Source organism: Lontra canadensis, unplaced genomic scaffold (assembly GCF_010015895.1).
Source record: "Lontra canadensis isolate GAN:19392208 unplaced genomic scaffold, GSC_riverotter_1.0 scaffold45, whole genome shotgun sequence".
Lineage (NCBI taxonomy): Eukaryota > Metazoa > Chordata > Mammalia > Carnivora > Mustelidae > Lontra > Lontra canadensis.
In genome coordinates this window covers 9,141,173-9,282,686 of record NW_022631039.1, presented here as the reverse complement: position 1 = coordinate 9,282,686, position 141,514 = coordinate 9,141,173, and the positions used below count along the sequence as shown (strand labels likewise).

The window sequence follows — 141,514 nt, the reverse complement described above, 5'->3', positions numbered from 1 at the left end:
TGGTTTAATATATAAAGACAAAATTCAAAGTGCCTACAGCATCGATTTCCAGACCTTTTACTCTGCCATGCAGGCTGTGATGATTATATGTGAAAAGTCCATTTCCAGTACTAACTGGATCATCACCCTTTTCTCTCCTCTTCATAGTATCTTATTGTGGTATATTGCAAAAATGGCCAAAAAAGTAAAACAAAAAGTACAGGAATACGCTTCGCAGTTCCTCCTTTCTAAAAGTGGTGTCTATTTTCCCACCATTTGAATCTGGGCTGATCTTGTGGCTTGATCTGACCAACAGAATGTTGCAGAAGTGACACTGTCTGAGTTTCAAGCCTTGGGATCAAGAACCTTCGCAACTTCTGAACTATTGCTTTTGTAACCTGCCACCGCCAAGTGAACAAGTCTAAGTTAGGCTGCTGGGTGATGGAAAACATGTGGCCCGCATGCCTTCTAGAACTCCAACTGACAACCAGCCAGTCCCCAGAAGGAGAAGTGCTTATCTCACCCGCTGCAAACCACAGACCAAAGGAACCCAGCAGAAAAGTCACCCAGCTAAGCGTGGACCAAATGGCTAGCCCACAGAGTCATAAGCAAAATATAAGTTGTTGCTTTTTTAGGTCACTAAATTTGGTGTGGTTTGTTATGCAACAAAAACTAACAGACACACTTTAACAAGAGCAACCCAATTCATAATATTAACAAAAAGATAAAACGCTTAGGAATGAACATAACAAGCTGTGTGCAAAATATATGAAGAAAACTCTAACACTCCTGACGGATCCAAAATTAGGCTTTTTTTTGGCCCCCAGAAACGGAAAAACATACCACGTTCTTGGATAGGAAAATCAACTTCGTAAGAATGTCAATTCTCCCTAAGTGAATATAAATTAAAACTGATTCCAATAGAGACTTCTCTCTGGAACCAGAAAAACTGAATCTAAAGTTAAGTTTGGAAAAGAACTAAAGAAGCAAAAATACTTTGAAGAAGAAACCGAACTGGAGACATTTGCCCTCAAAGATAGTAAAACCAAGGGCACCTAAATGGCTCAGTCGGTTAAGCGTCTGCCTTCCACTCAGGTCATGATCCCAGAGTCCTGGGTTAGGGCTCCTTGCTCAGCGGGGAGCCTGTTTCTCCTCCTCCCTGCCACTCCCCCTGCTTGTGCTCTCTCTCTCTGTGCCAAACAAATAAAATCTTGAAAAGGGAGATTAAAACCAAGTATTAATCCTCAAAAAATTAAAATATCATATCATCACAGGGACAGATCATTGCACCAGAGTAGAAAATCTAGAAACAGACCACAAAGCACGAGGATTTAGTGTACGATAAAGGCAGCATCACAAATCTATGGGAGGTGAAGACACTTTCTCATAAATGATGAGACAACTGGGTAGCGATTTGGAAAAAGACAGAGTTCGATCTATACTTTACACCATACACCAAGATAATTTTGAATGGATCAAAGGCTCTGTTTAAAAGTGAACGTACGCAAAGTACATGTAAAAAGTGAAACCACACAAATCCTATAACCCACCAGACATATCGCAGTGTCAATTTAGGCGTTTGTAAACATATACACAAACGAGAGGTTATTAAAAAGTGCATCCTTTGGCTAAGAACCGCTGCACAGACGAGTCCTTTACTCCGCAGAAACGTATTGGTCCGGACTCCGTTACCCCCAAGACTGGAGAGCAACCCACTACCCCATAATCTGCCTTCCAGGCGGAGGCGCTCGAGGAAACGCCTCCTTGCCCTCCCACGTTCTGATAGGCTCTCGAGACCGAGGCTGCAAAGAGACCTGCGGACCTATTGGCTAGCGGGCGTGGCCCGCGCGGGGCTTGCTGGGAGTTGTAGGCTTCTGGACTCCCCCTCTGACGTCGGAGATTTCGGCCCCTTGAGCACTGCGGTGGTGAAGAGGTGGGTGTGTCTGGAGACGGGGTGCGGGGAGGGGCGAGAATTCAGGAGAAAAAAAAAACCCACGAAGGATTTAAAATTGAAGAGAAATTAGGGTTGCGGGCACTCAGGAAGGGGCGAACCTACTTCGAAGTGGGGCGCAGAGCGTTGGAGGTGGGGGAGCACAAGTTCTAGGGCCAATCAGACATTAGCTAAACTGTTGCCTTAGCAACCAGTCCGGACAGCTATGCCCGGTCCCTTGCCCCCACTCCAAGGAAATGGGGGGAGCCTGGGCTGTTTAAATGTGTTTGGGCTCGGGTGGACAGAAGCAGGATCCCTTTCCTCCCAGCTCTAGCGGCGCTGAACCTGCGGCTCGGTGGGCGGGGAATGGCCGCGTCCCGGAGCACCTCAAACTCCCCGCCGATTGGCCCACAGCCCCTCCGGGGCGGGGTCTGGGGCGGGCCCTCCCTCCCGCTGCGAGGCGAGGACCTCCGGGATTCCTAGAGAGGACTCGGAAGTGCTTTCGGCGGTGGGAATGATGGCTCGACCCCGTTGGACCGGGAAAGCTTGGACTTGCTTACTTCCGGCGAGGAAGTGTTGCGAAGTGTCGGCTTCGGTTTTCTTTCCGTTTGTGGGAAAAAATCCTGTCTTTCCGAGCGTGGCTGCGGGAGCTTGGTCTCCGGGAGAGCTCCCCGGGACTGGTGCCTGGAGGAAAGGGGATGGACTTTGTGTCCAGACGGGGGTCCTGTCTCTAACCTTGACCGGCCCGGTTTCCGTGACTATGGGATCAGGGGCGATTCCGAAGACTCCAGGTCCAAGCCTGTACTTATAACTGTGCTTCTCTTCGGGACCAATGAAGTCTCCTCTTGGTCTGTCATGCTTTTGTGGCATGAAGGACAAGACCCCTTTTGACCGCTGTAATGTTTTTGACCCCTGTTTTGACTTAAGTTTGGCTTGTGATAGAGACAAGCAGAGACTGCGTCTGGACTAGTTAGTAAGTCTTGTCCTATTATTTATATGAAATGTAATGTTCCTCACCATTAAAATTGTATTCGGCTAGGTCTGATGTCAGGTTTTTATTGCTTTTCTTTACATTGTTTAAATGTTGGAAATGTTCTCTATTGGTAGTAATTTTATGGGCGGAGTGACGGCTGTCTTGTAGTCTGTATTTTAAAGTAAATTGCACTGTTGAGTTGTCATCTTTAGTACCGATGACCTCTTTGTCATCTCTCTGCTAATAATGATTTCCAATATATCAGTAGGTTGCACACTCACGGAAGTGCCCTTCAGAAGATCTTAAAGAGCAGAAAACAGATTTGATCTGTGTAGCCCGGCTAACCTGGAGAGACATCCCTCTGAGTTGGAATGATAATGACAGAGTCTGGGGAAGTTATAGACTTAGACCCTCCAGCCGAGACTTCACAGGAGCAAGAAGACCTTCTAATAGTGAAGGTGGAAGAAGAAGACTGCACGTGGATGCAGGAGTACAACCCTCCAGTGTTTGAGACTTTTTACCAGCGCTTCAGGCACTTCCAGTATCATGAGGCCTCGGGTCCCCGGGAGGCCCTGAGCCAGCTCCGGGTGCTGTGCTGCGAGTGGCTGAGGCCGGAGCTGCACACCAAGGAGCAGATCCTGGAGCTGTTGGTACTGGAGCAGTTCCTGACCATCCTCCCTGAAGAGTTTCAGACCTGGGTGAGAGAACATCACCCGGAAAGTGGAGAAGAGGCTGTGGCTGTGGTAGAAAATATACAGAGAGAACTGGACGAACGCAGACAACAGGTGAGCGAAAGGGGAGACATTGGTGCAGTGAGGAAGGAGAGGAAGAGAGTTAGGTGCTGCTGAGCAGGGGTGAGATCCTTTGCGCTCTGGTCTTTCATCCTATTCTTTTGTTCTCCTGGGATTAGGTACACTGTGGAGATTTCCTGCCACTCCAGCAAAGAGAAGCAGTATCCAGTGTGTTAACCTGGAGAAGACAGTCAGCGATTTTATTTCTTTTTAAAATTACTGTATCTGTTTTTTGAATGACATGATGCAAAATTCAAAAGGTGCATAAGGTTGTTAAGAAAAGTAAGTTTCCTCTCGCCCCTAAGTCCCCAGCTACCTAATCCTCTTCAGAGGTAGCCACTGTCGCCCAATACCTGTATATCCTTACAGAGAGAGACTTTCTACTGTGTATAAAAGAGCACACATTTAGGTGATGTGTTTTAAAAAAACATAGGTGTTTTGAAATCACTGTGCACGTCTGCCATTTGCTTTTTTCTTACATCTTGGTTTGTTCCGTGTTCGTGCAAACAATGCTGCCTCAGTCTCTGAAACTGTGTTACATTTCACTGCGTCGATGAATGTACCAGAATTTTAACTCCTGTTGAAGGCCATTTAAGTCATTCCTTTTGATTGTTTCTGAACTTTTACTATAACAAACTTGGCTGCAATGACTTTTACGTACATCATTAATTATAGAATAAATGCTTAGAGGAAGTCCGATTGTTGGCTCAGAGGGCATATGCATTTGTGATTTTTTTTCATAAAGATTATATTTATTCATTTGACAGAGACACAGAGAGAGAGGGAACACAAGCTGGGGAGCAGGAGAGGGAGAAGCAGGCTTCCTGCTGAGCAGGGAGCCTGATTCGGGGCTTGATCCCAGGACCCTGGGATCATGACCTGAGCACAAGGCAGACACTTAACAACTGAGCCACCCAGGCGCCCCTGCATTTGTAATTTTGACAGCTGTTGACGGATTGCCCTTGGTCGAGCTTATACCAGTTTTTACTCCCTCCTGCAGGATCCAAGAGAAATTTTTGCTCACAGCCTGATGATGTGATGTTATCCAACTTTTTGTTATTGCTAATCTGAAAGATGCAATATTCCATTACTGTGCGATTTTAGTATGCATTTCTCATATTATGGGTGAGTTTGACCACAATATATTTTAAAGGGCTATGTGTGTACCCTTTTTTTTTTTTTTTTTTAAAGTAGCCTCTACACCCAGTGTGGGGCTTGACCTCACAACCCTGAGATCAAGAGTCACATGCTCACTGACTGAGCCAGCCAGGCTGCCTATGCATGTACCCTTTTTTGTGCATTATCTGTTTACATTATTTATCTATTTGAAAAAGGTAAGCACTGTGTCTGTCATCTGAGTTGCAAGTTTATTTTTCCACTTTATTGTTGGTCTTTGCTCATGGAGATTTTTGTTTTGCAGGGTTTTTAATTTTTAGGTAGTCCATTTATATCTTTTAATTTATGGTTTCTGGGTTTTGTGCCATACTTAGAAAGGTCTTCTCTACTACAGTATTATAAGAAAATTTTCTAATAGTCTTTTCTCAGTTTTTAAATTTTTATTTATTTATTGTTTTGGTGCACAGTGTTTGATATGGTTATAACTTTCTTTCCCCAGATGTCTATCCAGTTGTCCCAGCAAACTTGTATAGTAATCCCTCTTTTCCTCTCTGATTAAAATGCTGTCTTTATTATATACCAAATTTCTGCATGTATTTGGATGCATTTATGGTCTTTTAAATCTGTTTTATTGACCTTATTATCTGTTAATGTTTGAGTTTTTTAATTATTTGAGCTCTGCAAAGTGTTTTGGTATTGATTGGGCTACCCTTCCCCGTTCCAAATTTTGTTCAATATTTTCTTTTTTCCTGATGAACTTTAGAATTACTTAATTTAGTTTTCACCACTCCAAAAATCCTGTTGGTGTTTTTTGGCATGGGAGGGGGGTTTTGCAGTAAATCATGTATTAATTAAGAGAGGATCAATATCTTTATGTTGTTACATCTTCTTATCTATTTTTTTGTTGACTTAACGTATTTACTTGACAGAAAGACCACATGTAGGCAGAGCTGCAGGCAGAGGGAGAGCGAGAAGCAAGCTCTCTGCTGAGCAGGGAGCCCAATGCTGGGCTTGATCCCAGGATCCTGGGATCGTGACCTGAGCCGAAGGCAGACGCTTAACTGACTGAGCCACCCAGGCGCCCCTCTTCTTGTCTTACTCATTTATAACCTGACCCTCTACCTTCTTGTTGCTAGGGTCACACTTTCTTAAACTTTAATTAATTAATTACCTTTTTTTAGCGAAGAAACAAAAATTGTGAGACCTTAGGTCACAAGAGTTTGAAGTTAGGTGGAGAATTTCCCTCTTTCTTTCTTTTTCTTTTCTTTCTTTCTTTCTTTTTTTTAAAGATTTATTTGAGAGAGAGAAAGTGCATGGGCAGAGGGAGGAGGAGGGATAACCCAATTCCCTGTTGAGCGGGGAGCCTGACATAGGGCTTGATCTCAGGATGCAGGATGCTGAGATCATGACCTGAGCCAAAGTCAGACACTTAACTGACTGAGCCATCCAGGCCTCCCTCCCTCATTTTTGAGAGCCATTGCACTTCATTGTAAGGTCCCAGTCTCATTATTCTTCATATCTGGGGGAGGGGTACTTCAACATTCCAGAACATCCTCAGGCTCTTTAGCTGGTATAATTCCCTCCATGAGGCAAGTGGGCAGCAAGAGGGAATTGCTACGGACCCTCAGCCAGACCCTTGGCTATACCGAATGATTATCCTCCAGATGGGAATGTCTGAACCTTTCTATTGCCTCCATCAGGACAGAAAGTAAAGGTTCATGGTGACCTCTGGTTATTCCTTTTTTAAGCCTAATTTGGGACATTAACAAACAAGCTTTTCGCTACTTTTTAAAATAATAATATTGAAAAATACAGTGAAAAACAAAATGGATTTTTGAGACAGGATTGACAGTCATTGTGTGCATTTACCTCTCTCATTGTGATACGCAGCCTGTCTTTGGCAGGGACACAGAGAAAATTAATTTCTTGTTGGTAGTAGGGATTTGAGGCCCATAGAGGAGATTTTTTTTTTAAGATTTTATTAATTTATTTGACAGACAGAGATCACAAGTAGGCAGAGACCAGGCAGAGAGAGAGGGTGAAGCAGGCTCCCCGCTGAGCAGAGAGCCTGATGTGGGGCTCGATCCCAGGACCCTGGGATCATGACCTGAGCCGAAGGCAGAGGCTTAACCCACTGAGCCACCCAGGTGCCCCAAGAGGGGATTTTCTTAAGGGACCCCACAGCTCACTTTGTTTGCCTTTCTCTCTGCCTGCCATCTGTAACCCCGACATTGTTCCTCAGGTTTATCTCCAGGCAGTTCTTGTCTCTGGCAGGCCTTTTCCCAGGCTTTATCCCTTACCCCTCCTCCTTGGTGTCTCTGTCCTAGTGTCAGGGAACCTCAAGGGCTGCTTTGCTTTTTCGGTGCTGACATGCCCTTTGACATACTTGGCATTATCTTAACTCTTACCCTGAGTGGGTCCACAAGGACATACAAACTTCCATGCCAAATGATCTTTGCCACAACTGTTTTGGAGCACCCGTTAATGTAACCCCTGTACCATGTTCTGCGAGTGCTAAGAGGGTGAAACTTTAAAGTGCTTTGAAACATAAGGGAGGGGAAAAGGGGGATGGCAGTTCTCCCTCAATGCAGGATCTTAGTATCTGCTAGGATGCTGCTGAGCTACTACCTTCCAGAAAAGATAGATTGCGGAGACCACTTGTGGCAGAGTAATTGTGTGTCCTCTAGGGTTGACCAAGAGCCCAGAACAGAAACATGGAGTACTTAGCAGGTGGGACAGGAACTAGCTCTGGTCTTGGTGTTGGTCTGTCCTACTTGAACAGGGTCCACTAAGGAACTGAGTGTGGCTTCCTGAGTCTGTACTGACCTTTGCAACTTCCCTTCTCACTTCTTTCCCCTTCACTAAACTTGACTCACTGTGGCTTTCTTATGGTTCCTCAACTGTACCAGACTCCTGTTTTCTGCCCGAGAGTCTTTGCTTATATCATTCTCTCGGACCCACACACTTCTGACTTTTCTCCTGGTGGGCTTCTTTTGCCCTTTAGGTGTTTACTTAAAGGTGACACTTCCTCAGAAAAGCCTTTCTTGGCCACCCTCTCTAAAGCAGGTCTCATCAGTTCTGTCTTAAGGCACTACTTTCTTCTCCTTTCTAACAATTAACAGTTTGTAATTATGTATTTATTTGTGTGTGAATAAGCTTAATGGAAGTCATCTTCACCTAGAAAGAAACTGTGTTTATTAAGCCCCTGTGTAGTCAGTTTGCCTGGCTCATTGTAGATACACATTAAATATTTGGCAAAAGAGTGAATGGAAGAGTGGGAATTTACTGGATTCTTCCACAGCCCTTTCTGCAACGTGCTGATTAGTGTGGTTGTGCTTATTAGATCGTGGTGTGTCCCGAAGGGCTTCCTCAGAAGATGGTGCCACCTGGAGTTGTACAGGAGTCCCTCAGCCACCAGCTCCTGTCCGTGGACCCCCAGTCTGAACAAGAGCCACAGAAGCCTCATCTCCTGGAGGAAAATGGTGAGGACGTGAGATTTGGTGGAGCAGATATGGCTAGAAGTGGGTGGCCAGGCCACGTGGGTAAGTGGTAATTGTGGGAAAGAGACTTTGGGCTGGATAGCCTCTCTGCAGTCAGCAGGTTCGGGAGCTTGGGAAGGGCTGGGGACCTGGCATCGAGTCCTGGGCATTCAGAGAGAGGTCACCTTGTAGGATGGCTAGCAGTGAATGTAGCCCCGTTCGAAAGCTGCCATGATGATGACAGCTCTAAGTGCGGAGGCTGTCAGAAGACCTGCAGAAGTCCTTTACGAAAGTGTCGTACTTGTTTTACGACAGTTTTCTGGCTCCAACTCGTCGATTTTGTAGTCTTACTGCTTCCGTAAGAACAGCTCTCCAGTTCCTGACTGTGTTCTTTTCTGGCTCCTCAGTCGTTCACTTTGAAATCTTATTTTCAAGCAGGGCTTCACGGTGACCTTTAGAGTGACTGTTCTCTCTCTCTCCTCCCTTGCTCCCCCCCCCCCAATTTTATTAACTTGTATTAGACACATGACGGAAGGCAAATGAACTGATGAGTCTTATTTATGATGGCAGATGTCCACAGGTCTCTAACCCTAATCCGAAATTCTCACTATCAGATATATTTTAGAAGTCAGAAATTTTCAGATTAAGGGCATATGGGAATATGATTTATATACCATATAGTACAGTACCAACAGGATTTGAGGTGGGACTCCACAGTGACACACAGTAATATTTTGGCAGTGAAATGTATGCAGCTTTGCAGTAAGTAGATTAAATAAAAACTTTATAAAGAGCCTCACATCAGTTTTTTTTTTTTTTTTAAAATTTTCAGCATAACAGTATTCATTGTTTTTGCACCACACCCAGTGCTCCATGCAATCCGTGCCCTCTCTAATACCCACCACCTGGTTCCCCCAACACCCCCCCCCCGGCCCCGCTTCAGACCCCTCAGATTGTTTTTCAGAGTCCATAGTCTCTCATGGTTCACCTCCCCTTCCAATTTCCCCCAACTCCCTTCTCCTCTCTAACTCCCCTTGTCCTCCATGCTCTTTGTTATGCTCCACAAATAAGTGAAACCATATGATAATTGACTCTCTCTGCTTGACTTATTTCACTCAGCATAATCTCTTCCAGTCCCATCCATGTTGCTACAAAAGTTCTGGTCAGGTTTTGCTGCCAAATTGATTCAGAGCCTAACTTAATGTGAGGAAGGCCTTCTTTGGTATTTAGTGCTTGGGGATTTCAGAATTGTGGAGAAGGTATCACAAACATGTGTTCCAGGTTTGGCCGCAGGCTTTCTTATGTTCTCCCCTGAGGGGTCAGCCCTTCCATTTCGCATGCCCCATGGCTCTGGTCTTTTCCAGCTTTCCTTTCACTGTGGTAATAATAACAAAAGTTGGAGCAGCAGCAATAATATAGTGTTTACTGGGCATCAGCAACTGTCCCAAGTGCTTTACCTGTAGGAATCATTAAGCCCTCGGTGTACCAGAGAAAATAGTTTTTGCTGTTTACCATCTGGGGCCAAGGGACCCTTTTATTTTATTTTATTTTATTTGTTATTATATTATTTTATTATATATATTATATATTTTATTTTATGAATAATTTAGAAAAGAAAGGATAATAAAAAATAATTTTCAAGGAAATTTTAATAAGAACCTCTTTATATCAAGTACATTTTGGTAATAGAAACATAAAAAAATGAAAATACTGTCACCTAGTACTGTCCCTTTTCCCTTTAGAAAAATGAAAACTGTCCCTTTTGCAGCGTGAGATGGTCCATAATCTTGTTGCAAAATCTTGCCTGATGAAGTCCTTCCTGTTGAATAATTCAGTGGATGAGAATGTCATATTTCCTTTTTGAAATTAGAAATAGAGTGTTTGTCGTCGATTCTTACGTTTGAGAAAATTTACCTCTGATGATATTTGTAGAGTCCTTTGAAGATTTGCCCTTTGGGTTCAGTTTCATCGTTATTGTGTAGAAGGCCCTGCTCTGTCTCTTCACGGTGTCTTACTCATCTAGTAATAGTGAAGTGTCTTCAGCTGCAAATTGTCTTTGCCGATGGGGTGGAAAATGAATTCTGAATTCACAGCTATACTCAATGAAAGCTAAGAGCAAGCATCAGCAGTCTTATACCTTCTTGAAGATGATGCAAAACTCTGGGCAGTGAATTTAATACTTGGAGACTAGTGAAGAATGATCACTTATTTCACTCTTATATCATCATCCTCAGTATTTCCTTTATTCTCCTGTTTTCTTACTATTTTAGTTTTTTTGCTATCATTGGGAATAATTAATGAATAATGATTAGGAAACATGCAGTAATTCTTAGTATGATGAATTAGGAAAATGTTTTGTGATACGGGAAAAATACAGTCACTCAGATCTCAAAATGTCCCCTCCATGTGTAGAAGAGTCCAGTGGACCCATATAGAAATTAGGAGACAGAATGAGTCATATTCTATTCTTTAATAATACTAAAATAAATTTTCTTTTTGTTCTTCAGAAGACCTCTAAAGGAATAAAAGTCATGTAATTCCAGCCTTTAAAATAGTTAACACTGTTCAGAAAAGAAACCCCAAATCCCAAATTGTGTCTAATATACTTAGTTGGCATACCAAGGGCTAATGCCCACACTAATCCAGTGTAATAGGTACTACTGTTATCCTCATGTTAGAAATTAAAAAGCTGAGGCCTGGTCAGGTTAGGTAATTCATTCAAGGTCAAGGAGCTCTTAGTGACAGAGCTGGGATTCTAACCCCAGCAAAATCTGCATTTATCCTTTTACCCGATTCCTAGTTGTGCTGCCTTTGCTTTAACATCAGGCCCTTCCAAGTACACTCCTGTCCTCTTTCCTCCACTGCCAGAGTCTCATCACGCCAGGCTACTCTCTCCTGTGCCTAGGTGCTGCTTCTCTTTTCCACTTTGTTAGCTAGACCCAGCCAGATTCTTTCTTCCAGCAAAATTATGAGGTTTGTTTTGTGTTTGTTTCGGTTTTTGATTTCCACACACTGGGGAAGGCTGTATTCCTCATGCCTTTAATAGCACCGATGGCAGGTTTTCTGTCTCTGGAACTAATTCCAGCATGGGAGGGGCAAAGTCATTTGCTAAAAAGCTGAAGAAACAAAAGGTTTTATAGGAACTTCATAAAATAAGTGGAATTGTCTGGAGTATAATTATTTTAATTATTGTAGTTGTATTTGGAAGGTAGTCTATACTCAAAATCAAAATTACTGTTTAAGTACAAACTATATTCATCCCTTCTATTTTTTTTTTAAGATTTTATTTATTTATTTGACAGACAGAGATCACAAGCAGGCAGAGAGGCAGGCAGAGAGAGGGGGAAGTGGGCTCCCTGCCAAGCAGAGAGCCCAATGCAGGGCTCAATCCCAGGACCCTGAGATCACAACCCAAGCTGAAGGCAGAGGCCCAACCCACTGAGCCACCCAGGCGCCCCTATTCATCCCTTTCTTGGAGTCTTTTTTGACTCTGTAGCCACACTCCTGGATTCAGCTGCTGTCTCTGCCCTCTCTGTTTCTGGCTATCGTCTCTAAGCGTTATCTCTTTTTGTGTCATTGTTGATTACTTCCTAGTCCTTAGAGAGAAGCAAACTACATAAGGACATACATCTTTAGGACCAGGGAAACTGTGAGATTAAAGATTAATACCAGGTGGATTTGTCCCAGTCAGGGCATACATAGACCATGAGATCGTATGCACCCCCAATCTCAGACAAAGAACAAGCAGAGGTGACAGCAGGGGTCAGAAGGTCACCAACAGACCCTCTAGACATTGCACACGCAATTGACTCTGCTCAGAAAGCACCCTCATCCCCCAACCCCACCCCAGCCCTGCTTACCAGAGTCACATTCTCTGGAAAGGCTTTCCTGATGCTCCCACCTCCTGCTGCTCTGGAGGTGCTCCTGCTTCCAGGCTCCTGTGGGAACTTGAGTGAATTTCAAGTATATTACCATTTACCCTGTGCTAGAAGTAAATGAGGCTCACATGTCTGCTCTCCCTACTAGACAGTAAAGTTTTTAGAAGGCAAGAATTGTTTTATCTTCTTGTTCTTATAACACACAATGCAGACTTAGTGCTTTACTAACTGGCTGACTCTCCATCAACCATGGTAGCTTTTGGACAGAAGAGAACGTGGACTAAGACTTTGCTTGTCAAAATGTGGCTCAAGGAGCAGCACCAGAATCACATGGCTTTGTTAGAGGCGCAGGATATGGGGGCCGCTGCAGAATGGCTGAGCCGTATCTGTCCCGTACCAAGACCTCCACATGATTTGTGTGCACATGAAAGTTTGGGAAATCCTGGGCTCTCCATAGTGCTTCAGCCTGGCAGAAGCTGTGGGACTGGTGGTTCTTTGAGATGATGAGATTTAACCTGGGCAGAGCAGATTGCATCCTTTACAAGTGAATGCCACAGTCTTGAGGTCCCCAGCAGGGATTAGCCTGACTGACTACAGCAGGGAGTCTAGTTTTTGTGGGGGAAGAGTGAGTGTAGTTGGTGGGGGGAGGGCCTTGAGAGCCAAGCAGAAAAATTCGGCCTTGCCGTGGCAAGGCGCCATCGTGGATTCTTGAGCGAAAGTAGACCATGATGGCAGTCGGAACTGGACAAAGATATTCTCACTGACGCCTCTTTTTCTCCCCCCTCAGCCCTACCTGCTCTCCAAGTTCCTTCCCTTCCCCTGAAGGACAGCCAGGAGCTGACAGCCTCACTTCTCTCGGCTGGGTCCCAGGTGAGCCGGCGTCCCATGCCCGCAGTGAGGACCCACGTCTGTTCTTGGACAAGTAGCCACCCTAATCCTGAATATCCATCAGAAGTTCTGTCTCTCACTGCAGACCGGGCCCAGCTGGGGTTCCTACTTGAATGCTGCTTTCCCTTCTACCCAGTGCTTCCCTCTCCTCTTTGAAGCACAGACCCTCCTTCTGTTTTTAACCTTCATGCTCCCACTTCTTCCCCTCACTCCAAATTTGAACATAGGGAATGGGAATTTAGTGGTGATCTCGTGTTTCAGAAGTTGGTGAAAATTGAAGATGTGGCTGATGTGGCTGTATCCTTCATCCTGGAGGAATGGGGACATTTGGACCAGTCCCAGAAGTCCCTCTATAGGGATGACAGGAAGGAGAAATTTGGGAGTATTACTTCCATGGGTAAGAATGATTTCATCTGCATGGATTAGGACATCTTAACTTTGTTATAAAGAGTATTTCTGGCACATCATATAAAAGCATGTATGTGACTTAATTACTGTGACTTTGCTTATTTTTTTTTTTTCTGTGAAAGAGTAAATTGACATTCCCTTTTTTTTTTCTTATTCAGCTTATTCTGATTATTTCCATCATCAGCATCAGGGTATGAGTGAAGTCTGATAATACTTGGGGGATAGTATTTGCAGTCCAGCAAATGTTCTCATTTTAGTGCGTTAGGATAAAAGAGCTCAGAGCTGACAGGCTTGGGTTTTAATAGATTCATAGTAATTAATTGTATTCTGTTCCTTGACACATTGAATAATTCCTAACTGAATAATTCTCATCTGTGAAGGCATCTCAGACTTTGCCGAATAACTGCTTATTAGAGTACATTTGACCTTTGAGCAACATGGGGCCAAGGGCGCCAACCCCCACACAGTCGAAAGTCTGAGAATAACTTTTTTTTTTTAAGATTTTTATTTATTTATTTGACAGACAAAGATCACAAGTAGGCAGAGAGGCAGTCAGAGAGAGGAGGAAGCAGGCTCCCTGCTGAGCCGAGAGCCCGATGCGGGGCTCGATCCCAGGACCCTGGGATCATGACGTGAGCCGAAGGCAGAGGCTTTAACCCACTGAGCCACCCAGGCGCCCCCTGAGTATAACTTTTGACTCCGCCAAAACTTAACTAGTCATAGCCTACTGTTGAGCTGAAGCCTTCTGGTAACATAAAGCCAAAAAATTTATAAAAATTTATAAAAAATAAAAAATAAAAGTAAATAATAAATTTTAAAAATTTAAAAAAATCATAAAACCGAGTAACACATAGTTTATATATATGTCATATACTGTGATCTTACATGAAAGTAAGCTAGAGAAAAGGAAATGTTATTGGAATCGTAAGGATGAGGAAATGCATTTATGGGATTGTATGTATCAAAGGAAATTCACGTGTCAGTGGACCTGTGCGGTTCAAACTCGTGTTGTTCAAGGGTCAATGGTGTTATTGGAGGATCTCCCCTTTCCCCAGTGCATGGGTGGCTGGTTGTTCACTCCATCATCATTCTCAGATCACGGGTGCCTATTTCATGACATCCGCCTTGCCACCTCCATTTTATTTTATTTATTTATTTATTTTTTTAAGATTTTATTTATTTATTTGACAGACAGATCACAAGTAGGCAGAGAGGCAGGCAGAGAGAGAGGAGGGAAGCAGGCTCCCCTCTGAGCAGAGAGCCCGATGCGGGACTCGATCCCACGACCCTGAGATCATGACCTGAGCCGAAGGCAGCAGCTTAACCCACTGAGCCACCCAGGCGCCCCACCACCTCCATTTTACATGTCCCCATCCCTTCTTGAAATTTTGTGCCCCAAATGAGATTTTGAGCTTGTTTCCAAATTATGATCCTGCAAACTATTATTCAATTTTGTGCCTGGAGCATTTATAAAAAAAATCTCTCACTGTATAAATGCTGATCTCAGCACCAAAATTTTGGAGCTTATAGCTTTTATCTTCTTTCGAACAAATTCTCTTAGAAGAGCCACTACATACTAAGCACTCTGGTAGACTTCAGGTGAAATGCACATATAATGTCAAATCTCTGTCTTTTTTGAAAAAGCTTATTTATTTAATTAGTCTCTATACCCAGCGTGGGGCTCCAACCCACTCCAAGATCAAAAGTCTCGTGCTTCTCTGAGCCAGCCAGCCACATATAATGCCAAATTTCTTTTAAGCATTTATACCAGCTTACATTGTTGTAAGAGTTTTAGTTCACTTATAGGCTTTTATTTAAAAAAAAAATTGACTCCTCCTCTCTGAAATTCTCCGTTTCTTTTACTACTAGTGATACATACTAGTATTTCCTTTTCTTTTGATTTGCTTGTACGTGCCCTCTGCGGCTTTATCTTATAGGGATCTTAGTGATGGTGATTCATCTCAAGGGATTACTTACGCAGCACAAATGTTATATGCAATGCAGATACTTCTTCATTCTCTTTTTATTTTTATTTTTTTAAGATTTCATTTATTTGATAGAGAGAGACACAGCAAGAGAGGGAACACAAGCAGGGGGAGTGGGAGAGGGAGAAGCAGGGTTTCTACTGAGCAGCGAGCCTGACGCGAGGCTCCATCCCAGGATCCTGGGATCATGACCTGAGCCGAAGGCAGACGCTTAATGACTGAGCCACCCAGGCGCCCCTTCATTCTCTTTTTAAATGAATTTCAAATACCTCAGATTTCACATTTGAGTCTGGTAGTATCGTTTTCTTTTTTTTTTGTAATTTATTTTCAGCGTAACAGTATTCATTGTTTTTGCACCACACCCAGTGCTCCATGCAATCCGTGCCCTCTCTAATACCCACCACCTGGTTCCCCCAACCTCCCACCCTCTGCCCCTTCAAAACCCTCAGATTGTTTTTCAGAGTCCATAGTCTCTCTTTGTTCACCTCCCCTTCCAATTTCCCTCAACTCCCTTCTCCTCTCTAACTCCCCTTGTCCTCCATGCTATTTGTTATGCTCCACAAATAAGTGAAACCATATGATAATCGTTTTCTTTTTTTCAGTTACTTTGCAGGCATTTAATGGGTTTCAGACTTTCAGTACTTGGCACAGTTTTTCTTTATATTGTTTTCCAAGCAGTTGTAAGTCCTTTCTGATTTTTTTTTAAATCCATCTGTTCATTACAAGCCCTTTACAACTCCAGTGTACTCCTACATTAAGAACACATTAGAGTATTTCTGCCCCTTATCTTCTCTGGGAAGGCCACATTAGATTATTTTCATGCCTTTGTGTTCTTAACAGTATTGAGAAGGTCAAGATTTGGGGTGCCTGTGTGGCTCATTTGGTTAAGGGTCTGCCTTTGGCTTAGGTCATGATCCAGTGATCCTGGGATCAAGCCCCGTGTCAGGTTCCCTGCTCAGTGGACAGCCTGCTTCTCCCTCTCCTTCTGCGCCTCCCCCTGCTCATGCTCTCTTTCTTGCTTCTGTCTTAAATAAATAAAATCTTTAAAATCTTAAAAAAAAAAAAAAAGGAGGCTAGGGTTTTATAAGTATCTGTCAGATTCAGAAAGAGATTTTTAAAACAATAGATGTATCCTGGAGATAGCCATTTCATTGGGGTGTCCAGGATGTTGGGGAACAAGAGACAGTTTCTATTAAGATAGCAAAGGAGAGGAATTTGAGAAGGCTATCACATAAGCCTTCGAGAACATTGTGATTAATGAGAAAGAGGGCTTATCACTGTAAGAGTACGTGGCTTAGGTGGATAGCTTGGTTTTGTATGTTCTCTTTTTTCTTTCTTTCTTTTTTTATTGGGAGGGGCAGAGGGAGAAGGAAGAGAGAGAATCTCCAGCAGACTCCTCACTGAGCCACGGAGCTTGATTTCATGACCCTGAGATCATGACCTGAGCCAAAATTAAAGAGTCAGCCGGTTAACTGACCGAGCCACCCAGGCGCCTCTGTATGTTCTCTTTTTCATTGGGAGAGTTCTAAGCAGACTTAAATGCTACTGGAAAAGAACTAGTAAAGACTGAGTTGAAATGTTGGGGCAAGGAAGAGAAGATCATTGATGAGGGTGGTCCCTCAAAAACAGGATGACATTGGGAGGTCCAGGGTCCAGGAGCGAGGCTTGGCCTTTGGCCACGGAGACAGCTCTTCCCCCATGAGATGATGGGAGGATGACGGAGGAAGGCAGCCAGCAAGTTTCTGGTTGTGGCTATAGGATGTTCAAGGAGCTTTGTCTTTCTTTGAAATAGGAGACAGTCACCTGTTGAGAACGAGCAGGTGATGAAGTAGGTGGCAGAGTAGAGGTTCGAATACATTGGCGAACTTTGGTTTGAAAGAGGCCGTAGGGGCACCTGGGTGGCTCAGTGGGTTAAAGCCTCTGCCTTCGGCTCAGGTCTGATCTCAGGGTCCTGGGATCGAGCCCTGCATTGGGCTTGCTGCTCAGCAGGAAGCCTGCTTCTCCCTCTCTCTCTCTCTATGCCTGCCTCTCTGCCTACTTGTGATTTCTGTCTGTCAAATAAATAAAATCTTTAAAAAAAAAAAAAAGGCCATACATACACATAGTAAAACATATTCAAATAGTATAAATGGGTCTAAAGTAAAAAACTGAGTCACCTACCCCAGTCCTCAGTCTTCTGTTGACTATTACCAGTTTCTGGATTGTATCTCTAGGCATATTTTGTATACACACGTTTTTGCAAAAAATGATGACGTACCATACAGTCCTGGAATTTTAAAGTAACGGTGTATTTTGGAAGCCACGATGGAGATATTTTGACATCGCTGATGAGAAAAATGAGTGGGGAAAGGAGCCAACCGTAGGAACGTAGAATGCCAGACAGGGCAACAGTGAGGTTGAAGGGCTTGGAATATTTATAGCATCAAGTCTGCCTGATTTGTTTTTATCTCCTCTGCCCCCCACCATTGTATTACTAACTAGCTGGGCAGAGCCTTGAGCAAGCAGCGTAGTCCTCTGTCAGATATGCAGATAAACCAAGAACATCAATAGAAAGTTTGTCGTGTCCGTGGTAAAGAGGTGGGGAAAGAGGAAAAAAAGTAAATCTGAACCCATTGGTGTGATAACCTATATAATCACTTTCTCTGGAAAAGGGCAGTTGTTAATAGAACGAGAGAGGTGCATTGGGCTAATCTGATTTTTTTTTTTTTCTTTGAATTTATCCCTGGAAAAAGAAAACCAGGTGCTTTTTTGACTGGTTGAATGGGAGAGAATTCTGGTAAGAATAGAATGTATGGGCCTAAGCAGATGCGAATAAAAGAGAAAAAGAAAGCCTGTGATGACAGGAAGATTACCTGCTTACCTAAATGGGGGAGGAAAAAAACCATTCTTTTTGCATATATGTTTGTTTCTACTATTAAGATGTCTTTTAGGAAGAGAAGTAAAAAGAGTTTTAAGAAATTAAAATTCAAGTTTTCTTGATGGTAAAAGAATTACAACTTCTCACTATGAAAAAAAGGTTAGTAATAGTATCTACCTCAAAAGGTCATTGTTAGGATTAAATACCATAAAATTTATAGGTCTGGTCCGTAGCAGCACTTAGCAAATGGTATCTCTCATTACCATTATTCTGTAATATTTGAAAACATCTTTTCTGTTTACAAAAAGAAAAATCTTACTAGAAAGTTCTCAATAGGCCCTTGTCTCTCTGTCTCTCTCTAGCATATAAAAAATAATAGTCGCTATTTTTTAAAAAATATTTTATTTATTTATTTGACAGATCACAAGTAGGCAGAGACAGGCAGAGAGAAAGGAGGAAGCAGGCTCCCTGCTGAGCAGAGAGCTGATGTGGGGCTCGATCCCAGGACTCTGGGATAATGACCTAAGCCAAAGGCAGAGGCTTTAACCCACTGAGCCACCCAGGCGCCACTGATAGTCCCTATTTTTAACTACTGAAGATTTATCTCTGCAAAGCATAATAAATGTCATGCTTCAAGTAAAATGTGGGTTGCCGATTGGGTTACATAGGGAGGTGATTGTCTTCTCTCCAGCGTCTGTAGTCATCAATGACTATTAGGTATTAAACTAGCTCTTAACAGTACTAGATTCTTCCCTGGGTATAGTTAAGAATGCCTTTTTTCCTTTAGACTAATTCATACCAAACAGATTCTTTGGGGATTAAAAAAGCTGGAAAGATCATCTTTCTTCTCCATGCTGTAAATGAACAGGAAGAAGGAGGTGAAGATTGGGTTAGCTGCACAACCCAATACCACATTTTATGAAGAAGGTTTACTGTTGCACAGGTGGGCACAGATAGGTCCCGTTAAATACGCCACCAGGAGGGTGTCACCTTCATTAAGTAGAAGGATTGCTCTCCCAGTTTCATCCGTTTGATGCATTCTTGCCAGCGCTTCCGTCCCCAGCCTGTCTGTTGCTGCCAGACGATTCTTTTCCCCTCCCTGGAGCATAAAGCCTCCTTTGCCAAGTCCTGCGGTGCTAGCACATGTCGGCTTCATAATTACCCATGTCCTTCAGTCATTTTGTTTCTTCCCGTATGGGAAATAGCTAATCTGTTTTCCTTCTATTACTTCAGATTATGAATCTGGGCATGACAACGTGGAACTCGCCGTTAAGCAGATTTCTGATGACGTTGAACCCCACTGGATGACGTCAGGAAGCCCTGAAAGAAATGTTCCCCAGAGTCAAGGGTTTGGAGAAGTTAGTGACCTTCACAGCATGGTAGAGAGGTGGCAGGTAAACCCCGCAGCGGGGAAGTCAAGTCAGAACCCTTCCCAGAAAAGAGATCTCAGTGCCATCGCGGACGTTCATCGTAAGCAAAACACAAGTGGCGAGAGAGGTCACAAATGTAACGATTGTGGTAAATTTTTCCTTCAAGCCTCAAACTTCATTCAGCATCGGCGAATCCACACTGGAGAAAAACCGTTCAAGTGTAGTGAATGTGGGAAAAGCTACAATCAGCGCGTGCACCTGACTCAGCACCAGCGAGTCCACACTGGCGAGAAGCCTTACAAGTGTCAGGTGTGCGGAAAAGCCTTCCGTGTGAGCTCACACCTCGTCCAGCATCACAGCGTGCACAGTGGAGAGAGACCGTATGGCTGTACCGAGTGCGGGAAAAACTTCGGTCGGCACTCCCATCTGATCGAGCACCTGAAACGCCACTACAGAGAGAAATCCCAAAGATGTACGTATCAGGGGTTTGTGTTTGGAGAATAGGTGGAGGCGAAAATGGTTTTATGAGCTTAGAGCAACAGGACAGACAGGTTGTGCTACTGGGAGCAGTAGCTAAGGGGCAGAGATCCCAGTCCATTTTATTGTTTGATACTTTAATGAGTCCAGTGAGTGGGCAAACCTATGCCCTCTGCCCTCCCCAGCTTCCCTCTTCCCAGAGGTACCTGCTTTCAGCTTTCTTTCTTTTTTTTTTTTAAAGATTTTATTTATTTATTTGACGGAGAGAGATCGCAAGTAGGCAGAGAGGCAGGCAGAGAGAGGGGAAGGGAAGCAGGCTCCCCGCTGAGCAGAGAGCCCGATGTGGGGCTGATGTGGGGCTCGTGGGGCTCGATCCCAGGAGCCTGGGATCGTTACCTGAGCCGAAGGCAGAGGCTTTAACTCACTGAGCCACCCAGGCGCCCCTGGTAATTCCTTCTCTGTCAATCATACGGCTATTGCCCGACTTCTCGATTTTAAACATTATCTCTAGCTTTTCTGTTGTAGTAAATGAGGATTTTTGGCTCTCCCGCATGCTTGCTTTTCTCTTTCCCCTTTTCTCGTTTTGCTAACTCACATTTTATTTTAAAATGATAAAATAATAGTAGACCAGGAAGTTGGAGGAAAGAAAGCAGGATCCACAGTCCCACCATCCTGACTAATAGAACTGTTATTATGTAGTGTATTCCTTCTGTCTTTTTTTTCATAAGCTTATTTTTCTATAGGTGTACTCGGAGGGCACAGCTAAATATTAGACACACTTTGTCCGTATGGCTCGGCCCTCCTGTTATCTCTGACAACCTGCTGTTGTGTGGAGACGGCAACACTTAACTGTTCCTCAGTTGAACTTCGAATTGTTTTTTGCTTTTGTCCTGATAATTTAAAAAAATACATATTTAGGATTATTTCCTTATAGATGCCCAGAAGGGGATTAGTGAATGAAAGGTCAAAAAAACATTTTTATGGGTCTTTTTTTTTTTTTTTTTTTAAGATTTTATTTATTGGGGCGCCTGGGTGGCTCAGTGGGTTAAGCCTCTGCCTTTGGCTCAGGTCATGATCCCGGAGTTCTGGGATCAAGTCCTGCATCGGGCTCTCTGCTCAACATGGAGCCTGCTTCCTTCTCTCTCTCTGCCTGCCTCTCTGCCTACTTGTGATCTCTGTCGAATAAATAAATAAAATCTTAAAAAAAAAAAAAAAGAGAGAGAGAGCCGTGATTGATTAACATCCCCCCCAGCCCTCTTGACAGTAGTTTTTCCTGGCTCATTTCTCTTTTGTCATGGATCCTGATCAGGTTCCCTTCCAACTCTGTAACTCGGTATCTCCCCGCATAGTCCTTTGCTTCCCATCTTTCCGTTCTTGTCTGCTCTCATCCCATCCAGCTGTGTTTTTGTTCTGTCTCATTCTGTCTGCCCAACTCACATTCACATTTCAGAATATCCGTCTCTCCTTCCTGTATGACAGAAGTGTGCTGCTCCTCCTCGGGCACTCTCCCCACCTGACCAGTGAGCCTCTTCATCTCTTTCTTTTCACTAGACAAATACCAGAGTTTCTTTTCACTCCTGCTGGCTTCAGTTGCAAACAGGCATCCCCTCCCTTGGTTACTGCCATCACATCATGGTTTCACCGGATTATCCTCTTTCTCCCGATAGTTTATCTTTGTTCGGTAAAAGAACTAGTGACAGGGGAGCCTGGGTGACTCAGTCGGTTAAGCATCTGCCTTTGGCTCAGGTCATGATCTCAGGGTCCTGGGATTGAGCCCCACGTCGGGCTCTCTGCTCAGCTGGGAGTCTGCTCCTTCCTCTGCCTGACCCTCCCCCTGCTCGTGCTCTCTCTCTCTCCCACTCTCTCTCTCAAATAAATAAAATCTTAAAAAAAAAACCCCACAAAAACTGGTGACATTCGCATTTCCTCTCTATTCTTTCAGGCAATGACAAAAGAAGTAAGAATATAAAATTGAATGTTAAGAAGAAAATTTCAGAATTTTCAGAAGCAGATGTGGAACTATCAGGAAGAATCCAAAGAAATGTTTCTGAAGGTCAAGATTTTGGAGAGGGCCATGAGCACCCAGGCCAGTTGGATAGAAAGCAGGGAATTCCCAGGAAGGAGATACTAGGACAGCCCTCTTCAAAGAGGATAAATTTCAATGAAGTCACATACGTGCACAAAAAATCAGCCACAGGAGAGAGACCACATAAATGTAATGAATGCGGAAAAAGCTTTATTCAGAGTGCACATCTGATTCAACACCAACGAATACACACGGGGGAGAAGCCCTTTAGGTGTGATGAATGTGGGAAAAGCTACAATCAGCGTGTGCATCTCACTCAGCATCAGCGTGTCCACACTGGCGAGAAGCCCTACACCTGTCACTTGTGTGGGAAAGCGTTCAGGGTGAGGTCCCATCTTGTTCAGCATCAGAGCGTGCACAGTGGGGAGAGACCCTTTAAGTGTAATGAGTGTGGGAAAGGCTTTGGCAGGCGGTCCCACCTTGCAGGGCATCTGAGACTCCACTCTAGAGAGAAATCCCATCAGTGTCGTGAGTGTGGAGAAATCTTTTTTCAGTACGTTAGCCTCATTGAACATCAGGTGCTCCACATGGGTCAGAGAAATGAAAGAAATGGCATTTGTGAGGAAGCATATAGTTGGAACCTGACCGTGATTGAAGATAAGAAGATTGAGTTACAAGAGCAGCCTTATAAGTGTGATATCTGTGGCAAAGCCTTTAGTTATAGTGCAGACCTTATTCAGCATTACAGAACTCACAGTGCAGAGAAGACCCATAAATGTGACATATGTAGAGAAAGCGCTGGCCAGTGTTCCCATGTAAAACAACATCAAAAAACCTACTCCAACATGAAATCTCATCAATGCAATGAGTGTGGCAGAGGCTTCACTCTGAAATCCCATCTTAATCAGCATCAGAGAATCCATACTGGTGAGAAACCCTTTCAGTGCAAAGAATGTGGAATGAGTTTCAGTTGGAGTTGTAGCCTCTTCAAACATCTGAGAAGTCATGAGAGGACAGATCCCATAAATACTTGAAGTGTATAGATATCTCTGTTGTAGAACAGCTCTTACTCAATTTTAGAGAAGCCTTCCTAAGAGAAACCCTACTCCTATAATGAATGTAATAACTTCAAGCATTCTCTCCAGTGTAACCATCAAACCTACAGATTGATTGAAATCCTTCAGTTAGAACTTAGGGACAGTGGGGAACCCACAGTGAGTAGATACCTATTTGCTTTCCTCATTGAGAAATGCTTTTGTTAGCATCTTCATGCTTAAGAATCTAGACAAGAGAGAACCCATGGATACGGTGGATGAAGGAGAGCCTTCAGGTGGCACTCATTCTTTGGTTGCATCTCAGAGAGCTCACACTGAGAAAAACCTCATGAATGCAGTAGAAATAAGCTTTATTTGTAGTTTCTGCCTTGTTTGACAGCTTATTCAGGGAAGAGCACAGTGAAAGGAAGAGAGAACTCTTCAGCATGATTTCTGTTTTGGTATCTCAGCAACGAACCTTTTCTAGAAACGAGGATCGCAGCCACTAGAATGCTCCAGCTGTTATGCCCATCTTGAGTATTAAAGGCTTTGAAAAGAAATCGACTTAAGGTATTTATATTCTGGCAAAATTGGGGTTCAGAGGCTGGATGGTATGTGTTCCTGTTGCATTATTTGGCCTCTGACTTCTCCATGAAACATTTTCTACCTTGTTTTTTTGTTTTGATTCTACTAGCATCAAAGGTAGCTGGTAGCAAGAGGAGTTAAGTGTGTAAATTTAGGAGAGAAACATCTTAAGGAGAAGAGAGGGGGCCCTTGGGAAGAGAGAAAAAAAAGAGGCCAAACTGTGGGCTGGTTTCCAGTCTGTCACCCACAAGATGGCGGGCAACTGGGTCCATGGAAGGACTTGGACCAAATTAAGTTAAGAATCTTGGTCCAAGGAGGATGTGTTGCAATTCCCAGTTGCTCTGGAGATAGATCCTCCCTAGGATAATGGTGTGTAGAATAAGTGTCAGTTTGGATTACTGTTGGATTTGAAAGTAAACCATAATCGGGAGCAGAAAGGACAACTTCTGGCTAGCCCTGCTTTGTGGGAAGGTTGTGGGGGGAAGATGACATGGATAAGAGGGTTAATTTGAGCCTCTTTTCTAGAGACAGGGAGAGTGTGCTTCTGAGAACTGCTTCTGCTGACTGCTGGGCTTACAATAAACAATAAATAGTTGTTGACTGTATGTTTTGTACACTGGTGCCCTGCCCACATCCCCATTATCAAGCTGGCACGCCCATCCCCGGCCACCGAGTTTTGGCTGATGAGTACTCAAAACTCTCCCCCTTCTCTAGAGACTCTGAAAAGTTGTCCTCAGATGATGGGAGATTCCTCCCAGGAGTAAGCTGTCCTCCATACCTGCCAGCCAGCGGCTGATTGATATGGGGATACAAAAGGCCGATTCACTAGGTCTGTCTCAGTTGGGGACAGGGAGAACTGTGGTTCATTTACGTTCCAGAACTCTCCTTTGTGGATCAGGCCAGACTGTATCTGAGACTGCATCCATGCTTGGTTCTTTGCCTCTCTCTATCCTGTTTCATTCCTTCCCATAAAGACTTTTCTAGAAGGGATTCCTGGCTGGCTCAGATGGGGGAGCGTGTGACTCCTGATCTTGGGGTCATGAGTTCAAGCTTCACTTTGGGCATAGGGTTTGCTTAAAAAAAAAATACAAAATCTTTCCTGAAGAGCACTTCCCCAACAAATCACATGGCTCTGAATCCCTTTCTCAGGCTCTGCTTTAGGGAATCTGATCTAAGACATTTGGTGCCATGAGTGATCCCAGGAAACTGACTGTAAGAATGGATTGTGGAGTTGGCCACTCAGCCAGGAGGCAGGGAGGACCCCCATCACTGCTGGTGGGTGGAGTACTGGTAGATTCTGGTGTGAGGTTGTGGGACAGTTGTGGGACACTCACTGTGGTGGACTGGGATGGGATATAGATAGAAAGGGATGCACTGCTGGCTTATGTAGCGTTTGGGTGGAAAACGAAATAATAGAAAGGTTATGGAATTGGGTGGCTTTTGCTGAAAGCCATTAGTTGCTTAAAGAGACAATGACACCCTCGGGACAGGTAACCAATTTCATGTAAAGTGAGTGTCGGAGGGCCTCACTGGTAGCATTTAAGAAGTCTCCTACAAAGAGAATCACTACCGAAGGTCAGATACAAGACCTAATGGAGAAGGAACACTTCAGTGAAGACTGGTATTAGTGTTTATTGAGCATTTGCCATGTTCTAAACATCGTGTGCTTTATTGGATCATCTCTCTTTAAAACTGAAGTTTACAATAGTTAATTCACGTGCCCAAAGTCACACAGCATGTGGCAGAACGAGTATTTGAACCCAGCCAGACCACGTTCCACTTTGCCTCCAAATCTAAACTCTTAAGCACTAAACTATATTATGTCTTACATTATTTTTTTTTAAGTTGTTGTTTGTTTTTTTTTTTCTCTTTTTAGAGAGAGCTGTGTGTGCGTGGACACCTGACCTGGGACAAGGGTGTGAGAAGGGGAGGGAGAGAGAATCCTAAACAGGCTCCACGCCCAGCGTGGAACCCAACTCGGGGCTCTGTCTCACAACCCAGAAATCATGACCTAAACCAAAATCAAGAGTCGGTCGCTTAACTGACTGAGCCACCCAGGCGCACCTGTCTTTTATTATTAAACATCAGACATTACAAAGTGGCAAAACTCTGTTTTTGTCACCTGTGTGAAAAAGAATTCTGATTCAAGATACCATAAAATCATACAGTTACAAAATCTTAAAATTGTCACAGGTCCCATGGCATTATCAAGCCCCCCCCCCCGGAATCCCCAGTTTTCAGGCACATTTATGTAACAAATGTTTAATAAACATGTTGAACTGGAGAAAACATTTTCTGACAGTTGGTTATCCAGTTTCTGATGGCCAGAAACATCTTCCTGAGCTGACAACTATGTTGATCTGTCTTACAGATCAGACTTACAGCTTTCCTTCATTGCTTCTGGGTGCAGGAAGACCTAAATAAATAAATAAATAAATAAATAAATAAATAAATAATTATAAGACATTTTTGTGATTTCAATGTTTGAAAAGCTTTTTGGTGTTAGTCACCGTATCCATCATACCTTCTCTTCCAAACCTCCAAAAGGAAAGGGAAACAAAACAGGGTCATACATTTTGTTTTGCTCGAGTTTGGGCAAGTTAGAATAAGATTTGTTGGCTCGAGACACTACTTCTTAACCTTTTTAATATTGCAAAATTGGAGGGGACTAAGGAAAAAAGGGGAACAGAACAGTAGAATCTACGTTCCAATCAATTACATCAGTAAATGGGTGCATGGAGCATGTTTTTAGAAAATGTTTGCTATGGTACTGGGGGCAGGGAGGAAGCCTGTTATTGGTTCTATAAAAATTTTCTGTTTTTCTGAAAGTACTGGAACCATTTGAGCACAGCTAGGTCCCCGGTCATTATCTCGAGGTACTTTCCCTACAGAAGGAACTTGTGACCTGCACCTTCCACCCTCGAGGCTAGATTCCCCATAGTTCCCTTCCTTCTTTTTCACTGGGGAGGAAATGCTTCTAAACTTTGGTCTTTTTCCCAGTCTGAGGGAGACTAAAACCCCCAGCAGGTGTAAAGGATCAGGGAACCACCGAGATGATGAGACCTCCCGGATTCCTAGAGAACACCAATGACATGGAGCGAGGGTGGGTGGGGGGGGAGGAGCTGTGAAGCACTTCCGGTGGGCTTTCTGGGACTTGTATTTGTCCCGAAGGTCTGTTTCTGCTGGTATTCCTTCTCCCGGGTCGACCCCTCCGGCTCCGAGACCTGGTGTGCGGGGCGGTGGAGGGGTCACCCCAGTAGGATGTGGAGGGAAGCCCCTCTGCCAGGTTGCCCTCGCCCCTGCCCAGCCCAGCTTTGTGCTTTGACTTAAACCTAAATGATGGGATCCATCAGGAAAGGCGTGGGAGGAAAGACATGAGCTGTTCTTTCTGCCCTTGTACAGACTTCTAGAATGACTTCAGTAAGTGCAGTTCTGGTGGTTTAGACCTGAGGAGAACTAAACCTAGAGAAGGCCCAGAAAAAGAAAACTACACAAGTCAGGGTGACCACAGATTTGAACCTTCAGATCACACGTAGTAGAACTAAAAGACACTATTTGAAATCAGAATGATGAAGGGCGAAAAAGTAAGGATAGAAAAGTAAGGAAGTACCTACAGAGATACAGAAAATGTAGCAGATTTTAAAAAAAGGGGGGGTATTCAAGGATGAACACCAAAGTGGAGGAACTAGCATGTCTTAGACTTGATGTCAAGGACAATTTTACCTCCTTACATCTGCCTCTTGGTGCCTCTGAGCATAATAAAGCATGAGTTTGGTGCAGCATAGCAACTGCTTTATTTTATCCTTGGCCAGAACTATTACAAGTACAGTATACATCCTTGGTTGTGAGTGCGACCAGGAGAAAATAGGATGGGCTGTGTTAGTACAAATGCATCACTCAGTCTAGATAAACAACTTTAAACCATTGGGGTCATCTTATTTCTATGAGAAAAAAAGTTCATATTTGTTGTGCATCCGACAACGTGTTTATTTCTGCGCTGAATACTTTACCTGGTAAGTTAAAGTTAGTAAGTTAGTATGTAAGTTAGTATGGCAAGTTAGTAAGTTAGTATGCTCCGCCCCTAGAACTAAATGCTGCAGAAAGGGTGACTCAAACAACAGAAGCTAATTTTTTTTTTTTTTACAGTTTTGGAGGCTGGAAGTGAGAGATCCAAGTGACAGCAGAGTTGGTTTCTACACTGCCCTCTCCTAGGCTTGCTGACAGCGGCCTTCTTGCTGTGTCCTCACATGCCTTTCTCCTGTGGGCATGCACTCCTGGATGTAAGGACATCAGTCCTATAGATGAGGGCCAACCCTATGACCTCATTTCACTTTACCCCCTTGTCTCCAAATGCAGTCACATTGGGGGTTAGGGCTTCAATGTATGAATTTTGGGAGACACAATTCTGTCCTACTTAGGAGGGTATTTTCAACGTACTGGCTTCCAGTGTATTCTCAATACATGTAGATTTACAATACAATATATTTTTAATAACTACTTAGTAGTGTATCCCAATTTTACTGTATTTTTTAAAAAAGATTTTATTTATTGGACAGAGAAAGACAGCTAGAGAGGGAACACAAGCAGGGGAAGTGGGAGAGGGAGAGAGAAGCAGGCTCCCATCCCCCACCAACAGGAAGCCCAACGCAGGGCTCAATCCTAGGATCCTGGTATCATGACCAGAGCCAAAGGCAGATGCTCAATGACTGAACCACCCAGGCGCCCCAGGTGCATCCCAATTTTAGAGTTGGTCAATCTGAGCTTCAGAAGGTTACTAAGGTCAGATAGGTAGATGGGTAGTAAGGATCGGAGACAGAATTCATCTGTCCAGTTCTAGATCCTGAATTCTCAGCAGCACATGGCGTTATCTTTTTCTTTAGTATTCCTTTGAATACACCCTGTTTATATAGTGCTGTTGGGTCCCCCCAAAATTGGGTACTCCAATAATGGGTCCGTGATTAAAGGAGCGAGACTGATACAAAGCAAAGGTCAAGCAAAGCTTTATTTCTCGCCAAGCCTCAGGAATCAGACCGTCAAACAGACCTGTCAGGGCTGCCCCTCCAGAGAGGATGACCACTCCCTGCTTTCCAGACTAACTTTTATAGAGCAAAGGCCATGTGGTTGGGCCTGGCCACACACAGGTGGCCAATGAGATTGTAACACACACGGGAAACTCCACAGTGATGCTAGGTGACCAACTGAATTACAATTTACCCTAGTAGACATTTGAACCAGCCTATCACACCTTGGTTAGGATTGGCGCCAAAAGGCTCCCAAAGGGCGGGGGCTCATACTCCTTGGTAGCTAGGAGACAGTATGGGCCCCCACTGATTGAATATCTCCACCTGGCCTGACCCACCCTTGTACTTGGACTTTGTTACCTGGGACTGGTTTCCCGGACTTGCTTTTAAAATAAGTTCCCCTGGGGGGGGGGCAAGGTCAATTTAAGCTTTACAGCAGCAAGGCCATCAACCGGGGTGGGGCTTCTCCGGCTGAATAGGCCCTTACAGTGCTTTAAGTTGGAAGACTGAAGTTTTGAAGACCATAGGAAGTAGGAATTTTTCCTCTGATCTTCAAAAGCTCTGCAGGGAAAGCAAGCAGTACAGTCCTCATTTTACAGAAGAAGAGATGGAGGCACAGAGATAGGACTTCAGTGTGACTTGTTATTTCAGAAATGGAGGCTGGAGCCTCAGGTCTCCTCAGTGTAACGTAGACAGTGCTCGTAGACAGTGCTCCACACTACGGTGAGAGACAAGGTCTGTACGTGATGTTTTCAAGCTTTCTAATTCGGGCAGCAGACTGAGCTTCACTCCCCATTCCAACATCTTCCCAGATAAAAGATGGGTAATACGTGCTCTCTCAAAGGGGTCACTGCAATTCCAAATTGTCCCTGGTTGAATGGTGCTGGTGAGATACGTGTACTAGTTACTGTCATCATGAGAAAGCACAAAGGAAGCAGGTATTTGATCCAGAGGGGCAGGATTTTAGTAGGAAAAGACCCTTCATAAACTCAGGAGGATGGTGCTTGGGCAAGCCTGTTATCTTGGAATTTGGCCACAGGCCAGTTGTCACTAGTCAGGAGACACAAAAAAAAAAACAAAACAAAACAAAAAAAAAACCCCAAACTGGATTATGGGCGGAGGAAACCAAAGCAAGCAATCCTTAACCACACAGAGATAAGACTTGGTCTCTCCTGGCCCCGTCTTAGTGAATTTGGATTCTATTCCACAGGGTCCATCCTGCTCCCGAACTTTGCCATCAACCCCTAAAACTCACCCTCTACTGAAGTGGGCAAGCTGCTCCTGATTTAAGCTGCTGGTCTCAGTGTAGCTCACTGAAATTTTACTTGAGTACCTGTTGATTATTTTGCAGCTTTCAAATCTATCAGACGCTCGTTTCTTCTGTTTTCCTTCTATACAATGGCTTGAGACCATGTTAGTTTTCTAACCGTTGGTGGTACCCTGTTACCTGGTTTTGCTGTAGATGATGTCCATGAGTTTCCCTTTGGCTATCTTAGTTGCTCTGTTTTTAAGGAAAAACTTGGGGACATTCAAAAACTATGCCCCTATCACTATCTTCTCTCTTGGGTCCCTCTGAGAGCAAGCGACACCTTCACAAAAATATACTGACAGAGTTTCCTACATATGCATCTCATTAGCTAGAATTATAATATGTGGCCATGCTTAAATAAACCCAGTGTGAGCAGGGTGTTAAACCATGATTAGCATCAAGATTCACTTCCTGGAATTAGAACAAAAAGGAAGAACACGGAAGTACGTAGATGGTGAGAAATTGAACTTGAATGGGCCCTGCCTGAAAAGATGTGCTGGATACAAATACATTCAATTTGTGTAACTGGAACAAGTTTCCTGAAATGACACTTACTACATAGGAAAATGAAACATAGTAAATTTGAAATATAATTTTATTAATACTTTAAATACAATCTACTAAAAAAAAAAACAAAACACAAACCCTTGGGGTGCCTGGGTGGCTCAGTGGGTTAAAGCCTCTGTCTTCGGCTCAGGTCATAATCCCAGGGTCCTGGGATTGAGCCCCACATTGGGCTCTCTGCTCAGCAGGGAACCTGCTTCTCCCCTTCTCTCTGCCTGCTCTCTGCCTGCTTGTGATTTCTGTCTGTCAAATAAAATATTAAAAAAAAAAAAAAGAATGCCAAAAACATCACTTAAATAGGCCAGTTTTGTTACCCAAATGTCATCTTCAAAAATATTTGCCAAATGAGATTGCCTTTCAATGAGGAAAATGTAAATCTCATCCCTGAGTTCATATACTTTGCTCAATACTTTTCCTTGTGACAACCAATGAACTTCTGTATGAAACAGTAAGTGGGTATGGTTAACTCTAATCTCTGAACAGAATATTTCAAGAAGTTGACTGTTCAGGGAGCCTCCTTTAATAAAATTAACAATTTTCACTGCACTTTTCAATACACCCATTAGACTTAGTGGAATTTCCTTGGACACCAAAGCTTCTTGATGAATAAAACAGTGAATCCAAAGAGCTGTTATGTGTTACTTCTAACAACTTTTCAATAACCCTGCTGTGTTTTCCAGTCATATTTGCTGCTCCATCACTCAAAATTCCTTTACAGTTTTCCAGTTCAATTTATACTGACCAACAATGCACTTTTCTAATTCACCAAATCTAAACCAGTTATGTGTGAATTTAAACTTAAACAACACAACAGATCCTCTGTAAAATCATCTTGCCACATGTATCTGACATAAACCAGGAGTACTGGACAACTTGTGATATCGGTGCTCTTGTCAAGTTGGATTGCAAAATCAATCCCAGTCTGCAAGCGTGCAACAAGCATCGCCTCCAAGTGTTTTGCAATCGTACAGATTCGATGAGATATATTGTCACTAAGAGTTATGGTTCTTAATTTATTAGCTGATTTATCATCAAAAATGGTCCATATCATATCTATACATGCTGGAAGAATAATTTTTTTTTAAAGATTTTATTTATTTTTTTGTCAGAGAGAGAGAGAGAGTGTGAGAGTGAGCACAGGCAGATAGAGTGGAAGGCAGAGGCAGAGCAAGAAGCAGTCTCCCTGCTGAGCAAGGAGCCCGATGTGGGACTCGATCCCAGGACTTTGGGATCATGACCTGAGCCGAAGGCAGCCGCTTAACCAACTGAGCCACCCAGGCGTCCCTGGAAGAATAATTTTTTCAGCAGCTGTGTGAGCCATTTTTTCTTTTGCTACCCGATAGGAAATCAAGTATGATAACAAGGCCCTCTCATTCATGGTTGTGGGCTGACTAAGAAATGGTGGGGATGATTCTGTGCTATTTCTTTCCCTTTGGAAATGGTCGTCTTCATCTTTATCTTCCTCCTCTTTTTTTTTTTTTTTTTAATTTAATCATTTTTAAAATTGATTTTCAGCATAACAATATTCATTGTTTTTGTACCACACCCAATGCTCCATGCAATCCGTGCCCTAATACCCACCAACCTGGTTCCCCCAACCTCCCACCCCCCCCTTCAAACCCTTCAGATTGTTTTTCAGAGTCCATAGTCTCTCTTTGTTCACCTCCCCTTCCAATTTCCCCCAACTCCCTTCTCCTAACTCCCCATGTCCTCCATGCTATTTGTTATGCTCCACAAATAAGTGAAACCATATGATAATTGACTCTCTCTGCTTGACTTATTTCACTCAGCATAATCTCTTCCAGTCCCGTCCATGTTGCTACAAAAGTTGGGTATTCATCCTTTCTGATGGAGGCATAATACTCCATAGTGTATATGGACCACATCTTCCTTATCCATTCATCCGTTGAAGGGCATCTTGGTTCTTGCCACAGTTTGGCAACTGTGGCCATTGCTGCTATAAACATTCCTCCTCCACTTTCACTATCACACCTTCCATCTCCTGGGTATGCCCTGACTCAGCAGTTGGGTGTTCAGCTTTAAAGTACTGGCCTACTTGATCCAAACAGGGTCTGTCTGCAGGACTGTCCTTTTTGTCCTAGATGTTTTAGGAGACCAGTTTCTGCTATCCTGCAGAGTAGAAAAATTTAATGGCAGTATGATAAAGTAACAGCGTATTGCGATACTAACACCTCATGCTAGGAGACATGAAGACAATTCACTAAATCCAACGTTGGGGTATCTGTGTGTGGACAGATTCGGTTCATTACATTATGTTTTCGTATACAGCTCAATACCCATGGAAACCTTATGCAGTACACAATTACTCCTATTTTAAAAAGCTCAGGAAGATTAACTACTGTGTCTAACACCACAGTGTAGTAGATCCACTACTCAAACCCAAATCTGAAGCCCAGGGTCCTAACTATGCTGCTACACTGACATCTAGTCACCATAAAAGAGCGATCTGGTCACTCGTAAAATGACCATGCAAGTAGGGTATACAGGATGACCCAAGGGGGCACAGGGAAAAAAACTAAAACCTGTATTTGTATTTGAAAAATACCGAAATCCATTTCACCATTCCCGATAGCGCCCCCCCCCCCCTTTTTCTTTGGTCCCCATCTCACAGCACTTACACTCTGTCACCATTTATGCTGATGAACTTCACCTTCCAACTATTAAATTTTCTTTGCTCATTTCTCGTATTTAATGATAGATCTTCAGAAAATCCCATCTGTCTCTGGTCTTTTAAGATGAAGGAAAAGGCATCTTAGTCTTTGATATCTGGGTCAAAGTTTTAAAGGTGGGAAAGTTTTGAAGGGGGAAATCACATGTTCCTAGATGTGTTCCCTCATAATAGGAGTATGAATCAAAATGAAGGGACATGAAGGAAGTGAAACTCAAAAGATACAGGGCTGAGGTCAGGAGCACAGTCACTGCTCCCTGACCTAAAGAGGCCTGCAAGGAATGGTGGTGCTAAGATTCTGGGCAAGAGAAACAGAAAGACGGGGTTTTCCTTTACATTCCTTCAATGATCCCAGTACCCAGTCTTCTCTCAACTTTGGATTCACTGTTTCCATTACTAGTTTGGTATATGTAGTATTTTTATGGCTTTTACCCTGAAATTTAATTTGTAATGGTTTCATGCCTTATCTCGACTGTCCCTCAAGAACAGACTGTCTTTTGCTCTTATCGTTGTCCTTAAGTCATTCTATGTAGTTCCGTGCAACCCACAGACATTTAAAAAATATTTGTTTGAATACAAGGTCAGTATTTGCTGCCCATTTTTAGAAAGATCAACAAATTCCTTATAGGCTTGGTATTTCAACATCTGGAAGGGCATGGCGTTTATAAATTAAGAGACTGTCAAGTTATTTGTAAAACATCTGAATAAGAATGGGAGGAGTAGGGCGCCTGGGTGGCTCAGTGGGTTAAGCCGCTGCCTTCGGCTCAGGTCATGATCTCAGGGTCCTGGGATCAAGTCCCGCATCGGGCTCTCTGCTCAGCAGGGAGCCTGCTTCCCTCTCTCTCTCTCTCTCTCTCTCTCTCTCTGCCTGCCTCTCTGTCTACTTGTGATCTCTCTCTGTCAAATAAATAAATAAAAATATTAAAAAAAAAAAAAAGAATGGGAGGAGTATTATAGTAGCACAAATCTGAAGTACAGAAATTGTGTTCATGGGTAAGTTACTTATGTATCTCCCACTGCACTGTGTAACCAACCTGCTTCTCCAGCAAATTAAGTATCATTGATATACTTTCAATTAATTCTCTGCAATTGATTTCTTAATTGCGTACAATATTTTGAGCACTGATCTATGTATTTTTTTTGTTTTTGGTCCTCTGCCACTTTCTCTCAATGATGAAACTATCCTTCTGGTGGCATTGCAGGAAAGGGAGATGGGACATTAGGTTTGGGCCAGGTGGGTTTTTCAGTTAAATTCATTTATCAACGAATTTCCAAGTTGGAAGGGCCCTTTGAGATAATCTAGTTAATTTTACTTAGGACAAAACAGACCTGGTGGTGTTCTGTCCAGGATCATCCTGCTAATCTGTGGCAGAGAGAGCACTGGAAATAGTCTCCTAGTAGCCCAACACACTTTCCACTGCATCAAGAATCCCTTCACCGCTTGAGGTCAAGCACAATCACCCTGCACAACTGAAAAATCCTGATGTCTGAAAACAGACATGTAAAAATCAGAAAGTTCAGAAACTGCAAGGAAAAGAGTGAAGCGTATGTAATCTTTTCCTACTGCGTCCAAATCACTTTATTCGCTAGGTTTCGAACACTAATCACCACCATTATTGGCGATGGGTTTGGGGATGAGCAAAAGATCTACAAACATTCACGAGGCTTAGTAAAGCTGCCACTTAAAAAGGTCCGTGGAGCTTGATAACCTCGTGGGTCTTCCTCATTTTACATTTCAGGGTCTCTGAGAACTCAGGTAAAAAAGCCCTCATCAGAAAGAAAACAAATGCGGACAACTGGGGAACACATATTAGGTCAGGGTCCTTTTGTCCGCTACCCCCTGGAGTGAAAACCGAGGACAGGCGAGGCACGCAGCGGACTGCCTCTTTACGGTCTCGGAAGCACCTCATCCTAGGCCGGAAAACAAAACGCCGTTCCCTTTCCGCTTGGATCCCGGGGTGTCGGCCCGGAGACCGCGCGTCCTCCGGCCGAGGCAGGGATGCAGGATGGGAGATGTGGACCCTCCTCCACCCGTCGGGGGCAGTCTTGGCGAGGGAAGTCGCGGAACACGGCTCTACACATCCATCTCTGTCCCCGCCCATCCTCCCTGGCCGGACCCATGTCTCACCGTAAACCCCGGAGAAGTCTGGGGGTGCTGGGACAGAAAAGGGAGGTGACTCTGGAGGGGTCGAAGGGCAGCACACTTGGACCCAAGCCCGGCGCTCACCACAACTCTGGGGGCGCGCGCAAGTCTGCGCGGCTCACGGAAGCCGCAAGAGCGTCAACCCTTCGGGGTCCACTCTAGGAACGCGGGAGGACTGCGGCCTTGTTCTCCAGTCGCTGAGTCTGGTTTTGGGAGTCTCTCACTCAGCTCAGCTTTTCCCGTCTCGGAAAAGGAGGCTTAAATGTCCTTTGACACCATCCTGCTCGACTACGTACACGTTTATGGATGGCAATAATCGTTAAGAATTCTAGTTATTCTCAAACAATACTGCTCAGTGACGGTGTGTCTGTGTCAGAGGAACTGTAACAAAAATCTGGACAGAGGAATATCAAAGACAAGAATCAATGTTTTCACAAAACCCAAGTGGTGGCTTCTCTGGGGACCCTGATTACGTACTGCCACTTGAATGGGCAGTATTTTCAAAAATTTTATGTGGGTAACAGACTTCTGGAGTACTAGACAGTGGTGAGATTCTGAGCTTGGATAGTGTTAGCAGGGAGTTTTCAGCCTCATAATAACGTAATTACTATAGTTAGTCCAATTTTGCTGTTAAAATGTTAACACAATAGTTATGGCTTTTACCATTACTTAGGGAGATCAAGAAACCTCACCTTTTATATATACAGAAACAAGACCTTGAAAGACTGACACTCCAAATTCCAAGTCTGAGCACAAGGGAAAACCCGCAAAAGGAAGAGCCACATGCTACGGAGGCAACCAATGACCAGGTGATATCCTGAGTAACCTTCCAAGACCTACATAATATCCCATTCTCTATGAGGTTTTACCTTGATGTGGTTGTCGCTCACTAAACTATGGTCCTCCTTGAAGACCCTAGTCCTACAGTTTCTTCCTTTACATACTTCCTCAAAGTTCCTTCCAGTGTTCCAAGTCATCTTAAGAGCGATTACATTGTTATGCATTCTTTCTTGTCTAAACCTTGTCCTCTCCCCTTCATCCCTACTTCCCCCTCCTCTGGCCCCATTCCTACACTAAAGTGCCTAAAAGGTTCAGGAAGGTAGCTTATTGACTGTAGATCGCTGGGTGTTTTTGTATTTATGTAGTGTGTGCAGCAGGGACTGGGAGGGCCTTAATAATAACTCCATTCTTTGCCTGCTGATCTACTGGCACAAGGAACCTTAAGGAGCCTGGTGATATTCTTACTTTCCAGTTCATTCGAACACTTAATGTAGCTCCTAGAAGAAATGTTCTTCTTTGCGAATCAGAACTATAACCCAAAAGACTCTGGGTTTGGAGATATGAAGCACAAATTCCACAAGTGAGTTACTGCATATGATAGTAATAGGGGCTGCCCCTGTACCCCTTGGTTCCTGTACCCACTTAGTCTTTCTATTGGAGACAAAATATTGTATGTGTTATTGGTTCGAGTTATCAGTGCATATACTGTATTCTAGAGGACAGCTCCCCAACGTTGCAAGTTGTAATTTAGCTGAGTCTTCAATATACCATTCCATAGTCTTTTAAGATTTTATTTATTTGACAAAGAGAGGGAACACAAGCAGAGGGAGAGAGAGAAGCAGGCTACTCACTGAGCAGGGAGCCTGACACAGGGCTTGATTCCAGAACCCTGGGATCATGACATGAGCCAAAGAAAGGCAGATGCCCAATCAACTAAGCCACTCAGGTACCCTACCCATTCCACAGTTCTATCAGATAGCTGCTTCTGGGTGATGAATAAGCACCATGAATTCTGCGGTTACAAGCTCACTGTCCGACCTCCTTGACCATAAAACGTATTCCTTGATTTAAGGTATGTCTAATGGATAAGGCTGTCTATAAACCCTCAGAGGATGGTGCCGGCGGAGCTAAAGCAGTCAGGGAAAACTCCATGTTTAGAGCTTGTGTCAATTCTGATGTAATACTTTCTCTTTTGTAACTATCATACCTAGTTCAGTGGTGGGCATATAGGAAAGACTAAAAAAGTGCTCAATCCCTTGGGAATAGTCGTTCATATATTTTTCTTCAAAGCAATGCAGTATTAGATAAAAACGACAACTTTTAAGAGATGGCTAAATGTTGCCACCTGTGTCATCTGAAGAACTGTTGAAAGATAATTTTTGTTCAAATGCAAAATTAGGTTCTTTTTGTTAGGGACTGATGCCTACTGAAGAGAAGTGGACACTTTTTTTTTTTTTAAGATTTTATTTATTTAAAGAGAGAGAAGAGAGAGGACATGGAGGGAGGAACGGAGGGAGAACAAGCAAGCAGACTCTTCCACGTGCAGAATCTGATCCCACAACCCGAAGATCATAACCAGAGCTGAAACCAAGAATCAGATGCTCAACTGACTGAGCCATCCAGGTGCCCCAAGAAGTGGACTCTTAATGAGTGCCTCCCAAGGCCCTCTCACTGGAGCAAACTGCATGAGTCAGCTAAAGCTTAAGACACAAATGCACCCCTGCCATAGTTTGCTCACTTCTGGAGCAGAAATGCAGCTGCCTAATTGGTACAACCTGTGGAGAAATGGCAACTCAGGGAAAAACCCCAAACTCACAGTGATCCGAGAACATTAGAAGAGCTGTTAATGAAGAGGAGGGAGTAATGTGCCATCTACGGCCCCAGGAATCTCAAAAGGAACAACAAGCATCACTAGGGGGTATATTTTTGCTCATCAAAAGAAAAAGTTTCGGACTGGCACTGCACAGCAAGCAACTGATTTCTGACTCCATCCTGCCGGACACCTTGGCTAGAGATTGCGTCATAGTAGGAAGTTGCATTAGATCAATGACCCTCAAGAAGGAAAGGGAATCTCCCGAGAGGCTGTTGGAATTTGAAAAAGCATGTGAATACTACACTTTTGATTTTTCTTGTATTTAATTTGAAATGTCAAATGTCATTAAAGGATCACACTCGATTTGTAAACTTAAAGGACTAATATCTAAAGTCCCTTGCAAAATATTTTTAAAAGATTTTATTTATTTGACAGACACAGATCACAAGTAGGCAGAGAGGCAGGCAGAGAGAGGAGGAAGCGGGCTCCCTGCTGAGCAGAGAGCCCCATGCAGGGCTTGATCCCAGGATCCTGGGATCATGACCTGAGCCAAAGGCAGAGGTTTAACCCACGGAGCCACCCAGGGGTCCCTGCGAATCACTTTTTATTCTTTAAAAGACTTGCCAGTCCAATTCCAACCCAAGATATGCCATTTTCTAAGGATCTGGGAGGTCACAAATTTCTGGCACAGCCCTCCCCTCCCCCCTCCCATCTGTCCTCATGCTCCCTGCTTTACCTGTCCCTTTCTGTATAATCCAGTTTTTCCACCAGCAACGCAGCTGTCTTCCGGGCTCAAGTTCTCTGAGGAAACTCCAACTTCCTCAATGCCCTGTCCTTCCCCCCAAATATTAATAGATTCTGATCCCGTTTTTTGTGGTCCTCATACGACCCAAACGCCTTCCACCCTCGCTTTAATCAGCGTAATTTTGGGGCGCCCGGGGTAGTACAGTTAAGGGACAGGCTCCCGGTTTCAACTCAGGTCTGATGTCAGGGTCATGGGATCAAGGCCCACAGCAATCACTGAGGAGTCTGCTTGAGATTCTCTCTCTGACCTTATCCCCATCTCTCTCTAAAAAAACAACATAACATAACATAACATAACATAACATAACATAACACAACATAACGTAAAATCTTTTTTAAGATTTTATTTATTTATTTGACAGACAGAGATCACAAGCAGGCAAAGAGGCAGGCAGAGAGAGAGGGGGAAGCAGGCTCCTCGCCGAGCAGAGAGCCCCGTGCGGGGCTCGATCCCAAGACCCTGGTATCATGACCTGAGCGGAAGGCAGAGGCTTTAACCCACTGAGCCACCCAGGTGCCCCCATAACATAAAATCTTAAAAACAATAATCAGTGTATTTTGTACTCCTATCCTGTTTCCCCACCCGCTGACTTAAGAAGTAAGACCATGAGGTCCGCCACTCCTCCTCACCCCCGAGACACGCACCACCTGGGCGGCCACCACCCCACGGGGGCTCCACCGTTGGCTGGAATGGCCAACGGGGTCGCTTTCCCAAATTCGGGGCTGTCGCGGCCACTACTAGTAGACTGGCTACAAAAGCTGTTAGCGGGATCAGCACCGAGGGAAGTCATACCGGGAAAAGCACACGAAAAACCAAGCAAGAAGCCCTCCTCCATACTCACCCCTCATCCGGGGCCCTCATCCGGGGCCCTCATCCGGGGCCCTCATCCGGGGCCCTCATCCGGGGCCCTCATCCGGGGCCCTCATCCGGGGCCCGCCTTCCGCCCGCGATCGTCGGACTCCGCCTCCGGAAGTGCCACTGAGAAGCGCCGGGCTCCAACCGGTCTAGAGCGACCCCGGAAACCCTGGGGCTGCTCCTAGAGCGAGGGTGTCCGCGACGGGACGGCCGCCTGGCCTGTCCCTCAGCACGGGTGAGTGCCCGGCAGCCGTTCTGGGGTCGCGGTAGGCGTCGCCGTTGGTTTAGGCTCCTGGGAAGGAGGAGGAGGAGCTCTGTTCCGGCCGACGGCGGTTCCCGTCCCCAGGAGCGCTGCAGGGCTGGGGTGCGAGGGCCTGTTTTTCTTCAGTCAGGTTTCACCCTGACGCCCCGCGGACTAGGGCCTCGCCGCCGGGGCCCGGTGACCCTGCTGTGGTGCGAGCTGGGTGTCTGGGCCCCGCCCCGCCCTTCGGGGAGCGCGTTTTCACCTAACAGGGAAGTGGGAGGAGGGCAGCGCCGGGGGAGGCCTTCGGAGGGCTGGGCGCCAGGGCCGTTTCTGAGGGTTGTGGAAGCGGGACGGAGCCCTGTGGCGTCCTTGGATTTGAAGGACACGAGCCAAACTGTTTGAGACGCAGCTCTTCCCTGGATCACTGTCAGGGCCGTGGGAAGCGGCCTGCCCAACTCGTCTGCATTGCTGAACTGTATGACCACCCCCCTCCCCCACCAAAGTGGGAATTTTGTCATGAGGCAAGCCCATTTAGTAAATCACAGTGGGCAGGCAGAGTGTTTGCCAAGTAATGCCTCGGGGGCCTGCTTTAAAAAAAAAAAAAAGTAATCATAACTAGTATGTTTCTCAGGGTACAGACTTGACCCTTGAAAGAAGTTTGTACATTTCAGATATTTTAAACTTTCTTCAGAAATGTTTATTAAGTTGAGCTTTTTTTTTTTTTTTTTTTAAGATTTTATTTATTCATTTGGCGGACGGAGATCACAAGTAGGCAGAGAGGCAGACAGAGAGAGAGGGGGAAGCAGGCTCCCTGCCGAGCAGAGAGCCCAACGTGGGCCTCTATCCCAGGACCCCCCGGGATCATGACCTGAGCCGAAGGCAGAAGCCTTAAAAGTTGGGCTTTCTTGATTTTTTTTCCCCCTGAAGTACCACAAATGCTGAATAAGTGGAATTTAAAGCTGTCCAATTGGACCATGTGATTTGGCTCTTAAATATTTGAAACTGAATAATTTCCATTTTTTCTTTCTGTTTTATTTAGGTGGTTAGTCATTATTAACTGTTTCTGTTGAGTATCTGCAGCGTGTGAGATACTTGGCTAAGTCCTGAGGATGTAAAAGGATGGGCTGACTTAGCTTATTACAGTAAATTCTCACAGTCTGACCCGGCAGTGATGGTCCTTGTCCTTCAGAACAGGGATGGAGGAAATATCCGCCCAGGAAGCAGTTGGATCACCAGTTGTCCAGTTTCAGTCTTTGGAGAGCCTGTCTGAGGGTCTGTCCCCAGAGCCTCCGTTCGCACAGGACACCGACATGGAACAGGAGCTCAACGGGGGTAAGGCTGAGAGAGCACTGAAATCCAAGAGAATGGGGATACAGTGGGGCTTCTGGGTCTGGTACGAGAGAGGCCGGGAACTTCTCTAAGAAGATGGCCCCTAGGGGAGGTCTGAAAGGGAGGGACCAATGTGACTCAGTTCAGTCCTGATCTTGGGCTCTTTTAAGGACAGCCCGTCTTTCTTTAATAGGCAGAGTGGTGGTCATTCACTCTGCTTTGGCTTTTTTTTTTTCATTCATACAACCTTCACCTCATCCTGGTTTCACATCCAGAGAAATTTTTAAGATATGCTGCTTTTGCTGTATTTCACAATCCTTGCCTCGCTTTTACTTCCTCTTAGAGTTAGGGCCCTTCTCTCCCCCTGTTCCCTTCACTTAGTCTCTTCCCTCCTTGATGACTTTGCGAGCTTTGCCACCTGCCATTCTGTTGCAGCTGCAGTGTTTGTGACTAATCTAATTTTGGCCCAAAAAGCAACCATTTAATTCTTGGGTCGAGTGTAACGCCTGTACGGGTATACACATTTCACATATTGACTCAACAGTAACATCTTTATGTATCATATAAATAGGTTGATGTGTTTTGTACTACTTGTGTTTTACAAGAACATTGTTTTAAATTGCTGTGGCCGACTGCATTGCCTGAAATAACTTAAGTGTCAGCAACACCAGTTGAGTGCTGTGGTGTGTAGAGTGCTGTGGGGCTTGTGGGGGTGTGGAAAAGGTTGTGAGGAAACAGACAACCATTCCTTATTCTTGGGAGCCTTACGCAGTGGTTACAGAGACAGTGTCCATTCACATGAAGGCTTACTAAAATTTACATAACAGTAAATCAACTAAGTAGTCATTTCTCTGGACAAGTCACTGCAAGTCTTTGTGCTTTGCTTTGCCCATCTGCAAAACAGGTACAGTACTTACCCTCTTGTTAGAGGAATGTCCTGTCATGAGAATATGGTGAAATACGAGATTTTATAAGAAAATCCTGAATCACAGGCCTAAACATGGGTAAGGAGGTCATGCTGATGTTGAGAAGGAGCAGAGTAGATGCACTCGGTACCTGAGAAACGTGCACTGGTTTTACTAGAATGTTGATGTGAAGAAGGGTCCCGCTGACTCCCTCTTTTGTCAGGGAGCCCTGGGGAAGGGTTGCTCTCACTCTTGGCTCCTCTCTCCTCCCTCAGCTCCACCTGTTCCCCAGGTGCCTGCTCTTCCCCATGAGGGAAGCCCAGGAGACCAGGCAGCTACGCTCCTGACAGCCAGGTACCAGGTGAGCTGAGGAACCCTCTGCTTTTTCCTCAGGGACTGTTGCTACTGATTGAGTGTGGCCCTTCCCTCATCCCATCCGTAAACCCTGCCCTGAATTTTTTTCAATAGCAGACCCCAGTTTCGGAATTGACCCTCTTCAGAGACCTGGACTTCACAGAAACCACCTCCCCATGTCCCCACCTCCACCAGTAAACACTATTCCTTCTCTATCTCTGGTGCTGTGATGGGCATTTATTAGATATTAAAGGTTATGGATCTTATTCCCTAGTTTCTAGTCTGTTTTCCCTCCTCCCCAACTTTGCTGTACACTGGTCACTCTCTCTGTGTCATCTCCTTCATTTTCTGGCCAATATGCTATAGTGGCCTCATTCCCAGAGCAGCCAGGCTGTGTTATTTCAGGAGTTTGTGACATTCGAGGATGTGGCTGTGCACCTTACTCGAGAGGAATGGGGATGCCTGGACCCTGTTCAGAGGGATCTCTACAGAGAAGTGATGTTAGAGAATTATGGGAACGTGGTCTCACTGGGTAAGGACTTTCTTATTTTTCAGTTTACCTACTAGGATTTCTTTACTTCCTTGTTTCTGAGGAGGTGCGAGGTCTCTGAGAAAGTAGAGTGTGGCTCAGATTCCAGGTGTTAGAACCTCTGAATCCTCCATCTTCAAGGTCATCTCTGGGAGTGGGTTTTCTTGGGGGGGCGGGTTTCAAGAGGAGACCTTGTACTCCTTATCTTTAATTAATGATTCCTGCTTTTGTGGGGCATCCGTTTCCTGTTAGAAAAGGGAAACTTGCTTGTGCTTTGCCTAAGTTCTTACCTTCTCTGTCTTTTCCCTTTTTATGAGAGGGACCTTAGGGTCTCCCAATCCACAAGTAGACACGTTCCTTCCTGGTAATTCAGTGCCCCTGTATCTGAAAGTTTTCCATTTTCCTTGGAAGAAGAAATCCTTTTTTAGATAGGCTAAAATCCTTGCTGAATGATCCCTCACCTCTTAACATTCCTAAACTCATCTCCAAGAGGCAGAGTTTGAGAGACTTCATTTAAAGACATGACTCACTGCAAGTCTATTTTCAGTGAGTCATCCAGATGGTAGTCCTAAGTAACCTTACCCGGAGCAGCAGAAGTTTCAGCTTTAAACCGAGTCTCTCCTTTGTCATTTGGGTGGTACAGTGGGCTGCCGGGATTGGGCCCCCAGTAGTGCTCTAGAGGGGCATCAGCAGGGCTGTTGGCAGCCCCCTTGATGTGAGCATTGCTCCTTTTCCTCTTTTTTTTTTTTTTTTTTTTTTTTGCCGGTTTCTGCTTCTGCCTTTTTTTTTTTTCCCCCTAAATATATGTATGTATTTAATCACATTTTTTCTTTTCTTTCTCTCTCATTTTTTTTTTTTTTTTTTTTTTTGGCTTTGCCTATGCTGGTGGCATCCAGGGTGTTCCTTTGTCTCCTTGATTATGCTCAGGGTTAAAGCAGTCTTTTTACCTGTGGGGAGGCAGCCTGCCCCCTGGGAAGGTTTTTAGTGTGTTTCCCATTCCTGGCTCTTTGATCTTTGTAGGCATACTTCTCCGCCTTCCTACCACCCGGATTCATAGTGTGAATTCCTGCCCGGCCCTGAGTCATACCCAGGCAAGTGCTTTCTCTGGAGAAACACTTGCAGTTCTTTCAGCAAGAATCTCCAAGAGATGGCCCAAGTGTCGGCTTCCCGTCGATACTGCTCGGCCCTGCTCGGAAACTCCTTTTCCACCATTGTAAGATACCACACTTGATTGATGCTCTCAGGATGCCACCAGCATGTAAAATCGCAGCTCCTCAGATGACCTTTGTTAAATTTCGGAAGGGCCAAGGAGGCCCTCCATTGCAACCAGATGAATTTTGAACGTGTGTTCTGAGTTCATTCAAAAGCCACGGTCGGTGGTCATCTACTTGTGTTCTGAGAAACCACAAAGTTCAACTCCAGCTCTTCAGTTATAATCTTTTCATGTTATTTTAGAATGTGGAACATGCTCTGTGCACCCCTCTTTTCTGTAGTGAATATGACCTGCCCCTTCTCTGGTCTGACTTTCCTGTGACCCCTGGGCTTTCCTCATGTTGAACACTCTAGTCTTCGCCTTTAAGTCCCTATCTCCCCATCCCAAGGCCCTGACTTTGTCCCCTTTATTCTTTGTGGTGCTATACAGATTGATGAATTTAAATGACCTTTCCTGATCAAGTGTTCCTTAGCTCTGTCCTTGATGGATGGGAAATGGGAGGGCGAAAGAGTTTAATTTTTTTATTTCAGGGTATCAAATTGAATGTATATTTAACAACTTTGTAAACTGTAAAGTGATGTAATTGTAAACTACTGTTAATTTTATCTAATAATTACATAATTTCCAACAGTTAACCTGTCTACTTTTTGGAGTGAACAAACTTCTTAGCACTTTAATCAGCCTAGTAGCACAGCATGCTATTAGACTGAATTTTATCCTATTTCCTGTGTCATCTCTGCACAAGTACAGGACACGCATGCACATGCACACATACTGGCTACAAATGCATACAAGAACCCCCCCCCCCCCCCCGCCGTTCACCTTGCTTTTGTGACCAAGTCAGCAGCATCTTTTTAGTAATTACTTTTTACAGTTCTTAGGAAGTCATTTTTATATTTTTAGGGTCAGCAAACTCCACCTGAAATGTAAGTTTATACACGTCATTAGCTTAATGTTTGGTGTTGTAAAATACGGGCATTGTAATTCAGTTCCTGACTTAGCAGCCTCACTGTCAAGTTCACATCTTTTTCCCACGGCAGTAGCTCAGTTGTCACAGACATCAGAACTTTGTTCCTTTGGGTAAGTGCTTCTACTATATAGTGGTAAATATACAGAGTATGAACAGCTGAGTAAAAGAATAAAAAAGTAAAAAGTCATATTTTTCATTACTAAATTGGAAAAGAAGTGTGTTCTGTTGACAGCGAGTGAATTACTGGCTTGAGGGTCATACCCAAAAGGAAGTTTTCTGTGACTTAGGAAAGTGGTCTGGTTTGCATTTCACACAGGGTCAGTGTGGCGGGTGCCTTATTCAATGACATCATTAGAAACATGCCTATCAGAATTCTGGTTGTTAAGTTAATAAATCAGGAAATGTTTGGCACATACTCTTTGCTTTTGGAAGTTGCTGTCATGAAAACAAAAATGATTTTGTATAGAATGTCTTTTACTGCCATGTCTATTTACTATTTATTGAAGAGTCAGTGTGTTCCAAGGTATGATACAGATCTCATTTAATCCTTGCCATAACCCTGTGAGCAGATGTTATTCTATTTTATACCTGAGGAAACTCAGGCTCAAAAGTTAAGTGATCCACTCAGGGTCAGAACTAGGCATAGGACTCAGATCTGAATCTGAAGCTCATGCTCTTTTTCATTGTTAACTCCCCTTAGGACAATTAGTCCAACCACATACAGTTGGGTTTTTTTTTTGTTGTTTTTTTTTTTGTTTTTTTTTAAGATTTATCCATCTGTGTCTTTAGAGAGAGAGAGAGTGCAGTGGGGAGGGTCAGAGGGAGAGAAAGTCCCAAACAGATTCCGTGCTGAGTGCAGAGACTGAATAGGGCTTGGTCTCACCACCCTGAGGTCACCGCCCTGAGATCACAACCTGAGTGGAAACTGAGTGGATGCTCAATTGACTCTGCCACCCAGGGGCCTCACATGTGTTTTTTAAAAGTAGTCTTGTGGCTTTATACTCTGATTACAATTCGAAAAATCCATCCAATTAGAAAAATTGGACAGATGGGCATTAGGTTGTACAGTTTGGGAGCAGAAAGAACATGCATTCGAGGGGCGCCGGGGTGGCTCAGTTGTTAGATGTCTGCCTTCAGCTCAGGTCATGGTCCCAGGGTCCTGGGATTAAGCCCCACATCCGGTTCCTTGCTCAGCGAGGAGTCTGCTTCTCCCTTTCCCACTCCTCCTCCTCGTGTTCCTGCTCTCACTGTCTCTGTCAAATAAATAAAAATAAAAACAAAACATGCATTGGAGAAGAAATAAAATTGTGTAGGGGTATGTTCCATTAAAATAGGTATCTACGGGTGCCTGGGTGGCTCAGTTGGTTAAGGTCATGATCCCAGGGGCATGGGATCTGCTCCGCTTCTGGCCCCCTTCTCAGCAGGGAGTTGCTTCTCTTGCTCGCTCTCAAATAAATTTAAAAACAGTAGGTATCTACCTAAGAACAGTATTACTAAGGAAAGATTTTGTGTATTAAGGACCAAGAAGAAGGGCATAAAGCTTCTAGGTGACTAAAATCTTAGCATAACTGGTATAGGCAACAAACCAAAAAATGAGGTGAATTGTAAATGCCATTTTTTAAAGACCAGAGTAAGTTAAAATAAATCTCATGGGAACACTGTCAAGGTTTAAATTTCAAAAATCAAAATATTTTAATAAAGGATCAAATAATTTTTATTTATTTATTTTAAAGATTTTATTTATTTGAGAGAGAGGGAATGAAAGAGAGCATGAGAGGTGGGAGGGTCAGAAGAACAGGCTCCCTTCTGAGCAGGGAGCCCAACGTGGGACTGGATCCAGACTCTGGGATCATGACCTGAGCTGAAGGCAATCGCTTAACCAACTGAGCCACCCAGGTGCCTAAGATTAAATAATTTTAGATAGGAAGAATTAATTGCAAATGCGTATTTTGAAGGCATAGAGTTCTGACTTTAAAATTTAGGAAAAAGGCATTCAGGGCAATGGCAAGAAAACCAGCCTTAATGCTTCCTGTGACCGGTAGAATGTTAGACTGGAAAGAATATAATCTGTGGAATCAGACTTGGGTTCATCTTACATCGAGCAGATTATTTAAACTGGTATTCATTTTCTTCAACTCTGAAACATGAAAAATAATGTCTGCATTTCTGGGTTTATGCCAAGGATTAAATTTATGCCCAGGATGAAATTAGATTAAATTACATGTGTGTAAGAAACTGGCTTGTGGTAGTTCCTTAAATGTTTTTTTAGAAAGGACTGCAAGTGAAAAGAGCTATAGATTAAAAAAACATTTTTCTTTTTAATTTTTAAGTAGGCTCCATGCTCAGCATGGAGCCCAAAGCAGGGCTTGAACTCACAACCTGAGATCAAGACCTGAGCTGAGATCAAGAGTCGGATGCATAATCAACTGAGCCACTCAGGTACCCCAGACTAGATTTTTTTTTTTAAAGATTTTATTTATTTATTTGACAGAGATCACAAGTAGGTAGAGAGGCAGGCGGGGGGGTGGGGGTGGTAGGGGTGGGGAAGCAGGCTCCCCACCGAGCAGAGAGCCCGATTCGGGGCTCGATCCCAGGATGCTGGGATCATGACCTGAGCTGAAGGCAGAGACTTTAACCCACTGAGCCACCCAGGCGCCCCTAGATTTTTTAATATAAACAAATTTCAGGAGTATATTCAAGTTATTTCTTTATAGTGGTATTTCCTCAAATTGAATATTGCTCATACTTTTGTAAAGGAGTTTGGATTTTTATTTTAAAGAGACTTTATTTCTTTGACACTATGTGATCTTTTAGTTTTCTTTTAATTAGAACATCCATGACTGCAAATCTGTTGGGTCCTGGCTCTCCGTGTATTACTCTAATAACTATTTCTCTGTCCTCCAGGCGGGGTGGGGGCGGAGAACAAAGGGAGAAGCAGAGCGGGGAGTCTGAGATGGGACTTGATCCCAGGACTCCAGGATCATGATCTGAACCAAAGGCAGATGCTTAACCAACTGAGCCACTCAGGCACCACTATGTCTTCTTTTTATTTATTTACTTTTTACTCCATTGTCAGTATGTTGATCTTCTGTTGTCTTTCTGTACGTATGTTGGAGGAAGGGACAGATTTCATTCACAACCATTATTTTTTGCTAGCAGATTATGTAAAAGCCAGGTTCTAAAAGACTGGTGTTGAGCCCTAGGTTCGCTAGTTGTTGTGATCTTGGGAGAGTTACTTTGTTTTTTTTTAAGATTTCATTCATTCATTCATTCATTTATTTATTAATTAGAGAGAGAGAGATCACAAGTAGACAGAGAGGCAGGCGGAGGGAGAGGGGGAAGCAGGTTCCCTACTGAGCAGAGAGCCCGATGCGGGGCTCAATTCCAGGACCCTGAGATCATGACCCGAACCGAAGACAGAGGCTTAACCCATTGAGCCACCCAGGTGCTCCAGGGCGAGTTACTTAAATTGTCAGTCTTAGTTTTCTTATTTGTAAAATGGGTACAATGGTGGTTTCCACTTCATGAAGTTAGGATTACTATTAAGTTAGTGAAAATTTATAAAGTTCTTGGTGTGGTACTTTGGATCTACCAAATGTGCAGTAAGTGTTAGCTTAATTATTTTAATGATACTGATGATAATAGATTTTTTTTTTAAGATTTTATTTATTTATTTGACAGAGATACAGTGGGAGAGGGAACACAAGTAGGGCAAGTGGGAGAGGGAGAAGCAGTCTCCCCGCCAAGCAAGAAGCTTGATATGGGACTTGATCCCAAGACCCAGGGATCATGATCTGAGCCAAAGGTGGCCGGCTTAACCAACTGAGCCACCCAGGCGTCCCAAAACTATAGTCTTTTATCTCTAACTGCCTACTAAGTTTTTTCTCTTATTCCTGACTGCATTAACTTAAGCACGATCTAAAATCAAATGCTTCTGGGGTGCCTGGGTGGCTCAGTGGGTTAAGCCTCTGCCTTCGGCTCAGGTCATGATCTCAGGGTCCTGGGATCAAGCCCCGCATTGGGCTCTCTGCTCAGCAGGGAGCCTGCTTCCCCCTTTCTCTCTGCTTGTCTGCCTACTTGTGATCTCTCTCATAAATAAATAAAATCTTTCAAAAAATAAAATCAGATGCTTCTTTCCACGTGGAGACAGTCTTTTTTGTTGTCTGTAGGTGATGTAGGTGTAGATACAGAATAAATAAGCAAAATTTGCTTCAGTTATCAAATACTTAGAAATACTTTAGCTGGGGCACCTGGGTGGCTCAGTGGGTTAAAGCCTCTGCCTTTGGGGGATCGAGCCCCACATTGGGCTCTCTGCTCAGCGGGGAGCCTGCTTCCCCGTCTCTCTCTGCCTTTCTGTGTACTTGAGATCTCTGTCTGTCAAATAAATAAATAAAATCTTTTTTTTTTTTTTTAAAGATTTTATTTATTTATTTGACAGAGATCACAAGTACGCAGAGAAACAGGCAGAGAGAGAGAGAGGAGGAAGCAGGCTCCCTGTGGCGTAGAGAGCCCAACTCGGGGCTTGATCCCAGGACCCTGAGATCATGACCTGAGCCGAAGGCAGCGGCTCAACCCACTGAGCCACCCAGGCGCCCAGTAAATGCCTTTCTTATGTGTGTTCTGTATCTGCCCGTTCGTAGGCTCTGATATGGAATCCCAAGAGGACAGCTGTTGGTTTGTCATATTTTCCAGGCCCAGTGCCCTTTCAGAAACCAGTTATCTGTGATATGTTGACACCAGGACACACAATTGGCACTCAATAAGTAACTCCTTTTGTAATTGCTTTTAATTTTTTTTTCAGTAAGTAACTCTTAAGTAAATAAATCAAAAGAAGATACTAGATGTGTGGTTCCTGCTAGTAAAAGTTTACAAATAAAGTAGGGATGATAATTCCTGAAACCAATTAAATAAAAATCTATAATCTCCACTGTATAGTGATATGTCAGGATAAGAGGAACAACTAATAAATTGTGTAGCTATTCAGTAAGTGGAAAGAAAGGCTTTTGAAGTTGATGGGCTTGAGCTAGACCTTGTATGTGAGCTTCTAGAAGACTTCTGGGCTGAAGATGTATAAAAACTGCCCCTTTGATACTCTTGATAGTTCTGTCTCCCTCAGGATCAGACTGCTTTTTGGTTTTGCTTTAAAAAGAGATAAGATCCTAGCAGTCCCATTACGTGAGCCAAGAAAGGCAATTTTTTTTTTAAAAGATTTTATTTATTAGAGATCACAAGTAGGCAGAGAGGTAGGCAGAGAGAGAGGAGAAAGCAGGCTCCCCACTGAGCAGAGCGCCTGATGTGGGGCTCGATCCCAGAACCCTGGGATCATGACCTGAGCTGAAGGCAGAGGCTTCAACCCACTGAGCCACCCAGGCGCCCCAAGAAAGGCAATAAACAAAAGTTAAGGTGCACTTTTATTGTATTTGCCTCTCTATATTGTATTAAACTTAGTTGTTTATATCTGTGTCTATATACTTTCCATATGGGAGGCGCCTCATAGATGTTTGTTGAATAAAGAAGAGTGTATGCTCCTGATGGGTAAGAATGTGTTTTGTTGTTTTTTGTTTCCTCATGTGCACTGAAGCAAATTGAGATTCGTGACGTTTCTTAAGATTGGTTCTTGGAATATTTATTCAGTCTTCAGTGATTGTGTTGCTGCAGTTTAGCTCACCCCACAATGGGTGTTTTAGTATTCGCCTTTCTCCGGTCCAGCAAAGGTATATTTTGATGACCTCCCTTTTGACCGGGTCTAATCCAAAGATTGATCTATAGGCAATAGCTGAAGAAGATCACTTCTGTGAAGACAGGTACACACTCATGCACCAATTCCCATGTCTGAGTAATGTTTAAATGAATACTTCTCCCAAAGTCATCAACTTGCCCCATAACATACCTCTTTCTGGAGCACAAGTAGGAGCTCCTTGTAGAGGATCTTTGCCCTTCTCACTCTCCAGGACTTCCCTAATGTCTTCTAAGAATTTACTTTCTTTCTTCATTAACCATTAGTTAAGAGAAAAAGTAGCTTTGTGTAGTGTCTGGGGGATAAATCGCCACATCCCATTTCCTTCTCTGTGAGCAGGATTTCCAATTTCCAAGCCTGATGGGATCTCCCTGCGGGAACAAGATCTACAGGTCTTTGATCTGGAAACTAAGAATAGAGAAGTCTTAAGAGATGACTGCTCAGGTGAGTAAGGTAGAATCAATCAGATGGAATTAGTAGGGAAGTAAGATTCAAATTGTTGAGCCAAACTGTAGCTGCTTTGGCAGTCAGAATGAAGAGCTCGGTCTCTACACCAGATGGCAAGCTCCTTTGTTTTCCCTTCATTTTGATGAATTCTTTGCATTTATTTTATCCCTTTTCACCCACAAGTTGTACTGGGTCCCTATAAATCTTTTTTTTTTTTTTTTAAGATTTTATTTATTTATTTGTCAGAGAGAGCACAGGCAGACAGAGTGGCAGGCAGAGCCAGAGGGAGAAGCAGGCTCCCTGCTGAGCAGGGAGCCCGATGTGGGACCTGATCCCAGGACGCTGGGATCATGACCTGAGCCGAAGGCAGCCGCTTAACCAACTGAGCCACCCAGGCGTCCCCCTATAAATCTTTTGAATTACTTCCCTGTTACCTGGTTTGAACCATCTTAATTGGTTACCTTCTGTGCCAAAAACGTCCTCTGTTTTACCACACCCTGAACCATTTGTATATTAACCTCATTGCTCCTGTTCATGCCCTTACATCTGCTGTTCAGATTTTGTGCCTCTGCTTCAGAGTAAATAAACTCTCATTTTAGTAAATTCTAGATTATTTAGTTTTCTCCTCTCTGAGGTCCCCCTCCCTCTGCAAGCACAGGGTACAGATTACATTTGCATTTTCTATTTATATATTGAATCAGATGGAGAGACCAGAGAAGAGAACAAGCTGTTGATTCCTAAGCAGGAAATTTTGGAAGAAGTACATTCGTACAAAGTGAGAGTAGGAAGACTCAAAAAGGATATTGCCCAAGTTCCTGGGACTAGAGAAGTGTCTAAACCTGAGGACAGATTAGAAAGGCTTCAGGAAATCCTAAGGAAATTTCTCTTCTTGGAGAGAGAGTTTAGGCAAATAACAATCAGCAAGAAAGCCTTCACCAGTGACAACAGTGAATGTAATGAACCTGAAAAAAGCTTCAGTTTGGACTCTACCCTTGATACAGATCAGAGAATTCTTAGAATTCAGAATATTGATGATACTGATAAGTATGACATGGGGGTGAACCAGAATTCAGCTGCTGGGAAACAAGAACAAATAAATCTCATACAGGATGTTCAGAGTAGTGAATATAAGGAAAGCTTAATGGATCTCTCCCACCTTAGTAAATGTGACAGCATTCCTGCCACTGAGAAATCCTATAAATGTGATGCATGTGAGAAGGTCTTCCATCAGAGCTCTGCCCTTTCTAGACATCAGAGAATTCATACTAGAGAGAAACCCTACAAGTGTAAAGAATGTGAAAAATCCTTCAGTCAGAGTTCAAGTCTTAGTCGACATAAAAGAATACACACTAGAGAAAAACCCTATAAATGTGAAGCATCTGATAAATCCTGTGAAGCATCTGATAAGTCCTGTAGTCAGAGCTCCGACATAACTTCACATAAGAGGATTCACACTAGAGCAAAGTCTTATAAATGTAGTAATTGTGAAAGAGTTTTCAGTCGTAGTGTACATCTTACTCAGCATCAGAAGGTTCACAGAGAGATGCCCTGTAAGTGTACTATATGTGGCAGTGACTTCCACCATACCTCATACCTTGCCGAACATCAGAAAGTCCACTGTGAAGAGAAAGCCTATGAATACAGTGATTGTGGGTTGACCTTTGTTAAACATCAAGGAATTCATCTCAGAGAAAAGCCCTATACGTGTAATGAATGTGGCAAAGACTTCAGACTGAATTCCCATCTTATTCAGCATCAAAGAATTCACACAGGAGAGAAACCACATGAATGTAACGAATGTGGAAAAGCTTTCGGTCAAACTTCATGCCTTATTCAGCATCACAAAATCCACGGGCGAGAGAAATCCTATGAGCGTAATGAATATGAGGAAAGTTTCAATCACAGCTCAGATCTTGTTCTTCAGCAGGAAGTCCTCACCAGAGAAAAAGCCTTTGATTGTGATGTATGGGAAAAGAACCTCGGTCAGAGAGCACACCTTGTTCAACATCAAAGAATTCATACCAAAGAGAAACCTTATGAATGTGATGAACGTGGAGAGACCTTTAGTCAAATTCAGGCCTCCTTCAACATCTGAGAGGTTATACCAGGGAGAAAGCATATACGTACTGAAGGTGGTGAAGCCTTCAGTTACAGCTCAACCTTTATTCAGCATCAGAGAATCGACACCAGAGAGAAACCCTCTGAATGTGACGAATGTAGGAAGACTATTTGCCAGTGTTAAACTTCATCGACATCTGCAAACCCATACCAATGAGAAAATCTACGAATATATTGAATGCGGTAAATGCTTCATGCCGTTTTCATACCTTAGTCACCATTGGAGAATTCTTAACTGGAATAAAATTCCATCACCATAATAAATGTGAAATAGCCTTCAGTCAAAGTAACTACCTTGCTCAGCATCAAATTCATTCCATGCAGAAAAACTATGAATGTAATAAATACGTATGCACATGGGAGGATTCAGTCATATTCTACCCCTTACTCAACGCTAAAGAATCCATGCCCAAGAGAAGCCATTCAAGTGTAGCAAAGGTGAGAGATCTTCCAGTAGGAGTTCAAGTCTTTTTCATCATTAGAATCTCCACACCAGATCATAATCTGCTAATAATGCAAATGGAAAAAATGTACTTCTACATTTCAGGCTTTACTCAACATCAAAATATTGGAGAGAAAATTTTATATAAAGTTGTTAATATATAGCCCTGATCTTTTTCATTGCAGAAGAAGATAGTCTGAAGAGTGACTTGGTGAATGCAATGCTGATTCCTCATGGCATTCTTTTATTTAATAGGTGGTGTAAGTAGGTATATAAAATATATGGAACTCATTTAAACTATTTTTTTAAATATGGCCTACAAACATCTTTATTTTTTCTGCAATTTGGTTCCCGTTATAGCTTCTCTAAGATATTGTTAATATACCAATGTAAAGACACAATTAACTTCTGGAAAGTAGCTCATTTAGCTGTTTCTGCTGTTCTCAGCCCAAGTTCTCTCCAAAACAGACTCTTAGGTCTGCTGTTTCCTGAGCATCCTACTCTCCTGTTCCTTTCCAGGCACAACACTTGGATTCCTGTTAATTTCTCCATTTTCTTAGTACCGTCAAATGATGGTTTTCTAGTTTTAAGCGTCTCACCAGCAGGTATGCCGTCCTTACTTGATGTTCGTGTTCTGGTGTCTTTTTTCCTAAAGTAAAGCATCTACCTTTAAAAAGAATTGGAATTCCACATCCTGTCCATCCATGCGTTTGAAGGATTCCATCTCTGCTCTGTTTGTGGCAGGCAGCTAAACATTTTCAAATGACACCCAAGTTCTTAGCTGCCTTGTCTGCATCCACAGCCCTCTAAAAGAGATAAGGACATCAGGGAGCCAACAAGACTCCTGGTGGTCTAGCTACATTCATTCAGCACCTATTCTGCATGTCAAGGTTTAGAATTATTTTATATACTTCTGTTGAAGGCCAGCAAAATGCTCAGGTCTGCTTTTGATAGGGGCAAAATAAAAGAACATATACAGAAAAGTCAGAGAACTTTATAAGGGAATGCAGCTTTTCAAAAAAGATACTGCTCTTCTTCTGTAATCTCTCTGGAGAGAGAATTTCAAGAGTGGCAGGTATTCCTGATACAATTTTAACCACTACGATTGCTTCTTCATCTGTTTGGATTTTTGCCCCCCTCTCCCATCAGTCCAGGACAGTATTTGAAGTGTGGGGGCTTTGTGTATAATTGTTTATTCATCATCACATTTTCTGTATTTTATGAATCTACAGGCCAAGAACTTGGTTTTTTGATTGATAAAAGTGATCACAGATGTCAGGATGTCCAGAGTTCAGGGTCTCTGTCAACAACTCGCCAAGAATTCATGATTGTTTAGATGATGTTAGAGCATTTTATTATATTTTTCCATCTCAAGTTTCATAACATTTTGTGAATAAGATGTCACTTAAAAGTCACTGTCATTCCAGCAAGTGAGGCCTTTGTAGTTCAGATGTTAAAATATTTACTAGGGATCCTCAACAAATATATAACAATTTATTGCTTATTCTATAATCCTCTTATGGCTAAGCTCTAAGATAGTTCTACCACCATATTTTGCCTCTTAGCCGTCAGCAAGCATAGGATCTTATCAGGGCAAAGCAGAGATCTAAATGAATTGATTTAAATGTAAAAGCAAATGAAAAATGCATGTTTTTTCCCCTTGTTTATGAATGTGTATGCCCTTATGTACAGAGACCAATGGTCACTTCTGGTGATTATGAAACAGATTAATCCCTAAATAACAGAATATGTAAAAATCACATGTATGCATTTGGTTTAGGAATGTGCTTTTGTACTTCCACTTGAATAAAGGTGTGTTTGATACTCAGAATCTGTTTCAAAAAATATCTCAAGACCTCAACCAGAAGCATTTGGACATCTTGGAATCACCTTCCTGGCTGTGACTCACTTCCTTCAGAAACCTAGATCACTCTCTTTCATACTGATACAAAGCTTGCTCTTCCACAGACTTCGGGAACAAAGTCCATTGGAATGTTGAGGATTTTAAAAATTGTTCAGTTAGGATTTTGTTGGCACATAAATAGTTCGAGGTTTCAGTAGAACTAGGCAGAATGTGTGTGTGTGTGTGTGTGTGTGTGTGTGTTTTAAATAAGTAAAACATTTAAAAAAATGAGAAACCAAAATCTGGAGGACAATTAACTTGCCTCTTTAAACTTGTGATATTTAATCAGTTCAATATAATATGAGTTTGTGTTATTAGTCTTTTAATCTTGAAGATTGAGGAAGGAAGAGAAGAGATCCAATAGTTGAGGTCTACCAGATTTATCTTCTATCAGTCCACCTACCTACATGCATATGTATGTATATTCATAGTCGGACCTAATTCTTACAACTCCACAAGGGAACTAGCTCCATTTTACAGAGGAACTGAAGTGTAAAGAGGTTGAAGAATCTGTTAGGGTCACTCAGCAAGTTAATGGCTCAAGTGAGGCCTGACTCCAGGCTTTCCATTGTCATGATGTTGGTGTTAAACACATCCCAGAACCCAGAGAAGTTTTCTTTGGTAGCTCTTTATTCCTTGTTATATCCTTAGTGGTTGACTATTAGCAGTTTGCAGTTAATCTGAATGCTTCCAGAGCTGTCTGGAGTACTACTGGAGTATTCAAGGTAATCTCTATATCTTTGGGGAGCAAATCAGAGATCCTCCTTCCTGAAACAGGCTTAGATAATTTTGACAATGACATGCCACAGGTCAGAGCTCCCAAATTCTTAACCTCCTGTCAAGCTATCCTAGCTCCCATCACTATACACATATCCATTTCTCAATGGCCAGAATGTGCTCTTTTCCCCTGCTAATTGGAACTTGCTGATTGATGGACATGTACTAGATTTCCTATCACTTCTGATTAAATTATAGCAGTGAACAGGGTGGGTAATGGGAAAATCAAGTTTGATTACTAGGTTTTTGACTGGAGCAAGAGAGTGGATAGATGTAGACTGGAGAGATGGGGACCACTGGAAGAGGAGCAGGGAGAGTATTTCAGGCAAAAAGCATGTCAGAAGGCCTCCAGATGAAAGAGTTTGGCATCTTCAATGTAGTAAGCTCTCTGGAGGAATGGTTCACCCTAGGAAGTAGTGGCCAACTGAGGAAATTTAAGAATGAAGTTCAAAGGAGGCCCCTTGGGTGTCATAACCGCAAAGCACAACGGGATTCCCACATCTGAAAGTGTGACCACCTCTATCCTTTCATTCATTCAGTAATACAGTTGCCAGATGCTCTGTGATATTCAGTGCTAACCTGTGGGCACAGTTAAACCATCTACTAAGTAATGAAGACAACATTAGTCACAGCAATGACTTGAAAATTGGACATACCTGTGTTTCAACTTTGCTGTTTACTAGCTGTGTTACTTTGGACATTTTAGCCTCTGGTTTCCTTGTCCATGTGATGATTAATAATAGCATGAAAATTAAACCAAGTAATGGAAAAGGTACTGGTCATGTATTAAGTGCCAAAGAATTACAAATATAAACATAACTATAAAAACCAGTGAGAATGTAAGTGTTTAGCATGAAGTCTAAAAAAGAGCGAATTAAAGGGCAAGCATTTAGCAGTGCAGGACTAGCATTGTCCAGGGAGGGATACCCTGGATTTGGAGAACTTAAATATGGCTTGAGAGGTCATCAGGAATCCTAGACTGGTAGGAACTGCTTCCCCGTAGGCGCTCCTTACTGGAGTTAGCAAACCTTGACATCTCTTTTTGCTAAGATTTGGACCCTTTGGGATCACATTTTACACTCCCTTCAAAATATGGGTGCATGAATGAACCAGCGTTTAATCCGAGACTGGAAGGATGATTTCAAACAGGTAGTGCACTGTACAAGTCAATGAGAAAATAAATACTGGAATTTTTCATTTTGCGGATGCATCCTGTTCACACTCTTCACTTTTATTTTTTTAAGATTTTATGTATTTGGCAGAAATGCAGCGAGAGAGGGAACACAAGCAGGGGGAGTGGAGAGGGAAAAGGATTTCTGCTGAGCAGGGAGCCTGATGTGGGGCTCCATGCAGGGCTCATCCCAGGACCTTGGGATCACGGCCTGAGCTGAAGGCAGTCGCTTAACAACTGAGTCACCCAGGCACCCCCACACTCTTCACTTTTAGAAAATGGTTGACCTCACATTTGTAATCCATTCATGTTTATAAATTTACAACTTGGGCATAATGCCAGTGTCTGTCTTTTTTCCCCCACACCTGCTCCAATTACAAATCTCCACCCAGTCTAGCCTTTGTCCTTCCCCAGACTCTGGTTTGAACTGGCCAGGGGTCTAAAGGCTGCCTTTACTTACTGTGTCTGCAGTTTGAGGCACCTAAAATTGTGAAAAAGTACCAACTTCATGGGATTGTTGTGAAAATTAATGAGACGCCATTTTACTCCCTAAGTGGTAACTGCTGTTTCTGAGTTTAGCAGGAAATATCCCTATCAGGAACAATTCATTTCCCTAACATTTTTCCTGCATCAACATATCAAATATACCTCTGGCAAACTTACCTAGGTACAGTAGGGGGTTTGAAATCTTGATCCTATTTCTGAGGCTTTTCTTCCTCTTTTAGCCCATGGATACCAATATGTTAGCCCTGCTTACTTCCACTCCAGGCCCAGTTCAAGTGTAGGGGTTGAAGCGACATAGGGAGAGGACAGGCTGGATTGCGGGTATAGATAAGGGATTTCCTCCCAGCAGGGTCATCCCCGCCTTGTGATTTGGAAGAAGGGAGGTGGGGATGGGTGGTAAAACCGCAGGGGTCAAGGGAGTAGGCGAATGGGGGTGCATACGGGACAGTAGGGGTGAGAAAGAAGTAACCAATTTAGATCCTAGGTCCACATGGGTGATGAAGGGCAAATAGGGAAATCTAGCTCCATCTCCCTCAATGCCTCCTTGGGGCCGGAAAGAGACGCGATCCTAAGCCGCTCTGGGCCAAGCTCCCCCCCAGCGGCTCCTGAGAACTCGCGATCGAGAGGAGACCTCCGAGCTGCCTAGACGGGACCCGGAAGTGCGCACGGGGGAGCCCGAGTTTCCAGTGGTGCGGGGGGATCGTGGTCGACGCTGCTGCGGAGCGGCTGCGCCAGTGAGTATCGAGGTCCGGGACCGGGAGCTGCCGGCCCGCGCAGTCGCTAGGGGAGAAGCGCGGTCCTGCGGCGAGGGTGGGGCTCGGGCCGAGGGGACCCCGGTGGAGTGGGGGTGGGGCCTCAGGCCGGACCGCGCCCCCGGCTCCGGGGCCCAGCCTGCCAGGGGGGAGAGAAGTGGGACCCTCTCCTGGAAAAGCTTCACTTGCCGGTTCCCCTACATCTGCCCTCTTCTCCCTCCCTTTCCCGCAGTGACTGCCCGTCCGTTGTGCCGCGCTCTAAAGAAATTTTAGAGGTCTGGTCTTTAGAGCAGCACCGGGGATTGGATCCAGCCCATGGAGAAGCTGCCTGAGCAGATAACCCCGGAGTCCCTGTACCCATCCTCCCAGCAGGAGCCCCGAAAGAGCAAGGGTGAGGAGCTGACCTAGCTGGCTTTCTTTGTCTAAACTTTGTCCTTCCAGCCGCGGCCTCGGATCAGATGGACACGATTAACTTTACACTTAGAATTGGCCTGGTGGAAAACTACTACCCCCCACCCCTTTTTTTAACCTCAGGGCTCTATTACCTGTAAATAAAGCCTTTAACCAAAGTTTCCTCTCTTGACTGTGTGGAGCAGACCTGCCTCAGCAGTACTATCCTAGCACTAAGTCTTGGAGGATCTGTCATTCCAGCACCTGCCAACTTGCTTGGCTTTCTGAGCAGCTCAGGAAATGTTGTGTGAATAAATGAATGAATGAACTTAGCCAAGTATGTCCCATAGCTGAAGTACCAGGAAAAGAGCGGGCTTCTCCGCTCATCCTACCCAAGCTCTCCTTCATCCTTAGGGAAGATACATTTACTACCTGAGGTGTAAACTCCAAGAGGGTGCTTTGCCTGTGGTGTACAGTAGATAAGCTGCCACCTGCTGATGGAAAATGAGGTTAAGCTATTAGTATCAACATTTTAATTTCAATCTGCCATCCATCCCACCATTAAGTAGTATATGTCTAGCCATTAAAAAAAAGATTATTAAAATGGGTGACAAAGACTTAGATAAAGACTCTGAGATGGCTTATTTTGGGGGAGATTTTCTTTTACACATTTATTTGTAAGAACTATGTTTTCAGACTAATTTGTTAACTTGACAGGTATTGATTGAGCTCTTAGTATGAGGTGTTGGGACTAAGTTGGAAGAAAACCAAACCCCTACTCACCCACAAACGTAAGAGTTGGAATAGTTACCTGTGAGAGGCTTCGGGACAATAAACTGTAGAAGTTTGCAAGAGGAGTTCCCCGTAGACTGGGTTTTGGCCCTGGAAGTCTTAGAAAGTCAGAAGTCTCACCTTGAAAGAATTTAGAGTAAGAAAGGTATGAAGTTGGCGTTTCTCTTTTAAGTAGTATACTATTGTTGTATTTATTTATTTATTTAGAGAGAGCAAGTGAGCGAGCGGAGGAACAGAGGGAGAGGGAGAGAATCCTAAGCAGGCTCCATGCCCAGCATGGAACCCGACATGGGGCTCGATCTCACGACCCTGAGACCATGACTTGAACTGAGATCAAGAGTCTGACGCTTATCTGACTGAGCCACCCAGGTGTTCCAGAAAGGAGTCAAGTTTTTTTTTTTTTTTTTCTAAAGATTTTTTAAAAATTTATTTATTTGACAGACAGAGATCACAAGCAGGCAGAGAGGCAGGCAGAGAGAGGAGGAAGCAGGCTCCCCGCTGAGCAGAGAGCCAGATATGGGGCCAATCCCAGGACCCCAAGACCATGAGCTGAGCCGAAGGCAGAGGCTTTAACCCACTGAGCCACCCAGGAGCCCCGAAAGGAGTCAAGTGTTAAATGAGAGGGGATAGATGCTTACCATAGGCTCCCTGTTGCTAGTCTTTCTAAAAGACCAAGTGCCTGTACTCATCTTCCAAAATACTCATTTACTCATGTTGGTTCACAGTGCCCACTGCATTTAGTCCATACTCCATAACCTGGCATCCAGGGTCCTCTGCAGTGTGGCCTCAACCTACCTTGAAATCTTTCCTGTGTGTTCCCCAAAACAAACCCAGCAAGACTGGTGTGTCTGCACAAAGTAATGCCACAGACCCAGCGCTCTCCACCGTTGTGCCTTTGTGTCCTTTTTCTCACGTGCATTGCTGTCCCCTACATTCTCTGCCTACCCAAACGCCACATATCCCAGCGTCCCATGCACGGCAGCCTCCTCCATGAAGTTTATGAAACAGACTTGGGCTGTGAGGAAGGAAACAAACAGATGCAAGAGACGTTTACATGAAAACCCAAGGACCTGATGGTTGATTGAGCATTAGGGAGGAATTGGGTACAATCGCCCTTGTTCCCGTCACTGTCATACCCCTTAAAAAAATTATCACTAGTTGCTTTTGCTTTTGTAATGCAGGGCACTGCTTCTGCTCCATCAGAATTGATCAAAGCCACGTTGCCAGTGGCTTAGCTAATGAATCCACTGAACACCTTTTTTCAGCTTTAATTTTTTGGTGCCTTATAACTATTTTTTTGTTGATGTGATCGCTCTTCCTTGCACATCGTGTTCTTTGGTTTTGGAAGTACTCTCCATTTTCTTCTGGTCTTCCTCTTGCCTTCTCAGGCCTTCCCCACTCCTGTTTCTCCATCTGTTTTTAAACATTGGTTTTTCCCCAAGACTGTTCTTAGCCCTCTTTTTTTCACTCCCGTGGGTGATCCTATCCCCTTTCAGGACCTCTCTTAACTGCTTTCTTCTGCTCTTGCTGCCAGCTGGTTCCTGAATACTAGATGTTCATGGGTGTACTTTGGAGCTCCTTGTTTTCTGCCAGGCCCCCACCTCCCTACCTTCCAGTGACTACCTTGGTTAATTTTAGTAACTGGTTTTCCCAAGCTTGAAAATTTGGAGTTGTACTCTACTATTCTCCTTCCCTCCATATTCAGTCAACCACTGCCAAATCCTGTCAGTTTTTCTTCAGAAAGGCCTGATTCTGTTGCCTGTGACTGCCATTTCCTCATTTTAGACCCATTTTAGTTTTCTTGGAGCGTTGACACATCCCTGTGCTATTGGCCATGTTCCCTACTCGAGGCTGTCCTCCATCTGCTGCCAGAATGAATTTCCCTGGAAACAAATTTGATCAAGTCAGTCTCTGTCCAAAGCCCTGGGTGTGGCATATATGCTTCTTCATATCTGGCTCTACCCTTTTCCTATCTTCCTTTTTTCCTTCCTTCCTTTCTTCCTCTCTTGAGAGAAAGAGAAAGCACGAGTGGGGGGGCAGCATCCTAAGCAGACTCTGTGCTCAGCGAATAGCCCAATGTGGGCTTGATCTCATGACCCCAGGATCATGACCTGAGCCGAAATCGAGTAAGACACTCAACTGATTGAGCCTCCCAGGCACCCCGTCTGGTTCTCCTCTATTTTTCTGCTGTATCTCTGGCTTCCTGCCCACATGGGCCATATATTTCACTCAATGGAGGTTTTCTTTTCTTTTTTTTTTTTTTTTAATTATTCCTTAAACTTAGTGTTCCCCTCCATGTTGCTGAGCCTTCGCAGATGCTCTCTTCTTGGGCTTCTCGAGGTCTGTCTCAGTCTGGCCACTGTCTGCTGAAGCATTCCAGAAGGTCCTACTCTCTACCAGGGTTCGAATTCAAGTTTTTGATATTTTTTCTGTAAGTGTCTCTGACCCATGAAGAGATACATCTCTCTTAATTCTGTTTGAGCCTCACTCCTGAAGACGTTTTACAAATGGTCTGTTTGGGCCCCTCAGTGACTTAACGATTCTTCTCTGGATTGCTGGGAGATAAACAGGAGCATTTTTTTAGTTTTGTTTGTTTTTTTGAAGATTTTATTTATTTGAGAGAGAGAGAGATAGCAAGAGAGATCATGAGTGGGGAGGAAAGGAAGCAGGCTCCCCGATGAGCAGGGAGCTTGATGTGGGGCCAGATTCTGGGATGCAGAGATCATGACCTGAGCCATAGGTAGATGCTTAACCAACTGAGCCATTCAGGCGCCCTAATTAGGAATATTTTGAAGCACCAAACTGTGTGCAGGGTTCTTTACATAGTACTGGGCTTGAAGACAAAGAAATGGAAGACATCATTTTTTTTTTAATATTTTATTTATTCATTTGACAGAGATCACAAGTAGGCAGAGAGGCAGGCAGAGAGAGAGGAAGGGAAGCAGGTTCCCTGCTGAGCAGAGAGCCTGACGCGGGGCTCAATCTCAGGACCCTGAGATTATGACTTGAGCTGAAGGCAGAGGCTTTAACCCATTGAGCCATCCAGGCACCCCTGGAAGACATCTTTTATTTTATTATTATTATTTTTAAAGATTTTATTTATTTATTTGACAGACAGAGATCACAAGCAGGCAGAGGCAGGCAGAGAGAGAGGGGGAAGCAGGCTCCCCAGGGAGCAGAGAGTCCAATGCGGGGCTCAATCCCAGGACCCCGGGACCATGACCTGAGCCGAAGGCAGAGGCCTCAACCCACTGAGCTACCCAGGCGCCCTGGAAGACATCTTTTAATCTAGAGATACTTTCAATATAAATTGAAGGGAACACACACAACTAAAAATACTTCCAAGGAGAGGCCCCAAGACGATGTGGTTAAATTCTATGAAGGAGGCAGAAAGCAAATGCTTTAGAGATTGAAGGACGAGCTCACTTCCAGGTGGGATTAGAGTAGGGTTAGGTTTCAGGAAGGAGGCTGCCTTTGAGCTGGGGTCTGGAAGGTTGAGTAGGTTTTTGATAGGTGGAGGAGAAGGATGTGGGAGGGGATATGCATGGTCAGGAAACTGTTCACATTGACTGGAGCATAGAGGAGATGTGACAGAAGATGAGTCTGAGACAGAGTAGAGTAAGACTGTGGGAAAGGAATGCCAGGCCAAGGAGCTTAGCTTTTGTTTGGTAGATATTGAAGTATGTTATGTAGGCTTTTCTTTTTTTTCTTTTTTTTTTTTTTTTTAAAGATTTTATTTACTTACTTGACAGAGATCACAAGTAGGCAGAGAGGCAGGCAGAGAGAGAGGAGGGAGCAGGCTCCCTGCTGAGCAGAGGGCCCGACCCTGAGATCATGACCTGAGCCGAAGGCAGAGGCTTTAACCCACTGAGCCACCTAGGCGCCCCTATGTCGGCATTTCTTAATAGGCGGCTAGCCAGTGAGCTTTGTATATCAAGGGAGAGAATCTGATTTGTTGAGTGTGGTACGGGAGGTCAGAGGTGATTAGGATCTGACTTAGGCCGTTACTAGTGATAATAGGAGGATAGGGACAAAAACCAAGGAGTGTATTGTAGGTAGAAACAGTAGTACTTATTTACCGAGGGGATGTGGGGCAGAAAAGGGAGTTACTGCTCGTTGTCACCCATTCCCTTTTTATTTTGAAAACGCTAAAGCTAGAGGAGAGTTGCAAAGAACAATATAACAAATACTCATATACCAGAGGGAGGAGCACATTTGAGACATACTGATCTCAAGAGACCTAGGGTATGAGAGCCACGTAGATATGTCTTTTTAAAGAGTTTATTTTTTTTTAAGATTTTATTTATTTATTTGACAGACAGAAATCACAAGTAGACAGAGAGAGAGAGGAGGAAGCAGGCTTCCTGCTGAGCAGAGAGCCCGATGCGGGGCTCGATCCCAGGACCCTGAGATCACGACCTGAGCTGAAGGCAGAGGCTTTAACCCACTGAGCCACCCAGGCGCCCCTAGATATGTCTTTTTAGATTATTGGAGATGCTGTCGCCTGTCATAAATATCCATTTCAGGAGAAGGGGACACACATCCCTCCAGCTACTCAACCCAGAGAGAAAACTTTGTTCTTCTGTATTCATACCCATCAGTCAGTAATCCTGTCCATACCATCATCACCACTTTTTTCCAGAATCCTAGCACTTCTTACCACCTTCTCTGCCACCATCTTGGTCCAGGGTGCCACCATCTTGGTCCAGGGTGCCATCATCCCTCATCTGGATTATGGCAGTGGCTTCCTGGCTGGTTGTCCTTTCTCTGCTTTTGCCTCCCTACTCCATTGTCTCTTCATTGTCCCTTCATTGTTTCTTCCCAACATAGCCGGCAGCGTGATCCTGTTAAAATGTCAGGTCGTGTCTTCCTTTGGTCACAAGCCTCCCAAGGCTTCCTGTCTCACCCAATAAAAGCACACCTCTGAAAATAGCCTATCGGGTCCTATGTTCTGTGATTCCTTTCTATGTCTCTGACCTCATTTCTCACTACTCTTCCCCATGCTCATTGCGTTCTAGTTATACTTGACTCTTTGAAGACCCCAGTCCTTTGCACTTGCTGTTTCTTCCATGTGTAATACTCTTTTCCAGAAACCCTTATCTCCTTCAAGTCTTTGCTTCAGTGTCATTTTCTTAGTCCTCCTTTGACCGTGGGGTGTAAAATTACAACCCTTCTGCTCACTGCCTCCCTCTGGCTCTCTATTCTTGCTTTTGTCTCTGTACCACTTGTATCATCTAGTAGTATGTAATTTACAAGGTTTCCTATCCAGCTCCCTTACTATAATGAAAGACCTTTAGAGGGCAGAGTTTTTGCCCGTTTGCCCCCTGCTGTATCTCAGCACCTGGAACTGTACCTGGCATGTTGTTGGTGCTCAGTAAGGTAAATGTGAATGAGTCAAGTGTCACAGGACTGGTAAAGAGAAAGATTCAAGAGTTGTAGGAGAAGGATCACCTTCAGCTTAATGGAAAGAGCGATATTGAACAGGGTCTGAGAGCTGTAGGATTTACATTCTTGTAGATGTCAGGCCGGCTGTCAGTTCTCTGGCAGTGGGCCACATAAGAGGCTCATCCTCTAGGATACTAAGCCTTCACATGTTGGGAGAGAACAAATAGCATGGTTCAACAGAAAGGAGAGGAGGCTTTGTGTTGGGGAGGAGAGGAGAATGAGGCTGGAAAGATGGGCCAGGCCAGGGAGATGTAGAAGAAACCCTCATTTTAATATTTGCCCAAGCCAACCACAGAAGGCACGTCTCCTGCTTCATGAAGTATTCCAAATCCAAGTCCAAATGGAGGCATTCCCGGGCTATTAATCTTTCCATTTTTTTTAAAGATTTAATTTAAAATTAAATACCATTAAAAGTTCAGCTGCTCAGTTGCACGGGCCACATTTCAAGTGGTCAGTAGCCACACCTGGCCATTGGCTACTGTATTGGACAGTGCAGATGTGGAACAGCTGTATAACCACAGAAAGTTCTGTCGGGACCATGCACAGTGAGTGACTTGAATTCATAGTACCAGTTCATTATGATCTTGCTAAAAAGGATTGGCCTGCCTAGCTAGTATTTAGACTCGATCGATGCCTTTGTCTTTCTTTTTAAGTTACCTAACTTTTTAGAGCTAGCTGGTGTTCTCTAACTGTTTGCAATTTGTGTGACATATAAGAGAAACAGTTAAACACATGTACAATCGGATGTAAAAACATTAAGTCAGTAATCATTCACACTGCTAGAATGGTTATCGCGTAAAAGACAAGAAGTAACACGTGTTGGTGAGGATGTAAATTGGTGATCTACCAACAGAACTACATATGATCTGTCAGTTCCACTTCTGAGTATTTATCTGAAGGCAATGAAAGCACTGTCTCAGAAAGCTACCTGCGCCCCTACGTTCACTGCAGCATTATGTACAGTAGCCAAGACATGGAAGCAGCCTAAGTGTCCATCAGTGGACAAGTGGATAAAGCAGATGTGCTGTGCCTACAAAAATATATGACTATACACAGTGGAATATTGTACAGCTACAGAAAGAAGGAAATCCTGCCATTTTCGACAACACGGATGAACCTCGAGGGCATTACACTAAGTGGAATAAATCAAACAGAGACAAATACTGTGTGATCTCAATTATATGTGGAATCAAAAAACCAAAAAACAAAAAACAAAAAAACCCAACTCAGACACAGAAAACAGACTCGTGGTTGCCAGACGTGGGGAGTGGGGGGGGGAATTGGATGAATGGGGCTAAAAGGTAGAAACTTCCAGTTGTAAGATAAACAAGTCCTGGGATGTAATGTACAACCTGGCAATTACACTTGATAATGCTGTGTTGTGTGTTTGAAAGTTACTGAGAGAGGGGATCTTAAAAATTCCTATCAGAAGGAAAAATTGTTAAAAACACAATATCTAAACAACATACAGAGGATGAGGGCATATTTGGAGGTGGAAAACAAGTGTGAATATGGTTCTGTGATAAGACAGCACAGATGATTATTAAATTCTTAAAATGACCATTGACAAATAAAATCAGGGCTGTTTATGTGTTACGCTTTCACTGCTGATGGAAATGCGACATTGGCTGTTTCACAGCACCCCCTCCTTTCATAAAGATCCCTCTTAGCACAGAGCCTCCTTTCTCTAATTTCATTGCAAAACAACCTCTCTAGCTTTAGTTAAGTGGTATTTCAGTTAAGGGGAGAAATGTGTTAAATAGGAGATGTTTTTCTCTCCTGTCTCCCTTGAATGCAGGGATACAGGATTTGTTTTTGTATATTCTCTTAGAGTTGAAATCAACTTGGGAATATTTCTCTGTACCCCGTGGTTCATATTTTAAATAACTTTTCCTCCTCCCACCTCTTCCTTTATCAAATCTTACTCATTTGCAGTATTTCTAAAAGATGCATAGGAGGTTCGAGTTTGTGTTCATGAATGAGCATGTGAACATCTGAGTGTAGAGAGAGATACTCTAGTGAGAAAGGTGTTGGTCTCTGATACATGAAGGGAGTCTTTCTCAGGGATGATCATGTGGCCAGGGTGGTATGTGGGCAGAACCACTACGGTGAGGATTTCTTCTTTAATTTATCTGTTCAGACCCTGCCCCACCCCACATGTAGCTCCCAGCCTCTCCCTTCTAAAGTTCTGAGATGACTCCACTTCCCTTAAACTCTGCTTCCCTTTCTGCTAATCCCAGTATGTCTGTCTGGTTATTTACTTCATAAACCCGAATTTTAGTTTCCCCACCACTTTCTCTAGATCTGCTCAACTTGTATCCATCTTTTCCCTATATTGCAAGGACATTTTTCATACTTTTTAAAAAAACAAGTACTCTGGAATACTCTGATCATCCTGTTCCCCACCAGGAGTTTTTCTTGTTACTTTTTTTTTTTTAATTTTCTGTCAGATGGTGAGACCTGGTTTGAGGATCAGTTAATTATAAAAGCAGAAAACTCTCAAAGTAGGACTACAACTACACGAAGGAGATGAATATGAACAAAACAAACATAAGGGGCTCTGTGAATATGAACAAAACTTTCATAACACCACAAACTCTATCCAACAGACATAAATTCTTAATTGAAGAGAAATCCCAAATGTGTAATATTTGTGGGAAGTTATTCAGGTGGAACTCATACCTTATTCAGCATGAAAGGATCCACACATAAGAGAAACCTTATGAGTGTCATGAATATGGGAAAGCTTTTGGCCGTATTTTGAACTTTATTCAGCATCAAAGAACACATACTGAAGAGAAACCCTATGAATATAGTCACTGTGGGAAAACCTTCCGGTGCAGCTCACACCTTATCCAGCTTCAAACAATTCATACAGGAGAGCTGCCTTATATGTGTGATGATTGTGGGAACACTTTTGATCGGAGCTCAAGACTTGTTCGACACCAGAGAATCCACACGAGGGAGAAACCCTATGTGTGTAGCGTGTGTGGGAAGGCCTTCAGCCAGAGCTCAAGTCTAATAGAACACCAGCGAGTTCACACCAAAGAGAGACCATATGAGTGCAATGACTGTGGGAAAACTTATAGTCATAACTCACACCTCATTGAACACCAGAGAGTCCACCCAGTGGAGACTCTTTATGATTGCAGCGAGTGTGGGAAATCTTTCAGTAGGAGTTCACTTCTTATTAAACACCACAGGATTCACATTGGAAAGAGACTTTATGTGTGTTGTGAATGTGGGAAGGCCTTCAGTTGGAGCTCTTATCTTATTTAGCACCAGAAATCTCATGGTGGAGCAAAATCTTCTGAATACAAAGAATGTGGGAAAACCTTCAAGTACAGTTCATACCTTTCCAATCATCTAGAAATCCACACAAGAGGGAAACTGAATGAAATGAAGTGGGTAGAGCCCTTGGTCAGAGTTCAGCTCTGATTGAATGTCAGAGCTTACAACTGGGGAGAGAACCTTTGGGTTTCATGAGGGTGGATGGCCTTCTGTGCTGGCTCAGCTCTTATTAAAACCTGAAAATACAGATGGTAGACAAACCTCATGGGTGTGTTCAATGCACAAAAACCTTTAGATGGAATTTCTGCCTTACTCAACATCAGCAGATTCACTTTGGAGAAGCATGTGTCAGAGAGGGCTGTGAAAGGAACATACTGCAGCACGACCAAGGTGGTGGCTAAGCAGAACCTTCAGTTAACACTATGATTTGGTGTCGAGGATCTGCATCAGAGGGAGATTCTGTGGCTTGGCGTCCAAATCTTCATAGTCTTCTGGAAAAGGACTGAGTTAGGTCCATCCCAGGGAAGAAAGAATCAGGAAATTCTAGATTTGGACTTGTAGGTCAAGAAAGCAGCAGGGTGAACTTTGAACCCAGTAACTCTCCTATCTCATCTAATCCATTTGTTGTAACTATCAATGGAAGTGGCTCTTGGATCTTACACCAGCATGTCACTCCTCAGTGTTCTGCAGATTACTCTGCAGACTCTCTTTTTGCTTTATAGGACATAAATGCACTTAATAAACAGACACATTTTCTAGACCAAACAATCCCTCAGGATGACCCGTTATGGGCTTTGTTATGTGTCAACGTGGGCTGAACTGCATTTGCCAGAATTCCCTTTTCTGTATTTTTTCTGGTTCTTGTGGGCTCGAGGGAGATTCTCAGGAGACCAGGAGGGCAGAAGAAAAGCAGCAGTTATTATTTTTGTGGCTCACCCACGTTGTTGCTAATCTGCTGACTCAGCTCCCTAGGGAGCTGCAGCACCTGGGCCTGCAACTCACCTACCTTCCCCTGGATCCTGCTCTGCCTTTGCTGGGCTGTGTGTGTGTATGTACACATGTGTGTGTGTGTTCTTGTGGTTTTACTTCTCTGTTCAAATCCTAGTCATACACGTGCTTACTGTTCTTGAACAAATACACATTGATATTCAGTTTAGATAGAGAGGAATGGTTAATTTCTGGCTGTTTTTGAAAAAATAATTTTTATGATTTCCTTTGAGAAAAAGTCACGTTCAAACTCCTTCATAACAAAATTTAAATCATTACCTGAGGCAGAGCTTCACTACTGTATAATTGTCCAGGAAAAGGTTGAATAGCCAAGCAGTTGAATAGTGTGATACATAATGGATAAAACTCTTAAAAATATTTTTTATTTTTAAGAAATCTCTACACTCGAATGGATAAGGAAGATGTGGTCCATATACACTTTGGAGTATTATGCCTCCATCAGAAAGGATGAATACCTAACTTTTGTAGCAACATGGATGGGACTGGAAGAGATTATGCTGAGTGAAATAAGTCAAGCAGAGAGAGTCAATTATCATATGGTTTCACTTATTTGTGGAGCATAACAAATAGCATGGAGGACATGGGGAGTTAGGAGAAGGCAGTTGGGGGAAATTGGAAGGGGAGGTGAACAAAGAGAGACTATGGACTCTGAAAAACAATCTGAAGGGTTTGAAGAGGTGGGGGGTGGGAGGTTGGGGAACCAGGTGGTGGGTATTAGAGAGGGCATGGATTGCATGGAGCACTGGGTGTGGTGCAAAAACAACGAATACTGTTACGCTGAAAAGAAATAAAAAAAAATTAAAAAAAAAAACAGATTAAAAAAAAAGAAAGAAATCTCTACACTCAATGTGGGGCTCAGACTCACGACTCCCAAGTTCAAGAGTCACACACTCCACTAGCTGAACCAGTTGGGAACCATAAAATTTTAAAAAACTTTGAGCACCCATTTATCATGAATAATTAATTAATTAATTAAATTTATTTATTTAAAGATTTTTTAAATTTATGAGAGAGAGATAGAGAGGGAACACAAGCACAGGGAGCTGGGGAGGGATAAGCAGGCTTCCTGCTGAGCAGGGAGCCGGATATGGGGTTGAATCTCAGGACGCTGGGATCAGGATCTGAGCCGAAGGCACGTGCTTAACCACTGAGCCACCCAGGTGCCCCTAGCATGAATATTTTAATCATTAAAAGAAATTCCAGGGGTGCCTGGGTAGCTCAGTGGGTTAAAGCCTCTGCCTTTGGCTCAGGTCATAATCCCAGAGTCCTGGGATCAAGCCCCACATTGGGCTCTCTGCTCCTCGGGGAGCCTGCTTCCTCCTGTCTGTCTGCCTTGCCTCTCTGCTTACTTGTGATGTCTGTCTGTCAAATAAATAAATAAAATCTTTACAAAAAAAAAAATTCCAAAAGTACCTCTACTGGGTAGTATATTGTTAAGTTAGGTATCTGAAAGAAATACCTACTTTGTTGTAAGTGCTTTTTAAAAAATTTTTCTTTCTTTTTTTTTTTTTAAGTAGGCTCCATGGTGGGCATGGAGCCCAGTGGGAGGTGGGGTGGGGTGGGGTGAGGGCCGTCAAACTCACATCCCTGAGATCAAGACCTGAGCTGAAATCAAGAGTTGGATGTTTAACCGACTGAGCCATCCAGGCACCCCAAGTAAATGCTTATTTTTGGTTACAAAAAAAATCAGATTATTTTTCCTCCAGTTAGTTTGGATTAGTGATTATCTAAGCTATCAATGAAAATTATACATACAATGTGAACTCTTAAAATGGAAAATTGCCAGTCTCATTGTCCCCAAGTCTGGTCTGGTGCTGTGCACATAGCAGGTACTGAATGAATGGCTCTGGAATGAATCTGTTTACCAGACATCACAGTCTTCTTTATTTCAGATATCCTGTCTGCACTCCTCTAATTTCTCCCTCTGTAATTGATAGGTGATTATCAGCACTCACTGAGGGTCACCTTGCTCTAAGGACCGCCTTGCATCTGGATGTCCTGAGAATGGACTTGCCCTCTGTGAGGTTGGGTCTGAGCTCAAGTGCCCACTTAGTGCACTCGACACATGACCCTCCTTGAGTCCCTCCCCACTCCCTTCACCACAGAAAGGGCTCTTTCCTTCTGTGGGGTCTTGAGATGCGTCAGGGATGAGGCAGGGCTTGATGAGTTGGGGTTGAAGGCTGGGCGGGATTCTGATTGGCGGAGAATAACAGAGAGGGGCACCCCAGGACAAGGCAAGTGCGTGGGGTCAAATGCCAGGCTTCAAGGGCAGAGGTGTCTGTGGAGACCAGGAAAGGGGAGAAAAGAGTTTGTCTAGCAGCATCAAAAGCACTGAGGTTGGGGTGTGTGTGTGTGTGTGTGTGTGGGGTCGGGGGAGATGCCTGGCTAGCTCAGTCAGTAGAGCATGTGACTTGATCTTGGAGTTGTAAGTTCAAGCCCCATGTTGGGTATAGAGATTACTTAAAATGTTAAAAAAGACAAAACAAAACACTAAAGTGGGGGCCCTGATTCTTTGGGCACAATCATTACAAGTGGCCAAGCAACTGACCAAGCTCTTAGACCTCAGGTAAACACAAGGGCAACCACTCAGCCCAGTTGTTAGGCCTTTCTCTGTCTTAGTACTGGACATTCCACACCAGGAAATGTTCGGTCCTGGGAAAACTGGGATGACTGGTCACCTGATGCCATAGTAACCCCACCTCCCTGGTCCCTCATAGCTCCCAGCTGCAACAGGACCCAGTAGAGCAGGAATTCTTAACTTAGGTTGCATACTGGAATCACCTGGGTAGCTTTCAGAAGACTATTGCCTCGGTCCCAGTGTCAGAGATTTTATGGTGTGGAGTTTGGCCTGGATATTGGGCTTTTGCAAGTTCCCAGGTAATTCTAATGTGCACCTAAGGTTGAGAACCCATGCGATAGAGAATATAAATGCTTTACAGGTGCTGAGAGAAAGACACAAAAAGACCACATAGTATCTGTGCCTTAGTCACTAAGGGCTAGTAAGAGGATGGGGCTGGGACTGTGGAGTCCATCAGGGTCCCCATGTGAAAGTGGAGGGAGGAGTGTCTGTTCATATCTTCTGCCCATTCTTTGATATGATTATCTGTTTTTTGTGTGTTGAGTTTGAGGAGTTCTTTATAGATCCTGGATATCAACCTTTTGTCTGTACTGTCATTTGCAAATATCTTCTCCCATTCCGTGGGTTGCCTCTTTGTTTTCTTGACTGTTTCCTTTGCCGTGCAGAAGCTTGTGATCTTGATGAAGTCCCAAAAGTTCATTTTCGCTTTTGTTTCCTTTGCCTTTGGAGACATATATTGAAAGAAGTTGCTGTGGCTGATATCGAAGAGGTTACTGCCTATGTTCTCCTCTACGATTCTGATGGATTCCTGTCTCACGTTGAGGTCTTTTATCCATTTTGAGTTTATCTTTGTGTACGGTGTAAGAAAATGGTCGAGTTTCATTCTTCTACACATAGTTGTCCAGTTTTCCGAGCACCATTTATTGAAGAGACTTTTATCCACTGTATATTTTTTCCTATTTTGTCGAAGATTATTTGCCCATAGAGTTGAGGGTCCATATCTGGGCTCTCTACTCTGTTCCACTGGTCTATGTGTCTGTTTTTATGCCAGTACCATGCTGTCTTGGTAATCACAGCTTTGTAGTAAGCTTGAAATCAGGTAACGTGATGCCCCCAGTTTTATTTTTGTTTTTCAACATTTCCTTAGCGATTCAGGGTCTCTTCTGATTCCAAACAAATTTTAGGATTATTTGCTCCAGCGCTTTGAAAAATACTGGTGGAATTTTGATTGGAATGGCATTAAAAGTATAGATTGCTCTAGGCAGTATAGACATGTTAACAATGTTTATTCTTCTGATCCAAGAGCATGGAATGGTCTTCCATCTTTTTGTGTCTTCTTCAATTTCTTTCATGAGTGTTCTGTAGTTCCTCGAGTACAGATCCTTTACCTCTTTGTTTAGGTTTATTCCCAGGTATCTTATGGTTCTTGGTGCTATAGTAAATGGAATCGATCCTCTAATTTCCCTTGCTGTATTTTCACTGTTAGTGTATAAGAAAGTCACTGATTTCTGTACATGGACCTTGTATCCTGCCACGTTACTGAATTGCTGTATGAGTTCTAGTAGTTTGGGGGTGGAGTCTTTTGGGTTTTCCATATAAAGAATCATGTCATCTGTGAAGAGAGAGAGTTTGACTTCTTCATTGCCAATTTGGATACCTTTTATTTCTCTTTGTTGTATGATTGCTGCTGCTAGGACTTCTAATACTATGTTGAACAAGAGTGGTGAGAGTGGGCATCCTTGTCATGTTCCTGATCTCAACGGGAAGGCTGCAAGCTTTTTCCCATTGAGGATGATATTTGCTGTGGGTCTTTCATAGATAGATTTTATGAAGTTCAGGAACGTTCCCTCTATCCCTATACTTTGTGAAACATTTTAATCAGGAACGGATGTTGGATTTTGTCAAATGCTTTTTCTGCATCAATTGAGAGGACCACGTGGTTCTTCTCTCTTCTCTTATTAATTTGTTCTATCACACTGATTGATTTGCGAATGTTGAACCATCCTTGTAACCCAGGGATGAATCCCACCTGATCATGGTGGATAATCTTTTTAATGGCTGTTGGATCCTGTTTGCTAGGATCTTGTTGAGAATCTTAGCATCCATATTCATCAGTGATACTCACCGTGAGACAGGAATCCATCAGAATCGTAGAGGAGAACATAGGCAGTAACCTCTTCGATATCAGCCACAACAACTTCTTTCAAGATATGTCTCCAAAGGCAAAGGAAACAAAAGCGAAGATGAACTTTTGGGACTTCATCAAGATCACAAGCTTCTGCACGGCAAAGGAAACAGTCAAGAAAACAAAGAGGCAACCTACGGAATGGGAGAAGATATTTGCAAATGACAGTACAGACAAAAGGTTGATATCCAGGATCTATAAAGAACTCCTCAAACTCAACATGCAAAAAACAGATAATCATATCAAAGAATGGGCAGAAGATATGAACAGGCACTTCTCCAATGAAGACATACAAATGGCTATCAGACACATGAAAAAAATGTTCATCATCACTAGCCATCAGGGAGATTCAAATTAAAACCACATGGAGATACCACCTTACACCAGTTAGAATGGCCAAAATTAGCAAGACAGGAAACATGTGTTGGAGAGGATGTGGAGAAAGGGGAACCCTCTTACACTGTTGGTGGGAATGCAAGTTGGTGCATCCTCTTTGGAAAACAGTGTGGCGATTCCTCAAGAAATTAAAAATAGAGCTTCCCTATGACCCTGCAATTGCACTACTGGGTATTTACCCCAAAGATACAGATGTAGTGAAAAGAAGGACCATCTGTACCCCAATGTTTATAGCAGCAATGGCCACGGTCACCAAACTGTGGAAAGAACCAAGATGCCCTTCAGCGGACGAATGGATAAAGAAGATGTGGTCCATATACACTATGGAGTATTATGCCTCCATCAGAAAGGATGAATACCCAACTTATGTAGCAACATGGACGGGACTGGAAGAGATTATGCTGAGTGAAATAAGTCAAGCAGAGAGAGCCAATTATCATATGGTTTCACTTATTTGTGGAGCATAACAAATAACATGGAGGACAAGGGGAGATGGAGAGGACAAGGGAGTTGAGGGAAATTGGAAGGGGAGGTGAACCATGAGAGACTCTGGACTCTGAAAAACCACCTGAGGGTTTTGAAGGGGCGGGGGTCGGGGTGGGAGGTTGGGGGAACCAGGTGGTGGGTATTGGGGAGGGCTCGGATTTCATGGAGCACTGGTGTGGTGCAAAAACAATGAATACTGTTATGCTGAAAAGAAATTTAAAAAAAGAAAAGAAAAGAAAGTGGAGGGAGGGTGTCCCAGGAGGAAGGAGCTGTGGGAGGGGGCTCTGGCCTTGGATTTGGAGCCAGCTAGTGAGGGGATTCCCTGAGGGCAGTAAGCTTGGTAGTGGGGGGAGGGAGCAGGCACCTGCTCCCTTCCCAGTTCTATTACCTGGTAAAACTACAGTTTGGGTGACTTGGGTTTTCCCTTTGACGCTCTGGCTGAAAGGAAGCACAGAGCCTAGGGGAAGTCAGAGCCCCAGCTCCGGGGGGGGGGGGTCCACACCCTTTTCCAGCAGGCAATTACTCTTCTGTTGTCCATCCTCTACCCTGGAGCTGGGAAAATATGAAAATATTTTTAGAGGAGGCTATAACCTAAACCTATTCACACCTTCTAGAATTTCCAGTCCTAGTGTTTGCTGGTCTGGTAGCCCCTAGCCTTGCTGTGTATATAGCCTTGGGACCCCTGGGTGAGAGGCATTTCCTGTGCTCTGTTTAAAGAGGTAGGAGTCTTTGGGCAAAGGGAAGATGGGAGGAGGAAGAGGAATTTAGTTCTGGCATCCAAACATGACTGCTTTCATCTCACCTGTCATGGCCCTTAGGATGAAATTCTACAAGACCCTTCACGTCCCAGCTCTGCCCATTGATTTCTTCAGTCCTCTTGGGGGTACTCCTTCCAGTCATTTTAAAATCTGTTGGGTCCCTGAAGACAGTATTTTTCAAATGTAGGTCAAAGCAACTAATGGGTCATAAATTAATTTATCATAGTGAGTTGCAACCAGCACTGAGGGTAAAAGAAAAAATTAGGAGGAGGATAGACAATAGTTGCATGCACTGAGTGTAGCAAAGGTAAGTGAAGCTTTTCTGTGTGCATGTGCACACGTGTGTGCTCTGTATAGTAGTTCTTGCTGTAGAGCCAGTGAAAACATTTGCACAATGCAGTCCCCTTTCGGGGATAAGATTCCGTCTAAATCCTGCCTCCTTGCAGGTCTTCCCTTGAACTGTATTTGCCTCTGCAATCCCTGTAGCTACCTACGTTCCTTTGTGCACTGATCACATCTGAAAAAAAAAAGAAAGAGATATTCAGTTGCTTGTCTCTGTGCTGGATTGCAAGCTCCATGAGGGCAAGGACTGTATGCAGTGAACATCTTATCTGTCATTGGAGAAAGCACTGAGATACCTCGTAGCTGAATGATAAACCTGAGTTTAGCATCCAGCTGTGTATATGTCCTTTTTTTTTTTTTTTAAAGATTTTATTTATTTATTTGACAGACAGAGATCACAAGTAGGCAGAGAGGCAGGCAGAGACAGAGGGGAAGCAGACTCCCTGCTGAGTAGAGAACCTGATGCGGGCCTTGATCCCAGGACCCTGGGATCATGACCTGAGCTGAAGGCAGAGGCTTTAACCCACTGAGCCACCCAGGCGCCCTGCTGTGTATAAGTTCTTAAACAATAATTTTATCTGAGAGATTTCAATATACCAAAAAGCTGGAAAAAAGTATAAATGAACACACTATGGGGCCTTCTTCCAGGCACTTGCCATTAGGCCCTTTCAGCCGTCTGGCAGGAGGAGTTATTATTACCATTCCTGTTTCAGGAATGAGAAAACTGACACCCAGGAAGGGGAAATAACTTACCCAAGGTCGCCCTCCTGGTAATGGCAGAGCTGGAATTCGAATTCAGATCTGCCCGGCTCCGGATCGCTTCCACCTCCTTCAGCGCACCCACCGCGAACAGGGGCGGAGGCCAGGGACTGCCGAGAGCCAGGTGAGTGGCGGGCGGGTGCGGTCGCAGGGCGGGAGAGTCCCTGCCCCCCTCCGCAGGGCCCCGCGGGCTCCGTGGGCTCCGTCCGCAGACCGCGCATCCTCTCGCTCCCGGCCTCCGGGCCCAACGGAAACTCGAAACTCCGGGCCGGGGTCCAAGGCGCGGGTGAGGGACCCTCCTGGAGGGAAGCCCTGCCCCGGAGACCGGGAGACCCTGACGGTTCCCAAGGAGGGAAGGGAGGCCGCGGGGGAGGGAGGGGCAGGGTGTCTCCGCGGATAAGAGGTTGTGAAAAGGGCCCCCAACCCCCCACCTCCAGGCCGCACAGAACCCTACGGGCTGTTGGGACCCACTGTGGGATGGGAGCAGATCGTCAGATCTGGGTCCATTTTGGGGTCTGGAAAATGTCCCCGTGGCTTTGGGGCCAGAGAAGGGCCAAGGAAGCTTGTCGGCGGGAAGGATCCTCTGACCAAACCGGGGTCAGTTTGCTGCCCAAGTTGCCCCGAATCACTGGTGGGAAAGGGGCTGAGGCTCCAGTGGCCCTGACAGGTACCCCCACTGTTTCGACCAGATGTACTTTCTTTCGTCCATGCCTTTCATTCCCAGTACAGTTCCCTGCTGTCCCCGGGGATGCGCGGGGCCTCGGGAGGGAACAGGGCTGCATCCAGGCTGCTGCAGGGTGGCTCAGGGACTCTCCCAGAGGGAACCCCGATTGAGGAAGCTCCCCCAGGCCCGCGGCTCCCGGCTGGTCGAGGCTCCACCAAGCTGCAACTCTTTTACTTTCTTGGGTCCTTTTAAAATAATAATTAAGACAGTGTGATAGTTGCTGACAGTTGTTTTTGTTTTGTTTGGAATGCCTTTTTTTTTTTTTTTAAGATTTTATTTATTTGAGAGAGAGAGAAAGCGACCACAAGCAGGGAGAGCAGCAGAGGGAGAGGGAGAAGCATGCTCCCTGTTGAGCAAGGAACCCGAGGCAAGACTGGATACCAGGACCCTGGGATTACGACCTGAGCCCATGGCGGAGGTGTAACCCACTGAGCCACCCTAGTGCTTTTGGCAAAATTAAAAGTTTTAGCAATTCTGTAACCCACCGCACACCCCATTCACTCTCTCTTTCTCACTCCTGTAAATGAGCTTATCTAGTAGGAAGAATTCACTGGTTCCTGATTTGAAAGTCACCAAGCTGACCTCTGGGCCTGAGGCCTGAAGTGGGAGGGAGGGGCAGCCCTGCGCTGACCGACTGTGGTGGGTCTTACTCTCCTGTTCTCTGTTTCAACAGTACAAAGGGGTCCCTGTATACATACAGGGACCCCCTGAATACAAACAGGATTCCCTGTTGTATTAACATGTCTAGGGGCCTTTGAGTCTGGCCTAGATCAGTGCATCCCCCAAGTTGTATGTCCATGGGGTGCAGTGTTCTAATCCCTGTGCTAAGGGCTGTTCCAGAAGGCTGGCAAGGTCCTCCTCACTGGAGAGCTGCCAGGTGGCAGAGGGGGGCAGATATGACGTGACACGCTGGGGTACATCGGCCCTGAAGTCACCCAGACAGCGGGGGAGGAAAGCTTTGTACCCAGTGACCTGTTTTTTGTGTCTTTCTCCCCCTTAGTTAACAAGAGCCTGCGAGTTCCTGTCTTTTCTCATCCCTGAATCCTTACCGCTGGCCTAAGCTGGGCATGGGGCGTCCGGTAAGTGTGGATGGAATGACAGGTAGTGGCTGGTGGCTGGGAGGGCTGGGGTGCAGTGGATGATGGGGCCAAGCTGAGCTTTATGGGAGAGGCAGAGGGCCCCCCCGCCCCACCCTGGGGAGGGAAGGACCGCAGGGAGGCTGGAGCTGGTTGGAAGGGAGACCTGTGGGTATGGGGCAGGAAGGGTAGGGGCTTGGGGACTTCCTGGGAGGACGGCCGATGAGATGGAGGTGTCGCGTGGTGATAGAGCATGACAAAACAGGGAAAACACGAAAGCCTGTTTTAGGCAAGTTGCGGGGAGGTTGCGGGGGAGCAGGCGGAGGTGCAGACCATCTGCTGACAGTGTCTAGAGGACTCCACCCCACCTGGAGAAGGGGTGTCAGGATGGCTCCATCCAGAGGGCTGTAGAGCTAGGACTGCTCTCGGTACTGCCTGCCTCCATCATTTTAGAGCAAGGAAACTGAGGCCCAGCAGTGACGTGACTGAGTGGTGTGGCCTGGGGGGTGTAGGGAAGATCTAAGGGGAGCTTTGGACAGAGCAAAGGATTATTCAGGTGGGAAGAAGAGAAGCTAGTGACAGGAAGGAGGGCAAAGTGCAGGAGGCTGTTTCCAAACCAGTCTGAGACCACTCAGAGAGGAGTAGCCATTCACGTGTTTATAAACAGCAGATTTTTTGGGGGGGGGGTGTGCGTGCATGAGCGCACCCCCCGCTCTGCGGGTCCCACAGCCTCAGAGACATTCCCTGCCCCAGCTGCAGTTGCGGGGGTCTGCGTTGGGACCGCGGAGAGGCCCCAGTGCCTGGGGGGGGATTGCACAGGGTGTGGACCAGAGAGAGCAGCCCACTCACTCTCGAGGGCCCTGTCTTCTGCACTTCAGACCCCGGCCTAATGACCACCCCCATCGTCATCCTGAAATCCCCAAAGCTATTGGCTGTTAGCTGCCTGCGGAGCACAGTGCAGGGGGTCTTTGCAGGTGGGGTGATTGTTAACAGAATTGAGCGGTGAGAACTTTAGGGTTGGTGGGGCTTTGGGACTGGCCTAGTCCAACATCATTTATTGAGGTGGAAATTGGGGCTCAGAGAAGGGACCCTACTTGCCCAAGATCCCCCAGTGACTCAGTGGCAGAAAACGTTTCGTGCATATTTTAGGTCTGCTGAAGCGGTCTGTAACGTTGTCAAGTTTATCCAGGCCAAGAAATCAACATTTCCCGAGCCTCACTTATGTACTAACATTTCTGCAGGCGTCATCTTCTTCCCCTGTTCTGCATGAGAAGCCCTCACTTTTCCCTTGAACAGGTGATGATGACTTTAGAGAACAAGGATATGAAGGGATTCACGTGGGCCATAGCCCCAGCCTTGACCTCCCTGGGCTACCTGCTCATACTGCTGGTCTCCATCTTTCCCTTCTGGGTACGGCTTGTAAACGAGGAGTCTCACGAGGTGTTTTTCAGTGGCCTGTTTGAGAACTGCTTCCATATCAAGTGCTGGAAGCCTCGACCCTTATCAGGTAAGGAGGGATGGAGGCAGGGACAGGACAGGGGGAGATGGGGCCAGCATGGGGACTTGGGTGACAGAGGACCAGATGGAGTCAGAGAGGACAGAATTTAGTAAGTGCATAAGGAGATTTTCTGAGTCTCTGCTCTCTAGGTTAGAGTAAAGTACGTGGCTAGCAAAAAGTTGATAGTATCAAGTTGACCACCAGGGTCAGGAGCAAATGTGTCTGCAAGGAAGTTGATTTCTGGGGTAGGAGTGGCTTTACCTAGGATGGAGGGGCGGGGGGTCTTGCCCTACTGCGTGAGGCTCCACCACCTCCCAGGGCTGCTGTTAGTTCCCCGACAAGGGACCCTTTTTGGTGGGCACAGCTCCCAGCTGGGGAACAGCCTTGTTAGTAGAACCCAGGCTGGATTTCAGCCCCCACTTGTCCCCTCTGCTGAACACCTGTCCGACTGCAGGTGGCAACCCGGCAGATAAGGTGCTCAGGCCTGAGTACCACATTTTCAAGGGAAAACAGGCGGATATGAGCCCAGTGGACCATGGATGCACTTGAGGCTGCATTTTACAAGGGACTTAGGGAGGTCAGGAGGATGTCTGTCTTGGAAAAGGGGCGAGCCTCTTTGGGAAAGAGTCCTCTCTCCTGGTGACAAAAGAGGAGAAACCTCTTTGGGGAAGATGGGTCACGCCGTGTGTGCTCTTCGATCTGGGGGTCCTCAGCCTCGGTGCTGCTGACACTTTGGCTGGATACTCTTTGTTGTGGGGGCGCTCCTGTTTCATGCAGGACAGTTAACACACCCTTACTCCCTCCGACCCGATTGATGCCTCAGTTGTGACAGCTAAAATTACCTCTTAGCATGGCCAGATATCCCCAGCAGGGGCTATAAAACTGCACCTGATTGAGAACCATTGGCTTAACCCTAGAGTAGATTCTAGAACATTTGGGTCTTTAGCAACACCTTTGTCTTTTTGTCCCACCCCTAGCTGTCCATCTCTCTGTGCTTAGGAGGGCGTACAGACATGTTTTAATGTGCGTCTGAGTCACGCCAATAGTAGGGGATCATTGAGACCCTGGCTCTGCCATTTTGGATCTGTTTCATTACTTCTGTTAACTGGGATAAATAAATAAGCATTAACCCCCCCCACCCCCTCCGAGTTCAAAACATCTTAACTGCATAAGTTCTGATTTTCCACCAAGGGCTTATTTCAGTGTGACCAATACTGATACAATTCTTCACATTTCCACATGCAACTTTTATAATTTTTATTGTTTATTGAAAAGACTGTTTGTCCATCTAGTTTTTTTTTTCCCCATACACTTCCATGTCATGGGGAACAAAATGTTGGAACCAGAGCCTTCTCAGAGGCCAAGTGGTGGGGTTGGAGCCGTGGTCCCATGGTGCACTGTGGGACTGAGGGTGGCGGGCTCCGGGGGCCTTCTCTGCAGGCTCTGCGGGGCTCTGTCCCTGGTCACGGGTCAGGGTTTCCAGCTGCAGCCCAGCTTCCCTCCCCTGCAGTGTACATCATTCTCGGCCGCGTTTTCCTGCTGTCTGCGGTTGTCCTGTCTTTCCTCACCACCTTCATCCTGGTGTCCTTTGCGTCTCAGCTGTTTCCCAGGACCTGGAAGCACAATCTGGTGTCAGCCTTCATCAGCTTCCTCACAGGTGTGGAAGAGGCAGGCAAGCCTTGTCCTCAGGCAAGCCTCAGCCTTGGGAAGGGGTTGGGGTGGCGGGACCCCAAAGCAGGGAGATGGTTGGTTTCTGTGATGTCAGGAGAGAGGGAATTTTTAGGGCCCCTCTCACCTGCTGCCTTCTCTGAGGCTGTCTGCCCCCCAGGATGACAGTCGCTCTCCCCAGGGGCCACTCGGCCCCCTGCACTACAGCTAGCACAGCCCTCACTGCATTGGCTTGGGGTCATCGGTCTGGGGTTCTTTTTTGCCATCATCTCTATCCCAGCCACTGTCATAGAATCTGGCGCAGAATGACAATGTGGAAGTGAAATATATAGTATGAGTGAAATATAAGTGTTTCTTGGATGAGTGGACGGAAGACACCATCTCTGCCCTTTGGAACCTTTTGACTTTAAAAGGCTGGCCAAGGCCCTCCCCCGGGAGGCTCCCATCACATGGAGAAGGTGGAATGCTCACAGTGGGAGAATCAGGTTGAGTTGCACCCAAAGCATCGCACCCAGGGGCCCCAACTGGAGTCAGCCAACAGCACGGGCACAGAGGGGACCCGGGAAAGGGATTTCTGGTTATGGGGCTCCTGGGAGCTGAGGCACATGGGCTCTGAAATGAGTTGGGATGGAGGCAAAGATAGGCGTGTGGGGTCGAGGTTATGGGCTCTGATAGGGCATAGGTGTGGGCTGGAGAAAACAGCCTCCGCACAGGAGCCCCACCGGTGTGGACCATGTGCCTCTGTCGGATTAAGAGCAAAGGTGGGAACCATGGGAGGAGAGCAAGAGTGCCTCCCTGTGACCCTGCAGGGGTCTGTGCCTTCCTGGCCTTGTTGCTGCATGCCCTGGAGATCCAGAATCTGAGGATGAAGCCCAGCCCCCCCCAGTTCTCCGTGCAGTGGCCTTACTACGTCCTTGGCTTTGCCATCGTTCTGTTCATAGTGGCTGGTGAGTGTCCTGGGGCTAGTGCCCCTCTCCCTGCCCTCTGTCTGGATTTAGGAGCTGTGGACGCTCTAGAGCGGTGCTGTCCAAAACTCTAGTCACTAACTACTTGTGGCTATTTAATTAATTAAAATGGAATATGTAGAAGTTCAGTTCCTCAGTCATGGTAACCACACTTCAGGTGTTTGGTAACATCATAATGTACTAGTAGCTGCCATATTGAATGGGACAGATGTGGAAATTTCCATCAGTGCAGAGAGTTCTACAGAACAGCACTGCTCTGGAGCCTCAGCCCTCTCTCTTACCCTTGTCGTCCCTGACTTTAGAACCAACCTCCAGATTTCATATTCTATCTTATTCTGTCCTGACTCCTACAGGTTTCTGTGCCTGTCTCTATCTCTGTCTTGGAATCTGTGATCTTATTCACCTCACCATCACCTTACTGTCTTGTCTTTTTTTATTTATTTTTTAAAGATTTTATTTATTTATTTGATGGAGAGAGACCACAAGCAGGCAGAGAGGCAGGCAGAGAGAGAGAGACCGGAGGAAGCAGGCTCCCTGCCAAGCAGAGAGCCCGATGCGGGACTTGATCCCAGGATCCTGAGATCATGACCTGAGCCGAAGGCAGAGGCTTTAACCCACTGAGCCATCCAGGCGCCCCCTGTTTTATCTTTATAGACCATCACCATCTATGCCCTCCATCCTATCTAATTTTGTCCTTTTCCCTAATCTTCCTGCTATACTAACCCAACCCATGACATAATCTATTTTAACTTGATTTTATTATACATTGAATATGTAAAAATATTTATCATATATGAAGTAGATAATTAAAAATAAACTGTATGCCCATTTCCACCATATAGTTTTAAGAATTAGCCATATTTTCATGGAGTCCATGGTTTGTAAGTTACATTCTTATTTATGTGTCACTGAGAAAGAAAAAAAGGATGCTAAGAATCATTAATTATAAGATGCTGTAGTCTGTAAGGCACATCCTTATTTCAGAAACGTGAAAAAAATGGGCTTGTTAACATTGATGAAATATGGTAGAATATTAAGTATCTTTGAAGTCTTCACATCTCTCAACCATGTGGCTCTTTGTGATCTCGTCCTCTTGTCTCTCCTCAGAAAGCAATTATTCTGAAATTTCTGATAATCATTTCTACTGCACACACGTTTGTCCTAAAAAATATAGGACTTAGTTTTACTTGTTTTAAAACTTTGTATAATCATACTGTTTATACAACATTATAACCTCCATATTAATACAAGGAACTCTAAGGGTCATTCATTTTTAACATCTTAAGTACTTAATTGTGTAAACTAAGCTTGTCTGTAGGAGGAGTATGGTATTTCTCTGTGGGAGAATTTTAAGCTCATGGTTCAGTTTCTTTTAATGACTATAGGACCATTCAGCTATTTGATTTCTTCTTGAGTTAGTTTTGGTAATTTATATATTTCTATAGGTTTATACATTTTGTATAAATTTTGAAATTTATTGACATAAACTTACGCAAAATGTTTTCTTTCTTAACTTTATTTGTGCTGCATCTGTAGTTACGTGCTTCATTTTTTAATTTTATTTTATTATTATTTTTTAAAGATTTTATTTATTTATTTGACAGAGAGAGAGAGAGATCATAAGTAGGCAGAGAGGCAGGCAGAGAGAGAGGGAAGCAGGCTCCCCGCTGAGCAGAGTGCCCAATGTGGGGCTCAATCCCAGGACTCTGGGATCATGACCCGAGCTGAAGGCAGAGGCTTTAACCCACTGAGCCATGCCATGCTTCATTTTTCATACTTAATTTTTTCTTTTTTCATTGCCAGGTTTGTGTCATATTTACCACATTTTTAGTCTTTCCAAAGGTCCAGCATTTAGCTTTCTTGAACCTTCATATTTTATGTTTGTTTTCTTTTTTTTTTTTTAAGATTATTTCTTTATTTATTTGACAGAGATCACAAGTAGGCAGAGAGGCAGGCAGAGAGAGAGAGAGTGGAGGAAGCAGGCTCCCTGCAGAGCAGACAGCCCGATGTGGGGCTTGATCCCAGGACCCTGGGGTCATGACCTGAGCTGGAGGCAGAGGCTTTAACCCACTGAGCCACCCAGGCGCCCCTTGTTTTCTTTTTTAAAAATTTTATTTATTTTTTATTTTATTTATTTATTTAAATATTTTATTTATTAATTTGACCGACAGAGATCACAAGTAGGCAGAGAGACAGGCAGAGAGAGAGGAGGAAGCAGGCTCCCCGCCGAGCAGAGAACCTGATGCGGGGCTCGATCCCAGGACCCCAGGATCATGATCTGAACCAAAGGCAGAGGCTTTAACCCACTGAGCCACCAGGCGCCCCTTATGTTTGTTTTCTATTTGATTAATTTTTGCTTCTTATTTTGAACCTCCCTCCCTACTGCTTTTTTGCATTTATTCTGCTATTCCTTTTCCAGCTTCTTAAGTCAGGATCTAAACTCATTGCTTACTTCTTCTTTTCTTTTCTTTTTTTTTTTAAAGATTTTATTTATTTATTTGACACAGAGAGATCACAAGTAGGCAGAGAGGCAGGCAGAGAGAGAGGGAAGCAGGCTCCCTGCTGAGCAGAGAGCCCGATGCGGGACTCGATCCCAGGACCCTGAGATCATGACCTGAGCTGAAGGCAGAGGCTTTTAACCCACTGGGCCACCCAGGCGCCCCTGGAGGTCCATTCTGATGTTTGATGTTGAATGCAACTTTTCAGTTATAAACATTAGATCAAGCTTATTTATTATATTATTCTAATCTTGATTTAGAATTGTTCTAGTTTAAGCTAGTCACAGAAGGAGAAATACAAAGGTTGTGCAATATGAGATGACCGAAATAGTCAAGATCATAGAGGCAGAGTAGGATGGCAGTTGCCAGTGGCTAGCAGGGCAAAATGAGATGTTGTTCAATGAATATTATGTCTCAGTTATTCAAGATAATTAAGTTCTAAAGATGTGCGGCACAACATAATACCTATAGTTAACAATACTGTACCGCGCGCTTACAGATTCGTTAAGTAGGTAGATCTCATGTGAAGTATTCTTACCACAATAAAAAAATCAAAACAATAGATGAAAATGATGAATTTGTTTTTCAAAAAATGGAAATGATAGATACCCAAGTATATTTTTTAAATGGAGAAAATTAACATTAATTTTAAAAGGCTGAAAAAAAAAAGTACAATAGAGCCTACCTCCTATAGACAGTTCTCAATCTCATTCATGTAGATGCCCTGGGTTTGTGTTTTTTTTTGTTTTTTTTTAGATTTTTATTTATTTATTTATTTGACAGACAGAGGTCACAAGTAGGCAGGGAGGCAGGCAGAGAGAGAGGGGGAAGCAGGCTCCCTGCTAAGCAGAGAGCCCGATTCAGGGGTTGATCCCAGGACCCTGGGATCAGGACCTGAGCTGAAGGCAGAGGCTTTAACCCACTGAGCCACCCAGGCGCCCCAAGACGCCCTGTTTTCGTTTCTCATTGCTTCCAACTTAATGTGGTAAGAACCATCCCTGACAATTCAGATGCCAGCTTCAGAGGGGCAGACCTTACACATAGATGGAAACTTTTCTTTTGATTTTTTTCCCTGTAAAACTCCTCTAAACTGTCTTTATAAGTGGCTTAATGACAGCCTAACAATTGACCTCGCTTGACCACACAACGCACAGATGTGGCTGGCATCTCTCAGGCCAAGAAACAGAATCAAAGCCATATGGAAAGGTCCACAACAATATGGTCTGCTACAAAAGCATACCTTTCCAGAAATCCAGTTATTAATAAAGTTAACTCACATTTTATTTTATTTTTTTTAAAAGATTTTATTTATTTATTTGACAGAGAGAGATCACAAGTAGGCAGAGAGGCAGGCAGAGAGAGGGGGAGGCAGGCTCCCCGCTGAGCAGAGAGCCCGATGCGGGGCTTGATCCTAGAACCCTGGGATCATTACCTGAGCCGAAGGCGGAGGCTTTAACCCACTGAGCCACCCAGGAGCCCCTTAACTCACGTTTTAATTGTATCATACTTGTTTCAAGGCTAATGCACGTGAAAACATGTGAGTTCAAGTTTACCAGTAAAAGAGACAAATACATGTATAGTGAAACTATTCACAAATTTTTATAAGCCTAGACTCATGCTCACAGGGAAGTGGAAAAACCACATCAAGGGAGGGGCGGCAGCAGAGAAATTCACAGGTACACAGATTTCAGTTCAACACAAAGAAAGAAAGTCCAGGAACTATAACTATAGAATAAGCCTTTCAAAACACAACGAAATGGAAATACTAGCGCAAGTATGGGAAAATACAGGAATGTTCTCTGCAGCATTATCTAAGGAAGAGAAATAGATAAACTTATGTTACGTTCATGTAATGAAGTACTATGTAGCTGTTAAAAAGTATAGTAAATCTTTATGTGTTGATGTGGAGGGCCCTTCATGCTCTGTTAACTGAGGGGGAGAACAAGTTGGGAAAATTGTGTATAAAATGATTTTAAAGGCAAAAAAAAGAGTTGTTCTGTTTTACCGGTGAATTGAACTTTTAATCATTATGCATGCTGTGATCTTTTTTATTTCTAGTAATCCCTTTTGTGAAAGTCTGTTTTATCTGCTATTACTCTAGCTAGTAATAGTACTCTAGTATTTGCCTGTTATAGATCTTTCTAATCTTTTACTTATATGTAATCATATAGTTTATGATTGTATCTTTTTCATCTAGTTTTATCATCTTTGTCTTTTTTAAAAAACATTTTATTATTTGGCAGAGACAAAGACAGTGAAAGAGGGAATACAAGCAGGGGGGCGTGGGAGAGGGAGAAGTGAGCAGGGAGTCAGATGTGGGGCTCGATCCCAGGATCCTGGGATCATGACCTTAGCCGAAGGCAGAGGCTTTAACCCACTGAGCCACCCAGGCGCCCCAATTCTATGTCTTTTAAGTTTAACAACTGAATGACATGCAGGTCTGTGTTCGTCTGCTGCTATTTCTACTGGCTCTTGTTTCTGGTGCCTTGTTTCTTGGTATGTTTGTGAATTCATTTTCCTTGTAAGTTTTTTTTTTTTTTTTTTCCGGGTAGAAACTCGTTGAGACCTGTATTTAAAGTGTTCTTTTCAAAAAGGGATTTGCATTTGCTCCTGTTTGATGCTCGGATGTACAACTAGGATCACAACAGGTATTGTGAATTTGGTTGCAGACCCACAGAACAGCTAGCCTCTGTTTATGAATTCTCATTCAATACAGGTAACTTTGAAGTTCTAGCTCCATATGGCAGACCCTTGTTAGATTGGTCATCTTGAGCAGGCCCTGGGCTTTTTCTCTCACATTGTGTCCCAAATGTCCAAAAGAATGGAAACTCAGGGTCACCTGGGTTGAGTGTATGTTCCTACAGTGAAGGCTGATTGTATGCTTGCTTAAACTCTCTAGGTTTCTGTTTTCACTAGAGTTTTGTTCCTAAGAATGCCTTACCCTGATGCCAGTTTGATGCTGTATTTACCAATAGGTTTCTGAAGAAACACCTTCAATCGAGTTTTTGGTTTTTTTTCAGTGGGAGAGTATGTAGTCTGCTATCACACAGAACACAGAAGTTGTCCTTTCCCTTAGCCTTAACCGTAACACAGCATTTATTATTTGCTCAAGCTATCTCCATTTATGACACAGTTTTCTTTCTCCTTTCTGCCTTGCTGGGAGTCTTGAGCGGGGCATCCAGAGGCCTGGGTTTTGTGTCTGACCTTCCTCTCCTAAACCTTGTTTTCTTACCTATTAATAGCCTGTTGCTAAGACGCCCTACAGCACTGGCTCTAGTTCTGTGAGTTTATCCATCTGTTCGTCTGCCTTGTCTTGTGATGCATTCTGTTTTCCGTCTGTCTCTGTAATACTCTCTGTTGGAGGGGAGAACTAGGGAGGTCGGATGCAGGCCAGAGGGGGTCACATTCGAGGAGGGCATTCCTGACGTCACTCCCTAACCTGACCCAAACTTTCGCTGTTACCCAGGTGCCATCTGCCTCTTCCAAGAAACAGCCTGCCTTAGCTGCCATTGGTTGCCCAATTCCCGGAGTATCGAGGAGAGCCAGGGCGTCCCCCACCTGGAGAATCTGGAGAGTTTGGGAGGAGACCTAAGCTCCATACAAAAGGAGACGCTGCTGAAAGAAGAAACGGTTATCTAGTCCAGGAGAGCGTCCTCCAGGCATCCTCAGCTGTATGAGCCTGCGAGACCTAAGGGGAGCCGGTCTCCACTGCTTCTGAGGAGCTTCGTGACTCAGATCAGTGCTTCCCTTCCCTGTACTCACAGCTATTCCGTCTTGCTTATATTTGCAGTTTATTAAAAGTTTTTTGAACTAGTCTGTGTTTCCTGAGTGTTTTGTCTTTTTTTTTTTTTTAAGATTTTATTGATTTATTTGAGAGAGAGAGAGAGCACAAACGGGGGTAGTGGCAGAAGGAGAGGGAGAAGCAGGCTCCCCACTGAGCACAGAGCCAGAGTTGGGCTCTGTCCCAAGGTCCTGGGATCTAAGGCAGGTGCTTAACCGATGAGCCACCCAGGCACCCCAAAACTCAAAAATTTTTTTATAAGATTATTTATTTATTTGACAGAGATCACAGGTAGGCAGAGAGGCAGGCAGAGAGAGAGAGAGAGATGAGGAAGCAGGCTCCCTGCTGAGCAGGGAGCCCGATGTGGGGCTCGATCCCAGGACCCTGAGATCATGACCTGAGCGGGAGGCAGAGGCTTTAACCTACTGAGCCACCCAGGCCCCCACCAAAACTCAAAATTTTGATGGAATGTTGTGTTGGCTAAGCTGTGGAGTGGCAGGAAGTCAAGTGTTGTAGATGGAAGTGCATAATGACATAACCCCTGCTGAGGGGACTCTTACAATGGGTGCGAAACTACAGAAGCAATTCTGCTTTAACATTCTCAATTTAATGATTTATCTGACAGATATACCTACACACATGTTTAAAACTGACATAGGTATAGGGATATTAAGGGGTGCATTTGACACATCAAATGAGCAACTCACATGTCCATTAATGGGGGACATGTTAAATTACGTTATATCCACACTAGCTTAAGGGAAAAAAAAGTGAGAAAGATGTTTATGTACCGACATGGAAAATTTTCTAGGACATATTACATGATAAAAAACAAGGTATCTGGTGTAGTTCCTTTTATGCAAGAAATGGGGAGAAGATAAGGAAAATATACAAATATTAGTATTTGCAAATAAATGCTTGAAGTCTATATGATAAACTAATAAATCTTTGGAGATGGAGATAGATTAGGGAATGGGCTGGAAGGAGCAGGCAGAGATAGGAGCAGTAATTCTCTGCGGATAACTTTTTATATGATTTTGACTCACAAAACATGTGTTTTATTCAAAAACTCCTATTGAATTGTAAAAGCTAAATAAGTAAGGGTAATATAAAAAAAAAAATCCCAAACTGTCCATACCAGCACTCTGAACTTATAACCTTCATATATTTTTTTTAAAGATTTACTTACTTGAAGTTGTGGGGCATAAAGATCAGAGTGAGAAAGAGAAATTTATTTATTTATTTATTTATTCATTTATTTATTTGACAGACAGAGATCACAAGTAGGCAGAGAGGCAGGCAGAGAGAGAGGAAGGAAAGGAGGCTCCCCGCCGAACAGAGAGCCCCATGCGGGGCCCGATCCCAGGACCCTGGGACCATGACTCGAGCCGAAGGCAGAGGCTTTAACCCACTGAGCCACCCAGGTGCCCCGAGAAAGAGAATCTAAAGCAGACTCCCCACTGAGCCTGACTCAGGTCCTGATCTTAGGACCGTGAGATCAGGACCTGAGCTGAAATCAAGAGTCAGTTGCTCAACTGACTGAGCCACCCAGGCACCCCTATAACCTACACTTCCATTGTTAATGCTAAAACAACTCTCACATCTGTCATTTTACTTTGTCCCGGCAAAGATAGGCCAGGTATAAATAATTCTACCCATTTTTTAAATTAAAGAACCACAGAGGTGATGTCTTTTGTCAGATAATTTTCTACCCCTCTCCCTCTGCCCCTCTGTCTCTTTCTCCCTTCCTTCCTCCCTTTACCCGTTCTTTTCTCTCAGGGCCTCATAATGCTCTCAACTCATTCAGTATCATGTTCCTTGCTAGGAAAAAAATGCCCTCATTTGCTCGGCATCCCTGAAACCTCTTTCCTTTTTGACATTGCCATTTCCCTAACAATCCTTTGGTTATAGTCTGACCTCTCAGGGCCAGAAGCACGAGATTGGAATTTGTCTGGTTTCCTTTGCAGTTTTCAGACTGCTGTTCTTAATTTTTCTTCAAAAATCTTCTCTTCACATCATGGGAAAAAAGGGCCAGTGATGTAGAAAAGCTCTTCCAAATATAAAAGATAAATATATAACTGTGGTTATTAAATAATTTGGCAGGTCTGGACATAGGAGCTAGATTAAAGAATAAGAGTCCAAACATAGAGGCAACTTTATACAGGGAAAAATAAAGCCTTCAACAAATGGTGTTGAGGGAAACTTGCTAGTCATTGGGAATATGGAAGGCATATATATTTTTTTAAAGATTTTATTTATTTGAGGGAGTGAGAGAGAGAGAATGAGATAGAGCACGAGCAGTGGGGAGAAGCAGATTCCCCACTGATCAGGAAGCCTGACACAGGGTTTGATCCCAGGACCCCAGGATCAGTCTCTGAGCCAGGGGCAGACACTTAATAGACTGAGCCACTCAGGTGCCCTTGGAAGGCACGGAGATTTAAAATAAAGAATAAATGAAGGGCACCTGAGTGGCTCAGTCGCTCAACCATTTATCTTCCACTCAGGTCATGATCTCAGATCCTGGGTTTGAGCCCGCCTTGGGCTCCCTGCTCAGGTGGAGTCTGCTTCTCCTTCTACCTCTGCCCTTTCCCCTCCAAGCTCCCCCTGCCCCATCCCGGGCTTGTGCGTGTGTGCGTGCACACACTCTCTCTTAAATAAATAAATAAACTCTTAAAAAAATAAAAAAGGATGAATGAATTTGAATACGTAAAACATACAATCTTTGGTCATGCATGAAGTTCATTAAGAAAGACAAATGGCGGGGTGTCTGGGTGGCTCAGTGTGTTAAGCCTCTGCCTTCGGCTCAGGTCATGATCCCAGGGTTCTGGGATCAAGCCCCACATCGGGCTCTCTGCTCAGCAGGGAGCCTGCTTCCTCCTCTCCCTCTGCCTGCTTCTCTGCCTACTTGTGATCTCCATCTGTCAAATAAATAAATAAAATCTTAAAAAAAGAAGAAAGACAAATGGCGGGAGGGCACCTGGATAGACGCTGGTTAAGCGTCTGGCTCTTGGTTTCAGGTCAGGTCACGATCTCAGGGTCCTGGGACTGAGTCCCAAGTTGGGCTCTGTGCTCAGTGTGGAGTCTGCTTGAGGATTTTCTCTGTACCTCTCCCTTTGCCCTTCCCCCTGTTTTATTTCTCTCTCTTTCTCTCTCTCTCTCTCTCAAATAAGTAAATAAGTCTTAAAAAAAGACAAATAGAAAAATACTTGCAAGACATTTGGAAAAGGGCCAATTGTCTTAATGTCCAAAAAACACATATATCAATAAGAAAGAGGTAAATAACCTAACAGAAACAGAGGGAAGGATAAACATAGCTAGTCCACAGAAAAAGAAATACAAGTAAATGATGTGGGCAGGAATAATGATTGACTTTCCTTATAATTAAGAAATGGAGGTAAAAATTGTGGCATCATTTATTTCCCTCATAAGATTGGCAAAGATGGAAAAGTTTGATAACATCCAGTGTTGATGAGATTGTGGGGAAATGAATGTTAATCGCCCATTGTCAGTGGGAATGGAAGTTGGCGTAGACTCCTTGCAGGAAAATTTGGCAGTAGCTGACAAAATTCCAAATGCATATAGTTCCAAATGCATAGACCAGCAATTCTATGTATGGAATTTATTCTTGGATAAAACTTGCAAGAATGTTTAACAATGTTCATTCTAGATTTCTGGTAAATCTTAATGGTGGAAACATCCTAAAAGTCTACCAAGAGTCTCCATAAGTCATGGCAAATCCATGCACTGGAACACTATGCGGCTGGTTAAAGAGAGTGGGGTAGATCGATATGTGTAGACACGGAAAGAGATGCTGTTTAGTGAATAAAAGCAAAGTGCAGAACAGAATATAGCATGATTCTGTTTATGGGAAACAAACAGGATATGCACTTTATGCTTAGTTTGCCTATAACATTTCTGGAACCTGCTTCACAGCCTCATCCCAACCTCTGATTCCTCAGCTCTTCCATTCTTGTTGGTTTCCATCCCTCCGCTTTGCTCAGCTTAGACTCCTGGTCACTCAACATAAACTTTTCCTACCAGAGTCCTCATTCCCTCCACTCTGGGATTCTCTATGTCAAATCCCAACATTAGATCAATCCACAGGTTTATTTTAAGCAGATTTGCCCCAGATTGCATAAGCAATTGTGTGGCTTGATTCTATCACTTGTTTGGTTTCAATCTCACTTGGGTGTTCAGTGTTGCTTGACAATCTTTCCATTCACCTTACAATTTTTTTCTTTTTTCTAAAAGATTTTATTTATTTGAGAGAGAGAGAGAGAGAGGAGGAGAGAGGACAAACGGGGGGAGGGCAGAGAAAGAGAGCACAAGCAGGGGGAGAGGGTGAGGGAGAGGAAGAAGCAGGCTCCCTACTGAGCAGGGAGCCTGGTGTGGGGCTTGATCCCAAGACCCAGAGCGGAAGGCAAATGCTTAACCAACTGAGCCACCCAGGTGCCCCTACAGCTTTTTCTTACATTATTTCAATATCACAATAGATATTTCAGTTTTTTACTCATTATTTAAGCCTATCATTGTCCTGTGCGTTCTCAGCAGGTAATATCACTGGGGAAAGAGGCCAAGAATGAACTCCTCAAACACCTCTGTAGAATGATTTTAAAACCATCTACTTCAGGGGTCAGCCAGCTACAGTCCTTGTGTCAAATCAAGTGCTGGGTGTGAGCTAAACATGGCTTTGACATTTTTTCAGGATTGCAATAATGAAGAATATATGAAAATGCATCCAGCAAAACTTAGGATAGTTATTTCCGGCCTTTCATGGAGAAAGTTTGCTGAGCCCTAACCTAGACCATCACTCTTTCAATCTTTTTGAATCTTTTCTTCCCAATTCCTCTCCAAAGCTGCCCTGGAAACCTGTGATCCGATCCAATCTCCTCCTGCCTCTGCCAGAATGCTCTCTTCTCTGTCTCTTTTCCATGGCAAGCTGATGGAAGGTTTTTGATATCACTAGGAGTAGCTCAGTGTTCCCAGATAGACTGAGCCAATCAGGCAGTTTCATTTGGCCCTGGATGTCAAGGTTGTCTAATAACTCTCAGATGTGAGTGCATGTTAGCGGATGGAGGCTATCCAACACTATTCCCAAGGTGGATTGATTACATAATTTGTAATATAAAAAAATCTGTGATCCTCTGAGCCCAGTGGACTTGGTCCCGAATGCGTCATAAATGTATGGACCCAACATTATCTCTTTCCAGATAACCAACAAGTTGTTTGCTTTTAAAATGTTCATTCTTATCGATATATGTGACTTTGGTCATTTACCAAATTATTTCACCTTCTCTCTCATCCTCCAGATCCAATCAATCCTCAAACCGTGGCAATGTTACTTCCCCAGTAAGTTTCCTGTTGAATCCTTCTTGGCAATTTCTGGTCTCAGGGACTGTCCCAGGTCTGTCCATCCTCTCTCTCCTAGACTGCTTCTTAAGCTTCTTTTTACGCAACAGTCAGCCATCTTGTTTCTCCACCTCCCTCCCCTCTTGCTCGGTCTTTCTTGAAGGGTTCTCAGCAGCATCTTTTCAAAATGTGTCCCTTCCCGCCTTGAAACCTTTCCATGGCTCCCCATTGCCTTTAGCTCACCAGCTGAAATACTAAGTTTAACCGTATGCTCCAGTGGCCTGGGTGGTGTGGGAATGCCGTCAACCCCTCCCCACTCACTGGGGACACTCACCTCACTTTTTAAAAACTCACCCTTCAAATCTGAGCTGAGGTTCCCCTCCTCCAGGAAGTCTTCCCTGACTCCCTCCTCCCAACTACTCGGGGGGGAGGCCCCTCTTATGCGAACCTATAGAATTCGGTGCTTCCCTCCGTCACCCTCGGCCCCTGCGCCTCGAGCAAAGTACAAGAAGCGCGGAATAAGCACGTGTTGGCCTATTAAGCCCGCTGAAAGAGGCTTCACGTCCAGTAGTGTGTCTGGAGGGACCTTCTCACGAAGGGAAAGCAGATGCCAAGGCGCGGAGGCGCCAAAAGACCTGACGACCGTGAGGACCTCGAGCCTCTAGGGCACGAGTTAGCCTGGGGAGAGACGCTCAGTCGGCCGGAACAGACCCAGTCCACCGGCGACCATAGAGACTCCCCGACCTCCGGGAGTCCTAGAGAGGAAGCGGAAGGGGGGCTCTTTCCTCACGCACCTGTCTGACAGCGTTCGCGGCCCACATCCGGTCCTCTGAGCGCTCGGGCCTGGCGGGCGTTGCTGAGGGGCTGCGGGTGAGTGTTGGGTTGGGGCGACGCGGGGCGGCGGGCAAAGGCGGCAGCGGCGGCGGGGCAGGGTTTCGGGGCCGTTGCGGGCTGAGGCGGCCGCGGGGCAGCGTTTCGGGGCCCCTGCGGTGGCGGCGGCGGGGCTGAGGCAGCGGGCGGCGCGTCTCCCCGGAGAAACCTCCCGCGGCACGGAGGCCTTGGTGGGGCGGGACGCAGGGGCTCAGGTGGGAGCGGACTTGGGCCCGCCTGGCCAGGGTTACCTCAGCGCTCGGGGCGTCCGCGAACTCGAGACCTGGAACCAGCGCGGCCCTCTCTGAAAATTGAAAGTAGCCATTTTAGATAAGACGCGGGACTCTCTCGTAAAGAATGGCTTCTCCTTCAAGCCTTCTCTTCGTGAAGGGCCAGGGATGAAGAATGAATAAGGACCTTGCGCGCCTTCAGGGAGTGTGGTAGTCGGAGACACGCTGTAGCGCCCTAAATTCAACAGGGGAGTGTGAATGGGAGTGAGTACATGAGGTAGCTGGGAAGTCGCTAGAGAAATCTCTCTTGGTGCAGCAGAGAAAAATGAATGGACTGAAAATGAAAAATGGGCTTAAGGGTGTATAAGTGCAGAGCACCCAATAGGATATTAAGAAGTTTCGGAAGTACCTCCTGCCAGTTTGATTATTCTCTGTGGGTTAAGAGTGATCTTTCCCTTCTCTAAAAACCCAGCTCCTTCCCCACTTTCGACTCCCAGGTCAGACTCCCCAGCCTGGGTACCGTGCACCCCCAACCTGAACCCATCGTGAAATTGAATAGTACTCACCCAGTCTAGTGTAAGCCCCTTCTTTTTTCGTGAGTACTTGAACCAACATTAACCTTTCTCTCATTTTGGCTCCCCCTGTGGTTTATCTGCACCCTATCTTTTGGGAGGCAGACGGTGGCCATCTAACCTCTTAGAGCTCCAGTTTCTTCATTTGAAAAGTAGGGGGAGTGATACTCCTTATACAGAATGGTTATTAAATGGTATTGAATGAGAGTATGTGCTCACAGGCTTTCTACCTGGTAGAGCCTACAGGAGTTAAAAATCTTAATTTTTTTTTTTTTTTTTTTTAATTTGAGAGAGAGAAAGCAGGGGGTGGAGGGGCAGAGGGAGAGGGAGAGAATCCTGAAGCAGACCATGTGCTGAGCGAGAACACAAAGCAGTGCTGGATCCCAGGACCCTGAGATCATGACCTGAGGGAAATCAAGAGTCTGCCCTTAACTGACTGAGCCACTGAGGCGTCCCAGAAGTTAAAAATCTTTTGATCAATTACAATGATATATATGTGTCACTCTGTTGTTTTCTTTAGGCTGAGCACACGGTCACATCCAAGCCACTAGCAAGTCTGTTGGTTTTACCTCCAGAATATGTCTTGACTGACTGCTTTGTCGCCATCTTGAGCCTCTCCTGCTTGGACCACTGTAAGTGCTGCTTCCCTTCTTGTCCCCTCTAAACTATAGTCCATTGACATACCACAGGCAAAATAACCTTTCTTTTTTTTTTTTTTTCTTTTTAAAGATTTTATTTATTTATTTGACTCACAGAGAGAGAGCACAAGTAGGCAGAGTGGCAGGCAGAGGGAGAGGGAGAAATATGCGCTCTACTGATCAGGGAGCCTGACATGGGACTTGATCCCAGGACCCTGAGATCAGACCTGAGCCCAAGGTAGCCACTTAATCGACTGAGCCACCCAGGTGCCTTGCAAAATGACCTTTATAAAACATGTGGCTCCCTGCTAAAGTAAGATTAACTCATAATTTTTAGTGTGTCCCAATTCCTGGATAATCTGGTTCTGCCTGCCTCTGCCGCCTCTTCTCGTGCAGCGCTGTCACTCACTTAACTCTGCAGAAGCCATACTGCACTTTGGCTTGTTCTCAGATAATACAGAGTAATTTCTGGTCTCAGTCCTTATGCCTGGAAAAATCTGAATGACTGATTCATTCTCATCCTTTGGGTCTCAGCCTACATGTCATATTTTCAGAAAATTGTTCTTCAAGTTGTTCATCCTCCATTAACAGAGCACCGTACATATTTCCTTTCGAGAACTTATCTCCATTTATAATTTTAATTTATTTGCGTGTATATATTTTTTCTCTCTGCTGTGCTAGTATAAGAGTATCAAAGGGTAAGTGCCGTGTTTGTCTTGTTCTATATTTTATATATATATATATATATTTTTTTAAGATTTTATTTATTTATAGAGAGAGGGAGAGAGAACACAGAGGGAGATGGAGAAGCAGACTCCCTGCTGAGCAGAGAGCCTTATATAGGGCTTGATCCCAGGACTCCAAGATCATGACTGGAACCGGAGGCAGATGCTCAACTGACTGAGCCACCCAGGCACCCCATCTGTATTATATATCTAGTTTTTGCAGGTTTGGCATATACATTTACTGAAAATGTATTACACCTTTGGAAGAGTAGGTCTGTGTGACTGATCTAATTATAACCTATTTTATATTCTCTGATTTTAGTGTTATTTCCCTAATGAGATCCTGCAGTGTTTGTGGGCATAAAGTCAAGTCTCTACATTTTTCTGCACATACTAGGTAGTTAGCATATACTTACTGAATTGAATTGATGTAATTTTCAGGATATATGTTCAGTTTTTTGAAAGTAATTGTCATGTTCTCCAGCAGAAGAGCCATTGATGGTAGGCACAGAACTGGGATGGACTGACTTTTCCTTTTTCTCATTTATGCTTCCATTATTGTTTGTTTGGCCTTCCCAGCACACACTCAGTCTTCTGGGAGGCTGTGAAGATGCTTAAGGAGCGTCCAGGGATGGCAGAAGACCCTCAGCAGCCGATGGGTGTTCCTGTGGTAAAGCTGGAGAAAGAGTTGCCATGGGGCAGGGGAAGGGAGGACCCTAGTCCGGAGACTTTTCGTCTGAGGTTTCGGCAGTTCCGCTACCAGGAGGCAGCTGGTCCCCAGGAAGCCCTCAGGGAACTCCAGGAACTCTGTCGCCAGTGGTTGAGGCCTGAGCTGCACACCAAGGAGCAGATCTTGGAGCTGCTGGTGCTGGAGCAGTTCCTGACCATCCTGCCTCGGGAGTTCTATGCCTGGATTCGGGAGCATGGCCTGGAGAATGGCAAGGCTCTTGTGGCCATGGTGGAAGACTTCACAGAGAGAACATTGGAGGCCAAGGCGGTGGGTGAGAAGGGGGAATCTGGGTCTTGTTTCATTGGTGTGGGAAGGGGAGATTTAAAGAATTGAAAGGTTTGAGGAAGCAGTGGGAGTCGATGAGGTATACAGTCTCCTTCCTCTGCTCCCAGACTCCCTGAAGTACTTTCTGGAGGGCAGTGGAGTTTTCAGCAAGAAAATCCATTCTCAGGGAAGGTGCAGGGCTTGTAGAAGGGCTGTTAGCTTCCTTTTTTGGTCATCAGGAGAGCGGCCTGGCTATATTTCCCTTGTGAGCCTCAGGCCTAAAGAACCTTACTTTTAAGGTTCCTCGACTCATTCCTCTTTGGGCAGGATGCATGTGAGAATGCAGAGAATTCCAGTTGGGTGAATATTCTTACTAAGAAGCATGGTCTGCACATTGCATTTTCCACATCTGGGATATCAACTTAAGTGGCTCACATCAGCGATTCTATGATGGTGTTCTGGTGACACGAGGCAACTGCATCTAACCCTTGGGACTTTGGCCGTTGTCTGTGACTCTTTGGTATAATCACCTGATTATTGTCTGGGAATGAAGAGAGCAGGACTTAACATTACTGTTTTGCTTGCAAGTAACTGTCTTTCTTAATTTCATCTTTCCTTTCCTGCTGTAGTTACCCCAGACTTCCTCCATAATCCTAAGAATTATTTTTTTACTCCCAGCCCAGAAGCTTAAAAGTAGACCCAAAGGGGCCTGTTTTTGTGAGTGTATCTCAATATGAGTTGTCCTGATTTTTCTTGCTATTTTTAGAGCTAGTTTTTCTCACTAGGTAATTCACTATGGAATCAGGGCTTGTATTTTTTACTTTTAGCATTTGTAATTGGGGGATTTTTTTTTCCTAGTAGGGAGTGTTTTGGGCTAAAGTTCTCAACCAAACAATATTTAGCCTCTCTGACATTATGCATGGGGGAATTCTGTCAGGCCAGAGGGACCCTTGCAGAATGGCATGGACATATAACAGTTGCTCATAGCCTTCTTACCGACATCCTGTGAAAGAACCTAGCCAGCTTTTTCTTCCCCTCCCTTGCAGCTGGAATGGTTCTTTTCTTGGTTTTCTTTTTAGGTTTTATTTATTTATTTATTTATTTATTTAAGTTTTATTTTTTTATAAACATATAATATATTTTTATCCCCAGGGGTACAGGTCTGTGAATTGCCAGGTTTACACACTTCACAGCACTCACCATAGCACATACCCTCCCCAATGTCCATAACCCCATCTTTTTAGGTTTTAATTCAGATTCCTCCCCCAGGCCTCATTCTAATAGGTGTTGGGGACTGTCCTTAGGTTCCATGCCATGTGCAGGGAGAGCAGCAGGAGACAGCACTTGGCAGAGGCCCTTGGGAACCAGGTGTGCACCTGGGGCCGGTGGAGATCAAGCCCGAGTGGGGGATGCCCCATGGGGAAGGAGTTCAAGGCCTAGACCAAGGCACTGAGGAGCAACTCAGTCAGGACCCTGGAGCTGGGACACAAGCCTTCCAGGAGCAGGGTAAGATGCAAACAGTAAACTAAGGACATAGAAAACCGTGCTTTGTGATCCTATCCTTTTTAAGCCCAGCAGTTGTTAAATGAAGTGACCTGTGGGGTGTAATTCTGATTTTTCCTGGTTACTTCCTTGACTTTAGTAGGGAACAGATGAAGTGAAATTGTTTTCTGTATCTTGATTCTCTGATTTCTGCACGGGGTACCTGGGATTGTGTTCTCTTACCATTTCTTTTCTTCTCTTTTCCCTCACATCCCTTTCTAGAAACCTCCTAGAAATATGCGGGTGACATGTAGGGTTATTTTTTAAGTGGGCAGATAGACCATATCCCTGAAAGTAATTTAAGACTTCATTGTGTTAGTGAATCTCAAAGGGGCTTATTGCCAGAGTGTGACCAGGGAGCTTGGCTGGCCTTCAGGGGCAGGGCATATTGGGTTGGGATTATCTTCCCAGTGGAGAGCGGGATAGGCTGTACCCGCACCCCAGCTTTAAGGTTCCTAGGATTGTGTGTGTCAGGCAGTGGACACCTTTGAACAAGTTAACTTCAAGACAGTGCTAATCTTTCTTATGCTTTTTACCCTTTGCTTAGCTCTGCCAGTTCTTCAGGCTGGTCCTGGCCTCCCTTCAGTGAACACCAGAGACCAAGAGATGGCAGCTGGGTTCCTTACCGCTGGATCCCAGGTGAGCTGTACCTCTCCCCTTGGGTACCATGACGTTGTTTTGAATGAGGTTCACTTTCCTTAAGGTTTCTCTGCACAACAAAGTGCTATCCACAAGTTGAATTATTTCACCTTTCTTGTTCTGATGGTTGTGACAGGTTTGTTTTCTCCACTTTATCATTCTCAGTTAAGTTGAGGTGAGCCTTATGCCTTAGGGTCCAGGCATAAGGCTTAATACACTTGCTTTTACGGCTCTGTGACTTTTTTTTTTCCCCCGATTGACTCAGGATTACTCTTTTAATCGTGAGGAGGAAGACCTTATGGATAGAAACCACTAGGCTTTAGATGAGGGGATAAATAGCAGCTCTGAAGCATTTGAAAAATGGAAATTGGGTTCTGTGGTTGTGAGGGTATAAGCTTAGTGGCTGCAGCAGAGACTTAGAAATACAGTGGCTCAGATGAGTCCATTACTTTCCTGTCATTAAACTCTTGAGAGGTAGGCCTTTTTGCTCCCGAGAGCACTAGTGACCCAGTTCCTTTGGTCTTCTTGCTCCATTCTTCCCTAGAGTGTTGTCCCCTATGTTCTCTCCTGCTTTTAGACTCTTCCTACCTTGGAATTATTTCTCTATCCATAGCAGTCTTCTGTTGTTTCAGGGGTTGGGGACATTTAAAGATATGGCCTTGGCTTTCCCCGAGGAGGAATGGAGGCATGTGACCCCAGCCCAGATAGACTGCTTTGGGGAATATGTGGAACCCCGAGACTGTGGGGTCTCAGCTCCAGGTAAGGCTGTTTCCGTTCCAAAGGTAAGAAACTGAGGAATTTTGAAAGCTACAGGTCAGGGTACTTACCCTTGCCCTGGATTTTAGAACCTGGTACTACTGACAGAAGATGAGTAAATGGGTCCAAGGAAAGAGAGTGGATCCAGGTTTAAGGAGCTGGCCACGTGTTTTCCTGTCAGGACAGGAACAGTCAGGGGGCAAGAAATCATAAGGTAGTTATTCTGGCTGTGATGAGAGTGGCTGCTTATTAGGACTCCTGGAGCACCTACTGTGTGACTGAAGAGTACCCAGGCTCGAGAGCAGAAGAGGAGCAAAAGATGATCCTCTGATCTTGTTTACTTGGCAGAGATTTATTGAGTGCCCCCCTGGGTGTTGGCCCCACCTTAGCAGCTTTGTTTTGGGGCTGGACTAACGGCATGGAAGCCTTTGGAGCACGAGATGTGTGTACAGAGGATGGCAGGAGCTTGGACAGAAGGATGTTAGAAACCAGAGAGGTCCATGTGGGCCTGTGTCACAGAGCGAGCAGAGTATCACTCTTTTTCTTTAGCACATGTAAACCCATCCTGGCTCCATCACTTACTGATTGTGACCTGGGGCATCACAGGTGACCTTTTCAGGCCTCTGGTTTTCAGTCACAAAATGGGAATGTTTATAGAAATCTCACGGTGTTGTGAGGATTAATACTTGGTGAATATAGTAGTGTCAGATATTTTTATTAGTTGTGCAAATTTTTTTATGAGTCAGCATTTATTTATTGGCTCAGAAATGTTTATTTGGCATTTTATGTGGTCAACATTCTGCCTTAAAGGTGCTTGCCTCTGTGATCTTAGCAGGTCAGGTGAAGAGCCCAGGTGTATATAATAATGGTCATTATGGAGTATCGTAAGGGACACTAGAGGAAGGACTTAGGAAACTTGGGTCCAGGACAGGGTTGTCATGCCATGGTAGTGATGTGAGTGGCCAAAGGCTACCAGCATATGTTACAAAGAGATGTAAGACTTCTGTAACAGTAGAGGATGTGGAAACCCCCAGACATACCTGTGCAGTGCAGGAGCTCGTGCAGTGGCCCAGATGGTGGTACTAGTATTTCAGCACCTTGATCCCCCTTGGGATGAAATTCTACCAGTGATCTTGCCATGTGCTGGAAGTATTCTGTTCTCCTCCTGTTCCCAGAGGGTTTTTATGTGTCCTTGGCCATTCTGATTGTTTTAGAGAGTCTGGCTGTATGCTTGTCCTCTTCCCATTGTTTCAAACAACCGAAGCACTTCCTTAAGTGTTTATGCTGAGTCTGGGTGGGCCAAGGTCCATTTACCACCCATACTATCTACCAGCTGTCTCCACCTTCAGATCGTCCTGGGATTTAGTCCCATTCATTGACAGCCATGTAGGATTGGGCCTGAGAAATCAGAATTCCATGCTAGGTAATACCTGGCACATACTCGCATCTCCTCAGGGTCCAGGTAAAGCTCGTGCTTTGCATTTAGTTTCAGTTTTATTATTCATAACGTCTCAAAACTGGAAACTACCCACATGAACATCAGCCAAGTTAATAAAGAGATTTCAGTATATTCTTGACAGTGTAAAAGCATATACTACCAACAGCAAAAAAAAAAAAAAAAAAAAAAAAATAGTGTAATTATAGCTGTGTTCCACCATGTGGGTGAATCCTAAAAGCATAATAATGAGCAGAAGCAGCTAGAAGCAATGTGTGGATCCAATGCATAAAGTTCAAGACCAGGCAAAAGCCACTTTATGGTGATCAAAGTCCGGATAGCATGTTTGTCTGGTGGGCAGAATATAGTCACTGGAGGGTATGGGAGAGGGCTTTCTGGATGCTGGTAATGTTTCTTGAGTTGGATGCTGTTTACATGGTTATATTCATTATGAAAATTGGAACTCTACAGTTATGTTTTGTGCAGTTGTATTCCCTGGAAAGTTTATGAAAGAATCCATCTGAGGTGACACTGGTGTCCTTCATCTTTGTTTAGGTCCAGAGGCATGCGAGATTTTTCTTTCTGTGTTTTAGCAGCCTCACCTGAAAGGACCCTTCCCATTCCTAAGTTCTGCTTGTTGTCTCTCTCTCTCTCTCTTTTTTTTTTTTTTAAAGATTTTATTTATTTATTTGAGAGCGAGACAGTGAGAGAGAGCATGAGCGAGGAGAAGGTCAGAGGGAGAGGCAGACTCCCCATGGAGCTGGGAGCCCGATGTGGGACTCGATCCCGGGACCCCGGGATCATGACCTGAGCCGAAGGCAGTCGTCCAACCAACTGAGCCACCCAGGTGTCCCTCTCTTCTTTTTTTTTTTTTTTTAAAGATTTTATTTATTTATTTGACAGAGATCACAAGTAGGCAGAGAGAGAGGAGGAAGCAGGCTCCCTGCTGAGCAGAGAGCCCGATGTGGGACTCGATCCCAGGATCCTGAGATCATGACCTGAGCTGAAGGCAGAGGCTTTAACCCACTGAGCCACCCAGGCGCCCCTCTTTCTCTTTTTAAAAATTTTACTTTTAAGTAATCTCTACACCTGGCGTGGGGCTTGAATTCACAACCCTGAGATTAAGAGTCGCACGCTCCATGGACTGAGCCAGCCAGGTGCCCATTGTCTTTTTTTTTTTTTTTTCCTGTCTTGGCTCCTTTGCTCCCTAGAGCCTTCCTTTTTTTTTTTTTTTTTTTTTTTTTTTCCATCTTCTTCCTCTTCTATAAATATTTGTTCTGTTTAAATTTAGAGAGAGTTAGAGAGGGATCAGAGGAAGGACACTGAGAAGGGTTGAGGCATTTCAGTAGCATTCACAGGCATTTCAGTCTGGCAGAAGTCAGTGACAGAGTGGGTTCATTCATTCATCCAGCAGCTGGTAAGCCTGTGCCAGGCTCCTAGGAGACCTAGATTAGTAAGATCTGGGAGCAGAGGGAGCAGTTTGAGCAGGGACTACTTGCTGAGCAAGCGTAGGGAGGATATGTAGAACTCCAAGTAGCTCATCCCTGGAATAGGTTTATAATCTCTAGGGAAGGCAGGACACCTTGATGGATGTAAAATAGCATTTTCAGTAAGATAGTGTATAAATAAGTGTAGGATAGGGGCACCTGGATGGCTCAGTGGGTTGGGGCCTCTGCCTTCGGCTCAGGTCATGATCTTGGGGTCCCGGGATCGAGCCCCGCATCTGGCTCTCTGCTCAGTGGCGAGCCTGCTTCCTCCTCTCTCCCTCTCTGCCTGCCTCTCTGCCTGCTTGTGATCTCTGTCTGTCAAATAAATAAATAAAATCTTTAAAAACAAATAAGTGTAGGATAAGCAAAATGCTTGATCAGTATATAGTATATATATATATTGATCAGTATATATTAGCTGAAGAGAGCAAGCAGGGCATGTTTCTTCAAGGAAATCACTGAATTAGATTTAGAAGGAAATGAAAGTCCGAGTTAGTGGAAAGTTAAGTGAGTGGGTGTTAAAGTTTGGCAGAGTATTCTGTAAAAAGGTACAGAGATTGTCTTGTCTTGGGTTGCTATAGTAGAATATTATAGACTGTGTGGCTTAAACAACAGACATTTATTTCTCAGCATTCTGGAAGTTCAAGATCAAGGTTCCTATACATTAAGTGTCTGGAGAGTGCCCTCTTCCTCGCTTGCAGCCAGCTGCCACCTCACTGTCTTCACAGGGTGGACAATTGAGGGATCCATCTTGTGATTCTGCCTCTTCACAAGGGCACTAATCCCATCGTGAGGAATCGTGCTTACATAACCTCTGTGTAAAGCATTCTGGTTTCTCTTCATTTGCTTTTAAGGACACTAATCCCGTGGAGGGCTCCACCCTCATGACTGTACCTTATTACTTCCCAAACACCCTGTCTCCTGATAGCATCACATTGGGGTACAGGGCTTCAACCTATGAATTTGGGGGGTTAGGGACACAAACAGTCAGAAACAGATGGAGAAAAGTAGAGCAAAGTCTGGTTTTAGAGTCAATGAAAGGAAACTGTATTGAGGTTTTCAGTCAGAGGGAAAAAGAAGGAATTGTGAGGGGGACACCCTTAGGAGCCAGATTCTAACGTATAAATGTACTTCATAGTTCCTGTAGAATCAGCCTGTATCTCCTTTGTCCTGTAGGCATTGGGAGCAAGGAAAAGGAGGCTAAAACCCAGCAGTCAGACCTCAAAGGGGCGCTTGCTCGGGTGACATCAGAGAGGTTTGGGGATGCCACTCTTCAGAGCCCTGAGCTTGGAAGAACCTGTGAGCAGGAGCCCAGTAGTTCTGTGGGAAACATGCCGGGGCCGCCGCCTCCTCAGCATGGCGTCATACCCCTGCCGGATGACCTTAAGACCCACAGCTCCTTCTGGAAGCCTTTTCAGTGCCCTGAGTGTGGAAAAGGGTTCAGTCGGAGCTCAAATCTTGTCAGACACCAGCGAACTCATGAAGAAGAGAAATCCTATGGGTGTGTCGAATGTGGGAAGGGGTTCACTTTGAGAGAGTACCTCATGAAGCACCAGAGAACACATCTGGGAAAGAGACCTTACGTGTGCAGCGAGTGCTGGAAAACCTTCAGCCAGAGGCACCACCTCGAGGTCCACCAGAGGAGTCACACGGGGGAGAAGCCCTACAAGTGTGGTGACTGCTGGAAAAGCTTCACCCGGAGACAGCATCTGCAGGTGCATCGGAGAACTCACACGGGGGAAAAGCCCTACACCTGTGAGTGCGGCAAGAGCTTCAGCAGGAATGCAAACCTGGCTGTGCACCGGCGAGCCCACACAGGCGAGAAGCCGTACGGGTGCCAGGTGTGTGGGAAGCGGTTCAGTAAAGGGGAACGGTTGGTCAGACACCAGAGGATCCACACTGGGGAGAAGCCCTACCACTGTCCTGCCTGCGGGAGGAGCTTCAACCAGAGATCCATCCTTAATCGGCACCAGAAGACTCAGCATCGCCAGGAGACCCTGGCGCAGTAAGTGTGCCATGCTGAAATGCACCTTTTTTTGCCAATAGAAGGTCCTGGAAAGTGCAGAATCTTTCAGGACCGCAACTGGAGGAAGACCTCATTGGAAGATGCATTTGTCCTTATTCACTGAAGGGCTTTGAGGTGGGGACTGAAGAGTGATGGGGTGCAGAAAGGTACTTTGACCCATTTTCTTTCCATTTGTTGTTAAACAACCAGGGAAAGGCCTGATTTATTTTGAGTTTCCAGAGAGCACAGCTCCTCATGTCTCTTATCCAAGTGATGTGAACAGTTTCTCACCATCTTTTGGAGAAAGGATATCCTGAATTTCAGAGCCTCCGTTGGTGGGATGTTCTTATCTGCCTCTTGAGCAAATCTGGTAGTAAAGGCAAAATTTTGTCCCATGTTGACAGCTTAAGCCTCTTTTTTATGAGGGCTGTTTCTACCTGCAAGATCATTAGCTCAGACTCTTTCTTCTTTTCCATTTAACAAATATTTATTGAACAGCTATGTGCCTGGTGCTGGGAACACAGTGGTGAACAAGACACATGAGACCTGAGCCCCCCGGAGCTTGTGATTTAGTGGTGGAAACATACAGAAACATTAATAACTCCAGGCATTCTAAGTTACGTTTGTGCTAAGTGCTGTGTGAGAAGATAGTCTTCTGGTGCTTAGTCGTTCTGCCCTGCTGCTCAGGTGCTGGATCTTTCCCTCCCCTGTTGGGATCTCTCAGGCAGCTTTGTTTATTTTACTTTATTTGTAGCCCCCTTTGTCTCTGTACCATTGTACTCTCATCTGTAAAGTTTCCCCATTATTACTTGTACTGTAACAACAGTTCACACATCCATTAGGAAGTTAATATCTTGTTATTGATCACTGAATAAACATGAAAGTATTTTTAAAAAACATTCAGTTCTATATAGATACAATTAAATGAATCTGAACAATGAACTGGTATTAATTAATACCATTTAATGTCACTGTAGCATGTAAGATGATTTTTTTTTCTATTCTTATTTTATTCATTCTACACATTTATTGAGGCCCAACAGGAACTTGGCTAGGTGTTTCCTGTATATCAGTGAATAAAATGGGGGGAAAAGATCCTTGACCTTGAGCTTATGTTTTAGTGAATATATTTGCTCTTCAGAACCACCTAAGGTGGAATCCACTGATACTCCTGTAAACACTGTGGACCTGGGATCTGCACCTTTGTACTTGGTCCTATCAGTGTCTTGCCTTGAAATGCGTTCGCCACCTACCTCTTGTTACTAAATAGTCTTGGTACATCTAGATCCTTGTCATTTGAGAGGCTCTTGGTCACCAACTGGGGATGTTGAGGTGGTAGTGATCTGTTTTGCATGAGTGCCAATTCAGGAAAAATAAAAGATGTTTGTAGGCACTTAAAATTACATAATAACGAGAAGATACAATATTTGTAACTGTTTATGCTCTCTTATTTTGCCATTACTAAAGGGTTTCATTTCTGTATAAAATTCCGGAATATTCTGCTTAAAATTCTGTGTAATGAGCATGGACCACACTACAGTATTGTAATGCTGTGCCATCGAATGCTGGCTGTTGAGTGAGTGAGTCTGATTACTATAATTACAAGGTGTGATTTGTCTTGTGGTGCCTTTTATTTTTATCTGTTTATTTATTTATTTTTAAAAAAGGTTTTATTTATTTATTTGACAGAGAGAGAGAGAGACAGTGAGAGAGGGAACACAGGCAGGAGGAGTGGGAGAGGGAGAAGCAGGCAACCTACTGAGCAGGGAGCCCAATGCACGGCTTGATCCCAGGACCCTGGGATCACGACCTGAGCCTAAGGCAGATGCTTAATGTCTGAGTGACCCAGGCTCCCCATGTTGTTTTATTTTTTTAAAAGTTTACTTGAGAGAGAGAGCTCAAGAGCATGAGTGGGGGGAAGGTCAGAGGGAGAGGGAGAAGAAGACTCCCTGCTTGCTGAGCAGGGGTTGGGGTGGGGGGGAGCCTGATGCTGGTTGATCCCAGAACCCCCCGGACCATGACCTGAGCTGAAAGTAGATGCCTGAGAGAGCCATCCAGGTGTCCCTTATGGTGCCTTTTTTTTTTTTTTTTTTAAAGATTTTGTTTATTTGTCAGATAGCCACAAATAGAGGGAGCAGCAGGCAGAGGGAGAAGGACACTCCCTGCTGAGCAAGGAACCCCATGTGGGGACTTGATCCCAGGACCCTGGGACCACGACCTGAGCTGAAGGCGGCCACTTAACTGATGACTCTGTCCTTTGGGTGGTGAGAAAACCAGGTAACTTTCTGCCAAGGTCTGTCCTGGGGAGTTACTATATTAAACATTTGCTTTTCAAAATGTATGCCACGACTGTTACCTGCAGCCTGATTTATTGTACTTCAGTATTTCCAGTTTGTCTTTTATCCCATCCAGCCTAGGGGCAAGTAGAACCCTTGTTTCTTTTCTCTCTTTTTTTAAAAGATTTTATTTGATGGGGAGAGAGAGTGCTCACAGAGTGCACAAGCAGGGGGAGCAGGAAAAGGAAAAGCAGGCTCCCCGCTGACCTGGGGCTTGATCCCAGGACCCTAGGATCATGACGTGAGCTGAAGGCAGCTGCTTAACCCACTGAGCCACCTGGGTGCCCCCAGAACCCTTGTTTCCTAACAAGTAAGTTGGTTTCAGGTTCACCATGCAACGCAAGCTGACTTCATCCACTTCTGAGATGAGGAAAGTAACCATCAGGAACATGTTGCTCTAGAGTTTACTTGCTCTTTTAAACTTAGCCAGTTTCTTGACCGCTGCACTATTGACATTTTATTCCAGATAGGTCTTTGTTTTGGAGGCTGTCCTGGCTGTTTTGTGCATCATAGGATGTGGTGTGGCACCCTTGGCCTCAACCTGCTACATGCCAGTAGCACCCCCCAACTGTAACAACTAAGGAGGTTTCCCACCATTGCCAAATGTCTCCTGGGTGGCAAAATTGACCCTTGGCTGAGAATCACTGCTTATAGTATTCAGGATAATAGCTGAAATGAATTAGATGGTTTAGTTATTAAAAGGACTGGCCTCCCAGGGACTAGAGCAATTTCCTGCTAAGCTTAATGCCCCAGCCTAACTTTATAGAAAACAAAGGAGTTTTATGAGAGATCACATAGATTAATTGTATTATTGCCGTGCAGAGCCAAGAGCTATTGAAATAGAATCTCAGGATAGGGGGCTGGAAATCTAAAACCCAGGTGGTTTCTATGCAGGCAGCCTGGCTTGTTGCTTTGAGTTCCTTTTAGGCAGGCATCTCCCATGGACCCTCTACATCACAAAGAACTTGCTTGGGGCCTAGATTCATCTTCTCTGTAAATGCATGTGCGTTGTGGGGCCACTTAAACTTAGTGCAGTCAGGGGCAACCTTTTTTTCTCCATAAGGTCTTCAAGGCACACAGTAAATATTTGAATGCATGAAAGTCCTGGATCTCTGCCTTTTTTCAGTAGCTAGAAGGATCGTCAGGATGCCTGAGGAAGAACCAAGATATCGTGTAGCCTCTAGTGGCCTTCCTGATACGGCAGTCATCTCTAGCTATTGTGCCACCAATTACAGTCCTATTAAAATCACTTAAGAAATTCTACAAGCCAAAGAAATTTACTGGGGCTTCCTACAATTTTGTATTCCTGTCTTACTTTTTTCTCCCTTTATTATCTCAGTTTCTGAAGGACACACTTCTAGAGATTTATTGTGTCCAAACTGTCCCTAGTATGGACACATTTTAATAAATTTCAGTTAAAATTTGTTACAACAGGGAGGACAGGCAATGTTCTCCCTTGTGTTTGTTGCTGGGAATTTAAACTGCCAGGAGAGAGAGGGTGGAAAGGGTTGGGTAATGCAGGTGTTGTACCTTGAAAAGCAGGACTTGGGAGAAGCAATTTTAGTTTTCTGGAAGAGCAGATAGGCTCCAGTAAAAGGACTGCTGCACTGCTACATGCTCTTGCCATAGCACTGTCCTCTGAGAGGCCAGAGACCAGGAAATGACAGCAAACGCAGGAGCTCGTCTTATTTGTTTTTCCTTCCTTAGTAAAAATTGTAATTTCTGAAGAATGTAGTAGATTAACCTTCAGATAGATTGGCAAAAAGAGGTGGTACAATTTATACCTCCTTGACACCCATCTCAGGGAGCTGTCTGCTTGTTATTTCTGTCTCTGAAACAGTTGAGGAAAACCTGATCTGTATCATCTAGAAATATCATTGATTCCTGCAAAAGGGCTCAGCATGTTATATGAACAGGAAAAGTAGAATGGTAAGTAGTGTATCATTGAGAGCCAATCTTCTCACAAGGTTTCTCCAGCTTTTATTTCAAAGGGTTGCTGCTGCCTGAATTGAGGTACTAATGGAAGGAATGGGAAATAAGTGATGGGAAAAAACCCAGCAGGTAAAACTGTGGGATTTGTGTGTAAATAGACCAATGGGATAGCAGGAAAGGTTGAGAAATAGCCCTTGGTCTGTACAGAAATCTAATATGTAATAAAGATGGACTCTTGGATCACTGGGCAGATTTATTTATTTAAGATTTTATTTGTTTGAGAGAGAGGAGTAGGGGGAGGGGCCGAGGGAGAGGAAGAAGCAGACTCCCCGCTGAGCAGGGAGCCTGGTGTGGGGCTCAATCCCAGGACTCCGAGATATGACCTGAACGGATGACAGGTGCTCAGTGGATCGAGCCACCCAGAGATTTATTTTTTTTTAAAGTCCTATTGGAATAATTGGACAGTGATTCGGGGAAAGATAAAAAAATAGACCCATTTCTTACATCACATTCAAGAATAAACTCCAGATGAATCAGGAATCCAAATATGAAAATGAAAGTATGCAAGTACCAGAAAACAATGTGGATGTGAATTCCTCTAAAACACGGGTTCAGGGAAAGACTTTCAATCTAGGAGTGAAAATCCAGAGGCATTAAAGAAAAGACTGATGCATTCCTACATAGAAATTTTGAGAACTTCTGGATGGCAGAAACAATAAGCAAAGACAAATGATAGGTTGGGAGAAAGTAATTGCAACATAACACAAAATTCTAATATTTCTAATATACAAGGAACTTAAAAAAAAAAGGCAAAAAAGAAACCCCAAACCAATCCCATTGAAAAACTGACAAACTTGACTTCATAGAAAAGATGAGAAAATGGCTATTAGCCATATTCAAAGATGCTGAACTTCACTTAAAATAAATTCCAATTAAAACTACACTGAGAGAGATTTTTTTTCCCATCTGATTGGCCAAAATTCCAGAGCTCGACAGTTCGTGCTGTGGATAGTTTGTGGGGCAACAGGAATTCTTTCGTGTTGCTAATGGCATGCAAAACAGTGCAACCTTGTGCAGAGGAGAATTCCGCAGTATCTAACAAAATTATGGATGGGTTTGAAGAGATGCCTTTAATAACATGAAAATACATACATTATTCATTACAGCCTAATTACTAACCACAAAAATATTGGGAGCTGCATAAATACCCAAGATAAGTAATTAAAAAAACTGTGGCACATCCACACCTTGTAGTGTTGTGCAGCCTTAAAAAGCATTGTTGGTTCAGTTTTCACAATTGCAATATGGATCTAGATTAGATAAAATTATTGTATTGATGTTAAAAGTACTAGCGTTGATAACTATGTTGTGCTTATGTAAGAGAGTATCTCTGCTCTTAGGAAATACACAGTGAAGTATTTAAGAATAAAGGACCATCATGTGTACGTACACAAATATATAAATATATCTATAGACAGAGGGGAGGTGGAGGCAGGGCAGAGGAGGAGGGAAGAAAAGGTAAAAGTGTCGATGATAAATGAATCTGGGTAAAGGATATATGGGTATTTTGCATTATTGTTTTTGCAGCTTTTTCTTTAAACTTTAAATTATTTTATTATAAGAATTTAAAATGAGGGATGCCTGTATGGCTCAGTTAAGCCGCTGCCTTCGGCTCAGGTCATGATCCCAGAGTCCTGGGATCGAGTCCCACATTGGGCTCCTTGCTTGGCAGGGAGCCTGCTTCTGCCTCTACCTGCTTGTGCACGTGCTCTCTCTCTCTGACAAATAAATAAATACAATCTTAAAAAAAAAAAAGAATTTAAAATGAAAAAAGAAAAAAAAAAAAAAAAGAAGCCCAGACACCTGACAGGATTTACTAGTTATGAGTGTGGGAGGAAAAGCATAGCAAGTCCTTGTGCAATGATAATGGCCCTGAGCTGGGAGCAGGAGGGTGATGCAGCGTATAGCTAATAGATGCACTGAATTAATCATACCTCATCTTGGGCAAGAGATGCAGATTCATTTTTGTGCTTTTTTCACTGCGCCTGTGTTTGGCTAATGCTCCTTCATGCAGTGACTTGAAGGAAGACATTTCATGTGGCAGCTTCTTTCATGGAAAGCCCCGTTTTTAGTAACTTCATTGCTGGGCTTGGTTTTGCGGTGTACTCGCATGATACTTCACCTCACGCTTTAGGCTGGTCATTTGCTTAAGGCCTTGATGGCCTCTCCAGGTGCTTTTAGGCACATTTTACGTTCTGCCCCAAGTGAGGGACCATTTTTCCCAAACCTGCTGGTTTTAACCCATTGCTTCAGGGAGTGTCTTTGGTAATTAATGCATGTTCTGGTTAATTCAAATGTACAGGTATCCCTGTGGGCATTTAGTCTCACAGTGTTTTGGAATTATTTCACAATTTGTAACTTACTTGGTGCTTATGACAGACCTCTATATCAGGGCAAAGTTGATGGTCAAATAAATGAAATCTGGAGGGTTAACTGGTTTGAGCAGCAGTGAGTTAAAAGGCAAAAAAATGAGTCTAATTTTAGAATTGTTGGATATGAAATAAGAGAAGGGTTGTTAGATGTTGGGGACTGGTCTTCAGAAAGCCTCACTTTTTGGTGTTGTTTTGTGTTTTAGATTTAACTGATATGCTGGGAATTAGGCACACCATTCACTTGACACCTCTAGTGTGTGATAGAGTTTATGTACCACCTGGTGACTATAGGTTTACATGTGAAAGCTCCCCTAACACCAGGCTCTAGCAAACCTCAGAGCACCTCAGCTCCAGCCCACAACAGTGTCTTCACGCACTCTTAGATCAGCAGGAGCTGTTACACCTAGAGACCTGCAACATTCCAGTGTCCTTACTGTTCCTAGCTTCTCTGCCCTCCCCTACTCCAAAAATGATCCCCACTACCATCTGGTAAATCCCAGCTGGCCCTCATTGTACCTCTACACTGAATTACTCTATACTTCAGAAAGCTCAGGGGAGCAGTGGGAGAGGTAACTAGGTTGTATGGGGTTGGACTCTAGAAGATCATTTGCTCAGAGAATAATGGCATCTGACTCAAAAGATCCAGTGTAGCAGATCTAGAAGCAAGTGATCCAGCGCCACTGTCTTTGGACCTTTCCCTTGCTTTCCATGATTCTGCAGAGACAATTACTGCCTCTGGGTGGTAGTCAACAGCTCAGTAAAACCAGCTCCGTCAGTTTGCTGAGCTGTATTCACGCCTTTGCTGGTGGTAGAATTGGCAAGTCCCTGACATACTTAATATTCAAGGTGAAGACTATCCTTACGGTATTCCAGATTGAGGTTTTGTCCTTCATGCTGTTAAATTAATTAAACAAGGAGGCCATTAAATAGGTAGTTCTAACGCCTTGGCAGTCTACATAAGCAACCCCATACCCAAGTCTGTCAGTGCCTCAAAGAAATTGAAACATAAGGGCAAACAATCACAAATAGCCATAGGCTTTCCCCTGTAAGGCCAATCAAATAGTTGCTCTGCTTTGCTTCCTACGTTTATAAATATCTGACTGCTACCTCCTATGGGTGGAGGGCTGCTAGCCACTAATGGTTTGCTACTGTCTGATGGGAATTGATTTTTGCTTAAACTCTAAACATTTTTAATATGCCTCACTTTATCTTTTTATTTCCCCTGTGGAAAGAGGGTATTTTTTTTTCACAGCAATGATTCATATTTAATTAATACAACTCAATCCTTTCTTTTTACATTTTGTCCTCACATAATGAGCCAATTTGTTACCTATTCATTTGTAGAGTGCCTATTTTTCTTTCTTCTTTTTTTTTTTAAAATTTCTTTTCAGCATAACAGTATTCATTGTTTTTGCACCACACCCGGTGCTCCATGTAATAGGTGCTCCATGTAATACGTGCCCTCCCTAATACCCACCACCTGGTTCCCCCAACCTCCCACCCCCCGCCCCTGCCCCTTCAAAACCCTCAGGTTGTTTTTCAGAGTCCATAGTCTCTCATGGTTCACCTCCCCTTCCAATTTCCCTCAACTCCCTTCTCTCCATCTCCCCATGTCCTCCGTGTTATTTGTTATGCTCCACAAATACGTGAAACCATATGATACTTTACTCTCTCTGCTTGACTTATTTTACTCAGCATAGTCTCTTCCAGTCCCGTCCATGTTGCTACAAAAGTTGGGTATTCATCCTTTCTGATGGAGGCATGATACTCCATAGTGTATGTGGACCACATCTTCCTTATCCATTCGTCCGTTGAAGGGCATCTTGGTTCTTTCCATGGTTTGGCGACCGTGACCATTGCTGCTATAAACATTGGGGTCCAGATGGCTCTTCTTTTCACTACATCTGTATCTTTGGGGTAAATACCCAGTAGTGCAATTGCAGGATCATAGGGAAGCTCTATTTTTTTTTTTTAAGATTTTATTTATTTATTTGACAGAGATCACAAGTAGACAGAGAGGCAGGCAGAGAGAGAGAGAGAGAGGGAAGCAGGCTCCCCGCTGAGCAGAGAGCCCGACGCGGGACTCGATCCCAGGAACCTGAGATCATGACCCGAGTCGAAGGCAGAGGCCTAACCCACTGAGCCACCCAGGCGCCCTGGGAAGCTCTATTTTTAATTTCAGTTTATCTTTTAATAATGCTTTTCAACAGAGATTCTCACAGTATTATCTGAAGGCCACTTAACATCAAAATCATCTGGGGAACTTGTTTAAAATGTATTTGTAGAAGGAGCATTTGTCTGCGGGAAATCTTCATTTTACGCAGCCCTTCAGGTGATAATCACATAAATTTCAGGAATGATAGCTCCATTGTGGGAAACATGTGGCTTCACCGGAGTACCCATTCAAACATTGGAACAGACCCTGAAGTTTACCCCTACCAGCCCAAAGCAGATATGGCCCCAGGACAGCAAGGCATGACTTAGAGCAAAGTGTTATTTTATTCCTTTCAGGTTGTAGCCATAACACGTGAATCTCTTCAACAATACAGGATACTTACATCCTGATCTCTCCCTAGAAAAATACTTTGATTCTGATTTATTTTGGTCAGAAATCCATTCACTATTCTGTCTCAGGGCTCACCGTAATGTCCAGCTTAATAAATGTGCTTAAGAAAGATTTCTTAAATGAATCCGTGGTGGCTGTCCCTCCCCAATTTTCTTGGATGCCATTGCTTTACTCCACTTTTATGTCCCCATAACGGGCGAGGAGGATGAAGCACTTTTCTTTGGCCATCCCAAGGGTGCAGCTCATTGGAAAAATGCTTGAATCCTGATGTAGATGAGGTTGTGCTTATCCCTGACTAGGTGCTGGACTGGATGTGGAGAGCACAGCAAAGCAGCTGTGACACAACTGGGAGAGTCTGAGTGTCACAGAGGGTTTGTTAGGAACTCTAACAGAACTGTACCTATAAGTTCTAGATCTGTGTCTGTAAAAGATCTTTAACAGTATCCTTTTAAGTAAACTGATAGGTCTTTGTTCTACATAACTTTAGAGGAGGACTTGGAGGATATCAAGGGCATTGATGAGGAGACCACTGAAATGATATAGTAGAGTTTGGGAAGGAGCACAGCTTTTGCAAGTGAGAATCAGTCCCGATCCAGAAGTCAAGTTCAACAGTAGACTGGATTCTAGATAGTTCAGACCTCTATTCAAGAAGAAAACCCTTCCCTTTTGCCTTCTTTTGAATGACATGTTGTATCCTCTTATTTTACCTTGGCTTCTCAGTAAAATATCCTAAGATGTCTTCTTTTGTGCCTGAGTAAAGTAAAGGGATGTCTTGATTTGTTGAAGGAACAAGAAGGTAAGGGGGAGGAAGAGAAAGGAGGGAAAGCGTTGAGTGCAGAGCCATTTGTAGATTTGGCTGTCACTTTGTTGGGAGAAGCCATCACAAAGGGCATGTGTGCTTTATAAAGCAGAGATAGCAAACCTAATTCTCTTTCTCAACCCCCTGGATCTTTTCTCAAAAATTTAATTTTAATTCCAGTGAGTTAACATGCAGTGTTATATTAGTTTCAGGTGTATAATCTAGTGATTCAACTATCCATACAAAAATATAGAACACTTCATGAATTTGCATGTCATCCTTGCACAAGGGCCATGCTAATCTCTGTATTATTCCACTTTAAGTGCTGTCAAAGCGAGCACTGTTCTCAGTTTTATATCTATTTCCTTACCACCTTTTTATTGAAACTGTTCCATTGTCCCACCCAGCTTGTTTGTTTACATGGAGCTGACTCTAGGCATCAACTAAGGGGAGATCCATACCTAGACTACCACTTATATAGACCATATCATGGTCAGAATAACTCCATTCATAACAGCACACACTAATACCTTATCTCAACATTAGATCTTTACTCAGTATGTATTATATTCCTGCATTTCATTTTCTTTTCCTAATTTACTAAGTGTAACAGCAAAAAGGAAAAAAAAAAAGAATTAGATTAACCCCAAACTAGGGACAGATAGCAAAGATGTGCAACTTTCCCCTGAAGATGCTTACTAGAGATTTCATTTTTCAAAAAATCTTTTAGTTTGGGTGTGGAGGAATTGGAACACTTGTACACTTTTGGTGGGAATGTAAAATGCAAAAAATGCCTTGCAAGACAGTTTGGTGGTTCCTCAAGAAATTAAAACTAGAGTTACTATTATGACACAGCAGTTCTACTTCTGGGTACAGACCCCAAAGAATTGAAAGCAGGGATTCAAAGAGATATTTATACACCTATGCTCATAGCCATGTTATTTACTATAGTCAAAAGGTGGAGGCAACCAACGTGTCCATCAATGGATGAGTTGATAAAATGTGATTTATTCATACAATGGGTTATTTAGCCTTAAAAAGGGAGGGAATTCTTTTTTTTTTAAAAAGATTTTATTTATTTATTTATTTATTTGACAGATCACAAGTAGGCAAGGAGGCAAGGAGGCAGGCAGAGAGAGAGAGAGGAAGAAGCAGGCTTCCTGCCGAGCAGAGAGCCCAATGCGGGGCTCGATCCCAGGACTCTGGGATCATGACTTGAGCCGAAGGCAGAGGCTTTAACCCACTGAGCCACCCAGGTGCGCCCAAAAGGGAGGGAATTCTGACATGCTAAAGCACAGATGAAACTTGAAGACACTGTGGTAATTGAAATAGAAGGACAAGTGCTATATGATTCCACTCAGATGAGGTACCTAAAGTAGATTCATAGAGACAGAAGGTAGAAGGGTGGTTGCCAGGTGCCAGGAGCAGAAGGAATGGGGAGTTAGTGTTAGATGGGGGCAGACTTTCAGTTTTGGAAAACGAGGAGTTCTGCGGATGGATGATGGTGTGGCTGCACAACAGTGGGAATGCGTTTCATGCCACTGGCCTTTCAACTTAGAGAATCATTGGTAATATTGGTGAGATCTGTTTCAGTGGCATAGCAGAGGGTGGGGAAGCCACATCCCAGGGGGCTTTGAATTCCACTGTGAGTTCTAACTTATAGATAGAGCTACCCACTTGAAGATCAAATAGGCATCTCAAACTTACCACAAGACTGAACTCTGTGTTTTCTCTCCACCATCCAAACTTCTTTTATTTTCCTTCTTCTCATCTTAGTGGATAGACCTTGCATTTCCTTAGTTGCTCAAGCCATAAAGCCTAGAGCCCTCTCTCTCATTCCCTGAATCCAAACCATCAGTATTCTACCAGTTCTATTTCAACCCACACACGGCTAAGCAGCTTCTTATTACCTCCAGCACTTCAGGTTCAAGTCACCATCTTCTCTCTTGCACTACTTTATCAGGGAGCTGATGGTTTTCCTTTCCACTCTGTAGTTTCTTTATCATAAAAGAACTTTAGAAAATATAAATAAGATCATCTCACATCTCTGCTCAGAATTTTCCAAAGGCTTCTCTTCTTGGAGCAAAAGTAAAAAACTTGACTTAGCTAACAGTTCTTACTGGAGCATGTTCACCAGCATGCCAAGAACACTCTTTCTTAGGGGCTGTGCTCTTGTTCCCTGTGTCTGGAACCCATTTTCTCAAGACCTTTTATGACTTTATTTCTCTCTTTATGTGAGTTTCTGTTTTGAGAGACCTTCCCTAAACTACCTGTGATATTTTTAAAACGTGTCTCCAAATTCTTTGACATTCTTCCCATCAAGAGTTAAAGTCTAATTCCTTTTCCCTTGAATATTGTCTGGCCATAGTGACTCACTTTTAACAAATAAAATATGAAGGCAGTGATACTGTTACTCTTCAGGCTGGGTCATGAAAAGTACTTGGAAATTCTTGCCCCTGGGACAGAGCCATCATGCTGTGAGGAAGCCCATGTCATCCAGACAAACCACAGATAGATATTCCAACAACGACAGCCCCAACTGTGGTCCTCGTTGACAGCCAGCAATGACCATTAGATGCATAATCCTTCAGGATAACTCCCACCCAAACCTCTTTGTCTGTAACCACATGACAAACCCTGAAGGAGCATTGCCTTGCCCAACACAGTCACTCCAGAAAGATGAGAGATAAATGATTGCTGAGATGCTTGGGTGGCTCAGTCAGGTCATGATCCTGTAGTCCTGGGACTGAGTCCTACATCAGTCTCCTTGCTCAGCGAGGAGCCTGTTCTCCCTCTCCCACTCTGCTTGTGCTCTCTCTCTCTCTCTCCCTGACAAATGAATAAATAAAAATCTTAAAAAAAATTAAGAAATTGAAGTGATTGCTGTTATTTTTTAAAAATCGTTAACTAATATTTATTGAGTGTCTGCTAGCTATTACAGGTATTTTATATATAAGAATTTGCTTGAACTCTGTAATAGCCCTGGTTAGGTAAGCATTATTTATTTTTTATTGTTTTATTATTACCTTTATTTTCACTCCTTGCACAACACAGAGCTTGACCTCATGACTCTGAGTTTAGGAGTCCCATGCTCCACCAACTGAGTTAGCCAGATGCCCCAATGATTGCTATTATTTTATGCCACTAAGTTTGGGTGGTTTGTTTTTCCAAAACAGAACCTTTGAAACATGACCCTGCCACAGTTCCACGGTTGCATTCCTTATCATTACTACTCCCTGACCTAGATATATTTTTCTTTATAGCACTTAGAGCTTTCTGACTATATATATATACACACACACACACACACACACACACACACACACACACACACACACACACAGTCTTTTTTTCCCCCCTCTTCTCCTCCCCATGTCTTGGAACATCAGCTCCATGAAATTAGAAACTTTGTTTTGTTTCCTGATATATCCCCAGTGCCCAGAATATAGTAACTGGTACGGAATTGTCACTTGAGTTCAAACTGTATGTATTAACTGGATGTAGCTGTGGTCCGCTGGTGTGGAAAGGCATCCAGTGGGAATGAGAAGGTATTGGGATGAAAGGGTTATATGTGACTTGGAAAATGCCGTATAGGTGATATTTACTATTCTCATTATTCTTTATTATTATTATTATTATCCTCATTATTCTTGAAGATACTTCCACTTTATTACTAGTGGTACTTAATAGTGCTATTTTAAAATGTGGATAATGGAACTATTTTTCTTCCTTTCTTGAATACATATTTTTTTTAAATTAAAATTAAAATTAATGTTCTGGTACATTCATGGGATTGGGTTTATGCTGCCAAGTCTGGGAGGGTGGTTGACGTCAACTTTTCTTCACATCTTTTTTATAGGTTTGAGGTGAGATTTTGTTGTTTATTGTTGTGGTTTTATGGTCAGAGGCCCAGGAAAGCCTATATCTTGCCCTGCCAATCATCCTAACTCCTGAGAGCTCCCAAGGAAACAATATGCTCAAAGAACAATAGCAAACTTTGAGCCAGAGTACCACTTTGTTAGTGTCTGAGTTACAACTGGTAACCTCCATTGTGGACTCACTGGTCAAAGGTGAGTTGGAAAATAGTCTGGGCCTACCCTCTTCCCACTCTGAGCCCCAAATCTGAATTGAGGATCTGCGTGCTTAGCCCTGGTGTATTATAGAGAGAGGTGGCTGGGCCCAAAATGGGGACGCCAAGGAGACCATGAATAGAAGAGGACTAACCAGGGGCAGGCTGAAAGGAAGGGGGTTTCATTCCTGGATGAAGGGCACACTAACCTTCATAGAATATGCACCATTGAACTCTTTAGGTTCTGACCAGCTGGATTGGTAGCTCTTTTTCCTTGGAAGGGGAGATATAAAAGGTATTGGTTAAGACTGAATCATGGGGAGAGAGGACATAAGTTTTTTTTTTTGTTTTGTTTTTTTGCAGTGTGTGCTGCCATTGTCATGGTCGTCATTAGCATTTATTAACAGCGTACTTTTATTGAGTCCTTATTTTAAACCCAGCACTGTGATGAAGTCTTCTGAGGATGCTTTTCTTACGGTGAGCAGGACCTTTTACGAAATTTAAAAAGGACCCAACCATCCTGCTTGGAGTGGAGTTGTGAACATAAATCATGAGGAGCCAGGTATGAAAACTGTTGGACAGAATTAGAATTATATGGCATTCCAGGGGAGAGAAAATACTTCCTCTCTCCTGGAGAGATGTGAGGTGGCTTCATGAAGGGCATGGTATTTTATCTGAGCTGCAGGCATTCCTGATGCAAGTACCTAGAGTTTGGAATCCCACCTGGCAGCATCCAAGGCAAGGAGTGGGATGGCTTTGAGGACAATCAAGTCTGTCCCCAGAGCTAGATTCAACCCAGAATGTGGGGATGGTGGTTGAGGAAGAGGGTGTAGCAGAGGAGTTTAAAAATTGGGATGCATGAGGGTTAAGGATTTGAGGAACTGGGGGTGCATGGGGCTCTCAGAGGTCATCCCTTTGTCACAGGCTATCAGCACAGGCCATAGATTCCTATGAGTTCATCTTTTCCACTTGTACCCTCTCTAGAAGGTCTGCAGATAAAGTTAATTTGCATCTGCTTTTGTGGTTCTGTCTTTAGGTAAGAGTTTATGCCCCTCAGCAGTCTGTGCGAGGGTCCAAGAAGGGACTTGGAAATTATTTATGGGGTAATGAGAAGACTCCCTGGCCATGGTAACCCAAGACAATGAGGTCTGTGTTCTTTAAGGCTTCCATATGTAGAGCCTTCCCCTGGTTCATCCCATTCCCAGAACAAAGACCCTGAAAGGGGTCTTTGCTATCATAGCCCACAGGATAAAGCCTTCACTCCAAATAGTTTTCTTAGAGCTCCCTTCATGTCCTTGTTCCTCAGGCAGTAGATGAAGGGATTCAGCATGGGTGTGACCACCATATACATCACTGAAGCCAGTGATTCCTTATCAGCTGAGTGGGAGGATGAGGGATTCAAGTAGACCCCTGTAATGGTCCCATAGAAGAGGAGGACTACAGTGAGGTGAGAGCCACAGGTGGAAAAGGCCTTTTGTTTGCCTCGGGCAGATGGGACCTTGAGCACAGCAGATACAATGCGGGTATAGGACACAAGAATGCCAAGAAAGGGGATGAGGACAATCAAGCCCCCCACCAGCAGAATCATGAGCTGGTTGAGCTGGGTGTTAGAACAGGAGAGCTGAAGCAGGGGAATGAGGTCACAAAAGAAGTAAGGGATGGCGTTGCTGGCACAGAACTCCAGCCGAGCCATGAGGACAGTATGTAGCAGGGAGTGGAGGCTGGCAATGAGCCAGGAGCTCCCTAGCATCAGGGCACAGATTTGCAGACTCATCATGGTAGAGTAGTGCAGGGGGTGACAGATGGCCACGTAGCGGTCATAAGCCATTGCTGTCAGGAGAAAGTTGTCCATATTGGCAAGCAAAATGCAGAAGTAGATCTGAGTTAGGCAGCCGCCATAGGAAATAGACCGAGTCTGCATCTGAATGTTCACAAGCATCTTGGGGACTGTGGCAGAGATGAAGCAGAAATCCACCAGGGAAAGGTTGCTGAGGAAGAAGTACATGGGCATGTGGAGGTGGGAGTCTGAGCCAATGGCCAGGATGATGAGCAAGTTCCCAGCTGCCCCGACCAGGTACATGACAAGGAAGAGCCCAAAGATCAGCTCCTGCCTTTCAGGCTGGCTGGAGAGCCCTAGGAGGATGAACTCAGAGATGCCTGTGTGGTTTTCTCCCTCCATGGTTGGCTGGTCCTGCTGGGAGATCCAGACCAGGCACAGGCTATAGGGAAGGGGGGATGGGACCCATGCCTCCCTTCTTCCCTCATACAGCCCCTCAACTCACATCTGGCTAACTCATATCTCTCTGTTCATTTGGTATGAACCCCAAAGAACGCTCTCCACCTACCAAAGGAAAAGCTTCAACCAGGGAGTCTTCAGGCCCCAACAGACCCTGAAGTCAGGGTTTTAATTATTTCACTGCCAAAATACTGCTGATCCTGAGCTTGCACAGCCCCATAATGCCATCCCTCTAAGGAGAATTCTTGTGACATATGACCATGTACTCAGTGGTGCTAACAAACAAGGAGTATTTAGGGTGTTTTGCCCACCTCCCCGCCCTCTGCCCAGACTATCGTATTCTCATTCTTTGATTTGAAAAACTCGTGTCTCACTATTAAGTAAAGAACTATAGAAATACAATTTCTTCTTACTCCCAGTAAGATTGCCATCTGAAGGCCCTTTCTCTACAGAATTCTGGAACCACAGTGGCACATATATAGAACCAGAGGGTCTTATTTGTACATACCCTTCTTCCCCTCAAATACTTTGTCTTCCTTTGTTTTCCCCAGTCATATACAGCCCAGGGCTTAGCCCCGGCTGCCACTTGTCATAGGCTCTGGGTCATTTCTGTCCTGGTGATGATGATGTGAATGAAGTACGTCAGGACAAACCTGGACAGAAGAGCCTGCTGACTGGGACAGCACAGCCAGCCCTTCCGTCTGGGCTTATCCAGGAGAGGGATTTGCCTCTGAAGGTTAAGAGTTGCCTCTGCAGATAACAAAGAGAAACTGCAAGTGTAACATCGCTCAAAGGAATGGAGTGGGCAAAAAAGAAACGATAGGAACATATTAAACTGGAATTCATAATAGTTCATTGTGAGCTCAGCTGAAGTTTCATTAGATATATCACTTATTTTCCACTGCTTCACAAGACATAGTAGGTCACAAAGAGGGATGGTGGGGAGAGGAAGAACTTGAGTCAGTGTGCTGAGTGGGGATGGGGGAAGAGCTGATGGGGGAAATCAGTCTGGAAAAGCCATGGGGGCAGGGTTTGGTCCACCACGAACTGGGCAGGGAGTGACAAGGGGAAAACCATTTTGGGAGGTTGCCTTTCTCCACCACACCATTTTGCTGAGGTGGAGCCTGCTTGGCGCTAAGGAACTTACCAGTGCAGGTGGGGAGGGTAAAGGAGGGTTGGAGATTTTGACTATGCTGTAGCATTGTTTAGAGCTATTCCTTAGTGTGGAAGATAAACGTTCTCCTTCAATTTCACTGCTTTGATTTTCTCCAAAAGACTGAAAAAGTGCTACCAGGTGAACTTAGCCTTGGGACATCTGTGTAAATAGGTCAGGCCTTCCTGGAGTGGCCAGTGCTGGGGTAGGAGAAGGGGGCATGTGGAGCAGGTGGAATGGGGCAGGGATATGGTGGGAGAGGATCACCTGTACTGGGAGAGATACATTATGAGACTGGGAGCTGTGGTGTGTGTAGCAGCAAAAGCCCTGTCCCTTCCTTGACTAGTACTCCTTTCAAACCAAAGTGACACTAGCCTCTTTTCCTTCCAATCCTCTACTTCTCCAGAGATGTGGGAGAAGAAAAATTTCTTGTTACTACTTCTCCCTCGTTAGGAAAGTACTCTTCCCAAGTATTCCCTGTTTGAAGAAAACCCAAGCTAAGATTGAGTTTAACTTAAAATGAAAAGGATTTTTCTCCTAGCTTCTGGATCATTCCTGTCAGCACACAGAAATCACTGAGTTTTAAAAATCCACCCTTGACTCACGTTCCCCTCTGGCTGTCAGCTCACTTCTCTACTCTCCCTTTCCACAAAAGTCCTCAAACTGTGGGCAGTACACAAACCCCAGTTTCCTTCTTCCTGTTTGCTCATGAAGCCCCCTTCTCAGTCTTCTCCCCAATTCCTGAAACTTCCATGGCCACCAATGCCGCATCTGACGTTGGTTCTCAGGCTCCATCATACTAAAACCAACAAGGTGCAGTTAGTAGGGTTGGTCACTTCTACTTTTTGGCAAATGCATTCCCTACTGGATTTTAGGCACAGTTTTCTTGTGGCACGTCTTGCTGGTTTCTTGCTCTTAGTCCTCCTCATTCTTCTGACCTATCATATCATAAGCTCATGAGGGCAGGAGCTTTATTTTAATGTATTGCTATATCCCTAGTTTCTAGACTCATGCCTGGACTAAAGGAGACACTCAGTGTTTTTATGCTATTGTTGAATGAAGGGATAACTGCTTTTCATATTCCCCTTTGTGACCACACATCTTTGAGATTGGGTGAGACCTTAAAGATAGTCCTCTTTCACCTGATACCAACCTTGTGTCTCCCAAACATCATTTACATTTACTTATCATCTGTTTTATTGTTTCATTAACACTCTTATTTAACTCACTAATTTTGTTAGTGAGTTTATTAATGAATTTAATAATTCAATTTAATTTAATAATTCAATTCAATTTGAATTGGAATTAATGAATTTATTAAAAGTAAAAATTTGTACCCTATGATACTTAAGAAATTAAGAAATTAAGAATTTTAGCCAGATACCATTACCTGTAGGGAGTTCAGAGTCTGAAACCTACTTTTCCTTGGTTAAAAAAGGAGAGGGGCGCCTGGTTGGCTCAGTCAGTTAAGTTGCTGCCTTCGGCTCAGGTCATGATCCCAGGGTCTTGGGATCGAGTCCTGCATCGAGCTCCTTGCTCAGTGGGGAGACTGCTTCTCTCTCTGCCTCTGCTTGCCACTCTGCCTGCTTGTGCACACACTCTCTCTCTCTCTCTCTGACAAATAAGTAAATAAAATCTCTAAAATACCCCCACCAAAAAAAAAAAAGAAAGAGAATGTAAAGTGCAAGGGAGGAGTTAGGGAAATAGCACCTGAGGATTTCTCTGAGAGGGAACAGAAGAGTTGAGGGAGAACTCAAGATGCAATCACTTTCTCACAATGTGATTTGACGCTACTTGTCTCCATCTCTGTAAACCACCTAAGGTCATCTCTCAGACCTCCACAGGTATGGGCTCCGCGCTACACTAACCCATACATACCTGGACCCAGGCACCTTTTTGTTGGGGTCCGACCCTTGGGCAGCCAGCACACAGACTGGCCTTGTGTTCTGCTTCAGCGGCAGTCTTCCACCTTCCTCTGGTGATCACGACAACTCTGCCGTTTGTGTTGGCTTAAATACGGGACCTGTTTTGTGAGAGCCCAAGGGGTGGAGAAAATGCTTGTCTTTGACTTTGGAGTCCTCATGTTTAGTTTTATTCAGTGACTGAGCCATAAGGTGCTCTGCTTAAATAATTGAGAAGGGGAAACAAGTTAAAATATAGATAATAAAGTAAAAACAAATGACGTAGAAAAAGAAAATTAAGCAGAAATCTGATCATTGATTCTTTGAAAAAGAGTTAAAAAGCAATTTTGATAAACAGATGAGAATGAAAGTGAGAATGAGGCCAGGATTTGGAAAATTTAATAGCTAATACAAAAGATTCAAATTCAAGTTGACTATTATTTTCAATTAGAGGCTAATACATCTTATCAAATAAAATAGAGGACTACTCACAAATATGCTCAGTAGCCCCATAGGTGCAAAAAGAATTAGAGAGCATGAATATAACACTAACAGAGAAAGAAATACAAACTTATAAATAGTCTGACTCCGATGAAGAAAATATTTAAGCTTTTTAAGGACCAATTCAATAATAAAAAGTATAAAAACAAAGTTATGGTGTAATAATCTGTAAAGTGGATTAGTAATATCTGCGTACAGGGGTTGTTACAAACATTAAGTGAGGAAATAACCATAATGTGCATAAAACAGTGCCTAGCAAGCAGTTGGCACCCAGTTAACTTGGCTATTGTTATTCAGTCATTATTTGTCAATTCATTTTTAGACGCAAATATGACTTCAAGCTTGAACTAAGCAAGATAATGAAAGGAATATTTTAGACCAATTTTGTTTTTAGACATAGATGCAAATGCCCCCAAGTAAAGAAAAAGTGTACAAGCCAAGGAAACTATGCATTAAAAGAATTCTCTATCAGATTCAAGGGAATCCATTAACCTAGTTTAACACAAACAAAATACCAACTACTGTAATGAGATCCAGATAAATTTATCAAAACCTTATAGATTAAAACTCTGAAAACAGTGCTTTTTTCCTTAATATGATAAGTGGTGTATTTGAAAACAAGAGTCAACATCATGTTTATTAAAGACTTATACTTTTTCCCTAAAAAGAAGAACAAAATATGGGTATTCTCTGTTTTCACTCCTTATTTAATATCTTGCTAGAAATGCTGGCCATGCTATCTGTAAAGAAAAAAGAAATAAAAACATAACTTTTTGCAAAATATCTATTTATAGCTAAGCTATTAAAAGAAATGAAGTCACTGCTAAAAATAAAGTTAATGAGCAGAGTTGTAAAGTGTAATATCACACAAAAATTAGTAAATTGCTTACTGATAGATCAACTCTAAATAACTATTAAAAAAAAGGAATGAAAATGGTGTTTTCATTTCCAGCGATGATAAAATTGAATATTTGGATTTTAATTCAACTTGGGAAATGAAATATTTGTTCAAAGGAAATTATAATGGGTAAAGTAAAGGAATATATATATAATAGAAATATATTCTAATTGGAAGGTTTTAATTAATTCAGATGATCATGCTTCCAAGTATATAGATATATTATCAATAATAAATAAATATATACCCTACAGCAGGCACTGTACCAAGTACTTAAACATTAATTTTAAAATTTTCTCCCAGGGTCTATATCTTTGCAATGATGATGTAGTGATGTAATAGAATATTATACAGATATTAAAAATGAAAAAAGGTGTTGATTTCTGGATATTTGTCTATGACATAGACCTTAAAAGCAGAACATAAGGTAGCAGGTACATACAGATAACATCTATGTACATCTGACAATGAAAATATGTTAATTTGGAGGGTAATGGGAACAGTTTGAGGTTTAATTTCTGCTGGTTTTTTCCCTGCTAAGTTGCTTCCATTAAACAAGAAATAAGAATTAGGCTATTGTAGTCAGTCACTTTCTCTACTTCTGAGCATGTCTGAGCAACAGCAAACATTTTCAGATGTCTCTGCTAAGGATAAGCATTAGAAGGTGTTGGAATGACTGGATAGGCCCTCATAGTTGGGAATGAAGGGAGGCTGAGAGAAATTGTCCCGACGTCTAGTCCTATGTGAGTTTAGGAAGTTTGTAAAGTGTTGGGGTTGAATCCCTGTGTGGTTTCCAAAGTCCCCTATAGGTCTCTGATTCTGCTTGTCTTTGAGAAGTGGAGGAATGATGTCTTTAGGCTTACACATTTGGGGGCATTGAGAGAGGAGTGTCTTCTTCTGTCCCCACCTTATCACTGACCTGTTCAGTTGGTCTGATTTCTGCCAAGCCCACCCAAGGATGCTGCCTTCTCCTGAGTTACTCCTCCTTGCTAAGGAGGGGCAGATGGCTCACAAGCGTCCTGGAGCTGGAGACTCAAGCCTGGGCCCCACTGGAAGCAAAATGCAGAGCAAGTGTGTGGGTGGAAGGCAGGGTGAGCAAGGAGGCTGAGAGAGCTGGGCTCATTCCCTGATTCTTGGGCCAAGGAGAGATGTGTGGGGTTCACACTTGAATTATTTTCAGGTCTGCTCTTGGCCTCTAGGGAGCCATACTCAGTGGGCATTGCTAAAAATAAATGTGTGATAATTGTCTTGGGTCTGGCTGGGCCCAATTCTCCTGGACTCCAGACACATCATCCCCCTTAGGGTTTTTCTACTGGAAAGTTATTACTTCCAGTGGTTTAATTTGTTACTTTTGTCTACAGGGAAAGTCTTAACATTTTCTTACTTTTTATCTTCCATACAGGGAATTCATGTTGTTTGTTCAGTCAGATCAGAACTCAGCATTCATTAAGAAAATTGTGATGAAATGCACATAATATCAAATTTACCATCTTAACCATTGTTTAGTGTACATTGCACTAGTGTTAAGTACATTCATATCATGTGTAACTAATCTCCAGAATTCTTTTCATCTTCCCAAACTGAAACCCTGTACCCATGAAACAATTCCCCATTCCTCCCTCCCCCAGCTCCCTGGCAACCACCACTGTACTTTCTGTCTCTATGAGTTAGCCTACTCTAGGTACCTCATATAAGTAGAATCATATAGTATGTGTCCTTTTGTGATGGGCTTATTTTACTTTGCATAATCTTCCCAAGGTTCATCAGTGTTGCCACTGTCAGGATTTCCTTCCTTTTTTTTTTTTTTAAAGATTTTTATTTATTTATTTGACAGAGAGAGATCACAAGTAGACAGAGAGGCAGGCAGAGAGAAAGAGAGGAAAGCAGGCTCCCTGCTGAGCAGAGAGCCCGATGCGGGACTCGATCCCAGGACCCTGAGATCATGACCTGAGCCGAAGGCAGCGGCTTAACCCACTGAGCCACCCAGGCGCCCCAGGATTTCCTTCCTTTTTAAGACTGAATAATATTCTACCATATAGATATAGTCCATTTTCTTTTTTAATCTGTTGATGAGACACTTGGGTTGCTTCTACCTTTTGGTTACTGTGAATAATACTGCTATGAGCATGGTGTACAAATATCTTCTGAAGATTCTGCTTTCAGTTGTTTTGGGTAGATTCCCAGAAATGGAATTTCTGGATCATGGGGTAGTTCGATTCTTACCTTTTTTTTTTTTTTTTTAGGAATCTCCAATGCTGTTCTCCACAGCAGATGCACCATTTCACATTCCCAGCAGTGCACTAAGATTCCCACTTTTTTTTTGGTCTTTTTAAAATTAACATATAATGTATTATTTGCTTCAGGGGTACGGGTCTGTGAATCATCAGTCTTACACATTTCACAACACTCAGCAGAACACATACCCTCCGAATGTCCATAACCCAGCTACCCTATCCCTCCCCTTCACCCCCCAGCAACCCTCAGTTTGTTTCCTGAGATTAAGTCTCTTATGGTTTGTCTCCCTCCCTGGTCCCATCTTGTTTCATTTTTCCCTCCCTTCCCTCATGAACCCCTGTCCTGCCTCTCAAATTCCTCATATCAGAGAGATCATATGATAATTGTCTTTCTCTGATTGACTTATTTTGCTTAGCATAATACCCTCTAGTTCCATCTGTGTTGTTCTTTTTTGATGGCTACATAGTATTCCATTGAATATGTATACCACATCTTTATCCATTTATCTGTTGATGGACATGTAGGCTCTTCCCATAGTTTGGCTATTGTGGACATTGCTGCTATAAACATTCAGGTGCATGTGCCCCTTTGGATCACTACATTTGTAAAAGGTTCCCACTTTTTTCTCATTGACACTTATTTTCTGTTTTTTTTTCTTACTAAAGTTTACTAGGAACAAAGAAGAATCTGTAGAGGGAACATCAAATAAATATAAAATACATGTGAAACATTTAGGGAATCACAGACAACACTGTTAGCAACTATATGCGAGCGTGGGAGGGCTGCTGTGACTTGGACACTTCTATGAATTTATGGTCAAGGGGCTAAAACTTTGTCTTGCTGGGGGGACCTCAGGCACCAGCAAAAGGTGGAATTGCTTTTGTCTTCTAAGAGCCTCCTTAACCATGATAATTGAAACTTTTGTAATTTTATATGTCTGGGAGGGAGGTAGAGTGGATACTGTTATATATATATATACACACATATATATGTATGTGTGTATATATCCACACACACACACACATACACACACACACATATATATATATAATAGTAGACAGTCTAATGGATATGAGGTTTTGATTTGCATTGCCTGACTATTAGTGCTATGAACATTTTTACATGTGATTTTTGGTCATTTGTATATCTTTGGAGAAATGTCTATTTACATCCTTTGCCATTTTTTTTTAATGTTCAGTTCACCGTTATATAGTACATCATATAGTACATTGTTACTCTTTGATGTAGTGTTCAACGATTCATTATTTTTGTATAACACCTAGTACTCATCACATCACTTGCCCTCTTTAATGCCCATTACTCAGTTACCCTATCCCTCAACACCCCCTCCCTTCTATAACCCTCAGTTTGTTTCCTGGAGTTCAGTCTCTTATGGTTTCTCTCCCTCTTTGATTTCTTCCCATTCAGTTTTCCCTCTCTTCTTCTGTGTTCCTCCACACTATTCCTTATATTCCACATATGAGTGAAACCATATGATAATTGACTTTCTTTGCTTGACTTATTTCACTTAGCATAATCCCCTCCATTTCCATCCATGTCAAAGCAAATGGTGGGTATTCCTCCTTTCTGATGGCTGAGTAATATTTCATTGTATATATGTACTACATCTTCTCTATCCATTCATCTCTTTTTTTTTTAAAGATTTTATTTATTTATTTGACAGAGAGAGATCACAAGTAGGCAGAGAGGCAGGCAGAGAGAGAGAGAGAGAGAGAGAGAGAGAGAGAGAAGCAGGCTCCCTGCTGAGCAGAGAGCCCGATGCGGGACTTGATCCCAGGACCCTGAGATCGTGACCTGAGCCGAAGGCAGCGGCTTAACCCACTGAGCCACCCAGGCGCCCTATCCATTCATCTCTTGAAGGGCATCTCGGCTCCTTCCACAGTTTGGCTATTGTGGACGTTGTTTCTGTGAACGTTGGGGTGCATGTACCCCTTCTTTTTACTACATCTGTATCTTTGGGGTAAATACCTAGTAGTGTAATCCCTGGTCATAGGGTAATTCTATTTTTAACATCTTGAGGAACCTTCATACTGTTTTCCAGAATTCCTTTGCCAATTTTTTGATGAGGTGTTTTTAAATTATTGAGTTGTAGGAGTTCTTTATATATTTGGGATATTAAATTCTTATCAGCTGTATGATATATAAATATTTTATCCCATTCCATAAGTTACTTTTCACTCTGTTCATTGTGTCATTTGATATATAAAAGTTTTAAATTTTGGTATTCATTCATCTATTTTTTCTTTTGTTTCATTTGTTCTTGGTGTCATATGCAAGAAATCACTGCCAAGTCCAGTCATATGCAGGGAATCACCGCCAAATGCAATAGCATGAAGGTTTTATCCTATGTTTTTTCCTAAGAGTTTTATTTTTTAATTATTTTAAAATATTTATTTATTTTAGACTGGAGGGGAGAGGCAGAAGAGGAAGGAGAGGGAAGAGCAGATTCTGCCCTGAGTGCAGAGCCAAGCACAGCTCGATCCCACAACCCTGAGATCATGACCTGAACTGAAATCAAGAGTTGGATGCTTAACCAACTGAGCCACCCAGGTGCCCCTAGTGTTAGTGTATTCTGAATTTGACTGTACACTTTCCTTTAATGGTGAGTTTTAATCTTCGTATGCTTTCCTGTTACTAATTGCATCCTTTCATTTTGGCTTAAAGAACTCTTTAGATTTCCCTAAGGAGGCCTAGTGGTGATGAATTCCCTCAGCTTTATTTGGGAAGGTCTTCATGTTTTCTTGTTTTCTGAAGGACAGCGTTGCCAGGTGAGGCATTCTTTTTAAGGGTTTTAAGGGTTTTATTTATTTATTTGAGAGAGAGAGAGAAAGCACGACCAGGGGTGGGGCTAGAGGGAAAGGGAAAAGCAGACTTTCCACTGAGCAGGGAGCCTGATGTGGGGCTCGATCCCAGGACTCTGAGATCATGACCTGAACTGAAGGCAGATGCTTAACCTCGACTGAGCTACCCAGGTGCCCTAACAATTTTCTTCTTTCAGCACTCTTTATATATTATCTCACTGTCTTTTGGCCTGCAAGATTTCTGCTGAGAAAGCAACTGATAAGTAGCATGGGTGTTCCTTTGTATGAGATGAGATTCTTTTCTCTTGCTGCTTTCAAAATTCTTTGCTTTTTTTGATTTCTGGCAGTTTTATTATAATGTGTTTCAGTGAAGTCCTCTGGGTTGAATGTGTTTTTCCCTATGAGCTTCATGTATCTGGATGTCTACATTTTCCCCCAGATTTGGGAAGTTTTCAGCTGTTTCTTTAAATAAGCTTTCTTTCCCCTTTTCCCTCTTGTCTTTTGAGACTCCCATTATGTGAGTATGGTTTTGCTTGGTAGTGTCTCATAATTTCTATAGGCTTTCTTCATTCTTCTTCATTCTTTTTAAAAATTTTTTAAAAGATTTTATTCATTTATTTGACAGACAGAGCTCACAAGTAGGCAGAGAGGCAGGCAGAGAGAGAGGAGGGAGCAGGCTCCCCGCTGAGCAGAGAGCCCGATGTAGGGCTTGATCCCAGGACCCTGGGATCATGACCTGAGCTGAAGGCAGAGGCTTTAACCCACTGAGCCACCCAGGCGCCCCTCTTTTTTCTTTTTTATCCTGAGTAATTTCAAATGGTTTTTTTTTTTGAGTTTTTTTTTAAATTTAATTTTATTTTTTAAAAATTCAATTAAAAAACATGTAGTAAAAAACATGAAACTATTATAGTTTCAGAGGTAGAGTTAGAGTGATTCATCAGTTGTGTATAACGCTCAGTGCTCATTACATCATGTGCCCTCCTTAATGCCCAACACCCTGTTATCCTATCCCCTTACCCCTTTCCCCTATAACAATCCTCACAGATTCTTCTGCTTGGTCATGTCTGCTCACCTTTTCAGTTTTCATTTCAGTCATTGTATTCTTCACCTTGAGCATTTCCATTTGGTTCTTTTTAAACATTTTTTTTTTAAAGGTTTTATTTATTTATTTGACAGACAGAGATCACAAGTAGGCAGAGAGGCAGGCAGAGAGAGAGGAGGAAGCAGGCTCCCTGCTGAGCAGAGAGCCCGACGTGGGGCTCGATCCCAGGACCCTGGGATCATGACCTGAGCTGAAGGCAGAGGCTTTAACCCACTGAGCCACCCAGGTACCCCCTTTTTAAACATTTTTTAAAAAAGATTTTATTTATTTGTCAGAGAGAGAGAGGGAGAGTGAGTGAGCACAGGCAGACAGAGAGGCAAGCAGAGGCAGAGGGAGAAACAGGTTCCCTGCCGAGCAAGGAGCCCGATGTGGGACTTGATCCCAGGACGCTGGGATCATGACCTGAGCCAAAGACAGCAGCCTAACCAACTGAGCCACCCAGGCGTCCCTGGTTCTTTTTTTTTTTTTTTTTTAATGATTCATCTCTTTATTTGTCTCATTTTGTTCATGTACTGTTTAAAAGGTTTCATCAAATTGTGATGCATCTGTGTTCTCTTGATGTTACCTGTGTTCTCTTGTAGCTTGCTAGTAATTATTTTAAATTCTGTGTCTGGCAATTTATAGATATCAATTTCTTTGGGGTCAGTTACAGGGAAATTATTGTGTTCCTTTGGTGCTATCATGTTTCCTTGATTTTTTTCTTTATTTCTTTTTAAAGATTTTATTTATTTATTTATTTATTTGACAGACAGAGATCACAAGTAGGCAGAGAGGCAGGCAGAGAGAGAGAGGAGGAAGCAAGGTCCCTGCAGAGCAGAGAGCCCGATGCGGGGCTCGATCCCAGGACCTTGGGATCATGACCCGAGCTGAAGGCAGAGGCTTTAACCCACTGAGCCACCCAGGTGCCCCTCTTTATTTGTTTCTTGTAGCCTTGCACTGATATCTGTGCATTTGATAGAGTAGTCAACTTTAACAGATTTTAGAAACCGGTTTTTGGTGGGGAATACCTTTACCTATGGGTAGGTGTGAGGGTGTTTGCTGGGCAGGATGTAGCAATTCCAGCTCCAGAGAAGACCCAGCAGCTTAATCTTTGTGCAGCTCCTTTAGCTGGGGTGAATGTTTGTGAAGATAGAAAGGGGTTTTCAGTGGTCAAGACTATAAATATCTACAGGAACTCTTGGGGTCTTCAGCTACCTGGAACCTCCTGATCTTTTTTTCTCCTAGGGTTTTTTTCTTCTAAGGGTTGTCATGGCTGGGAGGACCCCTCTTGGCACTGTATCCAGCTTGTGGGTGTCCTTGAAGTTGTGGTGATATTGTGTCTAAAGTTCCGATGACCATGTGGCCACCATGGTGCAGGGGACTGGAATTGCAGTAGGACAGTGGCTCTAGGGTCAGGGACACTGAAGAGTCCACAGTGGGGTTGGCTCTGTTGCCCAGATGCTGGCACTTGCTGAGCAGAACAGAGCCAGAGTCTGGAGTGCAGGTGCTCACAGAGTGATAGTAGCTGTGGAAACCTGGCATTGGCTAGCCTACAATGACAAGGGCTCTGTGGCTAGAGATTTGAGTGCATACCAGTGGCCTCAGAGGCAGGTTCTAGAGCATGGGTGTGTGTGTAGCAATAGTGGCTTTAGGGTCTCGGGTGCTGGCTAGCCCATAGCAGTGGTGTCTCTGGTGCCTGAGATAGGGATATATATGGAGCAGCCATGGACCTGGGATTTGGAGTGAAAGCACATTTAGAGTGGCTATGGAATCAGGGTCTGAAGTGTGGGCACAGGCAGAGCAGCCAGGGCTCTGGAGTCTGGGGCATCCATGAGGTTAAGGGAGGCTGGCAGCCCTGGTCCTAAGGTGGCATAATAGTAGCTCCTTCTAGGGGATGTGCAGCAGCATATCCCTTTTTTGGGGGTGGGGTCTTCTGTTTCCATGGCCCTTAGTTACCACAGTGTCAAAAGCTTCCTGTGTCTCCTGCAAAGCAGGTCACTGGGGTCTGTGCCAATGAACACTATGGAACACAATGAACTTCCCTAAGAAAGAGGTGGGGAGTCTGTAGTTTTTGAATTAAAGTCTCTTTTGTCTGATATTAGTATAGCCATCCCTGTTCTCTTTGGTTATCATTTTCATGGAATATCTTTTACAACCTTTAACTTTTAACCTATGCATGTTATTAGATCCAAAGTGACTCTCTTGGGGGAGGGGCAGCTGGGTGGCACAGTTGGTTAAGTGTCTGACTCTTCATCTTACTTAGCTCAGGTTGTGATCTTAAGGTTGTGGGTTCAAGCCCCATATTGGTCTCCATGCTGGGCGTGGAGCCTACGTAAAAGAAATGAATCTCTTGGGGCATCTGGCTAGCTCAGTTGGTAGAGGATGTGATTCTTGATCTCAGAGTCATGAGTTTGAGCCCAAGTTGGTTGTAGAAATTATTAAAAAAAAAAAAAACTGGGGAACTTGGGTGGCTCAGTTGGTTAAGAGACTGCCTTCGGCTCAGGTCATGATCCTGGAGTCCCGGGATCAAGTCCCACATCGGGCTCCCTGCTTGGTGGGGAGTCTGCTTCTCCCTCTGGCCCTCCGCCCTCTCATGCTCTCTCTCTCTCATTCTTTCTCAAATAAATAAAATCTTAAAAAAAAAACAAACTTAAAAAAGGGGTGCCTGGGTGGCTCAGTGGGTTGGGCCTCTGCCTTCGGCTCAGGTCATGATCCCAGGGTCCTGGGATCGAGTCCCGCATCAGGCTCTCTGCTCAGCAGGGAGCCTGCTTCCCCCCCACCTCACCTCTGCCTACTTGTGATCTCTGTTAAATAAATAAATAAAATCTTAAAAAAAAACTTAAAAAAAACCTTTAAAAAAAAAAAGAGAGAGTGGGAGAGAGAAGGGGTTTGGGTCAGTGAGAGAGAGAGAGAGAATCTTTTTTTAAATTAAAAAATTTTTAAATTATTTATTTATTTAATTTTTAAAAACATTTTTTATTTTTTAAATTTCATTTCAGTGTACCAGAATTCATTGTTTATGCACCACACCCAGTGTTCTATGCAATATGTGCCCTCGATAATACCCACCACCAGACTCACCCAACTTCCCGCCCCCCACCCCTTCAAAACCCTCAGATTGTTTTTCAGAATCCATAGTCTCTCATGGTTCATCTCCCCCTCCAATTTCCCTCAACTCCCTTCTCTGGAGAGAGAATCTTAAGCAGGCTCCATACTGAGCATGGAGCCCAGTGCAGGGCTCGATCTTACAACCCTGAGATCATGTCCTGAACCGAAATCAAGAGTTGGACAATTAACTGACTGAGCCACCCAGGCACCTCTAAAGTGAATCTTTTATAGACACAGTATAGTTGGATTCTATTTCTGACAATCTCTGCCTTTTGACTGGGTAGTTTAATTTATATTTTTATTTTTATTTAAAGTAATTACTGATAGGGAAGGACTCACTATTATCATTTTGATATTTATTTTCTGCATGTCATATAGCCTTTTTATCCCTCTTTTCCTGCCTTACTACCTTCCTTTGTATTTGGTTGGCGTTTTGTAGTGACATGTTTTGATTTCCTTTGCATTTGCTATTGTGTATGTTCTATAGATATTTTCTTTGTGTTTACCCTGTGGATTATATAAGACACCCTGAAATATAACAGTCTATTTTAAACTTAACTTCAGTCACATAGGAACTCTACTCCTTTATAGCTCTCCACTCACCACTCCCATTTTATTTTATTGATGTCATAAATTATATCTTTAAATATTGTGTACCCATTTTTATGCTTTTGTCTTTTAAATACTATAATACAATAAAAAGTGGAGTTACAAGCCAAAATTACCATAATACATGTTTTTATATTTGTTCATATATTTATCTTTACTGGAGAACCATATAGTTTGTATGGTTTTTAAGTTACTGAGATCCAAAAAAAAAAAAGAAAAGAAAAGAAAAGATAGAATCCATTTCTACTAGCCTATCAGAATTCTAAAGGAACATTACACAGTCCCTGTCTCCTTCTTAAGAAGTATTTGAAAAATTCTGGCTTCTGTCATTGCTAAAGTAATTTCATTAGCATTGGGATTTGTTGATTTAAGCCCCCCAGTCACCCAGATAATTTAATGGGTATGAACCTATTATGTTTCAGTCAACTTCCATAGGGCTTTTTCCTTGGTGAATATAATTCCTGGTCATGCACATAATACCCTTTAGGTTCTATTTTAATGTATATATTTTGAGAGAATTGAAACTGTCAAAGAAATCTTGACTTCAAGTGTCAGGCTAGAACTGTTTAATCATAGTGTGTTTCTGGTGAGCCGAGTTCATATTCTCAACCTGCTTGTACTAGTCTGGTTATAATCTGAACTTCCTAAGGTTCATTTGCCAAGTTGAGGTCATTGTTTAATATTTAACCAGGATTATGCCAGCAAAGCAGTGCTGTGGGAAAACATCAGATGTGTGTTGTAATTGGTGACTTGATTGAGTTGCAACATATTCTCTCTGGTTATTGATCTCAGTTACCACTTCTGCCTTCTATCTCTGTTTTCTAGGTCTGCAACCTTGGAAGTTTAAAACTTAGGTTATAGAATCCTAGCACCTGGGCATTGAGAACATTTAGTATAATCTCCTTACATGTGGACAAGGAGTTGAGAGTGGAAGGGTCTTGCCCACAGTCAAGTGAATGAATAACAGATTGGAGTGGGACCCTTGGGTCTAAACTCCTGTGACTTCTCCCCAACAATACTGTTCCAGTTGTCCCTTCATTTCCTCCATAATGTCACATCTGGTCTGATCTGGCCATTTCCCAATTTCCACTGCTTCTGTTTGTAGGTCACTTTGTGACCCAGAGAACTTCTGTGGCCCTTGACTACATTCTTGGAAGGAATGCTAAGCCACAGTTTACAAAGCTGATCTGGGTGAATTTGATGGGAGACCTGAGCCTTGTCCTCTTGGCATCATTGTCTTCTGACATCAGTTTTCCACTTCCATAGGTAGCTCGCATTTGAAAAGAGCTATTCCAGGAGGTCAGACTTGACTCTTTGGCTGATCTTGGAGTGCTCACTCAAGATGTGACCCAGTTTCTTCCTTCCTATCCTTTTCCCATCCTTAAGACATGTCCTCTGTTCCAACACAGCAGTTCTGTGTGTTGTCTCCCTGTGAGGACTTTGCTTTCTAGGACTATGCTAGACTCCATGGAGAGAACTGCAAGCCCATGGGAGTGGCCTGTAGAGGTTCTGGAACTGGAGGTGAGGGCAACCTTAGCAATTGTCAGGCCAGGAGAGAATGGCTGAGCACAAAAAGGCTCTCACTGTCGTCCATGGATAAGCATGTCTTCCTAAACTCTCTCGCTGGGCATGGTACTTAATGATGGAGAAATAAAAGCAATTTTACTTTTTTTTCAAAGATTTTGCTTATTTATTAGAGAGAGAGGTGGAGACCACAAGCAGGGGGGAAGGGCAGAGGGATAGGGAGAAACAGACTCCCCACTGAGCAGGGAGCCTGACACCGGGCTCAATCCCAAGACCCAGAGATCGTGACCTGAGCTAAAGGCAGACACTCAACCCACTGAGCCACCCAGGCTCCCAAAACCATTTCGCTTCTATCAAGATTTCCAACCCACCAGCTATTAATCTCATTCCTCTGAAAACTTTGTGGGTATATGCTCCAGGCAAAAAGGAAAAGGAGAAGGAAAACTAACAGTTATATGTGTATTAGAGTAGATGCTTTGGGTGTGCTGTCCATATCCCTGAAGACAGTTTGCAGGCTGAGGGCTTCCTGTGCCTCAGGGACTGGGGTGCTCTCTGCTCACTGGCATGTGTTTGGCTCACTGAGAGGAAGGCAGGAAGTGCCAGGCAGCTAATGCCCAAAGCAGCAATCTTTCACAAATAAGAGGTGGGAACACATCCTAACTTCCCTTTTCCTTAGCATGGTTCTGAGGCACATCATGCACAGGCATCAGAAGGTCCCCTGCAGGATCGGCTCCAGTTTTCTGTAGCACTTACCTGCCCGTGAACATACACTGTATTCACATTCCTACCTTCCTCAAGCCATGTCTCCATCCTTTTTGAGTGCTTCCTGGGATCACCCCCTAAATTAACTATTTATATCCAAATGTTTGCCTCAGGGTCTGCCTCTGGGGAAAATTCAAACTAAGAGCCCTCTTATATACCAGGGGTTTTACATGCATTATTCACTTACTTTTTGTACAAACCATGAGATATACATCAAATCCTTTTTAGAGATGAGGATCCTGAGGTTCAGAGAGGTTGAACAGATTCCTCAAGGTCACATAGCTAATACAGGTAGAATCAGAATTTGAAACTATGTTTGTGTGACTGCTAAGCCTGTCCCATTTCTGCCATTCCAGGATGCTTCAGGGGAAAGCCCCTGAGTGAGGGTCAGCAGATCTAAGCTCTGGGTTCCCTTCTTTCTCCACATCATCGTGTGACCTTGGCAGGTGCCTGGGTTGTTCTTGGTCTAAATCTCATCTGCATTCCTACTTCAGGGCTTTTGCACAAGCAGTTCTCTTTGTATGGGATGTCTTCCTCTCGTTTATCATCTCTATGTTAGGGGTCCTGAATACCATACTCAGTGATTTTTGAGAAAGATTCATAGAACTCAGTAAAGCTTTTATACTCATGGTTATGGTTTGCTACAGCAAAAGCATATAGATCGAAACCAGCAAAGGTAAAAGGCACACAGGATCCAAGCTTTCAGTTTTCCCCTCCCAGTGAAATTGTACAGACAGCTCTGAATCCCCCCAGCAATGACATGTGACAGCACGTATGATGTATTGCCAACAAGTGAAGCTCACCTGAGCCTTGCTGCTCAGGGTTTTTGTTGAGGGTTGGTCACATAAGCAGGGAGGGCTCATGTGACCTTAGTTATTCCATTTCCAGCACCTCCAAAGGTCAAACAAATACAGTATGGCCCAAGACCCCTACCATAATTCACAGTGCTGGCATAAACTATTTGGTTTGTCCCATGGAGCGCAGGTATACAAATACTCATAGTAGGCAACATATTCCAAGGGCTTAAACATTTTGCCCTGGAGCTGATCAGGATCAGTCCTTTCTTTGAGATATGTAGGATTTGGGCCTGCTGAGTTAGCAGGCCTGCTGAGTTATACACTCTATATAGAGTTATACGCTATACACTCTTTGCTTTTTCTGTCACTCAAGCCACAAACATGATTTCCTCAGAGAAACTTTTGCCAACCAACCATCCTGAATTACCCTCTATCACTTCCTATCATTTTGCCTTTGTTTATTTTCATCATTGCTCTTCTGAACGCCTTATATTTTCTTTTTTTTTAAATTTCTTTTCAGTGTAACAGTATTCATTGTTTTTGCACCACACCCAGTGCTCCATATAATCCGTGACCTCTCTAGTACCCACCACCTGGTTCCCCCAACCTCCCACCCCCTGCCCCTTCAAAACCCTCAGATTGTTTTTCAGAGTCCATAGTCTCTCATGGTTCACCTCCCCTTCCAATTTCCCTCAACTCCCTTCTCCTCTCCATCTCCCCA

At 43.8% G+C, this 141,514-nt stretch overlaps 5 protein-coding genes, 2 long non-coding RNA genes and 1 pseudogene across 22 annotated transcripts; 6 read left to right on the top strand and 2 right to left on the bottom strand.

Annotated features, from left to right (window-relative positions):
• The first annotated feature begins 1,853 nt into the window (after positions 1-1,853).
• On the top strand, positions 1,854-23,751 carry ZKSCAN5 (zinc finger with KRAB and SCAN domains 5). 7 transcript variants are annotated; one of them, XM_032872604.1, is made up of 7 exons: positions 1,854-1,912; positions 3,148-3,667; positions 8,133-8,271; positions 12,934-13,016; positions 13,296-13,431; positions 19,518-20,126; positions 22,074-23,751. In XM_032872604.1, exons 2-7 carry the CDS (start codon positions 3,254-3,256, stop codon positions 23,189-23,191), a joined length of 2,499 nt encoding a protein of 832 aa, XP_032728495.1. In that variant the 5' UTR covers positions 1,854-1,912; positions 3,148-3,253; the 3' UTR covers positions 23,192-23,751. The 7 variants fall into 7 exon arrangements, with proteins under 7 accessions (XP_032728495.1, XP_032728497.1, XP_032728498.1 ...); XM_032872606.1 differs by having other exon boundaries at positions 1,859-1,912; positions 3,151-3,667; XM_032872607.1 differs by lacking the exon at positions 1,854-1,912 and adding an exon at positions 2,384-2,700 and having other exon boundaries at positions 3,151-3,667.
• Positions 23,752-39,848: 16,097 nt separating this feature from the next.
• Positions 39,849-55,874, top strand: ZNF655 (zinc finger protein 655). Of its 6 annotated transcripts, XM_032872611.1 has the most exons (6): positions 39,850-39,990; positions 41,189-41,331; positions 42,509-42,594; positions 42,993-43,119; positions 51,376-51,480; positions 52,185-55,874. In XM_032872611.1, exons 2-6 carry the CDS (start codon positions 41,196-41,198, stop codon positions 53,576-53,578), a joined length of 1,848 nt encoding a protein of 615 aa, XP_032728502.1. In that variant the 5' UTR covers positions 39,850-39,990; positions 41,189-41,195; the 3' UTR covers positions 53,579-55,874. The 6 variants fall into 6 exon arrangements, with proteins under 6 accessions (XP_032728503.1, XP_032728505.1, XP_032728502.1 ...); XM_032872615.1 differs by lacking the exons at positions 51,376-51,480; positions 52,185-55,874 and adding an exon at positions 44,137-44,964 and having other exon boundaries at positions 39,864-39,990; XM_032872613.1 differs by lacking the exon at positions 39,850-39,990 and having other exon boundaries at positions 41,313-41,331; positions 42,702-43,119.
• Positions 55,875-59,020: 3,146 nt separating this feature from the next.
• LOC116876459 lies at positions 59,021-77,696 on the top strand. The gene is made up of 3 exons (XR_004384388.1): positions 59,021-59,132; positions 59,383-59,541; positions 77,535-77,696. It is a non-coding gene; the product is annotated as an uncharacterized LOC116876459 (long non-coding RNA).
• TMEM225B (transmembrane protein 225B) lies at positions 77,693-89,691 on the top strand. Its single transcript, XM_032872630.1, has 6 exons — positions 77,693-77,704; positions 79,305-79,383; positions 80,677-80,887; positions 82,389-82,535; positions 83,356-83,493; positions 89,476-89,691. The coding sequence occupies exons 2-6, from the start codon at positions 79,372-79,374 to the stop codon at positions 89,646-89,648; spliced, it is 681 nt and encodes a 226-aa protein (XP_032728521.1). The 5' UTR covers positions 77,693-77,704; positions 79,305-79,371; the 3' UTR covers positions 89,649-89,691.
• Positions 89,692-95,966: 6,275 nt separating this feature from the next.
• Positions 95,967-121,633, top strand: ZSCAN25 (zinc finger and SCAN domain containing 25). 5 transcript variants are annotated; one of them, XM_032872621.1, is made up of 7 exons: positions 95,967-96,009; positions 97,332-97,443; positions 98,754-99,171; positions 100,473-100,674; positions 101,258-101,349; positions 101,982-102,108; positions 121,530-121,633. In XM_032872621.1, the coding sequence occupies exons 3-7, from the start codon at positions 98,785-98,787 to the stop codon at positions 121,568-121,570; spliced, it is 849 nt and encodes a 282-aa protein (XP_032728512.1). In that variant the 5' UTR covers positions 95,967-96,009; positions 97,332-97,443; positions 98,754-98,784; the 3' UTR covers positions 121,571-121,633. The 5 variants fall into 5 exon arrangements, with proteins under 5 accessions (XP_032728512.1, XP_032728509.1, XP_032728508.1 ...); XM_032872618.1 differs by lacking the exon at positions 121,530-121,633 and adding an exon at positions 106,204-108,650 and having other exon boundaries at positions 98,757-99,171; XM_032872617.1 differs by lacking the exon at positions 121,530-121,633 and adding an exon at positions 106,204-108,650.
• On the bottom strand, positions 117,341-117,438 carry LOC116876595 (annotated as a pseudogene).
• A 72-nt stretch (positions 121,634-121,705) lies between the features above and the next one.
• Positions 121,706-124,360, top strand: LOC116876461. The gene is made up of 3 exons (XR_004384390.1): positions 121,706-121,728; positions 122,203-122,312; positions 123,954-124,360. It is a non-coding gene; the product is annotated as an uncharacterized LOC116876461 (long non-coding RNA).
• Positions 122,401-123,345, bottom strand: LOC116876449 (olfactory receptor 1F12-like). Its single transcript, XM_032872627.1, has one exon. It carries the CDS (start codon positions 123,343-123,345, stop codon positions 122,401-122,403), a length of 945 nt encoding a protein of 314 aa, XP_032728518.1.
• Positions 124,361-141,514: the final 17,154 nt, after the last annotated feature.

What these genes read in the sequence shown, in the direction of transcription:
- ZKSCAN5 (XM_032872604.1), top strand. Translation starts at nt 3,254, where the DNA reads ATGATAATGACAGAGTCTGGGGAAGTTATAGACTTAGACCCTCCAGCC. An exon ending in TGGACGAACGCAGACAACAG is followed by an intron (nt 3,668 to 8,132) that starts GTGAGCGAAAGG and finishes TGTGCTTATTAG; the next exon opens with ATCGTGGTGTGTCCCGAAGG. An exon ending in CAGAGAGAAATCCCAAAGAT is followed by an intron (nt 20,127 to 22,073) that starts GTACGTATCAGG and finishes CTATTCTTTCAG; the next exon opens with GCAATGACAAAAGAAGTAAG.
- ZNF655 (XM_032872611.1), top strand. Translation starts at nt 41,196, where the DNA reads ATGGAGGAAATATCCGCCCAGGAAGCAGTTGGATCACCAGTTGTCCAG. An exon ending in GGAACAGGAGCTCAACGGGG is followed by an intron (nt 41,332 to 42,508) that starts GTAAGGCTGAGA and finishes CTCCTCCCTCAG; the next exon opens with CTCCACCTGTTCCCCAGGTG. An exon ending in TGGGAACGTGGTCTCACTGG is followed by an intron (nt 43,120 to 51,375) that starts GTAAGGACTTTC and finishes CTCTGTGAGCAG; the next exon opens with GATTTCCAATTTCCAAGCCT.
- TMEM225B (XM_032872630.1), top strand. An exon ending in GAAGCCTCGACCCTTATCAG is followed by an intron (nt 80,888 to 82,388) that starts GTAAGGAGGGAT and finishes CCTCCCCTGCAG; the next exon opens with TGTACATCATTCTCGGCCGC. An exon ending in CTTCATCAGCTTCCTCACAG is followed by an intron (nt 82,536 to 83,355) that starts GTGTGGAAGAGG and finishes GTGACCCTGCAG; the next exon opens with GGGTCTGTGCCTTCCTGGCC.
- ZSCAN25 (XM_032872618.1), top strand. Translation starts at nt 98,785, where the DNA reads ATGCTTAAGGAGCGTCCAGGGATGGCAGAAGACCCTCAGCAGCCGATG. An exon ending in ACAAGCCTTCCAGGAGCAGG is followed by an intron (nt 100,675 to 101,257) that starts GTAAGATGCAAA and finishes CCCTTTGCTTAG; the next exon opens with CTCTGCCAGTTCTTCAGGCT. An exon ending in CTGTGGGGTCTCAGCTCCAG is followed by an intron (nt 102,109 to 106,203) that starts GTAAGGCTGTTT and finishes TTTGTCCTGTAG; the next exon opens with GCATTGGGAGCAAGGAAAAG.
- LOC116876449 (XM_032872627.1), bottom strand. Translation starts at nt 123,345, where the DNA reads ATGGAGGGAGAAAACCACACAGGCATCTCTGAGTTCATCCTCCTAGGG.